The 137,694-nt window shown below is 36.3% G+C and overlaps 4 protein-coding genes across 4 annotated transcripts; 2 read left to right on the top strand and 2 right to left on the bottom strand.

The window, feature by feature from the left end:
• The first annotated feature begins 16,918 nt into the window (after window positions 1-16,918).
• LOC140761473 (GDSL esterase/lipase At1g20120-like) lies at window positions 16,919-19,861 on the top strand. The gene is made up of 5 exons (XM_073098806.1): window positions 16,919-17,240; window positions 17,575-17,705; window positions 18,167-18,397; window positions 19,032-19,287; window positions 19,445-19,861. The coding sequence occupies exons 1-5, from the start codon at window positions 16,958-16,960 to the stop codon at window positions 19,633-19,635; spliced, it is 1,092 nt and encodes a 363-aa protein (XP_072954907.1). The 5' UTR covers window positions 16,919-16,957; the 3' UTR covers window positions 19,636-19,861.
• An 8,078-nt stretch (window positions 19,862-27,939) lies between these two features.
• LOC140761460 (GDSL esterase/lipase At1g20120-like) lies at window positions 27,940-30,939 on the bottom strand. The gene is made up of 5 exons (XM_073098791.1): window positions 30,504-30,939; window positions 29,922-30,052; window positions 29,229-29,459; window positions 28,345-28,600; window positions 27,940-28,187 (listed from the first exon to the last, which is right to left on the bottom strand). Exons 1-5 carry the CDS (start codon window positions 30,784-30,786, stop codon window positions 27,997-27,999), a joined length of 1,092 nt encoding a protein of 363 aa, XP_072954892.1. The 5' UTR covers window positions 30,787-30,939; the 3' UTR covers window positions 27,940-27,996.
• Window positions 30,940-66,998: 36,059 nt separating this feature from the next.
• Window positions 66,999-108,619, bottom strand: LOC140761486 (alpha-mannosidase). Its single transcript, XM_073098838.1, has 29 exons — window positions 108,259-108,619; window positions 108,100-108,183; window positions 106,646-106,734; window positions 106,385-106,559; window positions 100,203-100,322; window positions 100,047-100,130; window positions 99,885-99,956; window positions 99,633-99,746; window positions 96,995-97,095; window positions 96,819-96,912; window positions 96,542-96,706; window positions 96,361-96,441; window positions 94,244-94,309; window positions 94,069-94,125; window positions 92,395-92,614; window positions 91,994-92,130; window positions 85,447-85,512; window positions 85,290-85,349; window positions 84,859-84,930; window positions 82,013-82,060; window positions 81,761-81,880; window positions 80,990-81,055; window positions 70,860-70,972; window positions 70,685-70,769; window positions 70,251-70,361; window positions 70,094-70,189; window positions 69,957-70,004; window positions 69,822-69,890; window positions 66,999-67,469 (listed from the first exon to the last, which is right to left on the bottom strand). The coding sequence occupies exons 1-29, from the start codon at window positions 108,466-108,468 to the stop codon at window positions 67,281-67,283; spliced, it is 3,012 nt and encodes a 1,003-aa protein (XP_072954939.1). The 5' UTR covers window positions 108,469-108,619; the 3' UTR covers window positions 66,999-67,280.
• A 9,087-nt stretch (window positions 108,620-117,706) lies between these two features.
• Window positions 117,707-118,615, top strand: LOC140761223 (beta-1,3-galactosyltransferase pvg3-like). Its single transcript, XM_073098474.1, has one exon. It carries the CDS (start codon window positions 117,707-117,709, stop codon window positions 118,613-118,615), a length of 909 nt encoding a protein of 302 aa, XP_072954575.1.
• The last annotated feature ends 19,079 nt before the right edge of the window (window positions 118,616-137,694 follow it).

Raw genomic sequence — 137,694 nt, 5'->3', positions numbered from 1 at the left:
GACAGTTGGATGTAAAGTGCTGATTCGAAACATAAAATATATTAAAGATAAGAAAAATTTTCAAATCCACCCTACATTTTTACTATTTTTTGATTAATCTTGTCTTTGAGTATATTGCAATTCAACTCCTTATTTTTCCTTATAATTTTTATACACTGAGTTAACTCAATTCAACTATTTTCAATTGGAATAGTATTAGAAACTTTCCAATGGTATTATAGTTTTTTAATTAATAGTGTTACATAAACTATAAATTTGAGTTAAAAGGTAGTAGTTATTCATGTAATAGTACACTGTTTTATAAAAATTATAGGAAAAATGAGGGGTATAGTTACAAAATCCTCCAAGACATGATTTAATAAAATAATAGTGAAAATATAGGGTGTGATCTAAATTTTTTTTTTAAAAATAAAAAAAATACAAGATTTATGTGGAAAACTGGTAACAAAGAAATAAACTGCGCAAGGAATAGTTTGAGTTTGAGCGCCAGCTGAAAACTAGTAACCAAGAAAAAATTTGTAGCACCCCGGAGGAGGTGAACTAGAGGTTAGAAGGAGGATCCATACAAAGAGAATTCAAAAAATTTCAAGTTTATCATCGGGGAGTTTTTATTTTCTTACGGAGCATACTTTTTATCAAAGTGTGACGACAACTATACATAAAGATTACATCAAAGTTTGATAGCATCGGAGGAGCTGAACTGATGTCTACATCAACATCTACATTGACACAAGGAATTCCATAGTTTGATGCACATTAGGACAATCATCGATGAGAAATTTCACCGAGTAGTTCATCGATGTGAATAATTTGTGCAAGAGAAGGATTTCAATCCGAGAGACTCTTTAGAGCATGGTGAGAGTGGTTGTAAGTAAATTTTATATCTACGTTTAAGTGTGAAATAAATTGATCCGATAGGTTGATTGGATTCATGGCTTTTCCTCTCTTTTGATAAGAGAGGTTTTTCCTTGTTAAAAAATTAGGCCATGGTTTTTGTTGTGTTTACGTTTTTTATTCATTCTCGGCTTTATGTTTTCTACTCTTACTTAATATTCATAATTAATTTAGTTTATTTTTATAGTTTGCATAGTATTTGATTTTTCTAGTCCTCGAAGAATTTAGATTATTTAATCTGACAGGGATTCAAGTTTCCTGGTTTTCTAAATCTAGCAAGATTTGACCTTATCTAGTTTGATTCAGATTTGACTTTCCATATCTCGTTCACCTAGTTAGTCAAAGAATCCTATCTTACTCGAATTTTCAATGTTCAATAAAGTGGTAATGTACACAAAATGAAAAAAGGGGAATGGAAGCCTTCACGAAGAGAGTTTGCAGAGCTTGAAGAAATATTTGTAAATTGTCCTAGACAATTTGGTAGAGGTAGAGGTACTCTACCTACTGTGATTAGATGATCAAGCAAAGTTATTAGAGCGTCAGACTCATTATTATTTATTACTTAATGATAATGGTGAATCAAAAGGTATTGATGATGCATTGCAGGTTGACATCAAGGTTAATTGATTGGGAGCATGTAATGGATGAGGAGATGAAATCTTTGAAGACATATCAAACATGGGATTCAATTCAACTTCAAAAAGGAAAGACTTGTAAAATAAGTGAGTGTATAAACTGAAAGAGGAATCCGATGGCTCTAAGAGATACAAAGCCAGATTGGTGGTAAAAGGTTTTCAACAAAAGGAAGGTATTGATTTTACATAAATTTCTCACTATTTTGTCGAGTTGTCTACTATCAAGACTGTGCTTGGAATTGTGGCTGCGTAGGACCTAAATCTAGAGGAGTTAGACGTGAAGACAACATTCCTTCATAGAGATTTGGATAAGGATATCTACGTGAAGTAGTCAAAAGGACATGTGGAAGTAGAAACTAATAGGCTTGTATGTAAACTGAATCGGAGATTATATGGACTAAAATTGGCTCCAAGGAAATGGTATTAGAGGGTACGATGGTTAACTTCCTTGATGACCGACTTGTACAGCATCCACTTTCCTTCCACAGCTTGGGAAGAGTCAGTCAAATGGCAATTGAAGTAGGGGTCTGCCTCTTTCAAGTTTGACAACTTTATAATAAAACATGGGTATAATCGTTGCATCTTATTGTTGCTACTTTAGAAAGTTTGAAAATTTTATGTTATTTTACTTTTGTATATGGATGATATGTTTGTTGCAGACTTTAACATGAATAAGATCAAGAATCTCAAGGATCAATCATATCATGTATTTTCTATAAGGGATTTGTGTGCAGGCAAATAGATTCTTAGAATGCAAATTGTAGAGATAGAAAAACACAAATTTTGAGACTATCCTAGAAAGAGTACATTGACAAGTGCTAAAGAGTTCAATTTGGAAATGTTATGATCTGACCACATAGGTGAGTTGAGTTAGTTGATTTTACTTGTTGCCTTCCATTTAAAGCAGATTTAAACTAAATAAGGCGAATTGGATCCGACTCGCTATGACTTTACTCCTATAAATAGGGCAGATCATGGGCTATCTAGGATGTGTAGAATGAAAATTGAGTTAAGTTATTTTTATTATCTCGCATTTACCATTTTAATCATAGCCATCTATTTTTTTCCTAGGATTAGATCTAGCCTAAAATCCATATCTCCATCTTCCTCCACAAGTCACCCACTCTTTCCACCATGCCACGACCATCCGCAACCCTCAGACGATCGTCGCAACGTCGGATTATCCGTTTTAGCCCAATTCTGACCTTCCCTCACCCTTTTGACTATAACTTGTTACTTCGATCTCCAAACTACTCAAACTAGATCCAAAAGAATCCTTACATGTGAGGCTATACCCATTTAAATTTCATAATTTTCCTACAAATTGATCGTTATAGATATGATTCGTAACAGTGGTATCAGAGCTAGCGTTATAGATATGATTCGTTATAAATATGATTCCTTGGTTGAGAGTGAACACATGCTCTAATATGAATTGGGTTAGGTCCGATTGCATCACAAGGATATTGGACTCCATGGATCGAGGGACTAGGCTTCTTTGTTTGAGAATCTGAGTATCCAACCATTGAGAATTAATTAAATTTAGTTATTTTCTTATTATCACATTTATTATTTTATCGTAGCTATTAGATCATCTTTATCTAATTGTAGTAGATTGTAATTGTAGAACCATTCCAAAGCACCACTATCCTCTACCATGAGTCACTCAATTATACGGATATCCACCACCACCCTTGGCCATCCGCCACCCTCTAACTACCGCCACAACATCGGATATTTATCAAAATCTGTCCCATTTTAACTTTTCTCCACTATTTTACTTATATATCTTTTCATCCGGATCTCCAATTTACGTAAAACCAAAATCATTAGAACCTTAACTTTTGAGGTTACCACCATAGAAATTTTTATAATTTTTTTACATCTATATTGGTTTAGATCTGGTTCGTAACATGCTCTAAGACAAATTCGAGGGGGATCGTTGCCTTATAGGGCTGAGAACTCATCTCCATTCTTATAGAAGCTTCTCTAGGATCACCGGTCACCGTCGTCGGTGAACCATCCATGTGGGCGATGGCGATGCTCGAATTTGTGGAGGAATCCACAAGGTCCGCTAAGGAGAACATCGAGAGGCTCAAAAAAGTGATCCAAACTGTGACAAAGGCTTTATTAACTGCCTAACACCACCCTGCGACGCCGGCCATGGAGGAACCATCCCCTTATAATAAGAACTTTCAAATCGTGAGGGAAGGGAAGAGTTGCCCCAAACTGCAGCCACAACCCCTCCTCTAGCTGTAGCGGAATGACTTTACTCCTATAAATAAGATAGATCATGGGTTATCTAGGATGTGTGGAATGAATATTAAGTTAAGTTATTTTTATTATTTCGCATTTACCATTTTAATCATAGACATCTATTTTTTTCCTAGGATTAGATCTAGCCTAGAATCCCTATCTCCATCTCCAACCCTAGACACCATTTTTCTCCACAAATCACCCACTCTTTCCAACCATGCCACGACTGTCCGCCACCCTCCGACGGTCGCTGTAATGTCGAATAATCCGTTTTAGCCTGATTCTAACCTTCCCTCACCCTTTTGACTATAGCTTGTTACTTCGATCTCCAAATCTACTCAAACTAGATCCAAAAGATTCCTTACATGTGAGGCTATACACATTTAAATTTCATAATTTTCCTACAAATGGATCGTTATAGATATGATTCGTAATAGTGGTATTAGAGCTAGCTTTCCTTGGTTGAGAGTGAAGACATGCTCTAATGTAAATTGGGTTAGGTCGAATCGCATCACGAGGATATTGGACTCCAAAGATCGAGTCTATTTATTTTTTATTTAATTTATGATGTAAATCCTTAGGCAAGTCAAGTTAGTTATGTAAGTCCTTAAGCAAGTTTAATTAAGTCATGTAAGCCACTAAGACAAGTCCAATAAGTCATGTAAGCCTCTAAGACAAGTCTTAGCTTGAGTCGTATGAGCTTTATGGCTAGTTCGAATAGGACTCATTGTACCCTACCTCTACATATAGAGGAGTTAGGCTTCTTTGTTTAAGAATCTAAGTATCCAACTATTGAGAATTAATTAAATTTAGTGAATTTTTTATTATCACATTTATTATTTTATCGTAGCTATTAGATCATCTTTATCTAATAGTAGTATATTGCAATTGTAGAACCATTCCCAAACACCAAAACCCTATCCACTATCCTCCACCATGAGTCACCCTAGTATATGGCTATCCACCACCACCCTTGGCCGTGCGCCACCCTCTGACGATTGGCACAACATCAGATATTTATCAATATGTCCCATTTTGACATTCCTCTACTATTTTATTTATATATCTTTTCATCTTAACATCCAATTTATGTAAAACTAAAACATTAGAACCCTAACTTTTGAGGCTATAACCATACAAACTTTAATAATTTTCTTATGTCTATCCAGATCTGGTTCATAACATGCTCTAAGACAAATCTGAGGGATATCACTGCCATGTAGGGCCAAAAACTTCTCTATTTTTGTGGAAGCTTCTCTAGGATCACCAGTCACCGTTGTCGGTGAACCATCCATGTGGGCGATGGTAATGCTCGAATTTGTGGAGGAATCCACAAGGTCAGCTAAAGAGAACATTGAGAGGCTAAAAAAGGTGATCCAAACTATGACAAAGGCTCTATTAACTGCCCAACACCACCCTTCGCTGCCGGCCATGGAGGAACTAGCCCCTCGCAATAAAAACTTTCAAATCGTGAGGGAAGGGAAGAGCTGGCCCAAATTGCAGCCCCAACCCCTCCTCTAGCTGTAGCAAAACACCCTCCACCCCTAGGGTGCAAAACCCTAGTTTTCCACCAATGACGATACACCCCATCGCTCAAACCATCACTGCTGGTCCTTTCCCTAGGACCTCTGCACCCAGGCTAGTCTAGAGACAAATGCAAGGGACAATTGGTAGACCACTCATGACGGCCCTCACCGTTGAAGCGAACCCAAGCATGGTGACCTTGGGTCCACATTCTAGTGATCACTGGCAGCTAAGGTTGGCTTCCATTGGCCGACTACAAGCACATAGTTGACTACGTAGCCGCTAACGAGCATCGGATGGCCGAGTGTGATCCCCTCTTCCGTATAGCCTTCACAGAGCTCTATCTTGTCAAACTGTCGCCCACCGTCCGTCCCACCGCCACAGTTCAACTATAGTGGGGGCCTAGGTACCAACCACAATCTCTAGTAGTTGTGGAGACCACCGGAGGAGAGCCATGATGGCTTGTGCCACAAGCTTAGTTCAAGGAGAATTGCATGGGACTCGATTGAACTTCACTTCGGCCTACCATCCACAGACGGAGGGCCAAACTGATGTGGTCAATCGAGACATTGAGCAGTACTTGAGGTGCTTTGTTGAAGAGATGCCGAGATGACGGTTGGAGTTCTTACCGTGGACAGAGTGGTCTTACAACACCGCCTACTAGAGCAACATTAGCATGACTCCATTTGAGGTGGTGTATGGATGCACGGCTCCGACATTACGCGCTTATGATCTAGTGGCATCTATAGATCGGACGGAGGAGGATTTAGCTTTGATGGATAAAGATGCCACATTGAGGAGGTTGCGTGTCCATCTTAAACTTGCTCAAAACCGCATGAACTAAGTTTATGATCGCAGTCAAAGGTAGCAAGAGTTCGACATGGGCAGTTGGGTGTTCGTAAGGGTGCAACTGTATCGATAGGTGACCTTGCGTCTGATGCGAAATCAGAAGTTAGCACATCGCTACTTCGGTCTATTTTGGGTGTTAGAGCGTATTAGACCGATTGTATATCATTTGGAGCTGCCGGAGGGGTTAAGAGTGTATCATGTTTTTCATGTTTCATTACAGAGGGAGTGGATTGGAGATCATAAGGTTATTGGATCAGTTCTACCGGAGCCATTGGAGGAGATAGAGATCGTAGAGTCAGTTCATGTACTTGTTAGGCGCCGACAACATCATGGTACCAGATTAGAGATGGAGATTATAGTCGAGTGGCTTGGTAAGCCATCCGAAGAGGTGACATGGGAGTTGGAGACTGATATTTTGGAGCGTTTCCCTAAATTTTCACCTTGAGGACAAGACGGAGGAAGCACGGTGGGATAATACATTTAGTTAGAGTCTTTTCTTATTGCATTCGTTGTTTATTTTTATTAAAATAAAATTTCTGTAGGTCGCGTTCGAACGCGGAAAGGGTCGCGTTGGAATGCCCTCGCGAATGCCTACATCAGGTTTGCAAATACAAAGAATGTGAAATGCGTGTTCGAACGCGGTAGGGTGTGTTCTCACATACAGAAAACGCCTTTTGTGCGTTCGAACGTGATCAGACCCGTTCGAACGCAATCGGTGGGATTTCACTAGGATTAAAGTTAGTTATTGTTATTAGGGCTTATTGGCTAGCCTCTATAAAGGTGTGGATGGCAACCAAAATCATTATGCTATTAGATTATTGATTTCTTGCCTTCTATCTTCTCTCTATTCTCTCTACCCTAATCTCCCTCCTCCCTCTTCACCAACCTACCAGCTCTATTGTTGGCAAGGTCTCTCATAACTTATAATCTCCCTCGTCTGTCAAGTCCTCCCTCTTCTTTAGGATCTCGACCACTTCTTCCCCTTCGTCTATATCCTTTAAACTACACCACCCATCCTCCCTCATCTCTATTATCATCCATAATCCTAACTTTCACTCCACCCGTCATCACCACCATTATCCGCAATATATCATGTTTTTTTCCTAGTTTTAGTTTGAATCTATGAAGGGTATAAATCCAAAAAACATAGATCAGGGAGTTATGGATCGATTCCACTTGGTTTCGTAATTTTTTGACTATAGGAGAATATTTGGTGAATATTTTCCCTCAATTGCACGGACTACTTCCTACAATAAATTCAGATCTTAAGCGAATCATTCCGTAGACTTTACATTGGTATAAGAGCCTATCAGTTGGTACTGTAGAACCCATCACAATCTCTTGTCTAAAAAGTTATGCGTGCTCCCCGTGTCAATAAGGATGTGCACACACTGCTTTCGAACAAGCCTATTCACCTGTAGGGTCTTTAGGGCTCTAGTACTAAAGTATGCATGCATCGAGATCTTAGCTTGCATATCCTCCTCCACTATCCCCTCAAGCTCCTCCCCAACTACCTCCTCGATGACATCCCCCTCAACCTCGTTATCATAACCGTCAATCAACATGACACTACCCGTAGCCTTGGCGCATCGATGCCTCGGAGTGTAACGCTCGTCGCACCAAAAACACAAGCCCTTGGCTCGTTTTTCATCCACCTCTACTTGGGACAAGGACTGGCCTTTGGGTTGCATGCCTCCTCCTTTGAACCCGGTCGTCGATCTCGAGGTATCCCGCTGTCCCAAAGAGGGCGTCGGTGGTCTCGTTATGGAACTGGAGCCGTCGGTTATAGGCGCCATCCGTGGCATATATCGGTTGTCTTTCGACGTTCAACTCGTCCTCACAACCCCTTTTAAAGTAGTATACTTATGTTCTATTATTATGGCAATTTCAAAGGCCTCCATCAAAGTTCGTGGTTGCATGGAATAGATGTTGGCTTTTCTTGGAAAGCAATGACTGCTAAGGCGATCAAAATCTTCTTGATATGCTGCCACAATAGGTCTAGCTCGCGTCGGGTTGGGGTTGCATGCAGGTCTAGCTTAATCAGCTAACGTGGGCCCACTGGGTCATTCCACCAATCATCCCTAAGCTCATACTCAGGCCCAAGTCGTGCTCATGGGTTCTTTACTAGTTTATGAGAGGTGGTTGAGCTAAAAGTTATATTTCGACCTAATGTTACGGACCATATATGGAACGATCCACTTGTAGGAAGATTATGAACATTCACGTGGTAGTAGCATCACAAGATAGGGTTCCAATGGCTCTAGTTTCACGTCAATCAGATATTTTGATGCAAAGATATAATTAAAATAGTGGAACAAGCTCAGAATGAGGTAGAATAGTAAATATCCAACGTTGCGGCGGTCGTCGGAGGGTGGCGGATGGCCAAGGATGGTGGTGAATGGCCGTAGGATAGGATGGCTGCTGGAGGTGATGGTGGCTATGAGTTGGAGGTAGAATTAGAGTTTCTAACTTAGATCTACTCCTAAAAAGATAACGATGATGTAACGGCTATAGTAAAAAATAAGGACGATAAGTAATCAAGATAAATAAACTTAACTTAACTTAACTCAATATTCCTTCCATTCAATTCCATCCTAAATAAAAAAAAACCCAGCCTCTTTATATATAGAGGTCGGATACAATGAGTCATACTCAAACTAGCCCTAAAGGCTTATATGACTCGAACTATGACTTGCTTTAGACTAATCTTAAAGGCTTATACGAATCAAACTAGGACTTATCTTAGAGGCTTACATGACTTAATTAAACTTGTCTTAGTGGCTTACATGACGTAACTAGACTTGCCTTAAGTACTTACATAAGAGATAAACATGACCTAGAGATAAACATGATTTAGCTAAATCAGTTCTCCTTATCCTTCTTGGATTGATTCTTCGTTCTACCACAAATAGAGTCTGAATCTAGATAAACCTTGAATACTAAAGTTGTAGGTCAGGACGTCTTCGATCTTCTCCAAGTAGTGTTGTAATATTTGGTCGTCTATCGAATATCCTTTGAATATTTTTTTCAAAATTGCACATAGCTAAATTAGTTAACTAATAAATTCTAACATAATAAGACTCTAATTAAAGAAAATAAGCAGATAAGATAACTAGACTCAATCCATTGAGCCCAATCTCCCCTTGATATGATCTGATCTGACCCGGTTCGCATCACCTAACACTAACCCTAGGCCTAAAATTGTGTTTCAACTTAGGGGTGCTGCCACAGGTTGCATGGGCTCCAACGGCGACTAGATTTGGTCGCAGGTTGTTGACAGTCTACCTTCGCCTCCGACTAGTCCCTACAGTGATGGGAGGAGATTATTCTCCTAAAAGTCGCTCATAAATACACGATCAAGATTTGAGATAATCGTGCGTGGCATGCCATGTTACCGAGCAACATCTCTAACAAAAATTTTAGCCATTATCTTGGCTGAAAATGGATGTGACAATGCCGAAAATTGCGCATACTTGCTTAACCTATCAACGACCACAAAAATAACTGAATAGCCATGTACCATCGGAAGACCCTCTATGAAATCGATAGAAATGTCTTCCTAAATACGATCCGGTATAAGTAAAGGCTGTAGTAATATGGCCGGTTTCAAAGTGGTCGGACAAAACTCCTCACATTGTGCCTCAATTCTGGCCACATGCAACTCTGTGACATCCTCATATAAGTCATCAAGACACCCTCATGACCACCCTTTGGAGTTTGGTGGAAGTGCTCCAACAATTTTTGCTGCAATCCATCATTTGCGGGCACCCGAATGCATCTGCAGTCCAGTAGCAAACCGTCTTGATTCTCCAACTCTAGATGGCACTTCGGATCATCGAACACCTCCTATAACAATCTCAAAACATCTGGGTCAGATGTACATGCATACCTCAGCTAATCAAGAAAAGAAAAAATGGGAGAAGAATAGGCTGCAAGCTCGGTGGTATTGGGTTGGCGTGATAATGCATCCGCTGCTCTATTTTCTGTTCCTTTCTTGTATTGAATTTCATAATCATACCCCAATAATTTTGTGACCCATCTCTACTGTGTCGGAGTGTCTATATGTTGTCCCATAAAGTATGAAAGGCTCCTTTAATCGGTTCGGATAATGAATCGCTTACCAATTAAATAAGACCTTCACTTTGTCACCGCATGCAGAATTGCCAACATCTCTTTCTCATAAGTCGATAATTGTTGAGATTTAAAGCTCTGCTAAGAAAGGCAATGGGACATCCTCCTTGCATTAGTACAGCTCGTATGCCAACTCCTGACGCATCACATTCCACAAAGAACTCTTTGGTGAAATCCGGTAGCACTAAAACAAGCGCTGTCGTCATTGCTGTTTTCAGTTTTTCAAAGGCTATAGTGGCTTTATCCGTCCATCTAAATGATTCCTTCTTCAACAAAGAAGTGAGAGGAGCAACGCCCAGCGATGAAGCGGCGATAATATCCAGTCAGCCCCAAAATTCCTCTCCTTCCTGTGGGGGTAGTAGGAATAGGCCAAGCGGTCATGCATGCTACGTTTTGAGGATCCGTCGCTACACCTTCCGTTGAGATGATATGGCCTAAATACTTCACTTCTGGTACTCCCTATAGGCACTTGGACTTCTTGATCTTCAGCTAGTTTTGTTTCAACAAATTCAGCATATCCTCCAAATGCCCCCAATGCTCCAATTCAATCTTGCTATACACCAAAATGCTGTCAAAGAATATCAAAACATACCTTCCTAATAGAGGCTGAAATATATCATTCATGAGGCCTTGAAACATAGCTGGAGCATTGGTAAGGCCAAAAGGCATCACCCCGAACTCGTAATACCTGTTCGGAGTCTGAAATGCAGTCTTGTGCACATCCATCGAGTGAACTCTAATTTGGTGATACCTGGCCCACAAGTCAAGCTTGCTGAATATAGTTGCCCCTGCAAGCTCGTCCAGTAACTCCTCTATAACCGGAATGGGATACTGGTTCTTGACGGTAATAGCGTTTAGTGTCCGATCGATACAAAAATGTCATATCTCGTCCTTTTTTTTGCACCAATAGCATGGGCAATGGGTATGAGCTATGACTTGGTTGAATAGGCCTTGCTCCAACATCTTGGCTATCGATATGGCCTCACATGGATATCGATATGGCCTCACATTTGCCAGTGCAATCCCGGGCACAATCTCTATGTGATGGTTTGTCGTTCTCCTTGGTGGCAACTCTTTTGGTTCCTCAAATAGTCTAGCAAATTTGTCTAATAAATTAGACAACTCGATGGTAGTGTCTAGACTGATTTGAGACTCATCTCCTGCTGGCCCTAACTGAAGAAGACATGTCAAATCACTCGTACATGGTAGCCCCACCATCGGCTGCATCGTAGGAATCGGTGGAGATCGAACGCCATCAAGTCGCACATCCTTGTTTCCTTGTTTAAATTTTATCTACATGCTCCATAAATCAAAAGTGATAGGTTCTAAGCTTTGTAACCATTGTGTGCCTAAGACAATGTCCGCTCCTCGTAGTGCCAATGGATATGAGTCCACAATGATGTCGTGTCCTTGCACTCGTATACTGACCCGGTAACACAAGCTCTCTGCCTTAAGCTTCATGCCGTCTCTAATAGCAACGTCAAACCCCGTGGTCGGTTCAGCATCCAAGCCCAATCTCCTCACTAACCTCTCATCTAGAAAGTTGTGTGTACTCCCGAAATTGATGAAGATATGCACACAATACTTTCTAACGAGTCCTTCTACTCGTAATGTCCTTGGTGCGAAAGTATCCAAATATGTATATATCGATATTTCAGCTTAGATATCTTCCTCCGCGCCCTCCTCAACGACCTCCTCATGGACCTCCTCTAAACACTCTCCATCAACAACAACCTCATTATCCTCCTTGAGACCGTCGATGAGCATCACACTCCCAATCGGTTTGGAACATCGATGACCGGGGGTGATACGTTCATCGCATCGAAAGCAAAGGCCCTTTGCTCTTGGCAGGCATGAGTGTTCGAACGGGGGTTTTGTGCCTCTTCTAACATCAGAAGAAGGTCTCAAAGGTGGTTGTGGTCTGGTACTCGCAGCCGTTGTCTTTGAACTCGTAGAATTTTCAGCCAGCGTTCTAAGTGCAAACCACCCATCTCGGTTGCCCTAACTTGTTTTCGCTGCCATCTTGAGAGCCTTGTGTTTTTGCTCCATCCTCACGGCATTCTCAAAGGCCTCCTCAAGAGTGGTAAGACAAAAAGCACGCACATCCACTTGTATCTCCTCCCGTAGTCCTAAAATGAATGTGCACATTAATATCGGTTCAGGCTAAGGTGGCTCACAATGACTACAATTCCACTTAGTACTCCAATATGGTCGTCCTCTGAATCATCTTGCTTAATGCGGTAGGAAAATCTTCATATGCCGTTGTTCCAAATCTGCATGTAATCCTCCTACAAAAGTTAGCCTAACCGGTAAATCCTCCACCAGGAATAGTAGATCGATACCAATGCAATGTCGTTCCTTGGAGGTGAAAGATTACTATCTAGATCTTTGTGTCCTTCACTGTCCCTTGGCAATCAAAGTATTGCTCCACTTGAAACACCCAATTCGTTGGATCACCGCTTTGGAATTTTAGAAAGTCCAAGCATGCAGTTCTCCCTCGAATAGCATTGTCGGGTTTGCGAAAGATCCTTAGTTCAGGTCTGAACCTTTGTGCATGTTGATCTCCTTCTCTAAATCCGCGTGCTCGCCCATCACCATCTCTGAAGGGATCAACATCATTCTCAAAGTGCCAATCCTCCTTATCGACGAAGCGCACCGGTGCCGCACGCCTCCCGGGTTCCACCACCGCTGGTCTTGGGTTTTGTATCGGAGGTGGGGGATGATGTGTAGGCATAGGTAAAAGAGGATCATTGACACTGACATGTCGCACTTGGACCTGTGGGGTATCGGTTCGGTGTGGTTCCACCACTGGTCCTTTTTGAGGCGCCGATCTTCGTCGAGAAGATGATGAAGCTGATCGGTTCATGACATATTCATTTAAAGCATTATGATCATTTTGTATCGCGTCAACTTTATGTAGCAATGTTTAGAACATGCCCCTAAGTTTATCCGCCAAGCCCATGTTCACACCCATGGATGTTGGTTGACTTGGTCCTACCGTGGTCACTCCAAAAGAATCGACCTGACGGTTAGGATTATCGTGGATTGAGTCTTCCCTTGTTGATGTATTATCTATTAATCTCCTTGTTGATGTCATTTTCCTTATTTTAACCATTAATGGAGGTCTGAGGTTCGCCTGACTCTGATATCACTTGGTAGGGATCTATGGTATCAAACTAATAGGCTCTGATACTAATGATAGAGTCTACAGTACTAAACTGATAGGTTAGATACCAATGATAGGGTCTATGATACCAAACTAATAGGCTTTGATACTAATGATAGGCCACGAAATGATTCCTTTAAGATCTGAATTTATTGAAGGAAGCAGTCTGCGTAACTAAGGAAAAATATTCATCAGATATTCTCCCGTAGTTAGAAAATTACAAAACCAAGTGGAATCAATTCATAACTCCTGATCTACGTTTTTCGTATTTACGCCCTTCACAAATTCGAACTAAAACTGGGTGGAGCGGATGTTAGGGTTATGGATGATAATGATGATGATGGTGGATAGGTAATGTTGTTTAAGGGATATAGACGAAGGGGAAGAAGTGGTTGAGATCCCAAAGAAGAGGGAGGACTTGACAGACGAGGGAGATTAGAAGTTAGGAGAGATCTTGCCAACGATAGAGGTAGTAGGTTGGTGAAGAGGGAGGAGGGAGATTAGGGTATAGAGAAGATAGAGAGGTAAGAACCCAATAATCCAATAGCATAATGATTTTGGCTACCATCCACACCTTTATAGAGGCTAGCCAACAAGCTAAAATACAATAATTAACCCTAATCTTAGTGGACTCCCACTGATCGCGTTCGAATGCACAGAAAAAGTTCTCTGTCGATGCGAATGCGATACAAACGTTCGAACGCGCCCGACTGCGTTCGAACGCGCATTTCACGTTCTCTATTTTTGAGAACCTGATGTAGGTGTTCGCAAGGGCGTTCAAACGCGACCCCTTCCACGTTCAAACGCGATCTACAGAAATTTTATTTTAATAAAAATAAACAACTAATACAATAAAAAAAAGACTCTAACAAGGTGTATCAACAACGTTTTCTGGTCTTCTCACCTTGAGGTCAAGGTGGCGGAAGCATGGTGGATTGATACAACTAGAGTTGGACCAAATTGTATCGGAAGGAATAAATTTGTTTGAGAAAATAAGGCTTTCTACCACGGGGTGTTTGAACGCCAAGGACTTGCATTCGAACGCCAGGGACCCGCATTCAAATGCACCATTCAAATGCCCGCACGTGTTCACAAAGATAGGTAACGAGATATGCGTGTTGGAACGCCTACATGCCTTCGCAAAGATAGAGAATAGATTTTGTACGCTCAGATAGGCGATAGGCTTGGGCACATTTGAACGCGTCGTGGTGAGAACACTTAGTATTTTAGAGATTTATTTTGTTGGGTCAAAAAGAGTAGCCTCTAAGTACTGTGAAGTGCACCCTAGTTGGAATATGTTATGAATGAAACATTTTTCTCTCTATCTCCCTCTCTCTCACTCCTCGAGCCCAAACTTCACGTCAACCCCTAGCCGATGTTGGCTAGATCCTTCCCATCATCTATCACTACCCTACTTCTTCTAGGAGCTACCCCCTTCTCCCCCCTCGTCCGATCTCTTCTCTAATCCTACATACCTCTATCACTATATTCATTCCATGTCATTTCTTCCACCACTATTAAAGAGCTTCCTTCAATCCAAATACCCAATCTAAACCTCTCGAGTTCGGTTCTTAACACTCAGCCCTGAAGAGTACTTTAATCACTGGGCTCAAATCTAATATATAGACTAAGGTCAAGGCCTTGATGCCTTCTCCTTAGCCGTACTGATGGAGTTGTAGTTGGACTAGCTTTGCAAAAAGGAGATGAGGAAAATGGCTCAAACCCAGGGCCCACTTGAGCCTGCTCCTACTGTAGCTCAGCCTGCACATGTGGCTTAGCCCAATCGCTAGCAGATCATGCACCGCTTTGTATTCAATGACATGGAGGTGCATAGAATGAATGGCATAGATTTTTTTACTATGATGGCCTTTTACCCTCAGTTATAAACGCAAGTGCCAGCCCACGTCATGTTCCTAAGTGGGCTTGAAGATGACGAACCTGAGTCCACTAATTGGCATAATCGACTCTACAAGTATAAGGACGTCAATTATTAGTCACCTTGAGGATAAGGTGTCAGAAGCATGGTGGATTGTTATGATCCGACCATGAGAGTCGAGTTAGCTAGATTCGAGTCAATTCTAGTTAGTTGATTTTGCTTATTGCTTTTCATTTCAAATTAGAACAGGTGTAACCCTAATAGGGCGAATTGGATACGATCCACTATAACTTTATTCCTATAAATAGAAGGGGTCATCGGTTATTTAGGATGTGTGGAATGAAGATTTGATTAAATTACTTTAATTATCTCGCGTTTACTGTTATAATCATAACCGTCTATTTTTTTCCTAGTAGTAAATCTAGCCTAGAATCCCTATCTCCACCTCCAAACCCTATATACAATCTTCCTCCATGAGCCACCTATTCTTACGATCAACTTTCACTATCTTAGGACTATCCTCCAACCTGCGATGATCGTCACAATGTCGGATAATCCGTTTTAGCTTGATTCTAACCTTTCTTTACCCTTTTAGCCATAACTTTTTTGCTTCGATCTCCAAATCCACTCTAACTAGAGCCAAAAGAATCCTAACACATGAGCCATTAAAGTTTTATAATTTTCCTACAAACAGATTGCTCCAAATCTATTTTGTAATAAAAATGCTAAGTTAGTTGACACACCTCTTGTATGTCATTTTAGACTTTTAAGTAAGCAATCAATAAGGACACAAGACAAGTAGGCTGAGATGGCAAAGGTTCCATAAGCCTCCATAGTAGGAGCTTGATGTATGCTCATGGAGTGAGAGTCATTAGCAAATATATGAGAAATCTAGGTAGGGAGCATTGGAAAGCAGTGAAGTGGGTACTGAGGTATCTAAATTGCACAAAAGATGTTTTTTACTGTAATGGAGGTTCTAGGATAAAACTAGAAGGATTTTCAACTCACGACTTTATAATAGATTATGATAAATGGGAGAGATTCAAAGTTCAAATATTTGAACTGTCCAAATGGCATTGGGATTTAGAGAACAAAATTTGACCCGAATCTGTTCATTTTGAAACTTCTAAAAAAGGTTCTCCAAATCTTTAAACTCTCTCAGAAGTGAAGATCTCGTCTGGACATGATTTCTTCTCTCTTCCTTTTTTTTTCCTTTTGTGATCCTCGTTGTAAATCCACTCTTTGAGAAGATTAACACCTTTGGTGTGTTTCTTTCTTAGAGAATAGTTGTGAAAAAAGTGGGAGAGCATCCTTAGTTTGTGAGAGGGAGATTAGATCTATAGTTTCTTTCTCAACCCACCTTAGCTTCCTAATGTGACTTCTTCAAACCAAAAAGACAACGGAACTAAACAAACTTGTTTAACTAATTCAACTACATATGCAACAAACTATTCTAACTAATCCCACCAATTATGCATGACTCCGAAGTCCAGAATGCGCAAATATTGAGTGTACGTGATGTTTAGCTTGACGTACTTACTATGATTTACGTCTAGTTCAACCTCCTCTTATTCGACCAGGAGTCAACTTTAATTGAACCCCAACGAGAAAACCAACAAACTTAGCATGGCATCCATTATCTCTTTGCAAAGATATAATATTCCTCTGAAAACTCTTTCCGTTCTAATCATTCTCTTCCTTCAACTTCTCCATGACCGAACACGCCGGATCAGTAGTAAGCCCGCCGTACCGGCTGTTCTCGTCTTCGGCGACTCGGTCGTCGACCCCGGGAATAACAACTATATTACCACCCCAGTCAAGGGCAACTTCCCCCCCTACGGCAAGGATTTTCCCGGGCATGAAGCTACCGGGAGGTTCTCCAATGGAAAGATCACCCCGGACATGATGGGTAAGAAAGCAAAATTCTATATTGGAATATATAATTTACCCCGGGAGGTTTTCCTTCCATTGCCTCAAAACACGTTAAGTTAATTTTGACCAGATAATTATTGACGGAATAGAGAATTAATTGGTAAATATGAAGACTAAAACACCTAAAAATATCCCTCAGCAAATTTGCCTACTGGTAACTATCCATCAGAATCTTTTTGAGATAATAAAAGTAAAATGTAGGAGTAGAATAATAAATAATTGTATGCTAAGGTCTTAATAATATTAAAGCGAAGAATAGGGTGGTAGAGTTGATGCCATGCATTCACGTTGATTTGGACTCTTCGGTCCAGCTTCTGCTCTTGGGGTGAAGGAGTTGGTGCCTGCATATCTTGACACCAGGCTTGTAGATCAAGACCTTCTCACCGGAGTAAGTTTTGCTTCGGCTGCATCTGGATTTGATCCTCTTACATCTACAATAGCGGTATGTTAAATATATCTTATTTCATTTCATAACCTGCGTTTCAATAATTAATGGGTGCTTCTTTTTTTTTCATTGTTTTTATGTATATCCTTATAAAGATATACTCTTCAAAACACTTAGATTTTTGTATGAATACTCGTTAAAACCATTAGTTTTTGTATGGATATATACCTTCGAATCTAAATAATCGTTTAAATTTCATCTTTACTATTATTTGCACACATTCCTTTCAGTTAAGAGTATTCAAATTTAATTCTATGAAGTTATGTAGTTCTGGACTATGGTAATGTGATAAAGTTTATTTATGATGGAAAAAATTACTTCTGATGGGAGGAGGCAATTTAAGATTTACTTAGAAAAAGTACTCGTCTTTTTCAACTATTAAATTAGAAAGAAATTTTCTCATATACATCTAATATTTTTTGAGTTATGACTGCTTTGTTTCTTTCTTTTAATTCCAGTTGGCCATACCAATGATGAAGCAACTAGACATGTTCAAAGAATACAAGGAGAAATTAAGAAAAATTGCAGGCGAAAAAAAGGCTGCAAGCATCATATCTGAGAGCCTATACATGGTGTGCTCAGGGAACAATGATGTGGCTGAGTACTTCTTCGATCCTCTTAGGAGGCCAATTAAAGATATAGCAACTTACAGCGAATTTTTGATGCAAACTGCTTCAGGCTTTCTCCAGGTGACATCGGTTCTACTTGTATTTGTTTAGTAAGAGCTATAGATATTGATATCACACAGAACTATAAACAAATTTCAAAATTTTGAAATGCTACCCCTCTGAATTCTCCTATGTTGTAGTAATTTTGTGATTAATTTAAACTAACCAATCTCTAATAAAACAGTAGCTGAGATAGACATATTTCGTCAAGGATACTGTGTTTACTATTTAAAATATCTAAAATACTCCTCCTCCTTTCTTCATTTGGCATAACTACTAGCCCTAATGGCTGACATTTTAAGTTAAATTGAGATCTAGATTGCCTCGAGCTGTTTCATTTGATGGAGAGAATATGATTGAAGAAAAGTGAGTTAGGGAAGTCAAAATTTCTCTTATTTATATAGAACTTTTAGAAGAGAATATTAGAGAAAGCGACAAAAATTGGAATCTAACGGCCACCTTTTTTTCTTCTCTCGAATGGTAAAGAGGAAACGAGGGAAAGGAAGAAAAATGCTGAGTCTTTCTTTCACTACTCTTCTTTCTTTCGTACATCAAAATAGGAGGAGCAAAATTATGAATATAAATTGTTGTTAAGATTGAAATTGGTTAAATGATAGATGTCAAGATTCTTAGATGACTATTCTGCTTTCTGTAGGAGTTGGTCAATCTTGGAGCAAGAAGAGTTGGTGTCACCGGATTGCCGCCAATTGGATGTCTACCATCACAAAGAACTCTTGCAGGAGGAGTCCTCAGAAGGTGTGCTGCCAATCGCAATGATCTTGCAAAGAAGTACAATGAAAAGTTGAAGAGAGAATTAAATCGGCTTACTGCCAAAGATTCAGGAACAAAACTCATATATGTTGACATGTACTCAGTCTTACTTGACCTAATTCAGAAACCCCAGAAATATGGTAAGTTTTACTACAAGTGCAGCAAAAATATAAAGTTGAAGTTTGAAAAATACCCATCATATACTTCCATGGCCATTAATTTGTCTTCAAATTGACTTCAGCCATTAACTTCCTAATCAAGTTGAGTTTTCTAAGGTTTTTGTACACTGAATTGCAGGGTTTCGAGTGTCAAAAAGGGGTTGTTGTGGGACAGGAACATTGGAGGTTGGAAAACTGTGTAACAGATTATGTCATGTTTGCTCCAATGTGTCAGAGTATTTGTTCTGGGATAGCTACCACCCAACCGAGAGAGCATACAAGATCATTGTGGATAAGATTATTCAAAGAGATCTCCACTTGCTACTCTAAGAAGCATGTATGTTTGAATTAGGCATAATTATTTGAAGTGAATCAATTTTCATCAAACTTTTTTGTTGCTTTCTTTGGTGATAATTGATTAGGAGGCCTGCCTTCATATAACCTCCAAAGTTCTATCTTCAAGAGTTACCGCAGAAAACAAAGAAGGGATTGATTTCACCTTTTATAGATATACTGTAATTCGAAACTTATTTTGAAGATAGTTTTTGAATGTAAATTAACAGTAATAGGTGAAAGACATTATAAGGAAGAAAACTACTCAAAAGCATGACATGCAAAAATTTTGGAAAAACACCCTAGTAAGTGAAGGTAAAAAATCAACGATTCTTTATCTAGGATCAAATCAAACATTATAATCAATCAGCAATCATAGGATGATTTACAGACTACGTATTGATATGCATGACTATATTTATAATAACTTGCAAAACTCTCCTTGGTTAGGTCGGATCGCATCATGAGGACATTGTGCTTGATGGATTGAGAATCTATTTATTTTTCAATTAGTGTATATTTATTTTTTATGTAAGTCACTAAGGCAATTCTAATTAAGTCATATAAATCACTAAGACAAGTTTAATTAAGTTGTGTAAGCCTCTAATGCAAGTCATATTTTGAGTCGTGTTAGCCTTTATGGCTAGTCCGATTAAGACTCATTATACCCGACCTCTATATATAAAGAGGTCGTGCTTTTTTGTTTATTCATCCAAGCGTCTAAGGATTGAAAAATTATTTTAATCTCGAGTTTCTTTTTAGGAGTCAGAGTAAGATAATATAGGAGTAAAAGTAAATTAACCATAACCATTTATTTTTCTACGAATAGATCTAATTTAGAACGCTATTTCTACCTCTAAATCATAGTCATCATCACCTTTATGAGCCATCCTATCTTACAGCCATCCACCACCACCTTTGGTTGTCCACCACCCTCCGACAACCGCCGCAATGTCAGATAATTACTAATCTATCAATTTTTAACCTTTCTCTATTATTTTAATTTTATCTTTTCACTCCAATCTCGGAATGATGTGAAACTAAAGTCATTAGATCCATGACTTCCGAGGCTTTCTCTTATAAAAATTTAATAATTTATTACGTCTAGATCGTTCAAAACTTGATTTGTAGCATTCCTTTACTTGGTTTGAAATATTAATTACCCTCGAGATCGTTAGCTTGTCTCTATGACCGGCAACAATTACAGACACCAGTTCTCTTAGAAGTCCACTAGGACAAAACCATTTAGGTAGCATCAACCACCTAAGCTTGTAAGTAAATTCCATAGTTTGGTAATTGGTTCTCAAATATTATCTGCAGTCAAGGTTAAAAGTTTAAAAGTTTACTTAACTAGATATGAAATTTTAGGTTGCTATAATACAGGAATTATTAGAATCTAGCAGTTTGAACTTTTAGAGTAGTTAGTTAAGTTAATGTAAAAGGTGTCCATACATAATGATTTCTTCAAGATTGGATTCAAAAAGTGCCAATGTGAGAACATATACTCTTCTCCTTTTAGAACTACAAGAGTACTTTACGTTGATGATTGCTCTTCACATTTAATAGTCCAAATTTTGTGAAGCTTTAAAGATAAGTATAATGTTTGAATTTCTATTTGAATGACTTCTTGATGATTCCGTAGACTTGCTCAAAATGTTAATGGAGATCGAATAAGATATTAGGTATTGTGGCTCTCAAGTACATGAGACTACTGACACAACTTGTATAAAAAGTAGTATCAATATGTTTAGAATCATCTTGCTTGATTAATTAATTTTAAGCCTTGCAACCTCCATAGGTGTGTTTCAGGACAAGCACCTTCTATTCGAAATCCTTTCAGAGATATGTTGGGTACTTCCTATGGTATTATTGATGGACTATTTTTCGAATTTATTTGGCAATTTGGTATAAGAGCGGGGTTTATAAAGTCTAGCCGATAATCAAGAGCACAATAATCCCAATAAGGTACTTAGAAATAATGACTAGCGAGACACTACAATATTATTACTTGAATTGGTCAGGCCAATGGCATCCTAAATATATAGGTGGGATCGCATACATACATACATACATATTGATACACTTAGTTAGGATCTCTTCTTATTGCATTAGTTATTTATTTTTATTAAAATAAATTCCTGTAGGTCGCATTCGAATGCAGGAAGGGTCGCGTTCGAACGCCATTGTGAATGCCTGCATTAGGTTATCAAATACAGAGAATGCATATTGTGCGTTCGAACGCCTGCATTGGATTCACACATACAGAGATGGAGCTTTTGGGTGTGTTCGAACGCGATCGAGCGTGTTCGAACGCGATCTACGGGAATCCTCTAGAATTAGGGTTTCATATTATTTTAGGACTTGTTAGCTAGTCTCTATAAATATGTGGATGGCAGCCAATTTTATTATGCTATTGGATTATTAATTTCTTGCCTCCTATCTTCTCTCTAGACTCTCTCTCCCTCCTCCCTCTTCACCATCCTTCTATCTCTACCGTTGGCAAGATTTCTTCTAACTTCTAATCTCCCTTGATTGTCGAGTCACCCCTTTTCTTTGGGATCTCGACCACTTCGTTCCCTTCGTCTACAACTCTTAACCACATCCACCATCCACCTTTATTTCCATACCCATCCATAACCCTAACATCCACTCCACCCGTCACCACCACCATCACCCATGTTATTCTGTATTTTCCTCCCTACTACAGTTCAAATCTGCGAAGGGCGTAAATATGAAAGTTGTAGATCAGGAAGTTATGAATCTAACCCAATTGGTTTCGTAATTTTTTGAGTATTGAAAAATATCTGAAAAGTATTTTCTCAAGATTGTGTGGATTGATTCCTATAATACATTCAGATCTTGAAGGAATCGTTGCGTAGCCTATCTTTGGTACAAGAACATATCAAGTAATATTAGAGCAGGCGAACCTCAGACATCTATTAATGGTTGAAATAAGAAAGATGATATTAATAAGGAGACCTATGGAGAGCACACCGACAAGGGAGGACTCAATCGCAATGATCTTGCAAAGAAGTACAATGAAAAGTTAAAGAGAATTAAATCAGCTTACTGCCAAAGATTCAAGAACAAAACTCATATATGTTGACATGTACTCAGTCTTACTTGACCTAATTCAGAAACCCCAGAAATATGGTAAGTTTTACTACGAGTGTAGCAAAAATATAAAGTTGAAGTTTGAAAAATACCCATCATATACTTCCATGGTCATTAATTTGTCTTCAGATTGACTTCAGCCATTAACTTCCTACCATCCACAGACGGGCGGCCAAACCGAGGTGGTTAATCGAGACATTGAGCAGTATTTGAGGTGCTTTGTTGAAGAGATGCCGAGACGATGGTTGGAGTTTTTACTGTAGACAGAGTGATCTTATAACATCGCCTACCATAGCAGCATTAGCATAACTCTATTTGAGGTGGTGTATGGACGCACGGCTCCGACGTTACGTGCTTATGATTCAGTGGCATCTGCAGATCAGACGGAGGTGGACTTAGCGTTGATAGATAGAGATGCCACATTGAGGAGGTTGCATGCTTATGTTAAACTTGCTCAAAATTGTATGAAGTAAGTTTATGATCGTAGCCATAGGGAGCAGGAGTTCGACATCAGTAGTTGGGTGTTTGTGAGGGTACAGCCGTATTGACAGGTGACCTTGCATCCAATGCGTAACCAAAAGTTAGTACATCGCTACTTTGGTCCGTTTTAGGCGCCGTAGCATATTGGTCTGGTTGCATATCGTTTAATGCTACCGGAGGGGTCGAGAGTGCATCTTGTCTTCCATGATTCATTGCTGAGAGAGCGTATTGGAGATCATGAGATCATTGGATCAATTCTACTTGAGCCATTTGAGGAGATAGAAATCATAAAGCTAGTTTGTGTCCTTGTTAGGCACCAACGACAACATGGTACTAGATTGGAGATGGAAATTCTAGTTGAGTGGCTTGGCAAGCCATCTGATGAGACGATAGGGGAGTTGAAGACTGACATTTTGGAGCATTTTCCTAACTTTTCACCTTAAGAACAAGGTGGGGGAAGCGTGGTGGGCTGATACACTTAGTTAGGATCTTTTCTTATTGTGTTAGTTGTTTATTTTCATTAAAATAAAATTCCTATAGGTTGCGTTTAAATGCCTTTGCAAACACCTACATCAGGTTCACAAATACAGAGAATGCATATTGTGCATTCGAACGTGGTCGGGCGAGTTCAAACACCCACGTTCGAATGCCTGCATCGCGTTCGCACATACAGAGAACGTCTTTTAGTGTGTTCGAACGCGATCGGTCGGAATCCTCTAGAATTAGGGTTACATATTGTTTTTAAATTTGTTGGCTAGCCTCAATAAATATGTGGATGGCAGCCAACTTCATTATGCTATTGAATTATTGATTTTCTTATCTCCTATCTTCTCTCTAGACTCTCTTGCTCCTCTCTCTTCATCATCCTTCCACCTCTACCATTGGCAAGATTTCTCCTGACTTCTAATCTCCTTCGTCTGTTGAGTCACCCCTCTTCTTTGGGATCTCGACCACTTCGTTCCCTTCGTCTATATTTCTTAATCACATCCACCATCTATCTGCATCTCCATACCCATCCATAACCCTAACATCCACTTCACTCGTCACCACCACCATCACTCACGTTATTTCGTATTGTCATCCCAATTTCAATTCGAATATGCAAAAGGCATAAATACAAAAGTTGTGGATCAGGAAGTTACGAATCTAATCCACTTGGTTTTGTAATGTATGACTATCGGACAATATTTGACGAATATTTTCCCACGGTTGCCCGAACTGATTCCTATAACACATCCAGATCTTGAGGGAATCGTTGCATAGCCTATCTTTGGTACGAGAACCCTTCATTACTTTTAAACCCAGCATATTGCACATTTGTATCATATAACCAAGATCTCTTTAAAAGAATATGATGGCATGCTTTCATGGGAATAACATCGCACCAAATAGATTACTTGACATCCTTACCCTAGGAGATTGTCATCAAGCAACAATGCATGGATGAGATGGATGTATCATTTATCCAGCTGAGTCAATAAGGCTGCAAATATCTCTCCATTAGAAACTACAGCTTCTACACTTGTTCTTATGGGGCTGCATTCATGCCAATGCCATAGTCAATTATCATGTTCATGGCACTATATTGGTATACGAGTCTTTAGATTCTTCCTACTGTTGGCTTGTAAGGATATGCCTCTTGGGAAAAGCCGAGAGATTATGTCTAGTAGTTAAAGTTCCACTATTAACTTATTCTCTCATTTGGCATAATTATCTCTAAAAATTTAATTAGAGAGGGCATTCATGTAGACATTAAGAGAATTAAATTGATGAGAGATATTAGATACCTAATGTGCTAAGTTGAATAGAATTTCATCAAGTTATTGTTGTATCATGTACTTTTTCCATAATTCTCTCCAGAGTTGGAACTTATAGTTATAGATTGAAAATTGCTCGATTAGGCTATGATACTAAACTGACACAATCGGAATAGGTCATCAAATTATTCTCTTCAAGGATAGGATAAGATATGATAAATGGATAGCATAGTTTTTCTAACACATGTTATTAATCTAAAACAAATTTAATAAACAAATTCTATTCTAAGACAACTCTAAAAGATAAAACTCATACTCTAAGACATCTCTAAAAGATATAAAACTCTTACTATAAGATATATTATGAGTATAATCTCAATTAGGACTAAAAATAAGTCTAACATGGACTCTATAACATAAATCTAAATCCGATTTAGAAGTATACTGTGATGAACATTCGAATAAGGCAATATGCAAATTTCTTACATCAATTTCTTTTCGTCCGGTAAGAATTTGACTTCGACAAATTTGTTGCATGATGCGATCCAACCAACTTTGATACCACTAATGATGTGAACCAACAAAGGATAGCAACCAAATTAGCCTTAGATAGCAATAGGGCTTCGAATAGGCTATTCTAGATGTAATGTGCATTAGGCTTTGTGGGTGTGCACCTAGCTAGCTTTATCAATCTCGGTGTCTAAAGGCAATGCGCATTGAGCCTAGCAGGTGCAAACTAAGGGTTGAAGAGCTAGTTCGGTTTATTTGTTTTACTGGTGCATACAGAACTTTAGGTAGTGCATCTAGGGATTGAGAGATGTCGATTGATGGTGCTTGGACCCTATGTATGGCTGTAGAAGGGCTTGACTTGGTGAAAGAAAGATTTAGGATTTAGATACGATAGATAGATAGCTTGGGCTAATGAGGATGATGGTGGAAGACGGCAAGGTATGAAGATATGATGAGATCAGAGATATAGGCTAGTCGTGGGGTGGAGGTGATGATGGAGTGGAGGTCTAGTAGGATGAGGTGGCTAGGTAAGAGATGGTGGTGGTAGCTTGATGATGAGGTAGATCACTAAAGACCATGATTGGGCTGTGGTAGTAGTAAGGGCAACAACAAGAACCATATAGAAAGTAGAGATGACTAAGACAAAGAAAAACGAGGATGGAGAAGTTAGAGACGAAAGAGACACAGAGCTAAGAGAAATAGAGAGATATATATAAGAAAAAGGTAATCTATTCAATAATTCAATGTATGCTTAAGATACGAGTCATAATGCCTTATTTATAGGAAATACAAGAAAGAGTCTTAAGATAACTAAAACCAAACTAGAATCAAACTAATAAGATGATCCTACTAAATAGAGTCCAAATTTGAACAAGGCTAAATACCAAAAACATAGATCACAAAATTGCTAATTTAGCTTCTCTAGTTTCATATTTTCCATATGTCGTATAGATATTTTCTAGAAATTAGACATTCTATAAATTCATATAATTCAAGACTCACGCTAATTTGGACTTGGACTCAGTTCAGACATATTAATCCACCATGCTTTCGTTCACCTTTATTCTCAAGATGAGAATCGCATCATTTAGTCCGATGGTCGAACCAACCCATGCACAAACTTACTAGCAAATGTCAACCGTAATCGCATGTGATGGATCTAGATCCTGCTCGTCTGTTGTAGCCGTGTGTGGCTGAGGGATGCCCCTCTCATTTGCAGTTGTTAATGGTGCTTTTTTAGGTTGGTCATCCCAAAGCTTCTCCTTTATTACTGTAGTTGTGTCGAAGACGTCCGCAAGAAAACATGGACAAGTTACCTACATAACAGCTTGGATGTTACGGTTGAGTCCTTCCATGAAATTGTCACCTAGGATTCACGAGTTATGGGCCTAGGTGTTGGAAGTAACTCAACTTGGCTAGGGAAGATCTAGGGCAAGCCAAAAGCAAGGTTTGTGTGCCCATAGACTTGGTACACAAAAATATTAATATTCTAGGTTTCCAATATTTCTCTTAGTTAAAAGTATTTTTGTTTATTCTATTAGTTAAGAGTTGGATCTAGAGAAGACTTAAGCTATATGAGGGTTTCCAATCAGATATTATGGGTGTGCACCTAACCTATAGAAACTGAACCATACTGTTTTGACTTTATTTTACTTTCATTTTTAAAACTTCTTCTTACGATCATTCTTCTACAAGTCATATATATATATATGTCTTGATCTAATATTGAAATTAGATTATACACCAAATTTCAATGCATTTCGTGTTTACGAACTTGTTATACATAATTTAAAAAACAAAACAATACCTATAGTTACTATTTTCAAGTTATGAAATCAATGCAAAATGGAGACCACAAGGATCATGGATAACGTTTCATTTGCAGATTTCTTGTAACTAGGAGCAACAGTAAAAGTTTCTGTCTGATGCTACTTAGAGGTTTCATCTTGGTAGACATTGTGATTGTTGCTATCTTAAGGGTCACTAAGACAAGCTAATAATCTCGAGGGTAATTGATATTTCAAACCAACTAGAGGAAGCTCATAGCAACGGAATCATACAAGTTATTACAAATATAGTTATGCATATCAATAGGCAGTCTGTAAATCATCTTGTAATTGCTGATTGATTATAATGTTTGATTTGATCCTAGATAAAGAATCGTTGATTTTTTACGTTCACTTACTAGGGTGTTTTTCCACGTAAAATTTTTGCATGTCGTGCTTTTGAGTAGTTTTCTTCCTTATAATGTCTTTCACCTATTGATGTTAATTTACATTCAAAAACTATCTTCAAAATAAGTTTCGAATTACAGTATATCTATAAAAGGTGGAATCAATCCCTTCATTGTTTTCTGCGGTAGCTCTTGAAGATAGAACTTTGGAGGTTATATGAAGGTAGGCCTCCTAATTAATTATCACCAGAGAAAGCAACAAAAAAGTTTGATGAAAATTGATTCACTTCAAATAATTATGCCTAATTCAAACATACATGCTTCTTAGAGTAGCAAGTGGAGATCTCTTTGAATAATCTTATCCACAATGATCTTGTATGCTCTCTCGGTTGGGTGGTAGCTATCCCAGAACAAATACTCTGACACATTGGAGCAAACATGACATAATCTGTTACACAGTTTTGCAACCTCCAATGTTCCTGTCCCACAACAACCCCTTTTTGACACTCGAAACCCTGCAATTCAGTGTACAAAAACCTTAGAAAACTCAACTTGATTAGGAAGTTAATGGCTGAAGTCAATCTGAAGACAAATTAATGACCATGGAAGTATATGATGGGTATTTTTCAAACTTCAACTTTATATTTTTGCTACACTCATAGTAAAACTTACCATATTTCTGGGGTTTCTGAATTAGGTCAAGTAAGACTGAGTACATGTCAACATATATGAGTTTTGTTCCTGAATCTTTGGCAGTAAGCCGATTTAATTCTCTCTTCAACTTTTCATTGTACTTCTTTGCAAGATCATTACGATTGGCAGCACACCTTCTGAGGACTCCTCCTGCAAGAGTTCTTTGTGATGGTAGACATCCAATTGGCGGCAATCCGGTGACACCAACTCTTCTTGCTCCAAGATTGACCAACTCCTACAGAAAGCAGAATAGTCATCTAAGAATCTTGACATCTATCATTTAACCAATTTCAATCTTAACAACAATTTATATCGATAATTTTGCTCCTCCTATTTTGATGTACGAAAGAAAGAAGTGAAGGAAAGACTCAGCATTTTTCTTCCTTTCCCTCCTTTCCTCTTTACCATTCGAGAGAAAAAAAAAGGTGGCCGTTAGATTCCAATTTTTGTCGCTTTCTCTAATATTCTCTTCTAAAAGTTCTATCTAAATAAGAGAAACTTTGTCTTCCCTAACTCACTTTTCTTCAATCATATTCTCTCCATCAAATGAAACAGCTCGAGGCAATCTAGATCTCAATTTAACTTAAAATGTCAGCCATTAGGGCTAGTAGTTATGCCAAATGAAAAAAGGAGGAGGAGTATTTTAGATATTTTAAATAGTAAACACAGTATCCTTGACGAAATATGTCTATCTCAGCTACTGTTTTATTAGAGATTGGTTAGTTTAAATTAATCACAAAATTACTACAACATAGGAGAATTCAGAGGGGTAGCATTTCAAAATTTTGAAATTTGTTTATAGTTCTGTGTGATATCAATATCTATAGCTCTTACTAAACAAATACAAGTAGAACCGATGTCACCTGGAGAAAGCCTGAAGCAGTTTGCATCAAAAATTCGCTGTAAGTTGCTATATCTTTTATTGGCCTCCTAAGAGGATCAAGGAAGTACTCAGCCACATCATTGCTCCCTGAGCACACCATGTATAGGCTCTCAGATATGATGCTTGCAGCCTTTTTTTCGCCTGCAATTTTTCTTAATTTCTCCTTGTATTCTTTGAACATGTCTAGTTGCTTCATCATTGGTATGGCCAACTGGAATTAAAAGAAAGAAACAAAGCAGTCATAACTCAAAAAATATTAGATGTATATGAGAAATTTTTTTTCTAATTTAATAGTTGAAAAAGACGAGTACTTTTTCTAAGTAAATCCTAAATTGCCTCCTCCCATCAGAAGTAATTTTTTCCATCATAAATAAACTTTATCACATTACCATAGTCCAGAACTACACAACTTCATGGAACTAAATTTGAATACTCTTAACTGAAAGGAATGTGTGCAAATAATAGTAAAGATGAAATTTAAACAATTATTTAGATTCGAAGGTATATATCCATACAAAAACTAATGGTTTTAACGAGTATTCATACAAAAATCTAAGTGTTTCGAAGAGTATATCTTTATAAGGATATACATAAAAACAATGAAAAAAAGAAGAAGCACCCATTAATTTTTGAAACGCAGGTTATGAAATGAAATAAGATATATTTGGCATACCGCTATTGTTGATGTAAGAGGATCAAATCCAGATGCAGCCGAAGCAAAACTTACTCCGGTGAGAAGGTCTTGATCTACAAGTCTGGTGTCAAGATATGCAGGCACCAACTCCTTCACCCCAAGAGCAGAAGCTGTATAGAGCTTAAATACATGGCTTTACAAATGAATGCATAAATAGAAGCTACCTACTTGTGTATATATAAAAACACCATATTCTTCGCTTCTATTATTATTAACATCTTAGTGTATATAGGTATTTGTACTTGGACTACTGCATTTTACTTTTAGTGCCTGAAAAACATTGAGTTAAATTTACTACATATGTATTATGACCAAGGTACCACCTTTAAGAAGGAATCATTGTCCTTAGTAGGAAAATTTATGAAAAGGGATATTTAGTTTTTGTATTAACAATTACATATGAAACATTTTCTATTCCTTCAACAATTGTCAAGTTATATTTAACACAAGGTGTTTTGGGGCCAAATGATAAATATCTATGTGATAGAGTGTTAACGATAATAAAAGCAAAATACTGGGTATAGATCGTATATCTCTCTATATAGAATTTCGCCCTGTTACCCATCATGTCCGGAGTGATCCTTCCATTGGAGAACCTCCCGGTAGCTTCATGCCCGGGGAAATCCTTGCCGTAAGGGGGGAAGTTTCCCTTGGCTGGGGTGTCGATATAGTTGTTATTCCCGGGGTCGACGACGGAATCGCCGAAGACAATAACAGCCGGTACCGCGGGCCTGCTACTACTCCGGCGTGCTCGGTCCGGGAGAAGTTGAAGCAGGAAAATGATTAGAGTAGAAATAGTTTTCAGAGGAATGTTATATCTTGGCAAAGAGATAATGGATGCCATGCTAAATTTGTTGGTCTCCTCGTGTGGTTCAATTTAAGTTGACTCCTAGTCGAATAAGAAGAGGTTGAACGAGATAGAGATGGTTTGGTTGGTCTTTATACTACCTTCGCCGAAGCATATAAGATGGAATTTAGTTTTGAATCAGATGTGAGAGTATCCGAGAGAGAGATACCATGCTATACATCACCTACACTCAACACCATCTTCATTTGAGCATTCTGCACTTCTCGAACCCTTGTGTTACTTGTCTGTCTAGTCATGCATAATTGGTGGGATTAGTTAGAATAGTTTGTTGCATATCTAGTTGGATTAGTTAAATAACTTTGTTTCATTTACGTAAATTTTTATTTTGAACAAGTCACGTTACGAAGTTAAGGTGAGTCGAGAAAGTGGGAAGTAGTTGCACATCTTCTATAAATTCGTAAGTTGTATTGCCATAAGATAGCAGAAATAAGATTACTCTTTTAGCATGTTTATTCCTTATTATCTTGGAGACCGGTTATCCTCGAACTTAACCATTTACTTCTCTTCATCTTTTCGTTCTCTTCCTATCCTATCAAAGTAGGGAAAAGCACTAGTGGTCACCTCTCAAATGCAACTGTTTATGGATTTCACGTCAGGTCATGCATTCTCTTCTGCAGCGGTACTTTTCGCCTCTTTCTTAGCTAGTCCTCGGCATTTTGGGACGAAAAAAGACTGAGAAGACTAATAATGCCTGAGTGTTTCTATTTCATTTGGAGGCTTTTGTAGGAGTTAAGATTTACCAGGGTAAGACTGTCTCCCAGGTTTGCATATTGGGGCCTACTGAGGAGCTCTTCCAAGAACATTTTAATCTTCTCCTCTTTGACACCTTTGCTGTTACTCTTAGTCGAAGTGTTCTAATTCAAGTTGCGTGCAACTTGCACTTTCAAGAAAAGTAAAGTGAGTGGACCGATGATATCTTTGATTTTAGATTATCCATTAGTTAAACACTAGTACTTTAGAACCTCCATCTTTTGTGGTATGCAACTTTCTCATATAAATTGTTTACCTTTGGTATGCATGACTTGTTTGGTTAATATGCTTATGTGAAAAATTGCATATGATGTGCAAATGATGGTGTGATGTGATTATTATACTTTGTTTGTGATGCTTATAAAATGAACAGTATTTGAAATGTTGTGCTTAATTATATAAGTGGCTAGTTTATTCTTGATATGATTATAAGTCATTTTATATGCACCTTGATGTTTTTTCATTGTCAATCACACATGTTTGTTTTTCAGCTGGCATATAGTGCTATTGTTTTTAAGATAAAGGAAAATTGCTGAATTCTATTTCATGTATGTTAGACATTTATTATTAGAGTAGGTTTTTATTAGAATTGCGAGATTGTAGATTTTTATAATTAACAATTTATGTATAAAATTCCTCTTAAGGTATTTAGAATGTTTTATATAAGCATGATTTAGAATCAAGGAGTTTGTATTTTGCATAATGAAACTGTTACATTTCCAATAGTTGAAGGTGTTCTATAAGTGTTTGAATTATTTTTCAGAATGTTCCTCTAAACAAGAAAGTGTTCTAGAAGTGTTTGTGAAATGCTCACCACTAAATACGTGTGCCTTTCATATGGGTAAAACTTATATGGTTTTCACGTGACTTATTAATCAATATTTCCATAAAGCATTTAAGGAAAAAAAAAATCTAAATATCATCAATAACTCCCAAGTTCAAAAATCACATGTCACAATAAGCCTTCGGAGATATATGTCCATAAATAATAACTAAAAGAACAAAGCCCATACAGATGCTATAATCCAACTAGTTCGAAAATAAATAACGAGAAGATAAATAACAAAGGTACCCCCCAATATTAGCATTGTCCTCCCCTAAATCTATAAATATTTCACCAAAAGGTGGTGAGCAATACAACCTAGTAAGTATAGTCCAAGATAATCTAAAAGTAATATAAAGGCATGATGAACATTATAATATATGATCATAAGAACCACAATAATAATAAAAAATCATCACTAACATAATTTTTGATAAAAATCTTATATAATTATGACTCATATCTTAAGTTTAATCAAAAATTTAATTCAAATGATATGCTCATACAGAGCCACAAGATCATACATCATTGTATGCTCTCATAGAGCTATAAATAATATAACAACATAGCAACGAGGAGGGAGACATTTAGCAAAATTGTCATCCATACAAACATGGCTATGCTACGTATAACTAGTTAGTTGTGACTACCAAATCAAGGACTCTAGTCATAAATCCACCCATTTCCACAACATCACTTATAGTAGAATTATTTCATGTTGTAGAATCACCACTCATAGTAGAATCATTGCACACAACAAAATTACAATCACATAGCTCAAATGGACGCTCTAATATTGTGTTATCAGGTATTGCTAGAGCTATAACGCCATCCTCACAAAGACACGGGCTTCACACAACTGTTTGAAAGGTCCTAAATATCGGGTTGGGATATTTATTCTTCAATGCCGACTAGTTCAATTATCAATAGTTAATGCATAGATGAAAGGTGCTATCTTTGAGTTGAGCTCCCCAAGTTGATGAGTTAGGCCTGATGAAACTTCTACCTAATAAATCATTTATCCTCTAAGTTTCTCTATTTCTTTAGGAGCCATGAGATAAGATGCCCCAGAGACTGATCCTACTATTGGAATTAGATCAATGGTGAATTTGACTCCAATGATTGAAGGAAGCCCTCAAATGTCCTTGATTAGGAAAGACATCCTCCCAAACCATTGACAAGTTAGTTATGGCTCAAGCTCCAGTAGACTTATCAGAAATGATTGCCACTAGCCGCAGGTGGTCTATATGTCTACATTCTATGCAATATACCAGCTAATATCGGCATGTTGAGTAGCTTACCAATCCATCCTTAAAATCAAATCAAAATTATACATCTCAAGTGGTTGGAGATTTGCTCTAAACTCCTATTCACCAAAAATGAGGGTGCAATGCCTATGTACTTGGTGAATTTCCAAAGAGTCACCCACTATGGTAGCTATAACAAAAGGTTCATTTAGAGGCTCAAACGCCACATTTGCATGCCTAAAAAATATAAGATGGAAAAAAAAAGTGAACAGCACTGGTCAAATGGATATCTAGCAAATGAGAGAATATGGTCATTGGACTTGCATTTTATAATTAAAATCTTACAAGTAACTCTCTTTTATCATATTAGTTTTACCGATAATGTAAGGAAATTTTGATAACACAATTCACTATCAGTTAAAAAGAATGACTTAATCATAAACAATGCGTAATACATAAATCTATTACCTATCTCCATAGATTTGGATATCTTAGCATCCTGCTCAATCATGGCAAATACTCGGATAATATATCCACCTCTACCTCTATAAGAAAATTCAGATTGAGCACCATGTCACCCTTTGCTCATAGTGGTACTAGCTCTAGATGCTCAAGAGATAGCTGATGTAGTTAATGTGATTGATCTGCTAGCTTGTAAGGGACACCGCAAACAAACATATCCAACTTGACCACAATAGTGACATGTCATGCTTTGAGTACTAGGACAATCATGGGACTATTAACCTTTTCGGCCACAAGTGTAGCATTGTTTGAAACCATTATGGATTTTTCGCCATTAGCATGTGGCTAAACTTCACTAGGACTATTAGAACCCTGAGAACTAGATCTATGCAAGGTTGTTCTTGGATTGAGACCACCAGCATAAAGACCAAACAAATGGTTGATAAGATGTAGAATGTCCACTCCAATTCGATCCACCTCCTCGATGATGCCTATCAAAACAATCAAGATGTCTAGGTACTCGCTCTTATTACTGAAAGTGCTTATCTAACAAATCTCTTAGCTATCCCTACACTCTCTTCCATCTCCGCAAAAGTCAAGTTCCTAGCCATATTTACTAGTTTACGGATCTCAATCCACATACCCATCTTGAATTGTTTAGCTTTGATAGGATTGAATTGTATGATATGGTTTAGTGGCCAAGCAAAGCCACCTCCAACTTGTTTAGCAGAGGCTAAATGTTTGGACGGCCAATCAAGCAAGTTCGCGTTGGCTATATCTATTGTGTGCTCTCCAAAAGTTCATCTATAATTTTATCCTACTGTCTAATTAGATGCCTAATAACCTCTATACTGTTGGCCAGAGTGTCAATAGTTGTTTCATCAACCAGAGTGTCAATAGTTGTTTCATCAACCTGAGTTAGATTTACTTACTGCTTTAAATTTTATATAAATCTAATGTAAGTCCAATATGACAAATTGGATCTGACCGACTATGATTCTACTTCTATAAATAGGAGAGATCATGAGTTAATTATCATCGTGGAATGATCATTGAGTTAGGTTATTTTATTATCTCGTATTTATCATTTTATCATAGCCATTAGATTGTCTTTATGTGTTTAGAAGTAGATCTTAACCCTACAACCTCTCTAAGCTCTAAACCCTAGCTACCACCTTCTTCACGAGTTACCCTACCTTACGATCATCCACCACCAACCTTGACCATCCACCACCATCCTTGGTTGTCCACTATTTCTTGACGACTGTCGTAACATCGGATATTTCCATTTATCTTCCACTCTAACATTTCTCCACTATTTAGATTAAATCTTTTCACCTCGACCTCGAGATCACATGAAACTAGAGTCAAGAGATCCGTAACTCATCAAGCTACCATCCATTAAAATATCAAACTTTTTTAACAAATAGATTAATCCAAATTTAGTTCGTAACAGTAATATCAAAGCCATTATTTCTAGTTCGTCGGTGAACACACGATCTAGGACATATACGAGGGAGATCCCTGCCACCACCGTCGATGAGCCAATAGTGTAGGCGAAGGCGTTATTCAAAGAAATTTTAGCCAATTTGAAAGAGAACTTAAAGGAGATGCAAACTTCTCTCCAAGCCTTGGTAGAGGCTCTACGAGCTCGACAATGGATTAGATGCCACCACCACCTTCAAGCACCAATAATGGTGAAACCGTGGAGATCGCCCAAACCTGGCAACCACCACTTTCCAGCCATAGTGGAGCTCCCTCTATCCCTATAGAACGAAACTCTAGTTTCCCAGTAGCAGCAATCTAGGCCCTCTCGATCCAAGCCACCACCACCGGCCCTCTCTTTGGACCTTTGCACTCAATCCATGGTCACAGTTCATGCTAGAGTCAGCAAAAGGCCGCAGTCAACAACCCTCTTATCTATAAAGAACCCGTAGTTCGTGGGCCCAGGCCCAGCCTTTTCACAACTACCGATGGCCATGACTGACCTCCTAAGCCTAATTGTTATCCAGTGGTGGTCACAGTAGTTGCATGGCAAAACCCAACAGCCATGCTCGTGGCGATATCACCCGAGCCAAGCCACATTAGGATGGCTTTTTTGGCCCTCTCTATAGTGGAGCTATACACACCAATCGTGGCCACCAAGGGTCGATGGACCCGTCGGTGACGCGCCATGGCTACTGCTGTAGCAAATTGAGCCTGAGTTTGATTTTTTGCTTCCATCGCGGCTTGTAGCCACGAGAACCTACCAGACGTCCGGTGCCATCAGCCAGCAACTTTGCCAAGCCACCTATGATGCCCTTGTAGCCTATAATAGTGCCCCTATGGCTGAAAAATATTTTCAGCTCTAGGGCTAAGGTTTTTGGCTATTAGGTGGAAGAGATGAAATGCACATATCTCTAAGCGTGTTGAATTTTTGCGATCCGTCTTGACTACCTCACGTGAACAACTTAGAAACCCATGAGCACAACTTGGAGCCTGAGTATGAGTTCAAGGACAACTAGTGAAATGACCTAGTGGGCTCGCATCAACCAGACCTACATGAAGCCCAAGCAACGCGTGAGCTAGGCTAGTTGGTGGATTATTACTAGTCACCTTGTTACGAACCAGATTTTGAATGATCGGTTCATAGGATGATCCTGATATTTTGATGGGTAATAACCTTGGAAGTCTCGAATCTAATGACTTTGGAATGAAGTCAATCAAAGATCCGAATGAAAAGTTATGGTTAAAATAGTGGAGCAAGGTTATAACGGAATAAAATAGTAAATACTCGACATTGAGGTAGTTATCGAAGGGTGGCTGACAACCAAGAGTGGTGGTGGATGACCATAAAGTAGGGTGGCTATTGGTGGATACAGGTGGCTAGGATTATTATCAACACATATCTACTCTTATTTATAGGAGTAAAAATCCTATTGAATCGGATCCATGTGCAAATTATCTTATTCATTTGAAATTCAAAAGAATAAGATAAAACTAACTAACTAACTTGAGTTGACTCTACTCAACTAACCTAACCCACATGGCCGGATCATAATACACCTTGAGAACAAGGTGCTAAAAGCTTGGTGGATTGTTATGATTCGACCATAGGAGTCAAGTTAGACAAATTGTGTTAGTTAGATTTGCTTATTGTTTTAAATTTTAAATAAAGCGGATGTAAGTCTAATAGGACAAATTAGATCTAAGCCGCTATGATTCTACTCTTATAAATAGGAGAGGTCATGTTAATTATTATTATGGAATGAACATTGAATTAAGTTATTTTTATTCTCGTATTTATTATTTTTAGTAGAGCTATTAGATCATCTTTATTTTTATAAGAGTAGATCTTAACCCTAGGACCTCTCTAAGTTCCAAACCCTAGCCACCAACTTCTTTCATTAGCCACCCTACCTTATAGCCCATATATCACAAGCCTTGGCCATCTATCACCCTCTGAGTACTGCCACAACATTAGATATTTCCTTTTTTGTCTCGCTTTGATCTTCCTCCATTATTTTGATTATATCTTTTCACCTAGATCTTAGAATCACATGAAACTAGTGCCCAATAAGATTCCTAACTCATTAGATTACCATCCATTAAAATATCAAAATTTTCTTAAGAACAAATTGGTCTAGATCTGGTTCATTATAGGTGCATAACAAACACCATTAGTAAGAATAAGAGAAGAGAGAAAGTGAGGAAGGTGATAAAAAAGCTTAGAGAGGAAATTGGAGACTTGTCAAATAAAAAGGGGAGGCGTGGGAGATTAGGGTTTGATAAAATTGTTAATAATTTGATTAGTGGGCTCATATATTTAATAAAATGTATATGAGACTGCCATTTATGTTAAGCTCACTTAAGTGATCTATAAGTTTAAATTTATTTTGGGCTTTATAAATATAATTAAGTTGATATGGTTCTAAATGTGTAGAAGCCCATGTCACAATTAATAGGCTTGTAATGATAAAGCTTATTGGGTTGTAATCCTTGAGGGAGGTTTTAATAAAATATCGATTCAGTTCCCATTCCCCATTACGTGTGAAATTGAAAGGTGTGAAAACCCATCCCTTAGAATTCCTCAACCATCTCGTTCATCTTCCTTCTTTCTTCTGGTATCAATGGCAATGACTATCGATTCAGGTTAGTTTTTTATATTATTTTAATATCTCTAGAATTATATCTACATAATTCAACTGATCTTGTTTGTTGGATTTGTGAAAGTCTTTCAATTGGTATCAGAGCGATGTTGAATTATGTTTGATATAATTTTTGAGAATTAAGGTTGCCATTATTTTCTTCTTATGAAATTTTGGAAATTATGGTTCATGATTCAGGATATATGAAAATGAACATTTTTTTTATTTTGGAAGAGTAAAGCAATTTATTTGATCTGTTCCTTTGTTCATCGAAAGGAGATGTTTTTTTTTTTGTTTTATATGGATGTATGCGATTGGTAAAAGATTATATAAATCTTTTTATGTTTCAAAAAAATGCTTTACGGAATTTTTTAATTGAGATTCAAATTCAGAGTATGGTCACGTGAATCCATTTGTAGTAAATTCATGTTTCAAGTATTTTCTCACAGCATGGATCATACGATCTCTTGGTGAGAAAAGTCGCTTGGCAGTAGCCTTCTTTGCGATCTCTGTGATCATCTGTTTCTTGGACTCCTACTGCGACAGTGACTGTAATTTAGTTTGCAGTGATTATGTAAGTTAATTCTTTCAATTATGGAAATTAAAGATTTTGTCCATAATTCTTTTGGATTTTAAGGATTAAATCATAATCATTCTAGAAAAATAATTCAAAATGGATTAGTTGAAATAATATGTTGCCAAAATGACCGCTATTGTGTAGATTAGTTTGTTGTGAATAATTAATTGGTTATGTGTGTATGCAAATTCATGCGGATATTAGTTGGCCCAAAGGAAAATTAACATTTTGCCGAATTGCATATATAGATGTGGTGATAAACATGTGATGATTATGAGGTTTCCATGTAATTAGTAAATTTGTCCGAAGATAGAGTTATTAATTGACATGATTTATTATCAATATTTGATCACTATGATAAGAATACGATTTACAGTTAATATTACTGTCCAAAAACTTGATATTAATGTTGTGCTAGGTATTTTTTAGAATTAATTGTTTAACAATTGTGGGTTTTCTTTATTTTATGCAGCAGACTTAATATCTACTAATGTTAACAACATCCCTATACTTAATGGTACAAATTTCAAGAAATGAAAATAACACGTTATGATCGTGTTAGGCTGCATGGATCTTGACTATGCATTCAGGCATGATCGCCCTACAGATCTGAACAGTGAAAATACTATTGAGCAGAAAATAAAGATATTTGAGAAATGGGAGCGATTTAATTGCACGAGTCTTATGATCATGAAGCTGTCCATTCCGAAATTCATCAAAGGCTCAATTCTTGAAGAGGAAAATGCCAAATCTTTTCTCAAACAGAAAGCAGATCGATTCACTACAAATGAAAAGGTCGAGACAAGCACTATTTTGACTAAGCTTGTCTCAATGCAATATCGAGGAAAGGGAAGTATCCGTGAGTACATTATGGAGATGTCCATTCTCGTGACAAGACTTAAGACACTAAAGTTAGAGATGTCTGATGACATACTCGTGCACTTAATCTTGATATTTCTTCCTACATAGTTTAGTCAGTTCAAAATCAGTTATAACACACAAAAGAAAAAGTAGACTTTGAATGAGCTTATAGCTCAGTGTGTGAAAGAGGAAGAGAGTCTAAAGCATGAGACATCTGAGAGTGCTCATTTGGTATTTATCTCAGAGGACTCGAGCAAGAAAAGAAAGAGGACAAACAATAAAGATAAAAGTAAGAAAAATGCAGAAACTGGGACTTCAGGCCATAAAGAGCAAAAGAAACAGAATCAAGAATTCAACTATTTCTTTTGCAAGAAAGCGGGACATATGAAGAAAGATTGCCCTAAGTACGCCAAATGGCGTGTAAAGAAAGGTATGCTTCTCAACTTTGCCAGTTCATAAGTTAATTTAGCAATTGTGCCTAATGACACTTGGTAGTTGGATACTGGTGCTACCACTCACATAAGTGCTACTATATAGGGTTGTCTCAAGAGCCGACAACCAACTCATGGTGAAAGATACATCTTTATAGAAATGACGAAAGGGCTGAAGTAAAAGCTATAGGTGTTTTTAGGCTTTGTTTAGGACCTAATGTATTTCTGGATTTGGAAAATACTTCTGTTGTACCATCTTTTCAACGGAATTTGGTTTCTATTTCATGTTTGGACAAATTCGATTACACTTGTTCATTTGAAAGTGGAAAATTTAATATTTTTTAAAATTCAGTTCTGGTTGGTACAGGTTCCTTGATTGATAAGCTTTACATGTTAAACATCTTGACTTCTAGTGAGAACAAAATTATGCATACAAGTAACATAGGTATAAAGTGAAAATTAACAAATGAGAATTGTTCTATGTTGTGGCATAGGCGCTTAGGGTATATATCAAAACAACGCCTAGAAAGGTTGATGTCACAAGAAATTCTTAAATCTCTTGATATGTCAAACTTTAATGTTTGCATAGAGTGTATTAAAGGGAAAACAATTTATAAATAAAAGTGCAAACAGGTGCAATGATGTCTTAGAACTAATACATACAGATATATGTGGACCATTCCCTAAAGCTTCATGGAATGGTCAAGCATATTGTATAACGTTCATAGATAATTATTCACGCTATGGTTACTTGTACCTAATCTATGAGAAGTCATAATCCCTAGACATGTTCAAGCTCTTCAAAGTCGAAGTTGAGAACCAACTAAGCAAAAAGATTAAAGCCATGAAATCTGACCGTGGTGGTGAATACTATGACAGATATGATGAATCAGGAGAACAATGTCCTAGGCCTTTTGCACAATACCTTGCCGAATGTGGTATTGTTCCTTAATATACCATGCTAGGAAAATCAAATCAAAATAGTGTAGCTGAGCGACGAAATCGAACTTTGAAGGACATGGTAAGAAGCATGATGAGTCATTCTTCTTTGCTAGAGTCATTGTGGAGTGAGGCAATGAAAACTGCACTTTACTTACTAAATAAAGTACCCAGTAAAGTAGTGACAAAAACCCCTTATGAGTTATGGACAAGCAAAAGGCCTAGTATTAGGCATTTACATGTTTGGGGATGTCCAGCTGAGGCTAGGCCTTATAAGACGAATGAAAGAAAATTAGACTCAAGAACTGTCAGCTGCTATTTTGTGGGTTATTCTAAAAGATCGAGAGGTTTCAAGTCTTATGACTCCTCAAACTGGTCCTTTTCTGAAAAGGGCAATGCTAAATTTATTGACGATAGTGGGAGCACTAAAATAAGGAATATAGTTTTTAAGAAAAGTATAAACGTTCCTATTATAGACACTACTATTGCTATAGAAGGTGATCGAGTAACCATTCCTGACACTGTCATTATAGCAAATTCGGATAATGTAGTAAACTTAGACACCATTGTGCTACCTTCAAGCCAGTTGGAGGAAACATCCTCTCATGTTGAGGAATCACCTTCAGTGATAGCGGAAGAATCTCAACCACCTCAAATAGTAGTGCTTTTAAGGAGATTTACTAAAGAAAGAAGATCTACAATTTCTGATGATTATAGTCTATCTCCAAAAGCATGAGTTTGATACAGGATTGGAAGATGATCCTACATCTTTCAATCAAGCCAAACTATATGCTAACTTTGAAAAGTGGATCGAAGCCATGAAAGAAGAGATAAAATCTACAGAAGATAATGGCGTTTGGGACCTTGTAGAATTGCCTGAAGGTACGAAACCGATTGATTGCAAATGGGTTTTTAAAACCAAACGGGATTCAAAAGGCAATATTGAAAGGTATAAAGCACGTCTTTTTGCCAAAGGTTTCACTCAAAAGGAAGGCATTGATTACGAAAAAACTTTTTTACATGTTTCAAGAGTAAGCATGGCACTTGTAGCTCATTATGACTTAGATTTACATCAAATGGACGTAAAGACTACGTTTCTCAATGGAGACATTGACGAGACAATTTATATGGTGCAACCAAAGAATTTTGAATCTAAGGATTCAAAGCACCTAGTATGTAAACTAAAGAAGTTCATTTATGGTTTAAAGCAGGCATCTCCTCAGTGGTACTAGAAATTTGATCAAATAATTACTTCTTTCGGTTTTCAGGAGAACACTGTTGATCAATATATATATCTCAAGTTTAGTGGGAGAAAGTTTATTATCCTGGTGCTTTATGTAGGTGACATACTACTAACAAACAGTAATAAAGCCTTATTGCATGACACTAAGAAATTTCTATTCGGTTACTTTGATAATCTTAGTGATGCATCTTTTGTGCTGGGTATACAGATCTATCGTGATCGTTCAAGGTGTATACTTGGGTTATCACAAGAGACCTATATTCAAAAGGTGATTAGTAGGTATGACATGTAAAACTATGCACTTAGGGATATACCAGTTGCAAAGAGTGATAAATTTAGTTTACAACAGTGCCCTAAAATTGAATTTGAGATAAAGAAAATAGAGAAATTCCCTTATGCTTCTGTTATAAGGAGTCTCATGTATGCTTAAGTATGTACGCGTCTGGATATAGCGTACATAGTAGGGATGTTTGGTAGATATCTAAGTAACCCTGGATTGGATCACTAGAAAGCAGCAAAACGAGTTATGCAGTATCTGCAAAGAACGAAAGATTTTATGCTCACATATAGGAGATCTGATCATTTGGAGGTTGTTGGTTATTCGGACTCCGATTTTGCTGGGTGCTTGGATAGAAGAAGATCACTTTAAGCTATATTTTTCTGCTAGCAGGAGGAGCTATTTTTTGGAAAATTATCAAACAAACACTTCTAGCCACTTCTACTATGGAAGCAAAATTTATAGCTTGCTATAAAGCATCCAACCATGGGATATGGCTGCGAAATTTTATCACCAAGCTGCAAATTGTTGATGGTATTGAGAAACCATTGAGAATCAATTGTAATAATAAAGCTGCTGAGTTATATTCCAAGAACAATCGTAGCTCGTCAAAGTCTAAACATATTGACATCAAGTTCTTAGCTGTGAAAGAAAGGGTTCGAAGTCTTCAGGTATCAATTGAGCATATCAGCACAAACTTTATGATAGCTGACCCACTCACGAAAGGTTTGCCACCCAAAGTGTTTCATAAGCATGTTGATCGTATGAGAGTTCTCTTTTTGGACGATATTCCAAATTAGTGGGAGCTTGTATTGCTTTTATGTTTGGATTATTTGACACATATCGAATATTAAGATTTTTTTGTTTATTGTACGTACTAAGGTTCAAGAATAATCTATATGTTCGTCTTGACAACTATGACATGAAAATCATGATTTACTATTGTTGTTTAGCATATGGTGCTTGTACATATGATCGTTAAACCTTTTGGGTCATAAAAAAGATCAGTTGGAAATAGGCACGTACAGATCATTTTTTATATAATTTTTATACTATACATCAATATTTGATCTATGTCATTAATTGCATTAGTATTGTGATTATTGATTTAGACTTGTTACAGATATAGTAGGAAAGACTACTTTAGTTCTATACTTGTTCAGTTAATGGACTAGATTTGTTTAAATGATATTTCTATAGTTGAATGACGTTTTTTGAGCACAATATAGTTATTTTTACTATGTGTATTATCCAGTGATATGTGTAGCCAAAGTGGGAGATTGTTAATAATTTGATTAGTGGGCTCATATATTTAATAAAATGTATATGGGCCTGTCATTTATGTTAAGCCCACTTAAGTGATCTATAAGTTTAAATTTATTTTGGGCTTTATAAATATAATTAAGTTGATATGGTTCTAAATGTGCAGAAGCCCATATCACAATTAATGGGCTTGTGACGATAAAGCTTATTGGATTGTGATCCCTGAGAGGGAGGTTTTAATAAAATATTGATTTAGTTCCTATTTCCCATTACGTGTGAAACTGAAAGGTATGAAAACCCATCCCTTAAAATTTCTCAACCATCTCCTTCATCTTCCTTTTTCCTTCTGGTATCAATGGCAACGACTATCGATTCAGGTTAAATTTTTATATTATTTTAATATCTGTAGAATTATATCTACATGATTCAACTGATCCTGTTTGTTGGATTTGTGAAAGTCTTTCAGAAATCAATCTTTTCAGCAATCTCAACGATTCCGAAGCAATAAGCCCACCTCTCTCATAAAGGTTACGGTAGAGGGAAAGGAGAGAGTAATGCACACACTATGCATCTGCACTTAGGTGGCCGTCCATAGCTAATTGTGCCTAGTGAGTCATGATTTTTTTTTCGATGTGGGTGCTACAATTTGAATGTTATTAGAACAGTTCCATTAGTAAGTAATATGTTCTAGAATGGTTTGAACATTTTTAAACTTTTAAAATCATTCAAACATTTTGAGAACTCACAAGTGTAATCACTGAAAAAGGTAGGGTGTTCAAATGCTTGGCAGATGCGTTCAAATGTCGTGGGCAAATTTTGAATATTGTAACTTACGTTTTAGATGGACTTTCACTTTCTTTGGCTAGATCAATATAAGAAGAAAGCCCTAGGTCATAAGGCCAACACAGACAGATCATATTTGGAGTCCTATAAGAATTTATTGAATACTTTTATACATACTGGGTTAGCTGATGAGCAAAATTACTCCAAAGATAATTGTGATATCTAGCGAGCGGTCGGTAAGTATTAATCTTGTACTTGTGATAGTTCAGTGGTTGATTCGATCCTAAAAAATTATATGCGGTTTTCACCCTTTGATTATAAGAGGATTTTCACATAAAATATTTGTATGTTTATGTTTCTTTTTATCGGTTGTTATAAGAGACCGGTATCTCCTAAATTAGGGCATGGTATAAATTTTCATATAAATTGTTATACTTGTAACTATCAATCTTCGCATGGTGAACTCTTTATAGCTACACTAATATGCAAAGATTTTGGTATGTGACTAAAACCAATTTTCTCAAAATCTTCTACGTTTTCAGACGTGGCAAAATGCAAAACACCAATTTTTGGAGACAAACATGGTGTAGGCCCATATGGAATCTCTTATTTGTACCACATGTTATTGATTTATTCGTATTCAAACAAATTATTTGACTATTTCTACATCTGGCCCACCATCTTACTAAAACTGTACATATGGCCCATTCAATTGTGTATCTGTATTGTTACAGACAAATATGGGATACAGTGACAGAGTCAAGCTCTCATTTAATTTCATTAATTCAATCAGAATATAAACTCTATTTTCTTTTTATGTAATTTTCCAAATTGAACGCTATCGAGGAAAATAAAACTGGCTCAACATTTACTAGAATGATCTCACACCTATGTGTAGTGGCGAGATATATTTTTAATATTTTGGATGATATGGTTAAGTAATTGAGAATATTGTTATAGCTAATCATTCAAGTTAGTGACAAGATGTTATTTGAACATTTTCTACCGAAAATACAGTGCCTGATTTAGAATAAAAAGTAGGGTTTTAACTAGCTAGAATAATTAAATGGAAGGTGTGCAATGATAATTTTTCTAAAAACTAAGAGGGGATAAATTGAGATATAATAGTGTGGACCCTCTCTCCCTCAGGAACTTCAACTTCAAGTCTCCATACAAGCTCTTAGCAGAAGGTGACAGTGTCGAGGATTATTATTGGTGCCCTCCCAGTAAAAGTAGCAATCAATTAACCGAGCATATCCCACTGCCAAAGATCTCTGAAACTTGCTGGAGCTCGGCACTGGAGACGATCAAGCACCTTCTCCTCTAGTGCTCTTTTGCCCGAGCTTTGTGGTTTGTATCACAGAGCCCATAACCAGTCTCCACTAATTCGGTACATATATTTTTTTTCTGGCGTGCACATAAATGTTGGCACATATATTTTTTCCGACATATATAAATGTTGGCCATGCAATTTAATTGCCGAGTAAAGTATTTGTATCGATGATTATTTATGCTAGCTAATATATTTCTTTCGACATTTAAATTGTTGGTAACTACGATTAAAGGCTGGCAAAAATATTTACCTGGCATTTGTGTATATATCTACAAAAATTTTATTCGGCATTCAAATAGTTTATTGGCGGCTTATTTTTTTCTCATATTTGGAACTCATTGAATGACTAGTCTATGTACCTTCACTAAAAAAATAGTGTATATTTCCTAGTTCTTGTTGAATTGTGACTCCCTGTTTGGTTATGATTTGGCTCTCCATTTGGTGGTCGTTTGATACTCCCAGCTTGGTCCTTACAACATTGGTGTATCTTTTCAAATAATGACTACAAATAGGAGCTATCTTTCAAGAACCTTAAACATTATCCGCTTGTCCTTTGTGAAACTGCTCCAAATAATGTCTACAAACTAGCTTTCGTATCTGATATTATAATCTCAATAATTGCACATACTAAATCCATTCATAATTAATGGAATCAATCAATATTAAATTCATCCCTCTCCCTTAGTAGCCTTCACGACAAAGTGGCCATTGAATAGTTAAAATCAAACTAAAGATTGTTCAGCTGTCAGTGATGAGAGAATATCAATTAGACAGTCTGGAAGATTATTTTATCAGCACACATGGCAGATATTTTTCAAATAATTGAACTACAGATGTAACGCTTATCGTACAAACTTAATTTTTCTTGAAGATCTTTTAGATAATTGCGACTAAAATCTGTATCACAATTACTACTATATTCTTTAAAATATTATACTCCTCGAGAAGGTTATTGAGCTCTTCAAAATATAGCATACAACATCAGTTAAATACAATTTCATGGTGAGACCTGAACTTAGTTATATTATGAAAATAGTCTTACCATGTGTAAATTGTTTTAAAAAGTCCAAATGCTACCTATCTACTCTTACCCAATATTAAAGTAGAAGAAAAGAATGTCTTCTGCCCAAGAAAAGAAAAGATTGATAAATGCTTCACACTCTAAGCGTCCCCAAGAAAAATAAGTTTATTTATCATTTATGTGCAAGCATAGCTACTATATGCGCATAGCTTTAGAGGTTTGTATAATTGTCTAATTTATTTATTAGGAAAAGCTAGCCCTTTTTATCTTGCTCGTGATCTATCAAAATAAAAACAAAAGACTTTAACCGTCACATGTTAGGAATATTTTGTGGATATTTCTTGAGAAACAAGTATAAAAGAAACTAGTCAAAGAAGAATTTTGGTATCAATATGACATTTAAAAATTTAGTGACAATTATGATAATTAACTAAAAAATTTAAGTGATAATTATGCACAATAAAACTCTTTCTTCTGTTCTACCTACCGCCTCATTTTATTTTTTTGCACGTAATGTCTCATGCTATTTATCAATATATGATAATTTTAGCGAATGAGATAGTATTCAGTTAGTTAAGGCACTAGGTTTGATTCTTAATACTTTCGGTATTTAGTAGAACATTATTAAGTTCTTATTTTTTTTAAAAAAGAATTATGATAATTTGAAGCATTTTAACTATCTCAAGATACAATATAATCAAGATGCTAACAATGAACCAAAAGCCATTAATATTTCTTATGGTAAATGTTACTAATACATAACCACACGTAAAATTCACGTCACCCACCTCAGATCCAAATAGTACACGATACATGTAGATGATCAATGAAAGGACAAACCCTAGTTTTTTCCACTTCCCTCCTGATCTTTTTTTCCAAGCTTTATGCTTTGTACTGCAATCTTCTCGTAAACTTTGTACTATAAAGCATCAAAGAGAGGCCATCACCTTCACACTATACGACAGGACCACCGACCATAGATCCTCCTACCACAAGCTTTCTTACTCTTTCTTTTTCCCGAAAAATAAACAGAAAAAGAAAGAAGTAAATTAGGTCACGATCTCCTTCTTCTTAAAGGCGAAGAAGCCGGCGGAGGTCATCGGTGGCGCCGGTATCCACCACACCACTGTTGGCAAGAACTACCCCAAGTGCCTCTGCGTTGCAGGAGGTGGCTGTAGCTTTTGGCCTCAGAAGAGAGAACCTCGGCAGTGGAAGACTACTCGGCGGCGGCGAGAGCGAGTACATGCGGTCTTCTGTATACCCCTTTACCTCTCTGGGCTTCTTCGAAACCGCATCCTTCACTTCTCGCTTCGGAGTCTCCGACGGAGAGATAGTTGCAGTTGACGGTCGCTTCTCCTTCGCGTGAGCTCTTTGTTTCTTCTTCTGGTCCCTTGGCTTTAGTGAGATGGTGTTGGTGACTTTATTGTTCAGAGATGGAAGCGAGGAGGATTTGGAGAAAGGGAGGGGAAGGAGAGGGGGTTGATGGAGAGGAAGGAGCGGCAGAGAAGGAGAAGAAATTATGGGTCTTGAATACAGAGGTGGAGGATAACATGGAAACGACGAAAAGCCCGTCGTGCTGGCAACGACGCCACCATTGACGTTAGGTAAAGGACGGCTCCACGATGAACAAGTAGAATAGGTATTCATAGAGTTATGATGTGATCTAACTCCAGATCCTTTGTTGCTATTAAACATAGTACTGTAACCTTGTAAACTCCTGTTAGATCGATCTAAGAGAACGTTCTCCATCTTTGGAACAACACTACTCGTAAATAATATTTACAAAATTTATCCACGGAGTATCCTATGCGAAAGCAGTCGTACTTTAATTTCTATACTTCAAAAAAAACCAAAATTATCATGCAAAAGACCGCATCCTTGAGTACAAAAAATAGCAAGGATGGTAGGATTATATGTACCAAAGAAGGAGAAACAATAGAAAAATAAAAGAGAAAAAGAACGCAAAGAAGAAACTAATAAACTCTTTCCCTCGATCTCCTCCTCTCCCCAATGGAATGGATGCAGAAAATGAGAGGCAAGAGACCACCACCAAAAACAACCCACCCTCCCCTGGAACAAGATTTTTAGGAACTCCACCCCCTTCTTATATAGGAGAAGAGGAGGAGAGAGCATTTGGGAGGAAACGTTATGATTGAAATTATTAATTACTTGTCGAAGAGTAGCTGGGGTTGTTTTAATAAAAACCAAGGAATTGGGGGTTGTTTTCCTAAAAAACGCCGACAACGGGTGGAAGGGGGAATCCGAGGACAGCAAATTGTAGGCCGGCAACCGCCATTTCAACGTAAGCCGTCAGATCGGGATACTGGTAACAGCCGCTGGGCTCCATCTAGCCGTCCATTTCCTCTTGGGCTCCTCGAAACCGGACACGCGGAAAGCGATGCTTTTCCCGTCTGCCCCCTATGCATATGCACATATCGCAAAGTCCGGGAAATACTCACTGCGGCTAGTCCGCATAAGACTCTCTCTGCGGGTTTCATCGATACCGTCAAAATTGGATAATAGTAAAATCCCACCGCTCCGATCTGATCTTGAAAAGGCTCTGATATTTTAGCTCACCATATATTTATGCGAGTTTTGGCGCGCGGAATAATTGTTTGGGTAGCGAGGAAATTGAAGTACATAATAAACCTTTGTTTAATTTCTCGTTGTTATTAGTATGAATTGAATTGAGTTGTTGAAGAGAGTGGACTCCGACCACAATATAATAATATATAATTATATATAAATTGGTTGACCGCCGACCGAGCTGTGAACGGCCACCGGCGGCGGCAGCTTCGAGTTGAATATGGAGTAAGTATTCCTTTGAAGGAGGGGTTATGATATATTCCCAAATACTACTTAAAAGAATCGATGGAAGACTGAACCAAGAACTAATCGACTAGCAGAATTTATCTATCTCATCATCTACAGTTGCTGACCAATCATCTTGGACTGCCAAAAATCATAGTCATTACCTAAAATTTCCAGAAATTAGATGGATCTTTCAACACTTACAGAGATCTAATGTCACTGTCATGAATGACTCAGTTTTGCACTCTTTCTATCACCTGCAATTTCGAGGTAATGTCTAGAAAAATATAGGAGAAATTGTCAGTTTTGCACTCTTTCTGTAGACTTCGTACTTTGAATATTTATAAGTCGCATCTTACATTACATAATTTGGATCTAGCTTGATTGTTAGGTTAAATTAACTATACTAAGAAGAGCATTACCAAATATACTTTTACCTAACATAGGCCCATCTTCGCACCGATAATAAAATTGTCAAACAAATGGAATCCATGAGGACTTAATACATGAGTTTTATCTAATGAAAATATATTTTAAGCATTTCGAATAGTATGTAACTTTCTAATAAATAATAGAGAGGAAAATTCAAAGATATAATGTTCTCTCTCTTCTAGATGTGAAACTTGTGGTAAGCAGAAAAGAGGAATAAGAAGAAGATAATGACATATTTGGTATTCCTATTTTGGAATATAATGGGTTGATGTTGATAGAATAGTTCTTCTATTATGCCATCTTCATGGACGGTGTTAGTTGTAACTTAATCTTATAACATAGGGTTGATTTTAAATATTAAAAAGTAGAGTTTAATATGAAAATTTACCGGATTAAGTGCAAATTTTCCAAAATATAGAAACTTTATATTTGTAGCAATCCTAATTCGCATGTCATAACCAACACCTATAATAGCGAAGTAATTTCAAATTCATGAAACGGGAAAGTGGGCAATTTTGGCTCTTAAATTACATTTCTTCGATTCGTATTATTGAAATATGTAAGACTCCAAGTATGAGTATACAGTCATACAAAGTGTTGAAATGAATAATAAATTAATAATACAGTTATGGATCTTAATATTTTTTATATAATAAATGGGTTAAATTCAGTACAGGTAGTTTAGGATCTAACTAGATTCATATTCAAGTCAAGTCAGGAGTGAGTATCCATTAGAGCTCTGATGAAGATATAATTTTTCTTAATAGTTCATAGACAATTTATATATAGTTCAATACCTAAATTATGTAAATAGAAGCATAATCTATATAATTATCCACTATCTTAAAAAATATCTGTTGTAATATTATTATGTTTGCCATAGATATTTTAGCTTGTGTATTTTTGGGTGAGATAATAAAAGTATTGTGCTCTAATTTTTAGTTATTGAACTATCATAATAGAATATTAAAAGGTCTGACTTGTTGCTTTGAATAAGATTATTATATATTTTTTATTTCACAATATACTCGTTGTTTGTGAAGAATTTGAATCCATTTCAACTCCCACAAAATTTGATAATAAGTAGACTTATGTTTCCATTTAAAATCTATTTTAGGTCCCAATTTGACAAAATGAAATAGATATGGAATTGATATTTATGCATATCCAACCCAATTCAACTCCTACAATCCTACAAACGACTATTCTTGAATGTGTAAGATTCTTCTAAACACTTCCAAATCATAGAATGTGTTTTTCTCCCTTCACGATTAAACATTGACTAAGATATAATTTATAATTTGTCGTTATGGCAAAATTCAAACTGTCCTCTAATTTTTGTTTGTGTCATCTAACCCCATTATAGTTTTAACCCCAATTGCTGTGTAGATGTTAGTTCTAATAAAAAAAAGAAAGAACAATAAAAACCTTTTCCTTTATGACAAAATATTTATAATCTTTTTTGTGACAATCTTTAGTCGTATGCTTCTTTCATTTTCATTTTTCTTACTTTTACTGTTTGGATTTGAAAATCTTACAAAAAGAGATAATAGAAATGGAAAATGATCAAAGGTTTAATAGTTAATGATATATTACATTCACTGTTAATTTTAGAAAACTAACTATCACATAGGTTAAAAATATAAGGGGATTAAAATGACCCAAAATAATATTCAGGGAGACACTTTGAATTTTGATCTGACCATAAGGAGGTAAAATAAAATCTTTTCTATATCTTTAAAGAGCTAATAGCTTAGTGGTACTCTTGCCAGTCTGGTGATTATAAATAAGAATCAATTGTGCAACCATAATAAACAATTTTCCATCTTATGGGTAATCTTCATTAGATTTATCACACAATAAAATATGTAATTTCAAGATTATGAATATCTTCATTCATTATTCCTAAATTTTAGGGTTTGGTGAAGCCAATTTGATGGTGCTTCTAGTGGGTACGCGGATCTTAATGGAGTCATGGTAATTCAATAATCATAGTATGGTGTGATTGGTGGAGTCCAAATATTAGGCTGGGAAGTCGAGATTAGTGTGCAAGGTAGATTAAATTTGAAGAAGAGTAATGAGTTAGGACAAGGGTGGACAAAGTTGACAAACAATCTCAAATGAGTGAGTTTGATATGACTAAAAAAATTGTTTTGGTGTATGGAAGGGCATAACTTTCTAGAATGATAAGATAATCGGAAGAAATATTGTGCACAAGACTTGATTGATGATAGTAGATTGAACTCTAGAGGGAATATTAAAGGTGATCATATGGCCCAACCTATCCATGCTCGACTCGATCTAGCTTGGCCTAGCTCAATTTGGATTGCACTAAGCCCGGACAAGACTCAGTTTGTGCTTGACCCGGCCCTGCCTGCACCCAAGTTGCCAATAGGTAGAACGAGCTAGCCTTTTGCCCACTTGGCTATGCCCTCAAGCTTGCCCAATGGCTCAGCCTAAAAACCCAGCACAAAAACCTAAGACTCTCTCGGCAGATCAACTGACTCATTAGAGAAATCCATAGAAGAGGAGGGGGGAAGGACTCTCGCCCTTCTCTTAAGAGCTCGCTTCCTATCTATGACAATGACTCCAAGTTGCTTCCAGAGTAATCTCTTCAACTTCATCTCCTTCATTTTGTTCTTTCTTTTTCTGATTCCTCCTCTAATATTTCCTTGTTACCCTATTCCACAACACTCTTATGAAGCAAAGAACGAGATTTTCCAAAGGCAAGAACGTGAAGAAGGATGAAGGCAGCAATGCTGCTGCCACTTGCTGCCATCGCTGCATTATGCTATGATGGTGATGATTGTAATGCTGCCGCTGTCACATTACGCTACGATGATGATGGTGGGGATCTCAACGGCTTGATTGTTCCATAGCTGAACTCTAAAGGGTGGGCCAGACGTTGCAAAGGAAGCACTCATGCCTAGGACAAGCACTAGGTCGACGTCGCTCATAGTTGAAGTCCATTACAAGGTCCTAGCTCTTCTTGATGTCTTTGTTTTAACTTTCTTCTTAATTGTTCTTGTTGTTAGTGGGTTAGGGATGAGTTGAACTTGGATTATGTATCATTTTAGATAATGGTAATAGAAGTTATACAACAAGATGTTGCAAGAAGGACCCAAACCTATTAATATCGGCTGGCCAGCCTGCAGGGCTGGTAGGTAGTAACGGGCTAGACTATTCTAGATCAGCCCGATCCACTCATGAGTAGGCTGGTAAACATAGTGGCCACCATAATTGGCCTGATAGGTCTGGCCTAAAATCGGCCTTGCCTACCCGATGATCACCTCTATGAAAAGTTAATGTTAAATGTCTTTAAACTTGGTTAAGAAACTCTAGCCACGTTTAGTAACCAAACATCATTTTATTTCTAACCAATTTTACTCCTGGATAAAGAGAAAACATAAAATAAAATTTTAATTTGAATTCAGATAGATTCTACATTTATCTTTGAAATGATTTATATCTATTATGTGTATGTCTTGTCAATATTCTCTATTTTCTCTTCATCCTCTCTTTCCTTATTATAAAAGAACTTCTCTTTCATCTTTGCCGACAAAATAAATAACACCAGAAAGAAAGAACATCCGTGGAAAATTTAAAATTCTATTATTTAACATTATTTACTTATAAGTTTAATACAGGTCCAAAATGGTTGACTTACATTTATATCTTACATACGTAATAATAGTATTTTAGTACTATTTAAATGACACATAATCATATTTTCCTAATAATTACACCCCTATATTAAATCATCTCTCATACTTCTTCAATTTTTTTTAAAAAAAATTTAAAATTTACTAAGTCATTAATAACTTATAGAATTATTATATAAGCAGTTAAGCCTGCAAAAACTTACTTTATTTTTTTTAATAAAGTTTGCAATACTAAAAACTTCTTAAAAAAATAATATAGCTTTATACATGGGCTTATAAAAAAAATAAAATAATAATAATAACCTTACATTATTATTTAAAAAATATATATAAGCTCGTTTGCGGGCTTACTTAGTGCTACTTCAAGGTATCTTAATCCTTGCTAAAAAATTGGATCAACTAGTTACATTGTGGACTTAGATTCAAACCTAACATAGTCAAAAGGGTTTGGTAGAGATATGGTCTTCTAAGGTGCTTTTCAACTAACTTTCTTTATACAACCAATAGTCTAGGTAGTAGCATCCTAGAATATTTTTCAAACAATGTTATTCTAGGAAATAGTCGGTATTTTAGTATAATATATATATATATATATATATATATATATATATATATATATATATATATATATATATATGTCAAATCATATGCGTATCAAATTAACAAACTCTCTCAAAATCGTTAAATATTACCAAAATATGTCATCTATTTATATCAAAAGTCAAGGTGTACATTATAACAAAAGTTGAAATGCACAAGAAATATTTATTTATAATTTAGATCTCTCTTACATATATATTTATAAATATATTTGTTAATTTAATATATTTCTATATACAAATTTGCACACGAGTTTTGCCTTGTCGACCACCAACCACTTTACAGAATCAGCCCATGTCCACATCTTTCTCCAGTTGCGTTTTAAGTAAATCAAGTCAAGCATCAAAACCTTCATATGAATTATAAGCAATTGCGATGAGAGACATTGCTTCATATAAAACTCAGATAACAAGATGATTCATGCCATAAATTAATGATTAAACTTTAGAAGGCCAAATGGCCAGTTTGCTAATTTTATAATGCCCAAATGAATTCAAGAACAATAAAATGAATTACAAAAATTTATATTTAACATCTTATATTCTATATATTCACTATTTATATTATACACCTTGGGTTAGATTAATATTAATACCATTCAAGGAGATGGCATTAAATTAGAATATTGCATTTAGTTCGAGCTATCAAATGACTCAGAGCGTTGGAATAGGCAAGAAGGCAAGAAGGCACTTAAACTGGAATTCAGCACTAATTTATTGTTGCCAAAAGAAAAATAATCCAATTGATGCCGGATTGCAAAATTGAGCATCTTCTTAAATAGGTAAGGAAAATGATTGTTTCTATATGAAAACAGCGAAGAATTAAATAGTTACAGAGCTTGTAGCATTTTATCAGCATTCAACTCAATCGTCGGAGGCTAAATGTTGGTGAACATATTTCTATTGTACTCAGATCGACAAAATGTATCATTGGTGAACTGTGTTCCTTGTTCGAACAGGCTACCCTCCCTCGCCATGCTCCCCCGGTTGAAAATAACTCATTCCTGAGTTGTCTCCTATAATTTCTTCATTATATAGAGATCAATGTGTGGCAATAAAAGTTGCAGAAACTTTATAATCATCTGGAAGCTTTATCTTGTAAGCATTTTTTATCTACACGTTGTAAAACTTTGAGCTGACCATCATCTCTAGGCATTAACTTACCACATCTTTTAGCTGAAAATCCTTTTTCCGCGTAGATGAATCAATACCATATCTCCTTCTTTGGATATTGTAGGCTTGCGATGTTTCTTAGTGTTTGCTTAATTGTCCTTTTTTGTTTGCTTGTGATCTATCTAAAATTTTAGTGAATGAAATAAAAATGAGAACTTCACGGAGGAAGCTTATCTTTTCTAAGTTAATAAAGTCTTTTTCCTCACTTGAAGCTTCTTTAGGTGCTTTGACGATCGACTAGAGCTATTAGAGAATCTCAACATTGGCTTCAAAGATAACACAAGAGCTATTGAGGAAAGTATCTAAACTGCGATGGACGCTTTCAAATCTCAATTTTTTGAGTTTGCAGCGAAGTTTGCTTGACAAAATAATAAAAGAATTGCTGAGCAAGACCTAGAGAGAGATAAGGGCTAACATTGAGTTGATCGATGATCTCAAAACCAAGGTCGCTATCCTCCAAAAGGTGATCACACACGGAGGTGCCCCCGTAAGGGACTTGCTTATGCTGCAAGATGCCAAACCTCATTATTTCAGTTGTGTACAAGATGTCAAGGAAGTTGAGAACTTCCTATGGAACATAGAGCATTACCTAATTTGAGGATGAAGACGAGAAGGTCCAAACAACAACTATGAACTTTACCAACAACGCTATGTTATGGTGGCGTCAACGGGTTGTAGAGATTTAGAAGGGTCCATATCATATTGACACTTGGTTGAAGCGTGAGATCAAGCTACAATTCTTCCCAAAAAATGTTGAGTTTTTGGCTCAAAAAGAGTTACGGATATTGAAGCATAACGACACCCTCAAATATTATGCTAAAAAGTTCACCTGTTTGGTGCTATTAATTTTGAACATGATGGAAGAAGATTGTCTATTCCACTTCCTCAATGGGTTGTAGCCATGGGCACACAAAGAGCTAGTGGCTCGGTGCAACAATTGATACCGGTGCAATCCATAACTTTATGCCGAACGTAGAGGCTAAATGACTTAGCCTTAAGCTGGAAAGAGATGGCTGCTGCATGAGGGTCATCAATTCTATTGCTCACTCAATCCTAGGAATAGCTAGAAGTGTCGAAACAAGCCTTGGCACATGGAAGGGACATACTGATATTACAGTTGCAAGCATTGATGATGTGGACCAGCGAAGGCTTCTCCCGATCCAAAGACATTCTCAGCTATGTAGCTAAGCAAAGAGGCAAAGCGAAGCGAAATCATGTATCTTGCTACCCTGAGGATCGACAGCAAAGAGCCTATTATTGTTGTTGCTATTCCTACAAAAATCACATGCATCCATGAAGAGTTCAACAACATCATGCCTGCCAAATTGCTTAATGGCTTGCCACCTAGTCGAGAGGTGGACCATGCCATTGAAATGGAGCCCGGTGCTAAGCCACCCGTGAAGATGCCTTGTCGAATGGCACCACCAGAGCTCGAGGAGTTGCCAAGATAAGATAGTTGAAGGAGCTGTTGGACACAACTTCATCCGATCTTTGAAAGCACCATATGGAATGTCTGTCTTGTTCCAAAAGAAGAGCGATGAAACCTTACGACTATGCATTGACTACTAGGTTCCTAACAAGGTGACGATTAAGAATAAGTATCCAATACTATTGATTGTGGACTTGCGTGATTAACTTGCCACAACGAAGCTCTTCACTAAGCTAGACTTAAGGTCAAGCTACCACTAGGTGTGCATCATGAAAGACAATGGGGCCAAGACAACGTGCGTAACTTGGTATGGCACTTATAAATTTCTTGTTATGCCTTTTGGACTAACAAATGCCCAAGCCACCCTTTGCACCTTGATGAATAAGCTCTTCCACCCCTTCCTTGACCACTTCATGGTCATCTACCTCAATGTCACACGCAAGGAACACGTTGAGCATAAATGAATGATCTTCCACATCTTGAAAGAGAATCAGCTATACGTGAAGCCAAAGAAATGTTCTTTTCCTTAAGAAGAAAACTTCTTGGGGGCATTGGATTAGCGATAGCTATCTTAGGATGGACTAGGCAAAGATACAAGCAATCATTGAGTGAGAGACACCAAAATCAACGACAGACTTGTGATCTTTGCTTGGACTTGCAAATTACTATCGCTAGTTCATCAAAAGGTACTTAGCCCATGCAGCTCCTTGATAGATTCACTAAAGAAGAACCACCTATGGTGCTGGACCGAACGATGTGCGGAGCCATTTGCTCATCTAAAAAGGACAGTGACGAAAGAAATGGTGTTGTGATTGCCCGACACATCTAAGTACTTTGAGGTACATATCGACACCTCAAATTTTGGCATTGGTGGTGCTCTAGTGCAAGAAGGCCACCCATTGCTTATGAAAGTTGAAAATTGTATGATGCTAAGCGCCACTACACCGTTAAAGAGAAGGAAATAACCATTATGGTGGATTGCTTGTGGACATGGCATCATTATTTGCTAAGACTAGAGATCATCGTGTGAACGAATAATGTTGCAACGAGCTATTTTCAAACTCAGAGGAGTTGTCCCAAAGCAAGTACAATGGGAAGATTTCATCGCCAAATTCGTCATGTGACAAACCGGGTAAAGAAAACTAAATTGCAGATGGCTTGAGTCAAAAGAGCGGAGCTGGCAGCAATGCGCCAACTCTAAGGAGGCCTTCTCAATTGCATTTGTATTGGCATAAGCAAAGATCCTATGGAAAAAGTGTTGTCTACACTCATGGATAGTAGATATACGTTCCTAAATAAAGGAACTTGTGGAGGGACCTCATAAAGGAATACCATGACACCAATTGGGTAGGACATCCCATGTAAAAAAGGATGTTGCCATTATTGCAAGCTTTTGGCCTCGAGAGCACGTTGACATCTAAGGTTATTTGAGGACTTGTCTTGTTTGCCAACAAGACAAGGTGGATCACAAGCAACCAACGGGTCTTTTTTGGAGCCTTTACTTATGCTTAACCAATCATCCATGGAAGAGTGTCTCCTTAGAATTTACTTCAGCACTATCTAAAGTTGGAGACAGACTCAATTATGGTGATAGTTGACTGCTTCTCCAAATACAGGACATCCCTAAATCAATCATCAAGTGATAGAGATCCAAGGTTTATGGGCAAATTTTAGATCGAAGTCTTAAAAATCCTAAGGAATGACTTATAGTTTTCCATCAGTCTTCATCTGCTAACCAATAAGCAAACTAAGAATATCAACACTCTACTTAAAGAGAGTATTTGTGGCATTATGTGAGTGCCAACTAGCGAAATTGGGTGTATCACCTCGATATGACTCAATTTTGCTATAATATGCAGTGCAGCGAGACTCCTCATCACAACCCTTTTGAGCTCGTGATAGGGCAACAATTGCTTGTACTGCATATCGTTGCTATAGGAGAAGTTTGTCACACCCAAATGCCACTCAATTGGTGGTTGATCTCAAAGAGAAGAATGACTTTGCAAGGCCTTCTTAGAGAAAGCTGCATGGAGGATGAACAAGTGGGCCGATGCTAAAGGAAGACATCTAGAGTTCGAAGTGGGCGATCAAGTTCTTGTCAAACTTTAAGCGTAGCAATTCAAGGCCTTCTGCAAGGTCCACAAAAGATTGGTTCGTAAATATGGAGTGTCGTTTGCGGTGGTTAATAAAGTGGGCAAAGTGGTCTACAAATTAGAGTTAACTTCGAATCTCAAAAGTCACCTAGTCTTCCATATAGGTTTCCTCAAGCCTTACCATGAAGACCTAAAAGATTGCAGCCGAGGAGTGTTGCGACATGGCCTAGTGACAATGACATCCACTCTCAACAAAGAGATTTAAGCCATCCTCAGCCCTCGCATGATGCAATGTTGTGAAGTCCCACCGACCGCTGAATATTTAGTGTGTTGGAAAGGATTTTCACGCAGTGAAGTAAGTTGAGAAATGATGGACTTACTATGACAATACAAAAGCCTCATCGCATACTTTCAAATTCGTCATGCAATCGAGATGATTGTGCATAAGGTGGAAGAGAATGTGACGCCTCATCAAAATTTTGATCAAAACTGAAGTGCCAAGGATATCTAAGGAACCGATGTAATAGTAAACCTAAACTCGAGAGATATTACGATAATTAGGCAACACTTGAGTTTATCTACTGCTGGACAAACCTTGAATTTATCCGTCATTAGATCGATAAGGATAAGGGATGACACTTCTTTAATCTTATATTTAGCCTCCTAAACTCGATCAGATTAGGATTTTCTTTGGTGGCTTCTCCTATCACGAAACGCTAATGTGTCCCACCTGTATATAAGTGATATTTTCTATCATTATGAGGAGATATTATCATATGTCTGGAAGCTAAAGCTATAACTACTAATCATCAATAGTACCATAGGAGTTGAAATGATATTGTCTTCATTTATATCTACCACGATAACGATATTGTATTTGAGTTTGCATAAGGTAAGTTATGTGATAAGTTACGCACAAAATCTTCTCACAGATAGAGGAATACAATAAAGTTATGCATAGTTTTCAACCAAATATTTATCATTGTTAACATACTTATTTTTAGTTTAACAATTAAATATAAAATTCTTATATAAACTTATTTAAGATAATCAATGTATTTTTTTAACGAACCAGCTTGACCCTATTCATATCGATTTTTGGACAAATTTGAATATGGAACTTTGAAGATCAATGTTGATCGATTTAACCATCAAAAAGACTTGAAATTCTAAAAAGTTGTTCCTTTGGAAGTCGGATGCAACACAACTAGAATTAAGTCAGTTGGATGAGTAGATCAAGATATATGATCCAAATATTGACCAAAGGTAAGGGTGTGGCGAGATAAATGTGGAAAGTAGATAATGGAGTTGTGGCTAACGTTAGGGTTATGAAAGGTGGAAGATGGTAGCCATAATAGGATAAAGCATAAAGCTAGATGAACTGGGAGAAGTGGACCATGCTCTCAAGGATGAGAGGGGACAATCTAACGTAAGGGAAGGGCGGTAATAGCATTAATCCCAGTCGAGGACGGTGCTCAGCAATGAAGAACAATGTCGCATAAGAGGGAGGAGTTGAGAGAGAAGAGTCTTTTGGCAAAGCTAATTCATTCAATTCAATTCGTTCAAGCATGGATATCTAAGATACAAGCCATAATGCTCTACATATAAAGAATAAATCAAAAGAGTCCTAAACAAATTTAACAAATCAAAAGAGTCCGAATCTTTATAAACCTTAAATATGAAAGTTGTAGATTATAAGATCACCGATCTATTCTAGGTGATAACATTCAGATATCTGACGAATATCTTCTCAATAGTTTTCCAAAACTGTATAGAGATGGATTTATCTAATTCGATAAAATCCTAACATACTATTATTCTGACTAAATCACATAAACATAAATAACTAGACTCGATCTATCAAGTCCAACGTCCCCTTGATATGATTTGAGTTAACCCACTTCGCATTAGTTTTATAATCAAATAATAAAATATGAGTAAATTTATAGTTGTATCCAATTTATATTTAAGAGACGTGCATACAGTCATCCTTCAAAAACTTTATGCAAAAATGAAACAAGGCCTTAAACACTACAATATTAGAGTGCATGGAAGGATTATAAGTAACTCTTATTTCTATTTGCTTGGACAAATAAGATTGATTGACTTTGGGTGAGTTTATGATTTTTTTTTATCTCTATGTGAGGAGTTTTTCACAAAAAAATGTGTCATCTTTGTGTTAACAATGTTTACATTTCATATTTGTATCTGGCTTTCTTTTTCTACTTGAACTTGATTATTTTTTCACACATTAGCAAGGGCTTTGCCATTGTTGCATGAGGTGTTGTAGCCACAATTTGGGGGCCATCTCCACCTCCCTCACAGTTTGGTAATACTTGCAGTGAGGGCAACAGTTCGACGATGGTGGGTGCTATGTTAGGATGGCCTCTGTCAAAGTTTGTAGCACCTTGTCGAGCCATTCGGTGTTCTCCATGACGGATTTTGTGGCTTCTTTCGTTAAATCCTTCAAAACTTCATAGATTCAAGTAGCACCCTCGCTCACAAGGGTGGTTTGTCAATACCTATGGCTGGTGGTGGTGGTAGCGGTGTTGGAGAAGCTTCCACAAGATTGGAGATGAGAAATGATGGCTCTAATACCATTGTTATGAATGAGATCTGCATCAATCTATTTGTAGGAAAATTTTAAAATATTTAGCTAGTAGTCTCATGAGTGTTAGATCTAATGACTTTGGAATAAAATGATTATGAGGTTGGAGAATGAAGGAAATATTAAAGGCATGTTAAAATTGGACAAAACTCCCGACTCTGAGGTCATTTAAATAAAGGTGAACAAAATCTTTATTTCATTCTAGGAGATTCACATAAGAAAAACTCATGTCTAAATCTTAAAATTAGAATTTTCTTTTTAGATCTACACGTCATTTGGACGCCCTTAAATGCCGTCAGGGCACCACTTAGTTTATTTTGGTAGTCCTATACCAACATTCAAATGCCTCCCATAGAAATAGGGTCTAAATTCCAGGGGTTGATTTTGCTTTCTTCTCACCTAAGATTGATTTCTTCACACAATCCGATTTTCCATAATATATATGACTTGAGTATACATATCATTCTAGTTTGTACAATTCTAATAAAAATGATTTTATTCATGAATTTGCTATTACAAAATAATTTCACTAACGAACTTGATGAAAATATTGTTAAATATTGTCTCAAATTTGGTTTCAACAAAAAATTCAGCATGTATCAGCTTTTCTGTGTCGCGCGTTCGAACGGGCCCTAGGGGCATTTGAACACGGGCTTCAAACAGAGAGCAGTCTATGATGCAGGCATTCGAACAGCCCCAGTCGTGTTCAAACGTGAGCCAACCCGAGAGCAGCTGTTTCTATAGGCGTTCGAACACGAGTCTGCATTTGCACTAGGCGTGTTCGAACGCACTCAGCGGGCGTTCGAACGCCCTTTGGTTTTGTTGCTTTGATATTGGGCGTGTTCGAACGTGCCCCTAAGGGCATTCGAACGCAACGCGAAAAAACCCAATCTGAACTAGCCCTATAAATAGAAATGTTGGGTTATAGGGTTTGGTGTGGGCATTTTGCAAGAGAGAAAAGCTTGTAGGGGAGAGCCACCATTGTTTAGAGAGAGATTAGAGTTGTAATCTCTTTGTATTTGAAGATTTGTATAGTGGATTGAAGATTGCTCTGCTCGTAGACGTAGGCACATCGCCGAATCACATAAATCGTGTCTCTCCCTCTTTTCTCTTTATGGTTTGCATTGATTTGGTGTTCATGTTTGTGATTACCTTGGGTATTTGAAGTTCTTTACAACTAGCATCTTGCATTTGAAGTTCTCACATTGATATTGATATTAGTTTTGCTAATATTTGGTTTGCCCCAAATTATTGCTATTCCATTTGGATTTGTTTGAGGGTGAAGGGTTTTGCTTCCGTTCCCCTCACCCATTTGAGTATTTGGCACTACAAATTGGTATCAGAGCTTCAAGGTCTCAAACCTAGGGCTTTGAATTTGGGGATAGTATTGATTTGCAAATATGTCGGGATCATCCAAATTGGGGAAACTTATTTTAAATGCAAAATTTGACGTAGAGAAATTTGATGGCACCAATAATTTTGGAATGTGGCAATGTGAAGTGATGGATGTCTTGTTCCAACAAGAGTTGGACATCACCTTGGAGGAGAAGCCTAAAGATATATCCGAGGGGGATTAGGAGAAAATGAACCGGCAAGCTTGCAGCTCCATTTGGCTTTGTCTAGCAAAGGATCAAAAGTACTTTGTGATAAAGGAGACCTCGGCGAAGAGCTTGTGGAAGAAATTGGAGGACAAGTTTATGACTTAGAGCATTGAGAATAGACTCTATTTGAAGAAGAAGTTTTTTCGATTTCAGTACAAGGTTGGAATGCCTATGACCGACCATTTGAATGCCTTCAATAAGTTACTTGCGGATTTGCAAAATTTGGATGTGAAAATTTTGGATGAAGACAAAGCCTTGGTATTATTGAATTCGTTGCCCGATGTATATGATTATTTGACTACTATCTTACTATATGGAAAAGGATCTATTTGTTATGAGGATATTGCAAATGCATTGATCAATGATGAATATCGCAAAATGGATAAGCAGGTTCATACGAACTCTCTATCTGAAGCATTGACAGTGGGTGGTACATTGAAAACTGGAAAGTTTAGCAAGCGGGGTGGATCGTCCAGTAGAGACATTCCTGCTAGAGATGAATGTTCATATTGTCGCAACAAAGGGTATTGGAAAAAGAATTGTCTGGTTTTGAATGACAAGGATTAGAAGAAGGGAAAGGAAAATGTGGCCGATCTTGAAGATGAGTTTGATGATTTGGATTTGGATATTGCACTTAGCAGTTCATCTATACCATGTCATACAGATGAGTGGATTTTGGATTTAGGTTGCACTTATCATATGTGTCCTCATCGAGATTGGTTTTGCACTTTTGAAGAACTGAGCAATGGTATGGTTTTTATGGGTAATGATAATACTTGTAAAATTGAAGGAATTGACACAGTTCGTTTGCAATTGCATGATGGATCAATGAGAGAGTTGACGAGGGTATGATATGTCCCTCATTTGAAGAAGAATCTCATCTCATTGAGCACATTAGAATCCAAAGGCTTCTCAATCACAATGAAAGAGAATTTTGAAAATTGCATTAGGAATTCGAGTTGTGATAAAAAGCCTTCGGAAAATGAATTTGTATTTTTTGCAGGGCAAGACTGTGATAGGCAGACATGATCATGAATCACAAAGCTCAAATTTGAAGAATGAGGTCTCCAAGAGAATTGTAACTTTTGGAGAGTCTTCTATTTTGAATCAGAAGCATTTGTAGAATGGCGTAAGCAAAGACTTTTCACAGCAGGTGGAGAATGGAATCCTTGATGCTCTACCAAAGTCTACCAATTTGGACATAGAAGACTCAAGTTTGCATAAGGTGGAGACCTCAACTCAGGAAATTTTGTAGAAAGGAAAATCAATTGCAGTTAGTAGACCGAGAAGAAAGACCCAGAAGTTTGCACGGTGTACTGACAGAATGGCATATGCACTTTTTGGTTGTTCATGACGACAGTGCAGTTGTGACTGGGGTCAAGGTCCAACATTGCTTGGACTTGACCAAGTATTTGCATATTTGACTATTTGGCATTGGCATGGTGCACTCACTCGCTTTGCATTGGTGGAGACAGTTGTTTGACATATTTGAAGTCTCATCATATATGTTTGCACTTGGGATTTGGAGTGGTGCACTCATTTTGTAACGGTGAAGACCATTTGGAGTTTATTTTGGATTTGTTTACAGAAATTGTTTGGATTTGACATCTTTTGACGCAAATTTGCAGGCAATGCAATTTTGGGATTTGCAGTCACTTTGCAGTGGTGGAGAGTGATTTGGTGAAGTTGTGAATTTGTCGCCAAGGTGGAGAATTGTTAAAAATTAGCTCAAATTCAGTTTCAGCAAGAAATTAGCATGTATCAGCTTTTTTGTGTCGCGCGTTCGAACGGGCCAGCAATCTGTGATGCAGGCATTCGAATGAACCTAGCCGCGTTCGAACGCGAGCCGACCTGAGAGCAGCTGTTTCTACAGGCGTTCGAACAGGGCTTTGGCGTTCGAACGCCAGTCAGCATTTGCACTAGGCACGTTTGAACGCGCCCAGCGGGCATTCGAACGCCCCTTTGGTTCTGCTGCTTTGATATTTGGCGCATTCGAACGCAACACAGAAAAACCCAATGTGAATTGGCCCTATAAATAGAAATATTAGGTTTTAGGGTTTGGTGTGGGCATTTTGTAAAAGAGAAAAGCTTGTAAGGGAGAGCCACCATTGTTTAGAGAGAGATTAGAGTTGTAATCTCTTTGTATTTGAAGATTTGCATAGTAGATTGAAGATTGCTCCGCCCGTGGACGTAGGCACATCGCCGAACCACGTAAATCGTGTCTCTCCCTCTTTTCTCTTTATGGTTTGCATTGATTTGGTATTCATATTTGTGATTATCTTGAGTATTTGAAGTTCTCTACAACTAGCATCTTGCATTTGGAGTTCTCACATTGATATTGATATTAGTTTTGCTAATATTTGGTTTGCCCCAAGTTATTACTATTCCATTTGGATTTGTTTGAGAGTAAAAGATTTTGCTTCCGCTTTCCTCACCCATTTGAGCATTTGGCACTATAAATACTTGGCATTGATCTCTTCTTGTTGATCTGCAACAACTTTATTACTTTTATTACTCAAAGAAAAAGTATTCACAGCAAAACTTTTCACAGCAATGATAGGAGAAACTTTACTATAATTCAAATCTGCAACTGTAGGATAAATGCCATTAAATATGTCATCAATCTCATGTGTTAAGTGCTTCACTTCCTCTTTAGGTATAATCATGATTCACTGAATTAGGAATTTAGACTTTCATCATCGCTCTTCAGTATATACACCGAAAGTTGGTTATCCCATCTTTGATGAATTGTTCCTCACTTCTTCCACCTCGTAATCATCAAACACAGGTGCCTCAAATAGTAGTACTTCAAGACTATCATCATTCTCTGGATCTACCACCAAATCTTGTGAACTAACCTCTCCATGATAACGTTTTACAGTAGCCTGACACCCAAAGGTTGTAAGAATCGTACCAAAGATCTTTCCTATCGAGTGTTGATGACAACAACAACAGTGACCACTAGCCACATAAATCCTGTCAATTGTTATAGGATTTAAACTCGAAAATACTGATTCAACATAAGCACCTGGCTATTAGAGCACAATCTCATTGGCTTTGTTGCTACTCATTTGTTTCTCTTGAAATTTCAACTAATCAAAGTACTCGTCCTTTCTCTTTTTCTTATTGTTTTTTTTTTTCGGAGACATAAGGCCCCAAGTGAAGCTGAATACCTCAGAAGAGCAATAATAAATAGATTCAAAAGTACAGATTGTGTAATTTGAAGGTAAGGGAACGAAGTTTGTAACGTTTAAGTTTAATATCACATTCATGGGGGATCAAGGGTGGCCTAACAAAGAAGAGGACAGAAGCAACTGTACTGCTTTATTTTAATATAGTGTGATTTGGTATTACTTTATTAAAATTATTTATCGCCATTTCAACTTGCACATATGATTATAATGAAATGGTTTACCATTACCCAAAGATGAAAAAAGAGTAAAATGAAGTGTCTGCAGGAGTTGTGCCTTTTCTTATTAAAATAGAGGAAAGAAAATGTAATCTAGAAAAAAGAAAAGAAGTAAAAGAGAGCTGTATCTATGATAGAGTGGACAATTTTGCCAATTACAATTAAGATAGTTTCTGAAGACTAATGAGGAGTAGCTGAGCTATGTTAAATGTCCCACTACATTAAGTATAAGAATTCCCATAAAAGCTGCACATTATTTAAACAACATCAAAGGTTAAGAAAATGGTACCATCTGAACAAGCTCAAATTAATAAGATTGTTGCCTTCTCATAACTTGAGATTAAGCCTCATTGTTGCTACTGCCTAGAGGGCATTAATTTAGAACAAATTGAATTCTTTACGATGATCACTTTATTGGAAGAATTACATATAAAAGCTCATCAAGCACTAAAATCTCAGCGTGTCTTCTGGGGAAGGTAATGGTGAACTTGTAGAAGGAAATTACAGCAGATTGCCTTAGAATTTTAACAAGAAAGTACGTATCTCCATCGGGCCCAGCTCTACTACAAGAGTTGTATTATTGACTGGACCACCTCTTATTGGAGTTGGAATGCTTTCTGTATCCCCTTGAACTCTCCAGCTCAACTTCTTCATTTTGGACTTCTCTTGATTCGCTGATAAGCTTGTTTCAGTAACTTCTTTAATCTGCAATGGTAATAGAGATAAACTTGTTCATCGGCAAGTCAAACTGTATCTTACTAGCAGTGGCAGACCACAATCCTAGAATTATTGTTTGACATGTGATAGGCAGTGGCTATTTCATTAAGCATTATGAGATAAAATCTTAAACTATCATAGAACAATAGTTTTTATATCCTATATTCTAGTACTCTTTCTCATTCTGAGGTTGAACTCATTAAGTTTATATTTTTTTAGAGAAAAATTCAACAACACTCTATATCTTCATTATTTTTCAATTAACCCCTCATCTTTGAGGATTTTGTAATCAACCTCTCTTTTTGTCCTATAATTTTAATATGCCATCGTGAGTTAATTAAATCTAACCATTTTAAAATGGAAGAGTATCAACCAAGGAACATTTCGATAAAATACTAAAGATAATTTCTAAAATACTTAAAATACACTTTAATGGGATAAGGCAGGAAGATTAAATCCAGGAAGAGGTTTTTAATTTGATAGGGTGGACTAGGGTGGGATATGATATAAAGAGGGTGAATCAAGGTTAGAAATTTGCCAAGAGTATTTTAAGAATTTAATTAGTAGAGTTATATAAACCATAGACTAGAGTTAATAGCAATTAGTCAATATAACAATAGAGTCACATGAAAATCAAAGGGAAAAAGAAGGGTCTGGCAGGATTCAAACTTAGAATCTCTGCTATGAATGATATCATGTTAGATAATATTAGTGGACCTAAAAGCTCAAATTATTAGAGAACCACGACATTATATTTAATATTCTATAAGTAATATTATCAACAGAAAGATTTATTTAAAACAATCCCGTTTCTCCAAATTATGAGTTGGGTCGTACCTTTTCAGTATTTTCCAATTGAACCTTGAGCTTTCAGGTTTATGACCAGAAACACCAAATAGTTAATTTTCCAAACAGCCTTTTAACTATAGTCTACGTCCAAGTTCAACTTTACATGCGCAGATCCAACTTTAATTTCTCTCCCTGATTCTCTCCATTGCTTCCCTCTTAACTTTCTAGTGCAAGTAACCTAGCCTTCCTACTCTCTGTGTTTCAGAACAGGTGACAATTCCAACAAATTCAGGACCATGGTACTGATCAGCGCTACTGCTGCACCAGCAGGCGACCTATTACCACATCCCATTGCAGCACTACAATGTGCCAAGCACCAACAGGCTGCAGGGCTTGTAAGTACAGAGGATGGATTCGATGGATTCATTCTGCTATGTGATTATTTAGGATTCCCTATTGGTGTTAGTTTCCTATAAAAAATTCCCTTTAGAGGATTGCCCTTATGCCATCAAGAATGGAGGATCTTCTAAGTCTAATTGTAGTCTCATCTTTCCTCTATGAGAGGCTATAAATGAATGGAAGCTAAAACATTTTAACATACAAGACAGCAAGAGCTTGTAAGATCAATAACTTGTGAGAGATCTCATGGAGGGTTGTAGTGCCAATAGAGAGAGGCTGTAAATCTTATATAGAGAGAGAATGTAAAATTTCCAAGTGAACAAAAGCACAGTGATTGAGAAGAAGGAACATTGCACTTGTGGACTGATTATCTGCTTCGACAGCACTTTTATGCCTTTTCTTTGGGGAAGGAGAGATGATCAATAGAACCTGGCTTACTGAGATCTCTCTGTCCCAAATCCAATGGCAACCTAAATCATTTTCAACCGAACTCTGATTTACTTTTACTTCATTCTATGTATTCCTACTTTCTTTCTCAGACAAGCTGGCTGCTTAAGACCAGAATCTCTCTGCCCTTGGATGGAGGTTTGGTTGAAGGACGAGATTGAACTCATTATCATTAATCAAGTTTGAGAGAGGAAATAGTGTTACGGTCGAGGGACCTCCCTGTGGTAGCCTCCATTGTTTGGTTGATCAATAATTCACCGGAAGATCTTGAGTTAGGTTGAGAGTGATTTCTTCTGTATATTCTCTTCTTGTGATTTCCATGGTAAAACTGATGGGATCTTTGGGGCAATTTCCACATTGAGTGAATACTATAAAGATTGTCTCTTGTCTAATTATTTTTGTATTTTTATCTGTGTTTGTTCTCATGGACTCCTATGATGTTCCAAATAGGTCGCACATCTTGTTATCTATCCATGTGCGGTATTAGAGTTACACATGAGAGGATGTGTTAAGGCGTTATATACATTATAAGCCCGTCAACTAACTTCTTAGGCTTTTGGGTTAATTATCTAACAATATATATATGCGTAGAAGTAGAAACTTTTTAGGACTTTTTAATTCCAGCATTAAAAAATTAGCAAATATATCTAGGGATATTCTCATAAAAATATCCACATGTATATAAAAGTAAAGAGATGTGCATACCATTTTTCCTGCAAAGACTTTTTTCAGCTCAACTTTGGCCATTACTGAATACTGGACATCCTCGCCAGCCTGAAGATTCTTTGAACATTCAATAAATATTGAAAACAGCTAAGAGAATAATAAGTGTCTCCATACCTCAAATAGATGTGCCAACCGAAAGAGGACAGTTCCATCATCTAGATTCTGAAAAATTCAAATCAAACTCTCTTTACCATTTTCACTGAAAACAATTCTTTAGTAATAGATATTCTCAGAATTTTTTTTTTTAGCACCTGCAGTGTGATAATTGCCACATTTGGAGGTAAACTATAAGTATCATCCATCAAACTTGCTTTTGTGACATGAGATAGCTTCCAACTCTTCTCATCCTACAAGAACAGCAGTTAGTAAAATGAAATAGGGAACAACACTGTGTAGTGTATGATATACCTCATGAGTGAACGCCAGAAGAAAAGGTGAGTAAATTTCTTGACCATATGTTCGGCGCCAATGTGATCCATCTCCCAGTTGGTTGATGCTCATATAATAATTTCCTCTAGCCTGATATAACATAGAGAACAGAAAAGCAACAATTATTGGAATTTATGTGTAATCAGTCTAAGGAACTAATAATAGGCAGTGTCCAAATTGAGCTAGATGTAGACACAAAAGTAGGTGATACTGTGATACTGTGATACAAACAACAAAAGAAGTATGGGTGAATTAATGTTCATCAAAACCACAGCAGAGCATCACATTTTTCTTTAAAAAAAAAGAGGGGAGTCAGCGATCTAATTTGCACTATAACATCTTAGGATATTACATCATAATGTATTTGCGAGTATAAAGACAGTCTAAAGGATTAAAGGTAACATGTATCATACCGTAAGCCCCTCACAATAACTATCTACACAAACGGTTTCATCAAGTGCTTCTCCCACACCTCTAGCATCATCAAAAAGCAGACGCCTTGAATTGAACAATATTTATTAGAAAAATTACATAGAAAGCAGACCATGAAAATAGTCAATAAAACCAAATAAAAAGACAGAATAAAACCTATGGAGCATGATTTCAATTTCCCCATCTTGAATGCTGGAAGCTCCAACTGCGCGATCTATAAGGACAGAAAGTTCGGATTTTCCATCCATTACATAAACTCCAAGATTGACCTGAAGTATTCACAAGTAAAATAATAAATATACAGCATGCCATACCTTAATTGAAACATTTCATCTTCTATTTGTAGTTTTGGATAGCAGATAAACCAGTTAAAAGTAGATGTATAACATTGATAACATAAAAATTCATTAAATTCATGATCCAATAAACAGGACGCCATACCTTAATTGAAACATTTCATCTTCTATTTGGAGTTTTGGATAGCAGATAAACCAGTTAAAAATAGATGTATAACGTTGATAAAATAAAATTCATTAAATTCGTGATCCAATAAGCTCTAAAGGGAGACTTGAAATATTTTTCATCAATCTGTATGAGATTCTATGGATTTATTTGATATTTCCCTTAGTAAGTATATGTGCATCTTATGGATAATTTGAATAACAGATGCTACATCTATTCCATTAGAACTTTTGTCTTGTTTCATATTTCTTTGCTATTAACTCATTAACTATAGGGTGATCTTTATATTTTATACTTCAACACGCCCCTCATTTTTGGAATTGCAACATTTTAAGAGACCCAAAAAATGGATTTGTAAATGGGTGGAGATATATATTTTAAACAATAGATGAGCCTAGTAGGATTCAAAACTCAAAATTTTTTGCTCTGATATCATGTTAACTCATTAACTACTTTAAAAGTTTAAACTGTCAGTTGTCAGGAAATGTTAATTTTTATATTTTATATTTCAACATTTCTTTTCTCAGAGAGAATATAAAAGAAGAAAAGGTCAAAAGTTTATTAGTTTCAATAGGAAACCTCTTTCACTATCATCTTGTACCGAAAAATTAATGTTGCAAGTTACAAATGAAAGAATAAGAACGCAAAGCAATTTTTTGCCAAACCACATGAAGGTTAAAATATATATCTTACCTAACATAACATTGTTGGTTTTAGCCACTAATAATTATTTAGTAATATTTAAATTTTGATTAATTAAAATATGCCTACTAAACAAACTTTTGTCTTTGAAACTTTAGAATTCCTTCAGTTGTACATCATTTATTTTATATATATTTAAGAAAATCTAGGTTATTTTCATTCTCTTAACTCAAATTCTTTTATTAGGTCAATAATCTAGACTTTTACCGTACTTCAAAATATTGAATTCTCAAGGCAACTTAAAAATTGCGGGAGCCAAAAATGTTTCATCCTAGAAGGTTGGGGTACTAGCGTACTTTTGGTTACACAAATTTAATCTCTATTATTTAGAAATTTATGGTATTACAAATATCCACTATCTGATGAGGTTGGAGAAGGACTGGGATGCCATGAGTTCATTCCAAGAATGGTAAAGCATGTTAGAGTATCACATGGCTGTAGGAGCCAGGACTTGGAGAGGACAGCAGAATGCATATGTAGAAAACTAACATGTTGAGATATTTTTCTCAGAATATGATTCTTGATTGGCTTTGTCATACTAAAATTCAAATCCTTCCTCTTTGTTAAAGCATCACTAAGTAGCAAAATACAGATTCTATTTTACTACTTTAATTTTTAGATAATAATGTTTTCCGGTTCAATGAGATATAGGTAATAGATTATAGATGTGACAGTGAATAGATCTAGGTAGCAGCTGGAATGGCATTCGCATTTGGTTTGTGGCAACAGAAATATGAATTACTTCAAGAGTTTTTGAAACAGTAACCATATAATCAATAAACTCTAGAACACTCGACTTTAAATTTACTATATATATATATATATATATATATATATATATATATATATATATACACACACATACATATATATAAGGATTGCCATGTGTGATGTGCCAATGGAGTATTGGCATGTGGCCTGGGGGTGAGCCAAAGATACTCCCCTATGCCACTACATATCAAGCTTAACTAAACTAGATTAAAGGAAAATCAGGGAAAAAAAAGTTGGAGCTTGATTGTTGTAATATGAAGCAAGGATTGCATGCCGAAGGCATTTGCCGGTTCTCAATCTAAATATGGCATGCTGATTGACACAACCCTGCATGACTGGCACATATTAGCATACCTCTAATATATATATAGGGTACTTAGCGATATTTTTTATTTGAATATATATATTGAAGCTTACATTAGAATCTTTTATCATTAGATTAATTTTGCAATTGACTTAGTTTATTAAACATAATTTAACACAATACGATTAAATATATTCATTAATTGACAGTAGTTCAATAAATAAAATTAAAACCTAGTTGAATGTAGAATGATGCGAATAATCAAATACTTCGTTTGTCAGCACAAGAATAAAACAAAAATTTTGCATAAAAAACTATCGATAATCCTCAAAACTCATTAATTGATAGTATTGCTTGTTGTAAATTTGTAATGTCTTATACAATGATGGCCATGTGGATTGGCATGGGGTGTGCTAGACGATACTTATTATGCTAGCGGCATTACCATCATGTGGCACAAGGGGTGCCGTATGACAACCCTCCTAGCAGCTTTGCTACTCATAATCGACCACGTCATCATGTTTGTCTATGTCTTGCCCCATGATCTTAATCTTAAGTGGCATGTGAAAAATTTTCTACCTCAACAAAAATATTGTCACTAAGAAAGCTGATGGGATACATGTCCCATCCCTATCATCCCTATCATCACCACCACCAATCCTAGGCTGAGTCTTATCATCATCATCATCATCATAGGGAAATCTAATTATGTTGAAACTTTTTCACATAAGATTATAAAGTTGGGTACAAATCAACTCCTTTTGACCCAATTTGAATTAATTTGATTAAGTAATTTCAGATTTTTTAAAATTTGGAGGAAATCTATTTCTCCATTTGATTCCCATATTTTAAAGAGTTTTTCATAGGTCTAGCAAACAAATACTAGATCTAGGTAGAAAGACCCTTACAATGATAGATCTAACAAAACTGAATTAGATCTACTATTTTTACATCCCTCATTAGTTTTTAAATCGTAAAGGGAAAAGAAAATTTTAAGAGAATGAAAGAAAAATTTACCTTGTGATAGGATTTGAAGAATAATTTTAAATTCTTCCTTAATTTTCTCTCTTTTTCCTGTTTTCCCCTTCTCTCACCTTCTCTCATCTTCTCTCACCTTTTATCACTTTTATTCTTATTTCGGTAAAGTGGCTACCAAATAAAGAGACAAAATATCTCTTTGACTAATCTTAATAGGTTATTGCTTTATTAGAGCAGTACCTGACATGTGCCAATTGACAAACATTGGCCTAGCGCAGCACAAGGCTATGCCACTAGGTGTCATTCCCTCATCACGTTGCCATCCCTTGAAATTATAAGGTAGATCTACTACATAGAGGTTGATCTTAACGCAATTTTATTTATGGATCAAATTTTCATCAGTAACTATATGTTAATGTATATACTCTTATCATTTACGTGAGGGATAATATACTCCAACCATGTATTTATACTCATTCTCAATATGAATACATCAAAGTTCTTCCATTTGTCACATGGTATCAGAGCTATTACTAGGCTAGCATCTTTAACCTTCTTCGTGAACTCGTAGCTGATCGATCTCTCCGGTCGACGGATCACACTCATCGACGTCGGCCGTCACCGCCTTCTCTACCTCCTCCACCTCAACCCTGAAGACGATCCCACCAACTTTGGCTTCCTTTCCCACAGCAGGGGAGGAGTCGTCGGTCTGGTCACAGACGAGGAAGGCAGAGGATCCGATCTTGAGCTCGGCACAAAGGAGGATCGGCGTCTCCTGGCCTTCGACGCCTTGCCGCCGTCGACTGTCGTGAGCTTCATTTCCTTCGACGCCTCGCTGTCATCGATTGTTGCGAGCTCGAGTGGCAGCTCCAAGGTCTCAATTGACGCCGCCGGCAAATCTGTTGCTACTATTTTTCAGTGGCTAATTCTGATACAGTCCGTGATTATCTTCCTTCTTCCGCTGATTTTATGCTTGTAACTGCTGCTGATTGGCCATATTGGTGTGCTACAGTAGAGAGTGCACTTGATGGTCGTGATCTATCAATTCATCTTGACAAATTTAGTATTATACCTTCCGATGACTCCAAAGAGCATGCTACTTGGAAGGCTCGTGATCGTCGTGTTCGGGCATATTTGATTGCCTCTATCGACAAAGCTCTTCGTCCGGATTTTATTTGATTTATCACTGCAGCTGATCTTTGGTGCCACCTTTGATCTCGTCTTGTCGAATCCAGTGGTGCTTGGGAGTATCACCTTTTGTCCAGTGCTCAAACAGCTCAGCAGGGTGAACGATCCATCCAACAGTTTTATAGTCATATGCGAGACTTTTGGCGTGAGTTGCAGGCATTGGAGCCTTTTGATTTTCCTTTGCAGTTTGCCAGCACTTATGAGACCTTTAGAGAGCGTTGCCAGTTGTACCAGTTTCTGTATGCTCTTCGCTCGGAGTTTGCTCCTTTGGCAGGAACTTTGGTTCATCGTGGCACTTTGCCAAGTTTAGAGTCAGCTGTGGCTAAGCTAGTTGCTGAGGAGACTCGACTACGTACTGTTTAGCCTCGATATGCTCCACCAGTAGCTTTCCCTTCGACCGGGGTGGAACAGGTTCTTGCTGCCAAAAGAGTCGTCTACGTCCGACGACATCTATGGCTACTATTGTTTCTTCTGAGATGGCTTCCACCATTACTGTCTTGTATACTGCTCCATCAAATCATCTTCAGCAGATTGAGCAAACACTGGACCAACAGAGTCAGCTCCTCAGTCGTCTTTTACATAATCCAGTGTCCACTACATTTGCTTCTCTAACAAATCACTTAGCCATGTCTACTCCATCTGGTATTACTCGTGACACTTGGATTGTGGACTATGGTGCTACTCAGCATATGACTCCAAATTCTTCTATACTTATTGTTTGCTCACCCATGTCGCATTTGCCACCTCTTCAGACTGCAAATGGATCTCTTCTTCCCATTTGTCAGTCTGGATCTATTACCACTACCTCGGAACATTCCGGTCGTCTCACTTTACCGCATGTCTTACATGTTCCTGATCTAAGCATGAATCTTCTCTCAGTTAGTAGTATTTGTGATTCTGGCTATCATGTCTTATTTACTGCGACTTCTTGTGTTGTGCAAGATCCACTTACCGGCCAGGAGATTGGAGTTGGTCGTAGAGCTGGTGGCCTTTACCACATCTCTTCTCTTCGTCTACTTGTCTCACCCATTTCCCATTTTGTTGGTGCTACTCTCTCTCCTGTTGATTTGTGGCACCGTAGGTTAGGTCACATGTCCAAATCTCGTCTTAAAGGTATTTTCCATTCTGGAGCCTTAGGATGAGATTCTTTTGGTTTTAGTTCTATGCCGGATTGTGTGAGTTATAAGTTAGCCAAACTATCAGCTCTTCCTTTTTCTTCAAGTAATAGTAAACGCAGTTCATCTTTTAATCTTGTTCATTCTGATATATGGGCCCTGCACCTTTATCTTCCAGGTGTGGATATTTGTATTATGTGAGTTTCATTGATGACTTCTCTAGATATACTTGGGTTTATCTCATTCGTCATCGCTCTGAGATTCCCCAAATTTATCAAATTTTTACATCTATGATTCACACTCAGTTTCACAAACACATTAAGGTTTTCAGGTTTGACTGTGCTCGAGAGTACACCTCTACTGCTATGCGTTCCATTCTCCATTCTCATGGCACCATTTTTCAACAGTCTTGTCCCTACACTCATGAGCAAAATGGTGTAGCAGAACGAAAACATCGTCATATTTTAGAGACTACGCGTGCTCTCATTCTTAGCTCATCTGTCCCTCGTTCTTTCTGGGCAGAAGCTCTCTTGACCTTTGTTAACCTTTTTAACTTCATGCCTTCTCTTCTCCTACGAGATCGCTCTCCTCATGAGGTTCTTTTATTTGTTAAACCAGATTATAGTATTCTTCGTGTCTTTGGATGTACTTGCTTTGTTTTGCTACCTGCTCATGAGTATGACAAGTTGTCTGCTCGATCTGCAATGTGTTCTTCTCGGATATAGTTCTAAACACAAAGGTTATAGATGCTATGATCTTTTGACTCGTCGAATGCAGATTGCTCGTCATGTCTCTTTTCTAGGGAATATTCCTTATTACTCTCATGAGTCTGAGGACCTCACTTTTCTTGAGCCTCCAACTTCGACATCTATTCCTCAGTCTCCTCTTGAGACAGTGCCCACTTCAAATTCTCCTGAGGAGCCTCTTGTTGAATGTCCTAGTGATTCTCTGCCTTGTCGTCCTATCACTCAGGTGTACTCTCGCCGAGTTATTCATGTACCTCCTTCATCTCCTCCTCCTGTTCCTCTTATTTCATCTTCGGCTCCACCTTCTGCACCTTCTCCTCCAGCTGGTACTATGGGTCCTCACCGATCTCAACGTGAGCATCGTTCTCCTCAGAGATATGAATTTATTGATGTTGCATGCTATTCTTCTAAGTTCCACACCTTTCTGATAGCTCACGCAGATCATGAGCCTAATTCTTATTAGGAGGCTGTTGTCCATCCTGAGTGGCAACATGCTATGAATGAGGAGTTTCAGGCTTTTGCACACACTCAGACATGGGATGTTGTTCCTCTACCAAGTGGCATTGAACCTGTTAGTTGTAAATGGGTTTACAAAATTAAGAGACGACCCGATAGATCTATTGAGAGATATAAAGCTCGTCTTGTTGCTAGAGGTTTTACCCAAGAGTATGGCATTGATTATGAGGAGACATTTGCCCCTGTGACTCAGATGACTATTGTTTGTACTCTTCTTGCGGTAGTTGAATCATCACCTATAATAATCATGTCATCTACATAGAGTAGTAGAATAACACATCCCTGCGGAGAAATACGTGTAAATATAGAGTGATCATGATCACTCTCAACAAAACCAACCTCTGTCATCGCTTGACGAAACCACTCAAACCAAGCACGGGGTGTTTCTGATTTGTCTCAGCACTTTCAGATGAAGGACTTAGGTCACCTGCGTTATTTTCTTGGTCTTGAGATTGCTCACAGTGAGAGGTATATTTTTATCTCAACAAAAGTATGTTTCTGATTTGATTAGCAGGGCAACTATATCTGATGATCGAACAGTTGATACACCTCTTGAGCTTCATGTGAAGCTTTGTCCTACAGATGGAGTGCCATTGATAGATCCAACTAGATACAGACAGCTTGTTGTACAACTTGTGTATTTATGCATCACTAGACCAGATATTTCTCATGCTGTGAGTATAGTTAGTCAGTTTGTAGTGGCTCCTCGATCTACTCATTATGCAGCACTACTCCGGATTCTCAGATATGTGCGGGGGACTATTACTCGCTCTCTATTGATGTCTGTTCATTCATCTCTTGTTCTTCGTGCTTATTTGGATGCTGATTGGGCTGGTGATCCTACCACTCGTCGTTCTACTACTGGATTCTATGTATTCCTTGGTGACTTTTATATCGTGGCGGAGCAAGAAGCAAGATATTATCTCTCTCTAGTACTGAAGCAGAATATAGAGCCATGTCCACTACTTCTAAGGAAATCATTCACCTTCGCCGTCTATTGGGAGATATTGGCATAGCAACTCCTACACCTACTGCTCTTTATTGTGATAACAGGAGTGCTATACAGATTGCAAGCAATCCTGTATTTCATGAGAGAACAAAACATATTGAGGTAGATTGTCATTTTGTTCGACATCAGTTTTTAGCTGGCACTATTAGTCTTCCACATATATCATCTATGGAGCCGATAGCATATTTCTTCACCAAATCGCATCCCACTCCATGCTTTAGATATCTAGTTAGCAAATTCCTTGTGTTTGATCCACCTTGAGTTTGAAGGAGGGTGTTAATGTATATACTCTTATCATGTACCTGAGGGATAATATACCCCAACCATGTATTTATACTCATTCTCAATGTGAATACATCAGAGTTCTTCCATTCGTCACACTATAAAATTAGGATTTTCCCTAAATTTTCTAACTTATGTTCAAAAGTGTAGAAAGTAGGAAAAACCATCAATTTGGAGTCCAATTGGTCTAAAATCAACTCTATGTGTTGTTTTTGTTAGATATTTGTACTTATGTAATTGACAAATTGTATTTCAAAACATAATTTTTATTCATATAATATGTCTAAGTTTTATGTATAAGCATATGCACAAGTTATAACAAGTTATAAGATACTTGATAAAAAATATTGAAGTGAAAGATTGATTTTGAAGTCAAAATTTCGTTGAAGTATTCGAACGGTGTCATGAAGGTTAGAATAGTATGAAAAAAATACCCAAAGGCATAGGAACAACCACTCTATATTCCACTATCTAGTTTGCCATTCGAACGGGGCACTCTAGAGCCATTCGAATGTATTCTGAGGCTGTTCGAACGCACTATAGAGTCATTCGAATGCACTATAGAGCCGTTAGTGTGTTCACACATAAGAGTTGCATAGTTGGGTGTTCGCATCGTGTTTACACTTCAAGTCACCACGTTCGAACGCCCCCACTTAACTTGCAAATTTTACATTTTATGAGACTTGATTTAACTTCGATTTGAATATATCTCTAAAATGTATTTATCTTATTTCTAAGAGAATCCGTGAAATATCTTTGAAGAGATTTATCTATATCTATGAGATATTTATCTCATCTCTAAGAGATACTTATCTTATTTCTAATGGGCTTTTATCTAACCCTACGAGTGAAGGCCATCAAGTATTAAATTAGAGATCATTCTTTTAGAAAAGTCGTCGATCATTAACTTTTGAGATCATCTTTTAGAGGCCATTAGAGATCACGTGTCTACTTTAGACAAATCGTACTGAATCATGTACATCTCTACGCATCTACATCATATCTAGAAGAATTACGTCTCGAGGGTCATAGAGACGGAAATATCAACCTCGAGAGTCACCGAAGTCATGAAAAGTAGTGTATCGTGGGGTCTAGCGAGCAAAGTTAATACATATTGAGTCATGGGAATCGACAGGTAATCTGCAAGCTTCTTGTTAACTGCTATAGATTTTAGTAATTGGTTTCGATCCAAGTTTGGATTTGTGGTTTTTTACCCAGTTTAAGATTTTTTCACGTAAAAAACTTTTGTATTTGCGATTGTCTTTTTCACACTTTATTTTTCATATATTATTATCGACAGTGTGTGATAGATTCTATCTCCTAGGGTGTTTAATACGTTTTTTAATAAGTATCATAGCATACCTAAGTATTCACATAAGTTCATTTTTTTTTTCAGTTTTGAACCATAAATTGTAACTTATTAGCTAAAAATTGTAGTTAAAAATATGAAATCAAGATTTTCCCAAACCTTTTGCCTCTAAAAGAAAAAACAAAAAAAAAATCAAATTGGATTCTAATTGTTATGTAGTTTAAGTAGATCTACTAGGGCATGCTTTAAGCTCTAAAAACCTAGGCATCTAATTAAGAGCGTGCTAAAATAGTGCCAATGTGCCAATAGATTACTAGGGCATGGCAAGTGCTGCAACGTGCTATGCAAAGCCAATATCGATACATCATGTGCCGCTAGCACGACAACTTTGAACCTCAAGCTGTCCTCTATGATCATAAAAGTGTTATAACTTTTTCACAAGCTTTATTTAAAGTTCATAGTCTTATGTAATATACATATATACACACACAATAGACTTCATATTGTAAGCAAATATTTGGGAAATGGTTTATAACTTTTTATCTATTGAATATATTTTGAATTAAAAAAAAGTTTATCCCAAGGTGAAAGAAAGTAATTTCATTTTCTCTCTACACCTTATGTTGGCTTTCTGTGATTTTAGGTGTGATCAGTGGCTAGAAAAAGAGTATTCTTTTCCAAAAATTTTCTGATAAATAGAGAGAGGGACAAGAAACAAACAAATTTCTAGGGCCCCTTTACATCAGACAACCTAATGACTTCATAATTAAAGCTTCGCATATGAAAACTGGTTGATTACAAAACAGCACAATTCGAATTTGTCTAATTACATTATGCTTTTTTGGTACTTCAAAAAGGAACAAGTTGCATGACCAACATATAATTGCAGATCTTAAATAAATACCGGATAGTAGTTTCCTGCAACCGGCTGAGTCACTTGGAGATTCCAATCATCCCTGTGATCTCGTACCTATATAAAAAAACTGTATTGTTGATTTAAAGTCTCAAGAAATAATAAGACTATGAAAAAATATTATAATCTTGGAAGAGCCAAAGACAAATAAAAATATATGTGCAATGCTTGCCTGTATTGTATCTTCTTTATGACATAAAAATAACCTAACCGAAATTGTATGACATTTGGTAGGTGCACATATAGAAATTATACTGTTTGTCATGCTTTAGACTCCAATTAGTGAAAACCTCACCTTATAATGAAAGCATGATCATCTGTTCTTCTAAATGGGCATACCTTGAAGCAACATTGTAGCAAATATAGGATACAAAAGATTATTGGTGCATACTGAAAAAAGAAGTTGATCCACTTATCTAAGTTATGGATCAAAATTCATGATAAATTCTACTTCATTTTATAGTTTAAATTAATAAAAGTTGCATGATCAAGGAATGATTTTCAAGCACCAAGTACCAACAATATCCAAAGTCATCTGAAGTTGCAAAAAGAAATTAGTGTGAAAAAGAAACTATCATTTTCATATCATGGTAGTTTCTCCTACTAAAATCTAAATGTGCATGCTTGCTTCATTGCATTAAGGATCCGACCAAAGAAGAATACACAAACTATCAAAAGGATGTTATGTGACAAAGAAACAAGTAAGCAATCGATATATTCTGTGCATTTAAGACATTATGGGGGAAAGATTCTGATAAGTACCCGTTTTAAGAAATCTCTTCCATTAGTATCTGTATAAAATGTCCCATTGGTAACCATATTTGCTGTCAGTCGTGTGACAACCTCCTTTCCAATACCATCATCAGTAGGAATAGGCCCAATCTGAAGTACAAGAGAATAAAATTGCTAGTGTATATGGTGGACAAAAAGCATGTAAAAATGGATAATTCTGAAAGTCGAATAAAATTATACTAAACATAGCATAAGCTGTTCAAATAAGCAAAAATAACTCACAGTGTATTCAACTTCTGCATGATCCTTGTTCTTATAAAGTCTAGTGACCTGAAATAAGACGATTTTGTGTGATACCTTTCCATGGCATTGATGAGTTAATGCAACTAGGTCAAAATATTAATACATGTTACATGAATGAAACAGTAGTTTAGTGAAAATTTGTTAATGAATATGGAGTTGTAGGGTATTTTCTTAAATAATAGAAAACAAAAGGATGTATAAGAAGCAAGTGTCTAATATAGCAATTGGTGAAATTCAAGTTTCCCTCTAGAAATTTTGTAAACACTGTCAAGAGAAATCATGAATTTTTTATTTAGTCCACATTGCCTGGGAATGAATAGTTGTAGCAATACATCCCCTATATAAAGGACATGTTCTCTTGCTACTCCCTGCCAAAACTCCTTAGAGAGTCTCCATTAGGAGAAGTTCCATAAATAAGCAAATAAAACCAATGTCATGCCCATCTTTGCCTTAAAATGTAGAAAACCTCCACCTATTAAATTCAAATCCACTTATTGGGCCTCTCAAAATAGATCAAGCCCAAAAGTGAGAGGCATGTTAGAATATAAAATATAAAAAATTACCGTTCTATAACACCTTAAGTTTTTAGATAGTTGATGAGCTACCAATATAAATATACAAAAAGAAAGAAAGAAAAATGAGAAGATCAAATTAACATTTGAATGATACTACCAAGCATTCGAATGGCGATAGAGCAACAGTGCGGTTTGATAAGAATTCAAATAGTGTTCCAAGGATCACCATAAAAACGTTTTTTATCCATTGAACCAACAGACTCTAGTTGGTCCAAATGGAGCTATTTCATACGGGATGTGTTCTATAATGAAAAGATGTTTATCCTTAACCCCCCCCCCCCCCCCCCCCCACCCAAACATTTTCAAATGTTGGATAACATGGCAACTGAATGTGATACACTAGGACTCTACTTTCACTTAGGATTTAATCTTTTACTTTTAGTTGTATTAAATGTTTTTGTTAACATTTGAACACTATCTATGCCTTGGTGTTGTTTGGGAAGACACTATCAAATTTGGTTTCCGCTATTACCTTTGGAGTTTTATTAATTATTTACTTACACTTATTAGTTCATATCGAATTCTTTTATATTGTGGATCTGGGAAGTGGATTTGGGAAGTTTATTTGTTAAGGCTTCGTATATCTCAATTCTGAATTCGAGTCGTGACACTACACATAATGTGCAAAACTACAGGAAGCAATACTACATCAGATGGCCTTTAGCAACTATTGCTAGTGTCAGCATCAAGCCATCAACACTGTAATGTCATCCTAGAGGTGACAAAGAGCATTTCAAGTCACTGCATCATTCAATGTGGGCATGATGGGTAGTGATTTGTAGTTTTCTACTAATGTTATACTCATGAATTTCTTTTTAAAGAATGCCTATATGGAGATAATTTTATTAGCTCAAACATTGATACAACCAATACAATCTAATACAAAGAAAAGAGGGGGAACAAAGCGACCCCGTACTTGGCTATTCCAGTAGATATCACTGAGACAAAAAGCAAAAGTATCATGCCCACGGGCAAAGATAAAAACACAGCAATGAAGATATGATCCTAATAGATTTGTAGGCGCAAAGACCTTAAGTAAGCCTACGGCTCCGTCACGATCCGGCAATTAAAGACATGTAGCCCTATGAATCCCTAAGGGCGGAAGAAGCAAGAATCACCGACCGCGTTGATGAAAGCCCTCGCCATTAACTACCAACCAATCTACAACAAGCAAGAAAAACAAGATATAGGGCACACAAATCGTCTCTCACTATAGAACCAAGTGAGGAAAGGGAGGAGTGTATCCATTGCAACATGAGCCTGAACTCCTATGGCATGCCGGCTTGGAGCAGAGGTGGTGATAGAAAAACTCACCCAAACCCACTCTTGGACATCCACCCATCCAAACCCCTCACCCGACACTACCCAACTCTGCAACAACTGCAGGCTACTACTAGTGTCAGACCTTTCCAAACAATGAAACTTTTAGGACCTTATACTTATGTTATCGATATTCCCTCGGATTATGGCATTAGTTCCACTTTTAATATTGAAGACTTAGTTGCTTATAAACCTCCTCTGACCATCCTAGATGATCCATATGATACACTCACTTCTACCTCTCTAGATATATTTGTTTTCGATCCACCACTTCTCTTTTTCTATTCCCACGAAAGGAAAAGATAGAGGCTATTTTGGGCGAATAGGCAACATCTAATACTAAATGAAGAGTTCACCATTTCCTAGTCCAATGAAGAGGCCGCTCATAGTCTGACAATATGTAGATTACTCCAAAGGAGCTACAGTAGATCGATTCGAACATCTTGTCTCAGCTCCACTCAATCGAGTCTGAGTTTCTTCCACCCAAGAGAGCTGATGCTGATACCACCTTGAGACATGTGTGCTCGCATTGGCATAAGAGGGCAGCCCATCTAGTGATAGTCTGGCTGACGACAGGCCATAAGGTAGGGAGTTTGATGTTGAGGTTATTTTGGTCTTTATATGTTAGGGTATTTTAGCCTATTTCTCTTTTCTTTTCACCTATATAAAGGCTTGAGATGTTCTTGTTGAAGATTAGTGAATAATTTGATATTTTGAGATTGACTACTTTTCTCGTTGATGGATTCCAATAACCTATTCATGGATTCCATAGGTTTTGTTATTTTGTTCTTCACCAATACTCTTGTTGTACATCATTAGGACTAAAGGCTCTCTGTTGTTATTAGGTAAGAACTGCCAAGATATTGTATGCACGAAATCTTGAAATATAGTTGGCCTCAAAGGCTAAAAGAACAAAATTTGATATCTAACCTGATATATCCATGAATTAAACTGTTGATGGACTTCATCTACAAGTGGGCCACGTAAAACCTTCAAAGATACCTGAAATCAATCAATGATGCACAAGAATATTAAAAGAGGTATGCGTCAGGAATATTCCGGCAAAGTTTGGGGTGAAGAATAACCACCACTTTTCACATAGAATAATACACCATGTCACACTCTAATAAACTTATAATCTAATTGATTTAACAGGACCTGATTGATAAAATTGTTATTTTGTTCCAGTTTTAATTTTAATCAGTACATGTATTTGCATTACGACAGTAATCTGTCCAGGGTATGTTTAATATGTCCTGGAATAATGTTACTAGTGCAACATGTGCACTGTTCTATTCAATTGAAGGTTGAAACCTAATAATTTCTAAGAGTAGAAAATTGAGAAATGAAATTTAAATTACCGATCTAGAAGCAAATGTTGGTGGAGCACCATTTGGTCGGAAAATGTATGCACCAGATGCCTAATAGAATATCAACTTCATTGTAATTAATCAGAATAAGCTTGAAATAGGATATTTGTTAAAGTTAAATTTGGTCAATTACATTCAAGAGACAAACCTGTGGGTCTGCATCACCGCCACTTGAACCATACCAAAGATAGGTCTGTTGTATAGGCAAATCCACCTGATGCATATGACCCTCTTTAAAAATAGTATCCTTAGAAAATTGAAATACATTGATACTATTCCATATTTCCAATATCAAAATTCTCAAATACAAAGAGATAAACATATCCACCACTACCTGATGTTACTGATCTACCAGAAATATTTCTTTGTGCTGGAGTCTGCACTGTGTCAACGAAGTACATGACTCTAGTGAGGGGAACCTAAATTCATATTTTTAGCTTCAAAGGAAGTACATGACTCTGATTGAGCATGCGTCTCTTGAGAGTAAGAAAGATGTCATTTGAGACTTTAACATCCAATTAACCCCACACTATTTCATAGTTAGAGCTCAAAGCCTCAACACCAACAGCCTCTTCTCACAGTCCTTAGTGAATATTATAGTAAAATGCACCAACTTAGTTATTATATGTAAACTATTAAGTATTAACTATTTATACATGATGGTCCAAACTGTAACTGAAATAAAAACATAACATAATTTTTCCTCAGTATCTTTGTTTGTTGAGTACATAATTCATGATTGTAGACAAACTCATTAATAAACAAAAGTAAGGTGATGTTTATAGCAGTTGTCATGCTTGGACTGAGGGTTGCATGTCCATGTGCCAAATAGGCCTGTTCTAGCTTGGACCAAACACATTAAAGTGCAGAATTCCAAGATAGTCCCTATGTCAATGCCGATGAGGCAAAGTCGTGGACCTTGTGGTATCTTGGTAAGCACTGAGCCACACAGATAAGACGACAATCAAGGTGAAAAAGTTGGGATTGTTAAGTTTGATAGCACTTATAAAAGTGATCATTACATGCTGATATATATACATATATATATATATATATATATGTATGTATGTATGTATGTATGTATGTATGTATCAAAACTGGTATATGGACAGCATCGAAGAAATAAGAACAGTATATATTGTCAAAAAAGTTTTCTAGTTGCTTATATCAGACAATGTACTACTTTAATGTGACAATGGCCGTGCCACCATCGGCACACTCTTGCATACAACACTGGCACACATTTAACATAATTTTTATAAAAAATTTAGGATATTTAGAGATATTTTTACTTTTCAATATGTCAATCTTTGATTTTTGGTTTAAATATATATTAAAACCTATATTATAGTGTATTATCTTTAGATTATTTTTGTAAATGACATGTTTTATTTAAAATAAAGCAATAGTCAAATACAAATATTATTCAACACATAATATAATTGAATGCATTCAATAAAATTAATATTAATAATTAAACATTCAATAATATGATTGAAATATTCCATAATATAATTGAAAAAATAATAACATTCAATATATAATATTAAAGTTGATTGATGATGATTGATGGAATTAAGAAAAAATTAAAAAAAAAATTTGGCTCCATAATTCATAACCATGTTTGCTAAGAAAACGATTAAAGTTGATTTGATGATAATTGACAAAACTCAAAAAAAATTTAAAAATGGCTTTATATTGGCACAAAAACCAGCACACAGCAAAATCGGAGGCACGGGGTGTGCCAACGGGGCACACCCCGTGCCAACTGCCATGCCGCCACCGGCACGGCCATCCTTGCTTTAATATTCCTAGTTGTGGTGGATGCTGTGACAACCTAAATTATGAGTTTTAGTTTCATCATTTATTTTTAGGGTTTGGATTAAATCAAATCAATATTTTTTTATTTATTAGGTACCTCTTTAAATAAGGAAAGAGATTAGAATCCGTTCTTATTAGGATACAGTAACTCTTTTTCCATGTAGAAATAGAGGGTGCCGTGCAGGTTAGAGAAAAAGAAAACCCCTAGGGTGATAGTTTAAGAGAGAGAGTGGGTCGGCACTATAACAATAGTGCTACACAAGAGAGAGATAGAAAATGGAAGAGAGATAGAGAATAGAGAGAAAAAAATAAGAGAGCAAATTGTACTGAGAAAGAAAAAGATAGGAAAGAGAAGAAAAAAGAAAAAAAATTAATGAAGCACCTCGAAATCAAGGCAAGTTCCTACTCATGTCTTCTTAAATTCCTTATCATTCAAAACAATATTGAATTGGATAGAAGTTTTTTATGAAAAAATTTCGATTAGATCTATTTAGCATTAAATATATTTTAGCCCTTATACTTATGCCCAAAATTACTTTATCCCTCTATAATTTAAAAAGTTTCAAACCAATCCTTATACTTACGACTGAAGTGATTCGTTATGTTTTCCATCCAAATTAATGGAGCGCATCCAAAAAATTTTAAAAATTATATGGCAGGATGAATTGTCTCTATTTTTAACATTTTATGGACAAAAATATCCTTCCCCTCTTGTATAAGTTTAGTTCTCTTCAAAGAATACCCACATGTTTTATTATCTTACTTTCTAGTAAGTTTTATAAAACTTGGGTTTTTATGAAGTTTAATAGTCACATCTAAAAACAAGATAAATATGGATTTAAAAAAATCATATCAATAACCCATCTATTTTGCCTAATAAATACGACGAGTGCATTTTGGTCATTTAAACGCGCTCCATTAACTTTGAAAAAAAAACTGACGGTTTTACTTCACTTATAAGCATGGATGACGGTGTCGACCAGCACTTGCCATGCAAGTAATGGCATGGCGGGTGCATGTCGAGGTCGTGTGATGTCCAACACGGTCACGGCTAGTCATTGTGCCATGTGGAGCCTTTTTTTATAATTTTTTTCTATTTTCATTAATCATTTATCAAATAAAATGATCTATTGATCATTTAGAAGGCTTAGATAAAATTGATCATGATGAGATTAGAGATGATAATGACGAGACTCGGTTTGGCAGTGACCATGATGGAGATAAGACATACACCCTGTTACACAACCTTCTCAAAGAGGTATTATAGAGGACTTAAGTCTGTATGTAGCAAGATATTAGGTGAGATGCACCTATAGGGTAATATGAGTCCATCATTATTACCATCATATCAATCACACCCACTAGAACCACAACACTTTTATCATACTCTATATCCACAATCTACATATGCTTATAGTGTGCCTGTGCCGGTGATTCCCATACATGTTCAATATCCATATTATATTATAAGAGAATTATAAAATTTCTATTTGTATGAAAACTATATAAAACGTTACAATAAGTAAAACTATCAGTGAATGAGTTTTAAAGAATATTGATAGTATTTAATGCAACATTCTTATGTTATTTTGTGCTGACAAATGAAGTCTTTAATCCTCCTCATCCTTCTACTAGATATTAGTTTTAATCATGGTTCGCCGGACTGGCCAATCCCAATCTAGGCCAGATTCGAACTCTCTCTCTCTCTCTCTTTCGCTCTTTTGCTCTTTCTTCTCACTCTCTCTTTCACTTTCTTTCTCTTTCTCTCCTCACCATATAGTCATTGTTTTTCTTATGGAGAGATTAAGCTTCGGTGAACTTCGGCGACACAAATTTAACTCCAACGAACTTCGATAGGTAATTTTTTAATTTTATTTCTCTCTAAGTTTTTTCATTTCTTTCACTCTTATCTCCTTTTTTTCTAGTTTCTTTTTCTTCACTGCATCATAATTTTTCTTTCTTTTGTTTGGTTTTCTTCCACTTGCTCTCTCTCTAATCTTTTTTTTTTAATTTTTGTCAATTTTTCTAAATTTTTAGAAATATTTCTGTATTTTTAAATAATATTTAGAATTTACGTAATTAAAAAAGTCCAATCTGATCCAAGCAACTGTTACGGTCGATACGTATCGTTTCATCAGAAGATCGATCCCAATTCCAATCCTAATTTTTTAAATTTTCGTATTAATTATTGAATTATTATCAATTAATATTATAAGATCAATTTGATTATGAAATATTTAATTATATTATGTAGTGTTCAATCATTGATATTAGTTTTATTGAATGTATTTAATCATATTATGTGTTGAATAATATTTATATTTAACTATTGCTTTATCTTTATTAAAATAGATAATTTACAAATAAAGCACTATAATGTATATTCTAATACATATATTTAAATAAAAAACAAAAAATTGACATACGGAAGATCTAGAAACATCTCCAAATATCTTAAAAAGGTTTACTAAAAATATTATAAATATGTGTCAGTGGCACGTAAAGACGTGTCACTGGCACGTAGGGGCAAGCTGCTTAGCATGCCCCGTACCGTGCCGATGGTGGCACAGCACCGCTCATCATTGATCATAATTACAAGGACTGATTTGAGACTAAAGTATAAAGGAGGTAAAATAATTTTAGGCATATTTACAAGGGATAAAATATATTTAACCCTTTATTTTACTATATGCAAATTAGTGACATGAGAATTTTAATACAGATATTGTTATTTATGCTACGTGTGTGGAAGTCGTTCTTGTGAGGGTTCTTTCTCTCTCTCTGCCTAAAAGGTTTGGAAGACGAGCAATACCTTAAATTTTCAGAATAAAAAGAGATTATTATGTGTTATTTCTAACAAATCAATAATATCTTGATAAATGGAATTTCAGATTTTTGTAAATATTTTATTTATATAATTTTTTACAGAAAATAAAATGGAAGAGATTTTATTTATTTGATATATTTTATTTATAGAAAATTAAATATAAATAATTATTTTGAGATGAGAATCTTCATGAGATCAAACCTTTGGTTATTATTTATTCATGTTTTCTATACATGATTTATAAAAAGTAATTTCATATATCTTAAAAAATTATTAGCATCTTGATGCCTTTTATTTATGAGTAAGTTATATATAATTGTATTGAGAAGAATTGAGAATCTTGATGATAGATGTTTTGAAATTTAGAATGAACAATATAAATGAATACTGATAAAAGTAAGATTCGGAACCCAAACTTTTAATAAAATAAGTTGAGGGACAAAATTCTTGGAAGTATGCCACAGCATGCTATCAAATGACTGGCCGGATTAGGAAAAAATTTCTAAATTTTTATCTGTAATGATTTTAATTTTACTCAATGTCTAGCAAAAAGATCAATGGGCGCTACAGTGATTCCTATTATGCCTTAGACAGTCAGCTATCTAGAGACGTTTCAAACGCTAACCCGATGGTAATTAAACTACGATGTGGTCACGAGTCAAAATACCCATTAATGAGATACTATTGTATACCATTAATTTTGATGAGTTTTTATAATAGTACACTTTTAACAGATACCAATTATGTTGTTATATTGATTTATTTAATATAAGATATTATGAATAAATTATAATTCAATTTAGCATATATTTGATTTAGTACGAGATAAGAGAATTATTATTTTCTAAAACTGGCTTATGTATTCCATTACAATTCATGTTCTGCTACTACATCTCAATGCTGATTTTTGTCATTAGACATATTCCTATTATAGTATGGGTCGAGCTCGTGTCCTAGTTAGTTGAGTCTGTGAGTCAGTTGTGTCATTTGCTTATTATCTTTCATTTGGTCCATGTACGGTTCAGTCTGAACCAAATTAGTTGTTGGGTCTTAGAGACTTACTAAAGCATGTCTAGTCGATTAGCCTTCAATACAAGTTGTGAATGCAATTTAATTAGGTCATGCTGAATCAGACCTAACTTAGTTTCTCTCTCTCTCTCCTCCCTCTTCCTCCCGTCTTTAGCCAACCCTAGCTAAGGCCCACCTTGCGCACAACCATCGACCCACACGCAGCCCACTTTCGAGAGCACCCAACCCTTGGTGCTCTTGCTTCTTTCCTTCCATTCTCATCCATGTCTGCCTTACTCATCTCAACTCTCCATCATCACCTCCATGGCTACAACCACCTGCCAATCAAAACCTTAGTCATCGTCCCACCCGTGTGCACATCTAGCCCTAATCGAGCGCACCTCCTAGTCCTCTCGACTTGCCCCTAGTCCCCACCTAGACCGAGCTTGGTTATTCCTTCCAAGAGTTGTAACATTTCCTAATAGATGAATTATTTGTTAAGCATCTAACTTAGCTTGTGAGGATTTATTATTTTTTAAAAAATCAAGAAGCTGATTAGCGAGGACCCTAAAGACTGAGTACATATCCATTGTACCAACCTCTACTTAAGATCTAATCATTGTTTAGGTTTTATGTTGCTCCAAGTTTTACTCTAGAAATCCATGGCCATCATGTTCCAAAATGGAGGGTGACAAATATTATCTACTCTTTTAGTTCAACAATTTCTTCTATATGGCGATATTTCGTTAAGTTGTCTAATAAGCGAACTTTCACCAACAATCTTTGTAGATCTTTTTCTTAACCATCAATTTTAATTTTAGTTGTCTTAACATAGGTCATGGGTGTCGATGCAACCTTGTAATTGGTTTCACTTCAATTTAAATGTGTTCCATTTAGAGTACCTGATGCAGTTTTATGAAGTAACAACTAGCAAGTTCATTAGCGCCTACATATTTTAACTAGTTAACCAGATGAAATTTGCCATACCAAATTATTCATGCCAGATACATTGTACTTAGTAGCATGGATAAAAACTCACTCCTGTAGCATAATTGGACATTCTTTCAAGTTGGCCGGTTCTTGATGAGAAGGATAATGTGAGAGGCCCATGGCCAACAATAACCGTTCCATTTTCTGGAGAAGTCAAGGTAGAGATGTAGCCATTTCTGATGAATCCTGTGTCATTATATAACAAGTTACAATCTAGAAACCCCAAAATACATCAGTTTTCCTTTTATTTTAGAAGCATTTGTGTGTTCAAATGTTCATCTTTAGCATGATGATATTTGGGAACAGGTTACTGGAAGGTACTGGACTATGTTGGAGATGTCAGGTTTTAACCAAGCCTTTGAACTATCCTAATGCAAGAACAGGAATTTCTAGTCTTTTTCAGATAAAGTAACCAATAATAATCTTTAAAGGAATTTCTAAAATCTGGACCTTTCCCAGCTGCCTTGGAAATGAAGTAAGAATTCCATCCCATTGGTGGCAAAGAAGCTTGAAATATGAGCCAGTATTTTGGAGCTTCGTTTGATGACACTCCAAGATAAGCTTTAACATATAATTTCCTTATATTTCTTGTGACATTGTCCACCTCCACAAACTGTGTTTCAAGAACGGTTCCTTCAGAGTCTCGTACGACAAGCTGGTTATCGTTAACCTAACAAAAGAAGAGAACCTCAGAAAAGTCTACAGGGAGATGGAAAGCTGTCCCAAGGCTGAATACAGTACCAACTCAGTCTAATAATTGCAGAATATCTATGAGACAGAATAATAGTTACTATAGGAATAGAATGAACTATTCATGTATAAGGCTTACCAGTAAGTTAAACCACCAAAACAAGTTAAACAACAATATGAATCTTTATCAGCTAGATGTTTTGATAATGGATTTACATGACAAATTTTGTAAGAAGCATGCAGATCTGGGAGATTATATGAGGAAAAAAAAACACCAATTCTACTGACTTTGTTCTATGACAAGAGAAGGGGTCAATCTGATGGTAATGCTTGCGATCATATGCATCAAGTACAGCCGCAGGAACATCACTAGAGAGTTTATAAGAACATTAAGAACACTAGGCGATGCTCTGTGACAACTTCCCCCATCTCAAGGTACAACCGATACCCGAAAAGAAGAAAAAATAGAAAAGCATTATGTTCATCACACAATGAAGAAGAAGAAGATAGAGAAAAATGGAAGAACCAAAAGAAAAGAAAGAAGGAAAAACCACATTTTTCTACTTCCGCAGTGAACAAGAAGAAGAGGAGGAGAAGAGAAGAAATAAAACTACAGTGAAGAAGAAAAGAAGAAAGAAAGCAAAAAAACAAAAAAAACGAACACATATCCAAGGTCGTCGGAGTTCACAAGAACTGGATCTACATCACCAAAGTTTGAAAGACCTCGCCAGAGCTGGATCTTTGCATCGGAGAAGCACCAACTTTGGTTGGGAGAGAAAGAGAGAGGAAGAGGGGAAGAAAACGTTGGGGACCAATTAGTCCCGGGGTCGGATATATATCTGTTCCACTAGACCCAAATCAGTCTATCCCAATCTAGATTGGGTATCAACTGATACAAGGATCCGAATCGGGTATCGGTTGAAACAATCGATGCACTTCCAATACTAGTATCGAGCCAGGATTGGGATCGGCAGATTTTTGGAACCATGCTAAAAAATAATTTCAAGTGAATTTACTCATTTAGCTTATATGTAATTTGGAAGAAGGAATGTTTGTAATAATCAGCTGGGAAAGTTAATATATAATTTTTGTGAGACATGAACCTAGAATGTATATTGAATAAACAGGAGGATAAAAATTTGCAACCATGTATAAAGTTACTTAATGATAAACAAAATAAAAAGAAGGATTGCAGAAGTGAATTCGAATGACTAGTCTTCTCCATCAAGCCATGAAACAATACAATGAATTATTATTCAATGAAATCTAACAATTGTCATGTTTTCAATAAAATTCTGCTCAGTAAAACTGGAAGTTTCAAAACTTAACTACCAGTAAGTTTATTTTACAATATCAAGTTGGAAGTTTTCTACTGCTAGGAACAGGGAACTCTTAAATCATCAACCAGAAGAGAGGTTTCATTGATGTACTCACTGGAATTCGTATTAAATCACTGCGGTTCCATCCAAGAGGGTTGTATGCCACCACTATCTGCAGAGTAAGACATTTTAATATGTCATCTCATCCAGTGAGTAATCTCTTGTAGTTCTGTAGTTTTTTAGTTTATATTACATAAAAGTGGAGAACCGCATGTGACAAGAAAACTTACTAAGCTTTTCTCAGCTGAAATTTCTTCCTCAGTTGAAGGACAGTAGCTTATATTGAGCAAATTGCACTGGAAATGGAGAATTGAGTTTAATTTAAACAAAAAAACAGCAAATTGATCTATGGCCAGATTTTGCTTCCATCAATATGTAAGGACCAGTGAGATTATTTCTTTCAAAATAAAATATTAATGTAGGAATACACTTCCACAGTATGATAGTATGAACAAACATTAAGCATTTAAAACAGTAAAGAATAGGTGGTCATAAGGAACGATCTTTTATCATTATAATACGATATTTCCATAAAAGGGGAACTGAAGAAATGGTAGTTTAGGATCAGCATCTATTTTCTGTTTGACAACATTAAAGACATTTTCAAACTTGATTTTAATATAACTTCCTGGAGTTCAGTGAGTGACTTGGCCCCAAGTTTCCTTTCAAATAGCAATTCTCAATTAAATAAGACGCCAGACATAAATCACATATCCATACTTAATAACAATTCAGACATTGTTGTGTTATTTCAATGACAAATGACTTCGAAATTTTCCTAGGAGATCACTTCTCATGACCCAAATGTTAAAAGGTCCATTTGATGTACGAATGAATTTTATTTTTTTACTTTCTCTTATTTGTCAACAACTTCATGATCAGAATGGAGGAGGAACACGTTCCACTCTACAACACTCCGATACTACATGCAGATATAAAAAGACTAGGAAAAAGAGAGAAAAATGTAAGAAAAGAAGGGTTTGTATCCTTTATAGTGAGAAATTCGACAAATCAAAAACCTAATTAAACAATAAAATATTTACAAGATAAGAAAATTCAGAAAATTCTACAGGTTATCTACCTTTAAAACTAAATGAACTTTGTCCCTTGGAGCAATACTAAATATATGAAGTTACCACATAATTGTAATCTTATTATGCTGATAGAAATAAGGTCAAGAAAGAAAAGTATGACTATGAGAAGGCAAAGTGATAAAACTTGACAAATTTCAAACTATTAAATATAAAATATAAGAAAATTTTATAAATCACACCCTATATTTTATCTATTTTATAATTCAATCCCTGTCTTTAAGATTTTTGTAACCCAACCTCCAACTTTTTTCTTATAATTCTCATTTAACACTCCCCGTTAATTTAAACAATACCAGCAAAAGAATATACTGTTATAATATATGAAATAATTTATAAATACCTAAATTACCCATGCCTTACTCAGAAGAGGGGCAGAGAGGAGGAAAAATAGTGATAAGGGTATTTTAATAATTTGATCGATATCAATTAGTCAAAATAAAGTTAGGGTGTTAAACGAGAATTATAGAGAAAAAAGAGTGATCAAATTATAAAATCGTCAAAAACAAGGTATGAATCACAAAATAGATAAAATATAGGGTATGATTTGTAAAAAACCCAAAATATAAAATCACCATTCTCTAATAGTTTAAATTTTTAAAGCAGTTGATGAGTTATTATTGTAACAAAGTTAGAGATCATCGGTTCAAATCTTGTCATGCTCATTTTAACCTAAAAATATAAAACTCCACCCAATTAGATTAAATCCACTTCTTAAGTCCATCAAAATATTTTAGCGCAGAAGTGAGGTAAAAAATATAATATATAAAAGCCACCATTCTCTATCAACTTTAAGTTTTGAAAGTAGTTGGTGAAGTAACACAAACATTGATCTCAATGTCAGATTTCGACACACAATAACATGATTCAATTGTTGAGATCATCTCAGTCTTCTTACAGATTTATCTTCAATCTGAACCTAAAAAAGGGCCTACAGCGTTGCTCAATTCATTAGTTTAAATCAGCTGGTTAAAGCACGTGGGAGATTTATCTTCTTAACTTTTTTTGGTAACCCTGGGTCGACAATCCCTGGAATCAGTACCCAATGAAAGCTTTGAATCAGTTGCTATATGAGATGCTTCTTTAGGATGCTTATACCTCTACGTTCCACTAAATTGTTAACCCCATTCTCAGGTCTAACACTGGGACAAGCTCAAAAAGTCAAACAGGAAGAAAGGAAATGAGCATTAAGCAAGGCCTATAAATAACCACACTCTCAGAATCAGCCTTACTGAAGAAATAAATATTCACCTTACCTGACTAAATTTTGCTGAAGACGAGCAAGGTCCATTTGAACTTGTTAAGCAGGTGAGAGCAAAGTTTACACCCTCTTCTGCCTAATAGTAGGACAGAGAAATTAGTGAGCTCACTTGACTACATCTCATTTGGAGAAAAGAAGATAACTGGGAATAAGGAAAATTACAGAAACTTGCAAACCTTTGATGCTCCATAAAATAGGCGTTTTGCATAATCATTTGTTGTATGTTGTTTTGCTGTACCAGTGACAGCATCATGATGCTGAGCAATACCCAGTGCATCTCCTAAACCATCTGTAAATAACCCTGAAGATGTCCTAACCAAGAATTCAATTTGTCGTGCTGCCTATTTGGATAAGTCATGTAATGTAATGTTTCATTAGTTTTATGCAATTTTGAGAAACAGGAGTAAAATATAAATGTAGTTTATTGGCAGTCCTACAAGAAATTTGCTATACCAGATAATATCCACTAAGCATACGGATGTATCGCTTGAATGTTGGGCGGCTAGTATAATATCCAGTCCAATAAGCATTTGATGAATCAGCATAACTGTAATCATCAGATAGAAGAGTTCAAAACATGAGCAAGTATTACTTTGACTAAACTTAATAAGATATATTAATGTCCTCACGGAAAGTAGTCATCATATTTCAATGGCCAAGATTCATTTGCTGCATTCTTTGCATCGGTGTAAATGGATGGAGTAGAATATAGTGCATGGACTCGGTCATCCTGTCATATCCAGGCAATATCAGTATAGCTTGTGAACAATATTCCTTTATTTATTGAGTTATTTTTATTCACCAAATTGGGTTTTTCAATATGGTGAACTATATGGATATTCATGGATTTTTAACAGAAATTACTGTACTAGCTGTAGAACTACAGAAAGTATCATGTTTCTTAATAATGATAGATTATATCAAGAACTTGGACATGTCATTGTTCAATTGCTTGCATATGTTCTCTTGCAAAAACCCCAAATAGAGAACCATTGGATTTTGACCAATTCTTCAAAATCTGAGAAAATTCTTTGGAAACCAAATTCCCAAAATCTCTCGCTATATTCACCCCAAATTGATACTGAAATAACTGAAAAGTTGAAGGTCACATGCATCTTCTTCCTCTGCTCTTGACTGTTATGTGACAAGGGGAGCAGCCACGGATCCCTTGGCAAGTTGCCAGCTACCTTAGTCTACGTATTACCACAATCCGAAGGAAGCAACTTAGGAGAGCATGAAGATAAAATGCTTTAGAAGCATTTGGAGCTATTTCCTAAGCCTTCGTTGTGACTCTTTAGTGGTACATCACTCTTCTTCAATTGTGAATTTTATGGTTTTACCTTAGCTTCTTACTAAGTCAATTTTAATACCAATGACGAAATTTCTTTTTGTTGAGAATAGTTATAATAACCAAAAAAGAAATAAAAATGAAGGCCACTTGATCTCCTTCGCTCCTCTTGACCATTACGCGTTGAGAGGAGCGGTTGTGGATTCTGCTATGAGTAATCGGTTACCAAATCAAACAAACCCTCAAAATATCCCCTTTCTAAAGCATAACCCTACTCCTCCACCCCACGATGCCACCACCATTATCATCATCATTTTCTTCTCCTTCTTCTTCCCTCATAGGAGCACACCTTGTCAGATTGGACCGTCAAAGCCTTGTCAAAGCAGTTGGTGTTTTACCTCTTGACTCACCTATTGCTCATCTTCCATCCCATGCAATTAATTCCAATTTAATATAGTAAATTGAGTTTTTGTATTGTTTTTTCCGTCGGACAGCCACTTTGATTCACCACCTAACAATCCTGGAAGCTCCGCCATGTCACCCTCGTGCCCTTGGTATCATTCACAAGTGTTCTCGACCCTTCTATTTTATTTTTTTCAAATCCAATATATAGAATTATTATAGTAGTGATGTAGGATTTTGGCCTTTCTTCTCTCCAAATTTCTATGTAGAAAATTGTTATGGAAGTAAAATCAACAACTGTTTCTTCTCTCCAAATCTTACTTCTTATGCCACTATATAATGGGTACATACCTCTTTAATACCAATCCTCAAATTCGGCTCATACTCTTATCCTAGTAGAAATATAGAGAGACTGTTTCCAATAGCTACATACTTTATAAAATGGACGTCCTCACTTGGTGTTGAGTAAAATTGGGAAAAAAGAATTGGAAAATTGCAGAAAATCACAAAATTAGTTGTGGCAAGATCAAAACAGATCTCGACCATATTTTGCAATTATTGGTTTGAAGTTCAGCTATATACATGAAGTTTGGATTTTCCATAAACTTTCAGAAAATTGTAGTAGAGAAAATTATCTAATTGGAGTCTAATTGGTATATTATCCAAGTAGATGGATCAATCTCAGCTATTTTGCAATTCACTACTATGAGTTGAAATTTCAAATAAATATAAATTTTACATTTCCACAATTATTTTGGCCAATTCAAAAAATCTAAAGAAAAGAAATATGGAAATCATCAAATTGAAGTATAGATTGCATATTATTCAACTAAATCTAACTTTGAATTTTTTTTATTTTATTTCAGATTACCGCAATTGTCTCGTCCAAGTTGGGTTAAACATGTACGAAATTTTTAGCTTCAGAATACTTTCAGGCCTTCGTACGACTTGTATCTTAACCCGACTCGTAGAAAATGACTTGTAAGCCAACTTAGGTACAAATGATCTTGAATCTACGGAATTTTATGGCTGCATAAGTTTGTTATAAGTCACATTGAGAAGCATGAATTTGACTTATGAATGTAATGAAATTGAAAACCGCATGATAAGATAATGGAATTTGAAAGCTTACTCTTGTGTTTTAGACCTTATATGTATCTCTTGCTACTGAGGCCTTAAACCATCCTAACGTGGAAAACAAGCCCCAAACAGCACTAGAAAAATTATCTGGAGGTATTATCACATCTTATGTCTGAATTCCATCAATAAAAATTTCTAATTACTGGAAATTTTGATTTGTTAAACTGGTAATCCTCCTGAATTAGAGACTTTTCATCCTTCACGTAATTGAATGTTGACTGGAGAGGTCAGAACAGAAGATGATGGATATAATAAGATATTTTCAGAGGCAATCTTTTCAAGTAAAGCTAGAATATAATAGAAGGGAAGATTATATGATACAAAGAGATAATTTTGCATCATTATCACTCATATTCTCAAGTTATTGCATCAAATCAGCTACTCCCATTCACTATATTTAAGAATACAAACAAATGAATACATTCTAAACGGATTACCTTGTTAACATAATGGATAAGCTTATCCATTTGCCTGAACCAAGATTCTGCATATTGATATTGAAAATCATCGCCCATAGTCCACATTATATGGTTTGTACGTGTGACATTAGCCTGATTTGAAATGAGCACGTAGAAAAAAAAAAACTTACAAAGATGAAGATGTAAAGCATTGTAAGTTTCAATTATCTACAACGTTGGGTGGTCATACGAACAAAGGCAAAAAGATTAAGAGTATAAGAGAGGACTTACTTGAGTTATAGCAGCATTGATGAAATCATTTACACGTTGTTCAACATTATAGTCATAAAGCAAATGATCGTCCTGCAAAAATTAAGTAAGAAAACAATCACTAGAGTAGTTGGATACAAATGAAAGTCTATGAAGTTCCAGCTCCTTCATACGACATCATACCTGAACAGGTACAAAGTCATCAAAGACTTCAAAACCAAATCCAGTTGGGGGACTATAATGAACAGGAAAGGTGCTTGCAAAGATCTGAAGATTTAACTACACACATTAACAAATATATAATTAAAAAGGCAAACAAAAGCAAGTGAAGCTTAGAACCTGAGACGAGGAACCAAATGTTCTTGAACCCCGCCATATAACTTCGAGAGATTTGTCCACCTTACGATTTTGCCTGTCCTGATAATCGATTCTTGCAAAATGTACAGAATCGAAACCAAGCTACAATTGTGGTATAACAATTAAATCATAAGTAATCCCCAGTATCAAACAATACCATAATGAGCTAATATTTATACCTATTAGAAATAGAAAAAAAAATAATCATACATTGTGTGTCATTAATAAAGAAGAAAAAAATTATCTATTGATTTTCAAAATATTTCAAAATGTTTTCCTAAGATTTCGTTTAACATGAAATCTACATAAGTTTTAGCTACGAGAAAAGAAATCTATATGCTTGAGTGGAGAAGTCTATATTATAAGGTAGTCAAATTTACCATGGTTAGCGGGATCGGCTGATCTCGATCAGAATCAGGATCAGTGGGTTTTGGGTAAATCGTGTCAGATCCATTATAGATCTAATCCGGATCTGACCCAGGAATATCAATTATTGATGTCTCCGATTTGAGCTCTCTCTCTCTTTCACTCTTTTCTTCTCACACTCTCTCTTTCTCTCCTCTTTTTCACTTTTTCTTTCTCCTTCATGTAACAATTATTTCTAATAGAGAGATCTATCTCCGGCGAATTCCGGCAATGCGGATGTCTAACTCCGACAAACTCCGCTAAGTAATTTTTTAATTCTATTTCTTTATTTCTCTCAGTTTTTTAATTTCTTTCACTCTCTCTCTTTCTTCTCTCTTTCTTCTTCTCTTTCACTGCACCATAGTTATTTCTACTAATATGTTTCTTTCTATTTTTTATCTTTTTGAAAGCTGTCTTAATAGTAGTCTGTATACGACTCCTTTTTTTAAGATATATATTCATCCGTCCAATATTCTCATACTTCACCGTAAAGCCTATAATAATATTTAAATAAAACAAAATAATAATATTAAAGCATGTCTACTAGCAACTTATATATCTCTATGTAGTTATTTGTTCTATCTACAATCAGTCAACTTCGACCACTTCCGATAACTTTTGTTCATATTTATTTTTATTCACTCTTTTGTTATATCCATAGCCTTATATAAGAAACATATCTCAGACTTGTCATCACTGTCTATAAATTGTAGTATTTTGATAAGAGACTCAAATATTATGGTGACAATTGTAATATTATTCCAAAATATATTTTCAAAAGTCATGTTTTTCAAAATTTTACCTAAACTTTGATATTTAGGTTTTATATTCTTAATCTTTATAGACCACTCTGGTGATGTAAATACCCATATAATGTCATCCTTATATCGTATTATACTCTCTAATGCAAGAAAATGAATAGCAAATCTAGTGAGATCGAGTCTGATAATCTCTCTATCACTAACCATTTGCCTAAGCAAATTAAGAATTCAATCATAATTATATATAAAGTTTATCATCATCGATCTTCATGTATGACTGTATTAATTTTAGGATCTTTAGCAATATCTTCCAACATGAGATTAAGATAATGTACAGCACATGAGGTCCAATATAAATATTATACTTTTATCATAAATAATTATCCAACATCTTTATAATTCGCCCTATTATCAATAACCACTTCGACTACCCTTTTTTACTAATTTATTCTACTACCTCATCTATCAACTGAAACAAAAAATATATAATTTATACTTTTAAAATAAACAATAGCATCCACAGACTTCAAAAATATTGTCCTTATGCCTGAATATACCAAGAAATTAATTATATTTATTTTGTTCTATATTGTCTACCCATCACACATTATTATATAATCAAATTAATCCCAAAACTTTTTAGATGTTTTAATATAAGTGTGAAGCTCATTTACCTTTAACTTCAAATATTTAGTAGCAATATATTTTGAACTAAGCGATGGAACACCAGGCCCTACTAATTGTATAGCACCCACCGTGGTCTAATAATAAGGACTATCAACTAAATTGAAAAAAATATAATTATAGAAGAAAAATTTAGAGATAGACCTACCAATATGTTTCTTTCCATTTTTTATCTTTTTGAGAGCTGTCTTAATAATAGTTTGTATATGGCCTCTTTTTTCTTAAGATATACATCCACTCGGTCCAATATTTTCACACTCCGTCGTAAAGCCCATACCGCTAAGAGTCCTAAAACTACTATCTCTATATTCTCTTTCTCCTTACATATAAACTGTCTAAATCTTTAAAAGTCACCACAACTGCTTTTTCTCATCTCCTCCTCTCTTTGTATATTTCTATTTTTTTCTATTGTCCTCATCATCTGTCTCTCATTATTATCCTCCTCACTTTGCTCACTGTTATTATCATCAATATTTTCATAGTCATGTATCAATTCTTGAAAAAACATTGACTCTCTTTTTTATATAATTTATTTTTTCTTTTTTTTTTTGCCTATTAGATAGGCCAACATTTCTCTTTTGACTTCCAAACTAACTTAAGTGCAAGCTGCTACATTTTATTTTCTTGTAGCCAAATTTTCTTTCCAATGACTAAAGCTGCAACTTATTGCCTTTCCATACTAATTGCATTTGATACGTTTTTTGTCATGACTAAGAGAAATGCAATGTTGCCAACCAACATTGTTATCTTGTGAGTTTTCTCTTGGAGGCATTTTAATTTTAATGTAAACACCTAAACTCAGATCAAATTAAAAATATAATTCAACAAATATTTAATCTCAAATTTAACAAATTAAATAATCCAGTTAATATTTAATCTCAATTTCAGCAAATTAAATAATTCAACAAATATTTAATCTTAATTTCAGAAACTACAGCTTTGGTACCTTCAGAATAAATAGAATGAAAAGATTCATTTAAGTGCATAAGGGAAAGAAGAAAAATAAGAGCTTTAAATTCAGAAAAAAAAAAGAATTTTAAAAAAAAGTTTGTTGCCACTGAAAATTGAAAAAAGAGACTAGAGAGAGGGTGGAAGAAAAAAAGAAAAGAAAAAATTTCTGTCAGTGAACAGTGAAAAAAAAAAGAAGAAAAAGACATAGATAAACAGAGAACTCATAAAGGAACAAAAATGGCTGTAGGTGACCTGGTTCCAAATCATGAACTTCAATGCTTATTAATCACAGAGCTCTTCCAATTGGTTTGAGAAAATTCTGAGAGAAAGTGGACTGATATCAAAGCGGGTTTACAAATTATAATTTTATACTTGTAGTTTATGGATTTTGAACTGTTGGAAAGTTATTGATCTTATGGCAACTCCAAAATATGTTTTCTAATGTATACTTTTTTCTAATGGCAACAACTCTCATCCTTTCTTCCTTATACAAATAATAGAAATTCTATAGTACCTTTCTTCATGCTTTAGAAATTACTCAATTAGAACTACTCAAGCACAATTTGGAAAGTTATTACGTGGAAAAAAGTATGTGAAGGAGAGAGAAGAAAAATAAGAAGAGATTAGAGAAGAAAACCAAAAGAAAAATAAAATAAAATCTGCTGACTTTCACCAATCCGCATCAGCCGATCCTGCTAACCATGAGTACCATCTGAGGCCATAAGAATGAACAGCCTTAAAACAAACCATCCTGTTCAGATTTAGATTTGATTTCAGAAATTTGGGAGAACGTTTTATGATACTAAGTGTGTGAGGTCTCCTATGACAATGTGAACTATTGAAATTAGGATTTGAGCCGGTTAAGGAGTAATCATCTACTGCTATCAGAGAAGGGGATGTACCTCTCCTGTAACAACAGTTATAGTCTCATTTGCAAGAAAAAGATAAGGAAAAATTGTGCCTTATTTCTTCATTGAAGCTTTGATTGGTGTGAGACGACCCTCTAGTGTGATTATAGGAAGCCAAAGTGAGTTTGGTACTTATCCCTTCTTTAACTTTTTTCCTTCTATTCTTCTCATTCTTTCTTTCTTATTTTCTTCTCATTGATTTTGATTATTGATCTTTCTTTCATATCCAAAACCCTACTTGAATATCCACATCTCTAACCTTCAAACCCTTACCCACTTCTTTGGTAAACAATGAACCCCAATATAACCAAGTCCTAAAATTCATCAGGAATCCACAAACGATATTCTAACATCTCCCATGTACATATAGATCTCCTTATTAAAGATACAGAGGAAATTAAGGGCTTCTAATGCAACATGTTGGATTGCTTCTTAATCTTACAAAAGATATGGGTAATATTGGTGCAAATCTTTAAATATTTCCTTGAATATGATAAGCTGATAACCTTATGAGAAAATAGTTGAATATATTCATCTGACACCCAGTTGATGATCCGATTTATCTTGCTATTATTAGAGCAAATTTGTATTCTTTACGTCAAGCTAACTGTGCTCACCCTAGTTCTTGTTGTTTGGAGAGAAATGAAATAAAAGATTCAAAGTGCATATAACAGACTCAATCAATTTAGAACTTTATGAAAATACACATGATGATTGACAAATCAACCTAAGGTACGATTGATTGAAAAGCTCTGAACCAATAACCAAACAAATAGTTAAATGCTCAGAATAAATATTAATCCTCCAAGTTTAGGAGCAGACAAGAACAATCGATTGTTCATATGGACTGAATCAGTTGACCATCAGTATTCATTCATGTATGTAGCAACTTGGACAAAGTCATAAGAGATTTTATAGGGTTCTCATTCTGCAAAGCACAGAGAAGATCATGATTTGATTCCATTAAGTGGTGGACCTGTCATTAACAATATGATTGGAATAAAAAAAAAAAAGAAGTACAATGAAGAAGATTAACTTATTAAGATGAAGATGAATAAGAATTAAGTGTCGTCATTACTTCTACAGTCCAAAGGTCAACAAGGTACGTGTTGCTGCATGTGTTTGTACTGACACACAGCACAGACTAACTGAACAAAGCAAGTCATGGCATGGTGCTGCAACTAAATGAAGAAAGGAGGAAAGAGGGTTGAAGGATAGGACAGTAATAGAAAGGAAAATAAGTAGATATCATATTGGAACTTGCAATCAAAAGGCACAATAGTCTGATCATAGGCTGTCAAAGGGAGAAGGACAAAAGTCAAAGAACTTTGTCGGCCAAGGAAACATAATCAACTCTATAATAACCTGCTAATAGGAGCATAAATAGATGATTTCTAAATATATTGTCAAGATATTGATGATCACCTTAAGAGGATTTCTAGAACAGACAATGTGCTTAAGAGGATGTTTAAAGAATGAATGTCAACCGGCATGGCAATATAATGTCAACCAGCCTGCTGATATATTTTCTTTTACCTCTTTTCTATTGCGCTTTTCTACCTTATTTCCCATCTTTCTTCTCCTACATTACTCTAGAATATTAAGTAATTTCATGGTTGCTTAAATTCTAAATATTTTCCATTATTTTTAAGAAACCTTACAATAACACAAGTCCATCTTGATCAAGGATTGACGTGCCTACCAGCACAGATCGTGTCGGCACTTGACTAGCATGTGGCATGAGAGGTGTCGTGCGGCACCCCACCTAGCAGCAATTCATCACTGTGTAGTAGTCCTATAGGCGATTAACGGCATCGCTCCTCTCTCCTCATCGTCATTGATCTCTCCACATCGCCAATCATGCCCTAGTAGGAGATGGAGAGATGGAGAGATGGTGAAGATGGGCTTAGCGGGTCAAAAATAAAAAAGTAAAAAATCTACTTTGGGCACGGGCATGGCAATGAAGAGAGAACAACAATGATGGCTTGGCACAGCTAGTCTCCCTCTCTCCTCTTTTTCTCTCCCTTTCTTGTATGGTGCTAGTGGTGGAGCTGTCCTATCTTGCGGCACAGTCAACAAGTGTGGCGGCACATATCGGACGGTCTGTGCCACAGGCATAGCAACCCCTGATCTTGACATTAAAATATTTCTACAAACTTTAGAGCCTCTAGACGCAGCCATGCTAGTCAATTTGATAGTTTGCAAGTGGCATGGCAGGACAGGCATTGGCTACATAGACAAATTCTTGATATAACTAACAAGATTACAATGTTAGCCTAGATAACCTTGATTTCACCATAAATACCAAGTTTAAATATCTCATGAAATTTTGCATCACAGGTAGAAATTTATGACAGAATTAGAGTGAATGTAAATTAAACTAAAAGAAGAGGATAATGCGTATCTTAGCAGTAAATCTACATCCTTATGTCAAGAGAAGAGAGTTATATGTAACCTCTGCTCCAAGTAAGTAACCTTGCACAGCCGAATGCCCAAAAGGATCTATCTGCCAACCAACTCGAGGAACCTTGTTGAACTGATTCTTGATCATACGATGACCAAGTGTTGTTTGATCAATCATATCAATGTAATGGACAGTAGCTTCATCATGCATACACCAACCTCCATTTCTGAAATGCAGTTAAATGGTGACTTCATAAATTAATAGGTGACATGCATGGTTTAAAGTAAAGGATAAACAGAAAAAGTTGTGTACATGAACTCCAGCTGACCAGAATCAACAAGCTTCTTGACCACGTCTTGAATTTTTTCATTTTGCTCCACCCACCACCTTTGGAAGAATGCCTTAAAATAGTAGCAAAAGGCTGATCACTTGGAACTAAGCAAGTTTGACAGTCCATAAGTAAACAAAAAGCAGAGAATCATTTAGTTTAGCGAACATATGTTGACAGTCAAATAGAACATTTTAGTACCAAATAGATTCCTGAAAATCTGAGGGATGTCTTATCACATCACATGCCTAGCATGATATGATGTTTTTAGTTATTTACTGTAAATAGAACTTTCAGCAACTTCTATGAGATTATTGAGGTGACTGTCGAGAGCACTCCTGCACAACTAAATTATTATGTAAGAAAACTTGACACCGTAATTATTTGCTGTCACTAGATTTAACATAAAATCTAAGATGTTTTTAGTCTTCCTACTAGTTCAACAAACTTGCGACCATCTGAAAGTAATAGTAATAGCTCTGATGGTAGTAATATATTTCCATATAGAAGAAAAGAGAATGCATAATCACATTGTAGAAAACAAAACAAAGAAATTCATATAGTTAATTATTGAAAACATATATTTAACTTTATTTAATTTTCATTTACCAAATTACTTATGCCAAGACAAAAATATATGTAATTACAGGATTCAAATCCTAGCAGGAGAAGGACCTGCTTCAGAAGAAACAGATATTGAATATTGATGAGTATCCAAAAGAAATTCTTGCAGAAAAGAAGGTCACTGTCAGCATAATGAGGTTAGCGTAATCAAGGAATTCATCAAATGACTAGACTCAGACGGTACAGGAATCACTCTCACATTCTGAAATGTAATTTCAATTGTAGTTAATTAGATGGCACTTACAGTCAAAGCCTTCGATTGGGAAATTAGAAATTTGTTAGATAAGTGGTTACTTAGGCGAAAACTCATTTGATTCTCGATAGGCGAGGAAGAATGACTGATAAAAGAAAAGGAAAAGAAGGAAATACGTAGTTATCATTCACTGTAAGAGTGCCTTGGTATCTATGAAGCATGGATACAGATACGATACAAATAAAGCCAATGCGGTAGATCTTAAAAATTAAGGATAATCATCTGAATTTTCGAACATTTGTACCCTCATGACTCTTATCATATTTGACTCTTTCACTACATGACTCTTTGTTTCCCAACTTTTAGAGAACATAAAAGGTTGTCATAAATCCAAGAAGATCAAAAGTCACTTCAAAACTAGAGAATTAATATTAATTATTCTTAAATTCTGCACTAGCCAATTAATCTAATTGACTAGTCAAATGGGCTAGCTTATATTTCAACATCAACCACTGCCTACCATCTTCGAGTATTTCTTCAAACTGGCTTTCGATTTCAGGCATGAAAACTTATTATTACTGTAATGGCACACTAAATCCAATTGGGAATCATCATTTATACCTGTTCGGCAAACACGAATTTTCGATTCGGGTCTTTCCGCAACGCATCGACCACCGAATCCAGCACGTTCATAACACAAGCACCCTATACAACAACCAGATAAAATTCACTCAAATCTCCACTAAAAGGAAGCATCTCAGTGCCTCTAAACCTACCAACCTGGATGCTGTTGTTGGACCCAACGTAGTACTGGTCGATGGTCTTGAGCCATCCAACATCGTCGTGGGAATGCGGGACCAAGTGCACGTTAAGCTTGCCGGAGACAATTCCGGCGCTCGTGTTGTAGCTGATGTAAGCGGCAGTAGCAAAGCTAGGGGAACAAGTAACGACGAGGGAGAAGAAGAAGATTACCAACTCCATGGAGCTCATCGTCTCCAAGAGAATGGAATCGGGATTGGAAATGGGTTTTGTCTGCTGCTTTTAACTCTTGTATGATTTTGGAGCTAACGGGAAAGGTGCCTCCGCAGGAATAATTTATTTATCCAAACAGATGGAATGTCGAAATATGCCGGCCCAAATTCTTGGATTTCTTTTCCGGTACTAAAATGTCGATATTGATGATGGTGACGATTTCGATGATGATGACTTTGATACGGAGCTGCTAATTTTGTATATGACGCCGAAAATAGACCGATTTAATCAAACGATTAATCACGATCCGAATCCATATCATATGATATATTTGTATTATTAGTGTTTATTAGGAAATTATCAATCATTATGAAATAGAAAATTCTGAAAAAAATTGCAGAAATGCAAAGTTGAAGGAAGAATCGAATATTAAGTAATCAAATCATTCGTTCCAAAGTTTGATAGATCGTTTGGAAAACTAATTGATGGGACGAGAAATAGGCCATAGTAGATTATTAAGAAAAGTAATTTATACACAAAGTAAAATTCATCTAAATTTATATTTAAATTTTAAAGTGATTTAGATAGAACAGTCTTTAATTTACTAAAATAGATCACTTCTTAAACTTATTACTAAAGGGGTCTGAAACATTGTGCCATACTAATGATTTTAAGAAAGTTTCCTCAGACAATTTGTATGAAAGAATGCTTAAATTTTGACCATTTTCTTTACAAGTAAAAACGCCACATTTTTAAGTGTCTTACCGTACAATAGAGACGCCAAAAGTCTCAATGTTCCTTTAGAGCTACAGTGCCTAGAGTAATATACTTTGTTGAATTAAATTTAAAACAGTACTAGTACTAGTTTGGTCAGAAACAGCAGCATGCCTGCCAAAAACTCAACTTCGTGCTATGTCTAAGTATTTTTAAATGGACCAGCCTGAGACGTTTGTCTACAAGGAAAGAGACGCTGGATAAGTTTATTGATAAGTATTTAATGCCTACAATTGAGAGAGTTGGATGGCTTAATCCTTATCCGTGAGATGTGGGAGCACCACCAAACTCTTTACTCTATTCTGGGAGTTAGCATGAATCTAGTCTGAAGTCACAGTGGGCTGCTCAAAGAGCTCTGTCGGTCCCTCGATTTGCTGTCCACCTCCCTTTTCCTCCTCTTTTCTCTTCATTAAATCTTCATTATTTCTCTTTCCATATTAGGCTTAAACATTTGGATTGGGTTTAGCTCCGTTCACTTTTTATTCATCATTAGATTATCCTTATTTTAATTTGGAAATATTTTTATCCAAATTAAAATTTTACTCTTGGTTTGACTAAACTTATTTCAAAATCTATCTCTCATCACTTAATTTTTCCACATATCTGCTCATTGCATCCATAAAACGTTAATATATAGTCATTATATATAAAGGATGTTAATATATAATAATTGTATCCATAGCGAATGTTTATATCTAGTCATTATATACATAGATTATAAATATTTATTCACTATATACGTAGAATATTGATATGTAGCTATTGCATATATAGCTAATGACAATGTAGTTATTATGTATATAGATAATGATAATATATAATCAGTACATATATTAAGTTAGTTTATCCATCCCATCAATAAATAGTATGCATTGTCATGATCAGATGAATAGTAATCGATGAACAATAATTGACGTCGTCAAGCGGACACAACCCTTTCCTCCTTGACTACCGTCATCCCCTATACTCTTTAGGACCGGACCACCTACTTCGTCCTCTTCCTCTCTAAGTATCGGATCTACCTCACACCATTGTCATCTCTATTTTTCATTTTCTATCCTCTAGACACCACTCTCTCCACCTCTTTTCTCTTCGAACAACCCACCACGGTCACTATAAATAAATTCACCTTAGCCTAGTCTATAATAATATAGTAAAGAACAAATATGTAGCTATTGTGTAAATAGAGAGTGTTAATATATACTCATCATACATAGAAAATAGTAATATATAACTTATTTTATATACCATTGCGCACATAACATAACGATGACCTCTCAAGCATTACACACACCCTAACACCTTACAAGATATTGCATACATACATAATAATAATACATATACACATGATGCATTGCATACATAGAATATGATGCATCAATAGGTATTCTCATATTTTATAAAAAAAATATATAATTTTTTCTTTAAACATAATTATTATACTACTATTTTATATTACAAGTGAACATAGAAATAACCTATTCCTAGAGTAACACCGTATAGGAACAGATATCCTTTTTGACCAAATAATTTTTCAATGTGATTCTTATAATGTTGAAAAGATGCTTCAAAGATACACAAGTTTGCTTCATCTATCAAGTTAAATTGGACGGTTTGATTTGTCAACAAGATGCCAAAAGTTAAAAGACTAAAATCTGGGATGAATCTGACTCTCTCAAATGAAAAAATAAAATCCTCTCAAGCTTATTAAAGAAGAATCATACTTTATTTCGAAATGAGAATTTCAAAGAAATATATATATATATATATATATATATATATATATATATATAACAAGTTTATGAGCTTCATTTATCACTTAACAAGTTTCTAATTTCTCTCTCATTTCTTTTCTTTACTAGCTTTATTTATCAAACCTATTGGGAGTAATTACAACCTTGGATGTGTTTAATTTTCAGAATTCATTTGTGAACAATACAGAAAAGCCCTCACAGTTTGTGAGTGAAAGAGATGGAAACAATTTAGTAATTAAAACCACTTCTAGTATATTCATGACTAATTAGTAATTAGTATTTAGTGAAACTTAAAATTATATAATAAAATTGGATAATTATAGCACATTCGGAGAGGAAGTAAAATAAGCTAAAATTATTGAAGTTTGTAATTTTATTGGAACGAAGAAGCTCACTTTTCGGTCTACTTTCTGTTTGGAATTCTAAGTTTTACTCATATAAATCTATAATCTTAATTTCTACTTTGATTTGCCTACTATATGTTGAAAATATCATATATTTGACATAAATATTTTATTAATTTTGAGCTCATTTTTTAGTAGGGTCCACATTATTAATGATAGATTAATAGTGAAATTAAAACGAGCTCAAAGAGTATTTTAATGTCATTTATTCACTTATTTAAATTCATAAAGAGAAATGAATTAAAAATTAGCTTTAAAGTGAGTATCATGATAATAAAAATAAATAGAAAAAAGTTTAGTATCTTATTGAATATTTAAAAAATATTAGTACAATATATAAGTGCTAAATTTCTCATTAGTTTTGGGCCCCAAAACGTGTACATATTTTGGAACATCCAAAAAATAAATAAAAAATTGCCACGTGCTCGACACGTGCACCCTTTTTCCTCTCTTCCCCCTCTTTTTCTTTTTTTTCCTCTCTTTCTTTTTCTTCCTTCTTCTTTCTTCTCCTCGCCAATAGTCTTTTCCCTCTTTCTTCTTCCTGCCACGCTGAAACACCACCGGAACCGCCAATCCCCCTAAATCGAAGCACCGAAGCTCCCTCATCCTCTAAGTAAGTTTGATTTGCAATTTGTTATTTACTTTGGATTTTTCTCCAATTTTGTCCTCCTCTCAGTCTCACCATGATCTGGCTGGTGGGCAGCCTCGTGCCTTGCCACGTTGGTCTGGTGAGCTTCCCTATTCGTGAGGATGCTCGTGTAGGTCTCGTGCCTTGCCGCGTCGGTTCGGAGCTATTGGGCGGCCCCTCACCTTTGGTAGCTGAGCTTTCCCTCTGCTAGCTTTTGTTTGCCAAGGGGAGCGTGTTGATGGGGTCAGCAAGGTTCGCCGGTGGCCGAGTTCGTCAGCAGTTCTTCCCCTCCCATCGATTGGTCTCTTGCTATCGGTGGGTGGTCATTGTCTTCCCTACCGGTCGGGCAAGCAAGTTGTATTATTTAACGAAGCTTATGAATTAAATATTGTCTATGTGATTTGGGCGATAATTTGAGGAGAATATTTTTTTATTATGTTTAACAACGCGTCATGCATTGGTATAGTTATGCCAGCTCTACCTAATTAATAGATGTATGAATTATGAGATGGACCAACCCAAGTCTATAGTGAACGTTAATAAGATTATTTAACTAATTAGTGATAGGAATATTGTGTTTATGCTTTTTATTTACTATCCTTATCAAGGTAGATTCCATACCCTATGAGGATGATTACATAGTGTAATTGCAGTTAATATCAAGAAAATGGTTTATACAAGTAAAACTTCTATAATCTAAGAGTAGTGTAGAGAATGAAATTAGTTTATAACATTATCACATTTATATTATACATGTGCATACGTTCTTCTTACTATTATTGCTGCACGTCATGCATATTAATTTTATTTTGTTGTTCGGTAGGATTTTATATATCATGATTTTTACGCATATTTATTGGGCATAAATATGTGTGTTAGCATGTAAAATATGATAATGATGTGTGTTCCATTATGTTTGTTGTGCTATATAATATCATGCCATTTGCACATGTGCATGACCATAAAAAGGGTGACTGCTATGTTTTGATAGTACCCATTAAGCATGTTTGTGTATTGGAGTATACATTTAGTAGATCTTGGAGATAGTTGATTTACTTAAATCGTATCGTATTATCATAGATAATTATGGCATTATGTTGTTATTTGGTTGTAGTTCGTATGAGTAGTGATAGATTAAGATAAATTGCATTATTTTGGGATAGTCTATAAGATATTTGACATATGATAATGTTCTTGATATTATAGAATCAATGTACACGATTACTGAGTAATAATAATTCTTTTTCATACATCAGTATTATTATTGAGTTATGTAGAATGATAGTACGATTACCTAACTAGCCTAGATATAGATACTAAATTCTTATGCTGGATTATTTTTGGTTGTGTAAGGTTAGGAGTAATTGGTAAAAAGTTGTAAATGAGGTAAGAGTTATGAATCTAAAATAATTATGTTAGACAATTGTAGGAAACTGATCTTACAATACCAGTATGATATAAATTTCGAGGTCAAAATTTTTATAAGGGAGAAAGAAAAATGTAACGATCCAGCTTATAAAAAAATAATAAAAAAAATTGCATGGGGAGGGGGGTTGCACGCACCCCATCGCTGCTATCGTAGCCAATCGGCTACGACCAACAAGCTACAGTGGGTCCGACAACCACCGCACTCGTTACCTCCTCCCGCCATCTCTCTCTCTCTCTAAATCCCTCACTCTTTCTCTCTTGCTCTTGCCGACATCTGCTTGCTACCACAATCGCCGTCATTGAGGTGAGCTCTCTTCTCCTCCTCTTCTCCTCTCTTCTCTCTTCTCCTTTTCTCTTTGGGGTTTGCTAGCCCCTCCCCCCTCTCTCTCTCTCTCTCTCTCTCTCTCTCTCTCTCTCTCTCTCTCTCTCTCTCTCTCCCCCCCTTCCCTTATGCTCAGGCTCATCAGATCCGAGTCGCCAGTGAGAGGCCAACCGCTTGTTGGCCAACAACGACTGAGAATCTCCTCGCCCACCGAGATTCACACTCCCCTCCCCTTCTCTTCTCCTCCTTTTCTTCTCCTCCTTCTCTTCTCTTCTTCTTCTTTCTCTCTCTGTTCTCCTTTCTCTTTGTAGCAGAGATATTGCTGGGCGGAGCCTAGCATATTAATTCTCTCATTTTTCTTTTAAAATTTTTATTTTATTAATTTAAATTAAAATAATTAGGCAATTAATTATTTTTAGATACATACATATAAAGAACAGAACTTTTATTTATAAGTTATAAAAGAAGAAGAAGAGAAGACCAAACTTACATATTTATTTTTATATAATTGGATAATGACTATTTTACATATAATTTGTTAAACAAGAGTAAGAATCACAAAATTTACTATAATTAGATCTTCTATGTTTTATTTATAATTATATATATTTAGCCTTTTATTCTTATTTTTAAGTTTTGTGGACTATTTTTATATAAAAAGAACATAACTTTTATTCTCATACCATAACTAGCATTTTATAATCATAGTATATTTATAGTGTTAGAAAAATTAAAATGAGTGATTCTAAAACTAATAATGATAAGAAGATTTCAATACTTTTTGATCCTTGGATTCCTTTTGAAAGCTCGATGAAAGCCTCTCTCCTTGCTAATGTTAGCCGGGTGAAAGACTTAATACTAGGGGGACTTGGAATGTAGAACTCATTCATAGAAGCTTTACGAGGGAGGTGGTAACTCAGATCCTACATTCCATTAGGGCCTACAATGTAGGATAATGAAGACCGCTTGATTTGAAAACTTAATCCCTCCGTAGCCTTCTTAACAATATCTGCTTATTGCTACCTCTCTCAAGGTTCTTGGCTTAGTTCCACTTCATCTGAACTCCCAAAAGAATTTGGAAAGGTGTATGGAGCAGAAAGTCCTTCCAATAATAACAATTTCCCTTGAAGATGTCTAGCCGATACCCTTCAAGTCAAGGCCACCCTCTATCATAGGATTCAAGCAATCGACCCTATCTGCCCCTTATGCTTTAGTGACAATGAAGCACGAGCACAAACATGGAAACACGGATATGACATGATACGGACACGGTAACACAACAAATTTTTTTAAAAATAGGACACTGACATGGCATAGGATATGGTAAAATAAATAAATAAATAATATATTATAATTATTGATACATCTAAAGAAAAAGTTTATCACACTATCTATCTATCACATTATCAGTTTATCAGACTAAATAATGTAAACAATAAAAATTTAAAATTTAAGTCCTGTCAGTATCAAAAGAAAGATAAAAGAAAATGAAAGGCTTTAAAAGAGAGAGGCATGTGAGATCATTTTAAAAGAGACCAGGTTTGCTTGTAGGGAAGGGGAGAGGGAGAACGAAGGGCGCAATTAAGTATACGCAAGAAAGGGAAATACATCTTCCAATCAAGTGCAAGGGCCAGTCTGGGTCAACGGACTCACTCATGGGCTATTTCACTCTACCATAGGTCAAAAAAGGGCTTTTGACTTCATGAAGGAGGACAAGGGATATGTCGCGAAGAAATGCTTGTAGGGAGAGAGAGAGAGGTCTGCTTGCGAGGATGAAGGGAGAGAGAGAGAGAGAGAGATGTCTGCTTGCGGGAAGGAAGGGGAAGGAGGAAGGGAGGGAGAGAGAGAGAACCTTGTCCATCGCAACCGATCTCAAAGAAGTTGCTCAACCACTCGTCCGTCGCAGTTGTTCGCCGCACTCGTCGTGCTCACGCCATCATAGTTGTCCGTTCATCGCGTTCATCTATTGTAGCAGCTCATTCATCACAAGTGAGGATTTAGGGCTGAGAGAGAGATTTCCTCTAAGGGGTGGGGGTTTGGGAAAATTAATTTTGGGTTTGGATCCGAATTAATAAAAAGGATCCAAACTTGACACATTAACACTAATATCAATCCCGCCCGTGTCCCGCCGTGTCCCTCCCGTGTCTAATATTTTTTTATATTTTTTAATTAAGGATACTTCTAACCCGTGTTGGACACGTGTCTGACACATGTCCGTGTCCGACTCGGACACCTCCTCCTAGGAGAGTTTTCTGTGCTTCATAGCTTGGTGAGAAAGAAATGGTGGATCATATGTTGATAAATTGCTCCTTTGTCAGGGATGTTTGGCTTTATTGCAAACTAGGTATGAAGCCTGACCAAATTGCTAATAGATTGGATTTGTGGTTGGATATGCTTAACTCGACTTTAGGAGATGAACATGGGACTCTGCATTCATGGTAATGTGGTGTATCTGGCACAGGAGGAATTGGAAAGTTTTTAGAAAATATCTCCCTTCAGCAGTGAAAATGGTGGAAAAAGCTCAAAGGTTAGTCTCGGAGCTCAAAAGAATGATCCATGTCACCCATGCCAAACTAGTGGTTAGAGGAAGACCAACAACCTCAACATGGTGATCTCATTATGTGGGTGAATGGAGCTTGGAGGGGTTCTCATGTGGCTGGCATAGGAATAGTAGTTAGTCTCCATTTTTCAAAGATCCTAAAACCTAAATCTGTCTTCACTCATCATTGTAAAAAACCATTACATGGGGAAGCTCAGGCTAAATTAATGGGTTTGGAGATGCTCGACGAGATGGATGTCAAAGGAAGGTGATTTTTAGTGACTTGGCCATGGTGGTTAATAGCATAAATGGTATTTTTTTAAGGAAGGTCCGTAAAAAAAAAAAGATCGAGATTTAGTCTAGATGTGCAGTCGAATTGCATAGTAGGCTAGAAGATGTGCATACATGTTAGATCGACTTGTAAAGCCTATCATAATAGAAGAGTTCAGAGAGATCAGCCTCTTATACTCGTGAAAAAGCGATGAGTAGACCAGTCTATTTTTTAATTATTGTCGTTGATTGTGAGGACTACCACTTGGCAGTCGATGAAGATCCACTTATCCACGTCCCAACAGAACGTGGATATAAGGTAGATACCTTCCAGAATGGCCTAGAGCATTACTGGTATTTTAAAAGAGGTCAATTGTGTTATCCATCTAATTAGTAATGAATGTATGGATTTCATCTCACCATTGTGGTTTGTTTTTCGAGAAAATTAACATCCCCGCCCACAACTTAGCCATTCTAGCTATTTGAGATTGTAATTCTATGGAATGAATTTTAGTCTTTAGACACTTTCCAAAAAAAAAAAAGAGTTTTTCTTATCCCTCATTTGATTCTACATAGAAGAGGAAGATTCACATGGTTTTTTTTATAAATAGAAGACCAAGCAACTAGCTGTCATTATCCATAGCAACCAATTAACTTAATTAGTAGCATTTCTCAATGTTAATTAATAAGTTGAAATATCTCCTTCAGGACCTTCACCATTCACCAAGTCCAAAACTTATTATATATCAATTACTTCTATCTCCACAAGCAACTTAGTAGACTTCAATACATCTCTCTCATATATATATATATATATATATATATATATATATATATATTCACTTAGGCATTTTCAAATAGAAGACCAAGCAAAAGCTTCATTTACCTAATTAATTACTTTTATCACACGAAAAGGGCATCACTTGGGATGCAAACTCGGTTGTACCCAAATAACGTTAATAAGTTCACATATCTCCTTCCATTTTTCTCAAAAAAAGAAAAGTGAATCAGAAAAGATCAGATATCTTCTTCACCAAGTCCAAAATATATCAAGTGCACTTCATAATTGATTCTTTTAGAGCTAATGATTCGGTGAGCATATCAACTTTATAGCCAGTTTTCATGAAGTGAAAGAGGATGTCTTCTATCTGCAAACAATCTCCTTCCACCATCTCCCTCGTTGTTCTTCTACTGCCTTTTCTAACATACCTTCTACTCAGAACTACTTCCATCTCCATCTCCTTTAACCACTCGTCTGTCACAGACTTCGTAGGTCCAGTCACGGTGAAACCCGATTTTAGCCTCTTGATCGGAATCCTCACTCATCCAGACAACTTCGAGCGCCGCCATCTGCTTCGTCTTGTCTACTCTCTCCAATCCAACCTCACCGCCGACATCGACATCCGCTTCGTCTTCTGTAAGCTAACAAACCAGGAGCAATCTCTCGTCGTCTCCCTCGAGATCATGCGGTACGACGACATCATAATCCTCAACTGCACCGAGAACATGAACTTCGGCAAGACCTACGACTACTTCTCTAGCCTTCCAGAATTATTCGACGACCGGCGTTACGACTACGTGATGAAGATGGACGACGACACCTACTTCCGCCTCGACAACTTGGTCGAGTCATTGAAGAATAAGTCGAGGGAGGATATGTACTACGGGCTTATTATTCCGTGTGATGGAGAGAATTTTCCTCCATTTCCGGCACCATTCATGACAGGAATGGGGTATATATTGTCTTGGGACTTGGTAGAGTGGATTGCAACGTCGGAGATAGCCCGGAATGAGTCGATCGGGCCGGAGGATATGATGGTTGGGAAGTGGCTTAGCATGGGGAATAAGGGGAAGAATAGGTATGGCACAGAGCCGGATATGTACGATTATAAGGGATCTTATCCGAGCAATTGCTTCAGGCATGAGTTGGTTCCAGACACCATTGCCGTGCACCTGCTGAAGAATAACTCATGGTGGGCAAGAACTTTGAAGTATTTTAACGTCACGGATGGGTTGAAGCCATCTAAGCTTTACCATGTTCCTTAATATGTTTTTCTCCTAGATTTTGCTCGTTTGGTTTGAGGGAAACCAAATTCCTTGTGAAATTTTGTTCAGGCTCGACTCATTTACATTCGAACCAAGCTCAAATTGCTGGTTTATGTCTTTAGTTTTCTTAATGAGTTAAATTAATTAAAAATGATCTTTATACCCTTGAGTAACTTTTTCAAGATGAAAGATAGAAATAGGGCCATCTTCTAATAACATTTAGGCCTCAAAGGAAGTTTACTAAGCAAATCCAGCCTATAATATTTGGCCCAATTGGTCAGTCCTAAAGCCAATCAGTACTACATTTAAATTCTCTCTCCGTTAATGACTGCTTTCTTATCCAAAACTAAAACAAATGGTTGAATTGGACAAAAGTTGATCTATAAATGAAGGCTATAAGGACAAGACCTAAAATGAGAAGAACCAAAAGTACTTAATGAAAGATATATTGGACACTGTTCTGTTGCCTAAACACAATATAGACGGATTTGTTGGCTAATTTTTTTGGAACTATTTCTTTTTTCTCTCAATATAGGATTAACTAAATGAATGTGGCCATTATAGTATTGCCATATCAAGTTCAATCCATGAAACAATAGAAAATGATATACCATCGCATACAAAAAGATAGTAATATTTTCAAACCATTTCACACGTACTTTAATTTCCCAACTCTCCTATCCTCAGACCTTTTATTTCTCCTTTCTCTCAACTCACCAGATCACATCTCATGCAATACAGTTCTAACCAAATATACTTCTCAAAGAAAACAAAAAAGAAAAAAAAAAATACTTCCTGGTTTTACTTTGAGTTAAGGAAATACTTGCATGACCATTCGCTTGTGCTTTAATATGAACTTGTCCACCTTCCGAGAAGACCTTAATTATGAGTAGCAATCAATGCAGATTCTTGATAGAGGAGTAAAGACTTTGTTGAGAACCAGTCATACCCTTGGTCAATGTACTCTAGAGAAATCATGCACAGTAAAGGAGTTCTCGTGAGAACGCGAGGAAGAGATGCATACTATATACCCTTTCTTGTTTAATGTCGCTAGTGAGTAAGTAAATTTCAGGTTGTAAGAACGATATATTTCTAATGGCAAATTCATGGATAATATCATATTTAATTGAATTGTACAAATTAGAATCACGTGTGCGATCAAGTCACATAACTTATGGAAGATTAGAATGATCAAAGATTTCAAGTTAATCGATGCATATTTGAGTTCAGAAAGTAGTATTTATGATGTCGTCCAAACGGGACTAAGGGCGTCTATGTAGCTGGGACGTAATCACTTAAGAAAATTTAAGTAATATTCGAACTAGATAAGTGACATCTACACTGTATGGCTAGAACACAATCACTTACGAAAACTTAAGTCATATGCAAACATGATAAGTGGGGTTCGAACGGGATAAATGATATTAAGATGGATTGTATAGGATACCAAAAGAAAGTTCAAATTCAAAAATAGTTTTGGAAATTCCTTCGGTAGCCTGTCCTAGCACGAATCAAGAATATTCCTCACTTTTATTTAAGAAGCCTAAAGCCAGAGATTGAATTATCAATCCAAGAGAGAATTGTAAAAATTTCTACTCTCGTCTTAGAAGAGTTCTCTCTCACATATTCCTATGAGTATTTAATGTGAGGAGAGCTATGTTAATATTCAATTGCTTGTGCTACTAATAAGGATGATCTAGTAACATCGAAAGGAGCTAAATTGTTTATATTATCGATACCATCACTACTGGCACATTGCTTTTTGAGGATTGATCCATCGGTTAGGTGCTTACCAAAGAGAGATAATCTTCTTCACAAGTATAGTTAATCACGTGGTTTGTACTCAAGATGTTACTTAAACACTATAGTATTGAACTATCGGGAAATGTTATAAGTTTGTTTTATTTTTATTGCTTGATAAAATAAATTCATCATTTTTAGGTGGATCTGTGTTTTTTTTCTCTCTATATATAAAGAGGTTTTTCACATTAAAAAGATGTGTCTTGGTGTGTTTGCCATGCTTTATTCTTTTATTCATATTCGACTTTCCGTTTTTCACTCTTACTCAAAATTTCACTCACCGACTTGAGTTTAGTTTTCCTAGTTAGAGTAACATTCGGTTTTCCATCTCCTATTATATTTTGGATAAAATTCGATTCTTAATTTATTTTTTAAACTTAGTAGGATTCAATTTTTCTAAACCAATTTGGATTTAGTTTTTGACTTTGACTTTGACTTGTTTTGGATTTTTATCTTCCATATGTAAACCTAGTTGGTATACAAATCTTATTTCCCATTTTTGAGCTTTTTAGTTTGCTTACAAGCTTTAAATTTGCCTCCTTCCATTTATAAGATTTTATGACCAAGACATCGTTAGCGGCTTGAATATGAGTAGGGCTTTCATTATTTGAATTAAGTCCTTGCTCAGCTACATTTGACAATATATCACAAGAATTGTTACATGACAACAAGGATGAAAATAAAGCAACATCATAGTTCCCTTGATTCTTTTTCTTTTGATATAAGAAATTTTATGCGTTATGGTCAATGTCTTGAGAAACATTACATTGAATCATTCTCCTATAATTTTGTTCTTAAGCTTAGAGCCTTTAGCAATAGAGACCTTGAAGGATTTATTTAGGCTTTTGTTTATTTTAACATTTATACAAAATTATGAGAACTTTTTCATATTTCAGACAACTCATCATCTATGCTATTCAAAGAAATTATATGCTCATTGTGAAGTATAGTAGATGATCTCAAAAGATGGATAGCAAAAGCTTCAAAATAAAATGCAAAACAAATATGCACAATAAATAAACTAAATTATTCTCAAAGCACAAGCTATGTGAAACCAAAAGATGACCAAATAGAATATGAAAATCTATGAGGAATTATGACAAATACTTATCATCATGCTTGAGATCAATCATAGAGATACACAAGCAAACATGACAGAACAAAATCTAGACTTCACACTTTCTAATCAAATATGAAAGTGATTAATCATAGGAGATTGATCTATCACATCTTATCAATAAAATAAATACAAAAAATAAAGCGTCAAAAGGCAATCATAGATAGATTTTTATGTGAAAATACCCCAAACTGAATAAAAAAAATTATGGACCCAAATTCTGATTGAATTATTTATTAAAATCTATAGCAGTTACAAAAAGCTTATAGATCACTCATCGATGCCTGTTTCTCATGATTGGGTTCTTTTACCTCAATGATCATCAAGATTGATCCTTCTTTCTTAGTGACTCTCGAAATATTATTCTTCTGGATTCGATGTAGATGTGTTAACACACTAACTACTCTATAAGCTCAAGCTATTAGAGAATGATGTATTTTATATTTTATATTGTAATACTTTTCCTCATTTTTAGGCTGAGATATTTCGATGACCCTAAGAAGTGGTTTTAATTTAAATGAGTGGAGTTTTACATTTTCATGTAAAAATGGGCATGACAGAATTTGAACCTACGACCTCTACTTCTAATACCATGTTAAATCACATACTACTCTAAAAGTTTAAGTTATTAGAGAACGGTGGTTTGTATATTTTATATTCTAATACTCTCACTCACTTCTAGGATGAGACATTTTGATGAGCTAAATAAATGGATTTAATTTAAATAGGTAGAGATTTATATTTTCTGGCAAAGACGGGCATGGCTAGATTTGAACTTATGACCTCTGGCTCTGATCAGGTTAACTCACTAACTATTCTAAATGCTTAAGCTATTAGAGAATGATAATTTTTACAGTTTATATTCTAACACGATGCATTGAGTTAATAGCAATTCAACTTATTCTATCCAAAGTTATAAGGGCTCCATGAAAGTATCTAAAAAATAATGATAGAAGGCTATCTCGAGTAAGATTAAAATCTCCTTTTAAACACCTCTTCCAAAAAGTGTCCAAGTAGCTCTAAAAGATAGTCCATAAAGTCACGAGAATTAAGCTAGAAATTCTAAAAGAATATGGGTGTTCAAATATCGTAGAGACAAAATCCTTCGTTTCTCCGTTTTATAATTTCTATTCAAATCAAACTTCAAACTTCTATAACTTGAAAAACCTCTATATTTAAGAATTTCTAAGTAGTAGTCAAATAACATTCAAGAAAATTTTGTTCTACTTGAACTTTTTTTATTTATTTTTCCACTTCAATTTTCTTCATCAACCTTCATAACAATTTGTTCATACACTTATATAAAAATTCTAGACATAGTTACATATTTAAAATATTTTGAAACATATTGTCAATTACATAAAAACCTTATAATATAATAAATAGGGATGCGTCTAACGCTCACTAAGTGCATTATCTCTATCTTGGTAATGTATAAAGAATTGCATAATATGACATATTTATACATTTACATCCAACACAATAAGTTACATGATATATGGTGTGCATCTAATTAGATAAGTTGGCATAGTTCGACTCGTGTGCATGCTAATTCTTTTGACATTAACACGTTCTCCCATTATATATGATAGTGGGCTCATCACTCATAATTCGTACTTGTCCAAAATAGCTGATTGATTGTCTACCACCACAGACTAGGATTTTAGTAGTAGACCTATCACTATAACTACCACCCCGCATTAGTGAGAACACCCACACCATGGAGCCAATAGGCTCGACAAAGGCGTTCTCATCTTGTGTCCATCAAGTACTACTAGGTCTACACTCTCGTACCTCTAACTTTAAAACCCTCAAGGGGTCTAACTCTTATCTATCGATAGTATAATATTGCCTAATTGTCTGGGATCCACGTATTAAGATCTTAAGCATGAGCCATACTATATAATACTAGAATATAATTTCTCTCACCTTTTACCTAAGTTAGAGAGATGTCTAATACTATTGAGATGTAGATGTCACATTCCTCATAGTATAGCATATCTGCAAATGATATACTATTAGGTAAGCAAGATATCATCATGGCAATTAACACCAATACATAGGGATATTATCATCATGGAATAATTATGAATTGTCACTATAAGCATGCTACAACCAATATACAATCATTTAGACAATCATGAATAATGGCATGTGCCATGTTGTGTCCACCATATATAGTCATTTAATAAATTCAACCACACCATATACAAAGTTTATAAATTATGTAAGTTTATCGGCACTTATTATAATTATATACTAGCAAGAGGATAGTCCACTTGCTTGGAATTGCTAGTTCTCGAGTGACGAAGAATCTCCACTCTAAACCTAGTTCGTTTTAGTCACTGAGCTCTAACCAGCGACGACGACACCAACAAATAGGGAAGAGAAGATTTCTCAAAGTTGAAGGGGATGGGGCAATGGAGAGGAGGAAAGAGGAAGAAAAATAGGAGGGAGGGCAGGGGATATGTGCAGCAGTTAGTCCAAAGCCATTGCATACCGTATGTCACGCTGACATAGTGTTAGCACTATGCTGCTGGTTCTCACATTGAGGAAAGAAGGACCAAAGTATGGTAGATTAATACGATCCAAGTCTAATTTGAATCTGAGTCAAAAATTAGTTCGAGTTCCTAAATTGTAGGAATTTACAATCTACATAATTCTGAGAAAATAATCAGTAGATATTTATATGAAGTCTAGAAAAAATATGAAATTAGATGGATTAGATTGGTGACATCATTATCTATATTTTTTGTATTTAGATTTTCTTTAGAACACTATCTAGAGCGAAACAGAGAACAATAATAAGAGATTTTAGGATTGGTTAGATAAGCTTAATATTTTTTTATTTTTTAATTAATTAGGACTTTTTTTTCCTTACAAATAGGGTCTTATGGCTTGTATGTTAGGCATACATTTAATTGTTGAATAGTCTACTTGTTTCTTCTAACTCTCTCTTTATTTCTCTGTATCTCTTGGCCCTAGCTAGTCGCTTTCTTCGTCTTTAACTTCTCTCCCTTCATCTCTCTTTGCCTTAGTCGTCTGTATCTCCTATATAGTTTATATTTTTTCCATTGCCATAGCCATAGACTAATCATAGCTTTCATCTACTATATTTGCAAGCCACCACCGCCATCCCATCAACTACTCAACCATCACTCCATTATCTATCTCTATCCTATGGCCAGCCTCTATCATTCATCGCATCATATCCTCAGCCCTAGCCATGTTCCACCACATCTACATTAGCCCTAGCCATGTTCCACCACATCTGCATAGCCCTAGCCATCTATCTATTGTATCCAAACACTAGATTATCCTATGTCGTAGCTAAGTCTTTCCACGACATTTTCTTTGGTCCAAACACCACTCCGCAACCTCTTAGAATCCCAAGAAGTTTCGCTTAACTCTCATCCACAACAAACCATTAGATCACCTACCTGCATGGGTGCATAGCAAAGAAGGCCGGTGCGCACTGCTTCTAGAAACCTGCAGACAACCTGCAACCCAACTGAGCTCGGTGCACACCTGCCTGGGTTAACGTGTACCGTATTCAGATAGACATCGAGGAACTCTATTTGCTGTCTAAGGGTTATTTGGTTGTGATCCTTCACTAAGTTTCATCAAATTTGTATCAGAGCGTTTTGTATCGCAATAATTAAGTAACAGAGATAGTCGGATCAAAACAATTTAGTATTAGAGTTTGTTGGATCGCAATAATTTAGCGTCAAACTAGTTGGATCATAACAATTAGATATCAGAACTAGTTAGATCACAACAATTCAGTATCAAAGCTAATTAGATCACAATAATTTGATATCAAACTTAGTTGGATCGCAACAGTATTTATAATTTTCAAATTAAGTCCATTGTCGTGTCTTTTCTTTTATAGTTTCAGCACCCAAATCTGTAGCCGCATCTTTTTCAAATAGTTATAACAATTTATCATAATGATTAATTGGCTTGACCATCCATTTTTTCTCTATGAAATTTGCTATAAGAAGATAAAAAACAAACAAATTACAGTTTGTGTGAAGTCACACATTCTATAAAAAAAAAGTATGTTTTATTTATATACATAACTCAATTAGTGATATCCAAACTTCAACCTCTACATCCCTTATTTTAGTCTTTAGGCTCTATGCCAATCTACTCATTCCTTTAAAAAGATCATAACAAGCTTAAACATTTTCTTTAATAGATTTCATCGGATTTTTGAGATGCTTCTATCGATGTCTAATCCAAACCGTTGAGGTAATTCTTTTGTAACATTATTGTATAAGACCATATGTTATATTTCTTTATTAAAAGAAAGAGGAGGATTACTTGCACCCTTTCAATATTCTTGAGATTTCTGTCTTAGATTAATTTACTTGATCACATGTTAATCTAATCTAATGGATATCTTGTGAATTGTGTTTGATTCTTTTAAATATTTTAATAGAATCCTAAAGTAAATAATAGAATAGAGGCTTATTAGAATATTAAAATATTAAAATAGTCCATATGTTCTTTTCTCATATTGTATTCTATCCCTTTCTCTCCACTTCTGGAGAGAAAAGTAAGTGGCCATTCAAAGTTTATTTTTTTCTCTCCCTTTCTCTACTAAAAGAACAATTCAAACAAGAGAAATTATTCTCTCCTAACTTTCTCTTCTTTTCTCTCCTGTTTTTTCCATCAGTGTTAGTGTGAATCTTCAATGCAAGTTAGAACCAGCTTGTTGGGTGAGTAATTGTGGTGGGATATGGCTCTAGCTAATAGGTGCTTCAAGTTAATAATCATGTATGGCCAGCTAAAAGGTGTAGTAGTATTCTTCTAAAAATAAAGAAAGAAAGAATATGTTATTTTGTGTAGTACTATTACTAATCTTATTAAGTTTTGATTATTTGTTGGAAAATTTATTTTTGGGGGGGGGATTTATCATAGAATAAATAATAATGTTATCCTTATTTTAATTTTAATGATTTGGTTAGAAAAATAAGGATGCAATGTAATAATCATAGGAGATCTGGAACACAAATCCCTTATCTCCTCTTAAAGGTGGGATAAGAAATTCCTGATGAAGTTTGGTAATCATATTTCCTTATCATAACTCCATTTTATCTCAGCAATCAATCGACATGTTTTGGGGGAATAGTTGACTACTTCAACTAGCAGATTGTTAGTTAAAAGTGTTAAAGATACAACGACATAGGATGGAACTTTCTCTTGTGACTACACCAACCATTCATTGAGATTTTTCTTTTAAACCTCATGCTGCACTGAAAAACTTGCAATCAACACAAAATTACAGAATAAGAGATAGCAATCAATTCCCAATCCCTGTACCACGATGTAAGGAAAAATCCTTACAAGGAAAAGAAACATAAACATGAAGATGATGATTCATTATGTAATGGAGACATATACAATCTTACCCCAATCTAGCTACGTACGTGAAGACTGTCTATGGATCCCAAGTTTCTTCCGTATGAAGTTAGCCAATCTAGAGGTGAAGGAGAGGCGCCTCTCGTTGTTGCAAAGTTGTAAGATAACATCCTGATGGCGGAGAAGATTGTTGAGCCTCTTCATCAACTTATTCTTTTTCTTGATCTGGGAAAAACCCAAACACCCCATGCTTTTCGAAGTATTTATGTCGACGCCATTGGAATCAACCGTTTTGAGAAATGTCTCGCAGTCGTCAACAACGTTGCTAATGTTCTTTGCCCAATCGCTGATATAGGGGTTTCTGGGCTTTTTCTCTTGGATATGACGCAGGACGCCCTTGGTGACGTCCAGGTCAGCTTGTAGTTTCTGAAGGCCATCCTTGAAGCGAGCGTTCTCTGATAGTTGGATAAATTCTATGAGCAAATCGATGGCCACAATAATTTGAGTAGGATCCATTGTTGCACACAAGCACTGAAGTATGTACCTCTGGAGATGGTGTATCTGCTGCCATTCTCGTATATATATAGCTATGAATGAAGTGTTTGAATTGGTCGTTGATTCAAGGGAAAATGATCATAAAACAGGCATTTTACACCCATATACTTAGTATTAGTAATTAATATAATTACTACTTATATACAAGTAATAATCAAAATATTGACTCCGTCCTTCTAGTTTCCTGAACTACGCGTATTAGAAAAATCCAAGTCAATCCAAGTCAAGTTAAGATGAAGTCAACACAAATAATTAAGTTGTATATATTTACAATGAGAGTGAATTCTGCCAAGACTTGTAAATGCATACATCTCCAGGTCTCCAGGAAAAGACAATGAGATGATAAGGAAGGGACAGAGATCCGATTACAAATGGGAGCGTGTGAAAGACAATAAAATATAATAAAATTGCCTCATGGGATTATGCTTAAAATTAAACCATCTTCTAAACTTCTATTTATATTACTACGTGTCTATGTTAACTTTTTTTAGTGTGAATCTCCAAAAACAACTGAGAACCAGCTTATTTAGGAGAGTGGGTGGTGGGTGTGATATGGTCCTAGTTATTATATGCTTCAATTCAATAATTATGTATAACCAGCTAATATATGTAGTATTCTAATTAAAAAAAAATTCTCATATAATTAATATAATTAATTATACACAACTAGTTTTATACAAGTAGTAATCAATATATTCAAGTCAACGAATCCCACATGGAACGACAAGGACAGCAAACCGTGTTAGAATATAAATTATAAAATATTATTACTGTCTAACATGTGAAGTTTTTTTAGCAGCCGGTGAATTGATATGGTATAAGAATATAGATTCTAGTCACCTTATATATCTTTAATTTATCATGTGCTCTCGAAACTCCTCACCTACCTACCTGAAAAAACTCCTAGACACATGTATGTATCTAACCTTTAGGCAATGATATCGTTCGTTCGCTTAAGTAAAAGTCGGAAGAAATATTAAAAACGAAAGTAGAGATGAATGCCAAGATTTTAACGTGGAAAAACCCAAAACGGAAAAAAAACCACGGATCCAAACTCGGATCAAAACCAATCACTATGATAGTAGCAGTTACAAGACTGACTCACAAAACAACCCGTCGATCCAAACGACTTTGTTACTCTCAGTCTTGATCGCTAGAACCCACGATTCACTGCTTCTTGTGATTGAAGTCCAATCTCAGTAGCCCTCGAGATTGATTTTTCGTCTAGATAGCCCTTAAAACGAAAGATTAAATTCTTGTAGATGAGTGGAACCTTGTTAGTTGAAGAACCGATGTAGCCTCAAGAAGTCTCCTTCAATAATATTCTTCAACCCCCCTAGAGTTAGGGCAACACAATACTTATATATGATCTCCAAGATAGAACAAAATCCAAGTCTTATCCGTACTCATGATCTTCAAGATAGAGTCAAATCCAAGTCTTATCCGTACTCATGATCTTCAAGATAGAGCCAAATCCGAGTCTTATCCGTACTCACGAAAGTCTAAGATTTTCAAACTTCGTTGGTATGACTTGATCTCATCAACTTTGCTTCAATAATTTTGTAATTCTTCAAATCAGGATTTTCTAGACTTGTGTAAAGCTCATATACATGTAAAAAATACACTTAGAATATTTTGTACATAATTGTCAACAATGAAAAAAACCTAACACTACCTAACGGTAGGATGAACTCGAGGGCTTTGGAAGGATTTCCTATTAATTCGAATCTCAAGATATGCCATATGTTGCTTGCGAACGACCTCACTGACCGCAATTGCCTTATTATTATACTAGTACTCCTGCTTGATCAATTAGAAGATCAATATCAGCAATTTCTCCTTCCTGGTTCCTTCGTGGATGGAATTTGCAACTATCAACTTGATCCAAAGAACCCTCCCAATCGGGAGAGAGAGACTCCTTTTCCATTTACCTATCTAGGCATTTAGATTAATTAGCCATTCCACACCTCAGTTGGCTGATGCTATTGACCTTGTGGATAGAACCTCTGCCAAGTTGGCTGGCTGGAAGTGAAACACCCCTATCGCAGGCAGGCCGTATCACTCTAATTAATTCCACTTTAAATGCCCTCCTTATATATAGTTTTGGGACGTCGGTTATTGCTTTCCAATCTACTGTTGCCTTGGCTGGCTAAGATCTCCCACTCTTTCCTCTAGGAGAAGTCTACAGCTCACAAAGGGACACACTATGACAAGTGGACATCTGTGACCTGGTCCCCTTGCCCTCGTTGTGAGCTACAGTATGATAGCTTGTGCTGCACTGCACCCAATGCATGCATGCCTTCAAGACTTCAAGTTGCTTTCCTCTTTGCCCTCGTCGTGTGCTTCTCTCATGGTCAAGATCGAGCCGAGCTATTTAGGTCGACCGGGCTTGGGCCTCTCCTCGTCAGCTTGCTCAATAATCAATCATATTACATTTGATTCAGACGAGGCTAAAATATTTCAGCCCATTACCGTGAGATATCGGCCTCAGACGGGACATATAAGCTAGGCCGCAATCCTACAAATATAGAATTATTGATATATTAATTTGAGCGGAATATAAAATCTTTTATCTCCCTTTTCTTCCTGGGCTATGATCTTATAGCCATTTAACCTGGAAATATAAATGCTAGTAAATAATTGATTAATTAACGTTTGAATCATAATTAATCATCTGTAATTATATTTAGTAGCTTAAATGGTTCAAACGAGAGCTCATTTTGGAAGTCAGTTTCATAGCTATGAGGATAAAATGGGTCGGGCTTTCGAGCTACAAGGGTGGGCATAATAGATTGGGAATTGGGGTAGTGGTGACACGTGGACAGTCACGACGAATAGGAGTAGTTCTTGAAGATGCAGTAACGACAGAAATTGCAGTCTGTGGTGACACGTGGAGAGTCATGACAGATATGACTAGGTTGCCCACACTCATAGCACAAATGTAGGTTAGGGCAATCTCGAAGATAATGTCCATATTGCCACATCGGAAGTAAGGATGACCCTGACTTGATGGTCCCTTAGGAAATTTATTTCCTCTACCATTTAAGGATGGCCCACTCACACTGACTTGAGACATTGCTTGGCTAAGTCCTCAAGATCCCCATGAATCAGCTCTATTAGCAGATGAATCAGTACTATAACTTCCTCGATGAGGATGGTAGGAAGGGCGACGCTGTGACTGCAAAGACGATAAACTCAACTAATAGAAGGAGCTCTAGAACTCCCACCTCATCTAGACTGTGGCCCTAATCGCCGAGCGTCCATAGCCCTCTTCTCCTGAATCACCCCCTCAAGTGCCTAGTGCTCTCTAGTGTATCAGCATAAGGGATAAGACTTGCAGATTCTAGACTTTGACGTATGGCATAATTTAGCCCATATTTAAAGCGTCGAGCTCTAGCTGCTTCATTTGGAACCTAATGGGGCACTAAACGGGCTAATGCATTAAACTTGGCATCATATTCTACCACTGTCATAGGACCCTAGTACAAATGTAAAAAATTCTTCTTCCATCTTCTCTTTCCTCCAAGCTGAAAAATATTTTTAATCAAAGGCATTCAGAAATAACTCCCAAAATGATGACGGAGTCTCCTATCCTCAATTTTATCAATCTTTTTGTGGCTTTCCACCATTGTTCCACCTCACCCCTAAGCATAAAGGTAACAAAGGTTACTAATACACTTAATTAGGATCTTTTCTTATTACATTAGGTATTTATTTTCATTAAAATAATATTCTTGTAGGTCGCATTTGAATGCAGGTGGGGTCGCGTTCGAACGCCCTTGTGAGCTCCTGCATCAGATTCACAAATACAGATAACGCATATTGTGCGTTCGAATGCGGTCGGACGAGTTCGAACGCCTGTATTGCGTTCGCACATCCAGAGAGAGAGCTTTTTGAGTGCGTTTGAACGCGATCGGATGCGTTCGAACGCGATCGATGGGAAAGTTTTAGAGTTAGGGTTTCATATTATTTTAGGACTTGTTGGCTAGTCTCTATAAATATGTGGATGGCAGCCAACTTCATTATGCAATTGAATTATTGAATTCTTGCCACTAATCTTTTCTCTAGACTTTTCCCTCCTCCCTCTTCACCATCCTTCCACCTTTACAGTTGGCAATATTTTTTCTAACTTCTAATCTCCCTCGATTGTCGACTCACCCATCTTCTTTGGGATCTCAACCACTTTGTTCCCTTCGTCTACTTCCCTTAATTACTTCCACAATCTACCCTCATCTCCATACCCATCCATAACTCTATCATCCACTTCATCCGTCACCACCACTATCACCTACGTTATAATGTGTTTTCATCCCTGCTACAGTTCGAATTTACAAAGGACGTAAATACGAAAGTTGTAGATCAGGAAGTTATTGTAACGCCCCCGCCCGGCACGACACGTGCACGCCCACGCACCCACACGGCACGTGCGGCGCACGCGACAGGTCGGGCGAAGCCCGCCACGCACGGATACACTCCTGTGCACATACAATCATGACATCATCAAATAACACCTGCTAACATATCCATGATCATATAATCCATCACCAAATAAATCATACTCTTAACCAAATAAACCTGTTAGTATATGAATATCAAAGTCCACAATAATATACACTAGACCGCCACATAATCTGGCAGGACCCACACATGCCACAACAAACCATCAAGATACAACTAAAATAACTAATACAAGGTTACTCTATGATTCGACCTGTATTATACAAATCATTGTCTAATACAAAAGAGTACAAATATCAAATATTGGTACAACTCGATTTCTATATAAACTATCATCTATACCATCTCGCATCTATAGCTCACCTCATCATCGCTCTAAAATATCTTCTCAAGTCGCTATCACGTATCACAAATCTGAGGAGTTAGAAAAGAAATAGAGTCATGAGCAAAAGGCTCAGTGAATAGACCTTACCCCGAATCAGTGATGCCAAACAGAGAGTAAATCATGTACTGGATAATATGAATCAGAAGGCAGTATGATGTCATGTATGAACATATATATATATGTATCCCCAATGACATATATATGAATGAAATCAGTTCTCATGAATGACCATATTATATCCTCAACCGAAATTATATAACATGATGAAATTACCATATAACATCACCGACTATAACACCATATCATGTATAACAATTATGATCCAATGATACTAGTCATAACAATGATGATGCATGATGCATGCCAACTACTAGATAATCATATATGTCATAGCCAGATATAATTCACATATCTCTCACTATCACAATCATCCGTCTCAACTCTGAATATCATCCACCATGCTGGACTATGGTACCCGGCCCCAAACTCGATACACATCATGTCACAAGCTCAGAGCATACCCTGTCATATGCTAAGAGTATCTCTGTAGATAAATCATACCCTGCCATACGCTAAGGGTATCTCTGAAGACAGTAATCATACCCTGCCATACGCTAAGGGTATATCAATGATAGTTGTACCCTGTCATACGCTAAGAGTACAACTATCAGCCATCACCATACTCTGCCATACGCTAAGAGTATGTCCAGTACCAGTCCGGACCAGATACCGTTCCAGCCATCACATCACATCACATCACATACACATGTACTTTTATGATTTTCTATACATGATAAATCATATGTATATATCCAGTACGACAACAGATCATGCAACTCAGGAATTTAGGTGGTAAAGAAGCCGAAAGAAAAATGATGTAATGCAAACTCCAACCATGTATCTAACATATGCATACTCATGCTAATCTATCACATGCATACTCATGATAGAGATCATCCCGACATAAAACCATAATAGCATAATCATCTCCAATCATCTCTATATATCACCAATGTACTCATATCCCAGATCAGTCTAATCAAATGCATGATAAAATATATGCTCGACTGAAATCATCTCTATATAAAGTCATATAATCATGCTGGAGGCCAAAACATGCATGTACATAATATATAATAAATCCTAATTTGAGAAAGGGATCTAGGGGATAAGACTACTCACACTGATCAGAAGATACAAACCACGTATCCCTTACATCCGCCCATCAACCGTGTGACACTTCTCGCTAGCAAGGACAACGGGGTCTCAAATAAGGGGTTCGGGATCTGAAAATGTTTAAGTAACATAAAGTTAGTTGTTTATCCCATTATAATCCGTTCGAGTAAAATATGATGATTTATTAGATTTTCGAATTTCTACTTATTTTTATGATTGACTAGATTTTAATTATAAATAAAATATAAATATAGATAAAAACCTAATTATAATTAAATTATATCTTGATTAATTAGGGACTATGTAGTCATTATCTTATTTGTTACAAAATAATAATGTATAATAAATTAATAGAATTACTTAAAATGTAGATCATAAGAATATTAGAATATAAATCTAATAATTATAATTTACAAATCTATCTATTAATCTAATAAATAAATAAATATAAGTATTACATATATTTATACCTAATTAATCATTAATGATAAAAATTATCATTAATAAAATTATATTGAAGAATATATAATATTATTAACATAGTTCATGTCTAAATAATCTATTTGCATTAATTAAGAAGAAAAATACCTAAATAAATAACCTAAATAAACTAATTAATTAATAAATTAATCACATCTGCCATCAGTGCTGGGCTCGGCCCAACACTGTGCAGAAAGAAAGAGAAGGAGCTGAGGAAGAAGGAGAAAAAGAAAGAAAGAAAGAAGGAAAGAAAGAAAGAAGAAGAAGAAGAAGAAGAAGAAGAAGAAGAACAGAAGAGAAAGAGAAGAAAGAGGGGAGGTGAGGGAGGCGGTTGCGGACCCGGGCCGACGGGGAGGGCACCGGCCGCTGCTGGCCAGCCAGCGGCCGGCCTCTCGCCGGTGGCTCAGCTCTGACAAGCCCACCCTCGGGCAAGAAAGAGAGAGAGAGAGAGAGAGAGAGAGAGAGAGAGAGAGAGAGAGAGAGAGAGGAGCTCACCGGCGCTCGTGGAGGTGGCGACGGCGACGACCGGCCTCGGCGAGAGAGAGAGAGATAGAGAGAGAGCCTCGAGAGAGAGAGAGAGAGAGATAGAGATTTAAAGAGAGAGAGGGAAGGCGGCGGAGGAGGAGTAGTGGCGGCGTCGGGGCCCACCACGGCCAGCTGGCCGCAGCCAGTTGGCTGCGGCAGCGGCCGCAGGCGCGTGGCGCCCCACCAAGCTGCATGAGCAGCTGGCATGGGCACGAGGCCGGCCACAGTGTGGCCGGTCGCGTCGTGCCCATGATTTTTTATTTTTTATTTTATTTTTATTTTTTTGGGATTGGGTTGTTACAGTTATGGATCCAACCCAATTAGTTTTGTAATTTTCTAACTACCAAAGAATATTTGACGAATATTTGACGAATATTTTTCCACAATTGCGCGGACTGATTCCTATAATACATTCAGATCTTGAAGGAATCTTAGCATAGCCTATCTTTGGTTACAGATCTATTAATTTGGTATTAGAGTTTATCAATTGGTATCAAAGCCTTATCTATTTAGTATTAGAGCTTATCAATTGGTATTAGAGCCTTATCAATTTGATATTAGAGCTTATTATTGGTATCAGAGCAGGCGAACATCAGACCTCCATTAATGGTTGAAATAAGGAAGATGACATCAACAAGGAGACCTTTGGAGATCACACCTACAAGGAAATACTCAATCTATCATGACCCTAACCATGAGGTCGATTCCTCTGGAGCGACCACGGTAGGACTGAGTCAACCAATGTCCATAAGTGCGAATATGGATGAACTTAGGGGCATGTTCCATACATTGATGCATAGAGTTGACTCAATTCATAAGGATCACAATGATTTTAAGGAATATGTCAAGAACTGATTTGATTCGTTATCTCCTCGACGGCGATTGGAGTTTCAAGAAGGACCAACGGTGGGACCTCATCAAACTGATACCTCACAAGTCCAGATGTGTCATGTGAGTGTCAATGATCCTCTCTTACCTATGTCTACATATCATTCCCCACCTCCGTTGCAAAATCCAAGACTGACGGTGATGGAACCCGAGAGGCGTGCGGCACCGGCGCACTTCGTCGATGAGGAGGATTGGCACTTTGACGATGAGGTTGATCCCTTTGGAGATGGTGATGGATGTACTCGAGGATTTAGAGAAGGTGATCAACTTGCACAAAGGTTTAGACCTGAACCAAGGATCTTTTGTGAACCCAACAATGCTATTTGGGGGAAAACCGCACGCTTAGACTTTCTAAAATTTCAAGGCGGTGATCCAACGGATTAGGTGTTTCAAATTGAACAATATTTTGATTGTCAAGATACAACGGAAGATGCAAAAATCCAGATGGCAAGCTTTCACCTCTAAGGAACGGCATTGCATTAGTATAGATTGATTATTCGTGGTAATGGATTTACCGGATGAGCTGATTTTTTTAGGATGATTACATACAGATTTGGAACAGCGCATATGAAGATTTTGCTGCCATATTAAGAAAAATGATTTAAAGGACGGCCGTATTGGAGTATCAAGCTGAGTTTGAAAGAGTTAGTAGTCATTACGAGCTACCGTGGCCTGAACAGACATTGATGAGCACATTTATTTCGGGGCTATAGGATGAGATACAAGCGGATGTTTGGGCTCTATATCCTACTACTCTTGAGGAGGCCTTTAAGAAGGTCGTGAGAATGGAACAAAAGCATAAGGCTCTAATCCGAAATCTCTAATAGGATTTTGGATTTTGCCGTTACATAATTCATAAAATTTATATATAAATTTCTTCGTCTCTCTCTCTCTCTCTTTCTCCTCTTTCTATTGCTGCATATTAAATTTTCTTCCCTCTCTAGTTTTAGATTTTTTATTTCTCTCCTCTTTTCATCTATATTGAAGGAAAGCTCTCGCCGTCAAACCCCTCTGACCACTCTATCCTCTTCTTCGATTAGTGAACTTGGCCTCCTTGCATTTAATTTCATTTTCATCTAGTATAGAGGGTTATGTTGTCAGTTTTTCCATATCTTTTGTCTGATCGAGTTCGTCGATGAGCGATCGTCATTTGGCTTGGCTTTAACTCGAGAAGTTTCCTTCTAATGTCACATTACCGGCAGTATCTTCCACCAGCCATTTAGCCTGGCTTTGACTTGAGAAGTTTCCTCCAAATGTCGCATTATCGGTGGTATCTTCCACCAGCCGGCTCAAACTCCGATTAAGGCTAAGACATGTGATCTTTTCTCGTCGAGCATCGTGACTTGGCTTTGGCTATCGCCGCTGCCGCCGTTCATGCTTCTTTTTCAGCTAGTATATCTCCCCTTGCTATCCTCTATCTTGTTCTAGGGTTTCTAGGCCGCATTCACCTAGCTTTGGTTAGATTGGTTTTTGGTTTAATGGAGCTTTTCTTTCCCTCCATGAGAGCTCCCTCAAGGAAGAATACAGAGATGGGGTTGAGCTGGGCCAAACCCCACTCCTTGTAAAGTGAGTGGATACACTTACTCATCGGCTGTAGGTAGCTATAGCCTAAGCCTAACTTGGGTTAGGCCCAAGGGTTTTCTTAAACTCCCACGTAGGGATTTCTTTTAGGCTCCCTTTTTATAGTTAAAAAAATATAATAAGTGTTCTATTAGAATAGGATCCTAATATCTTAAAGATATACCCAAAATTTAATTTAATTTAATCTGAATCCCAAATATAAAAGATAAAACAAACTCATTATCTAAATATTTATCTCTGTTTATTTATTTATGTTTCAAAATTCTGTGTTGTTAAACTTTGGCTAAGGTTTTAAGTAAGGGAGCAGCGGTGGTGGGAAGCCGATGTAGAGCTACCCCAACGTAAGGGTAGCTTCCCACGACTGTGGCTGTCGGGTTCGTCCACCCAACGGTCGACGGCAACTACAACGGCCTCCACTAACCGGTAGTCGATCCGAGGAAGCCGACCGTGGTCGTTAATGGGCATGGGAGCGTAGGACCCGCAACCATTAGTAGTAGGTTTGTTGTAGTGTGAACCGCCATCGCTGGCGGTCTTCCAATCGGTGCCGGCATGAACAATGGTCGGGGCTCGGGTGCGGGGGTCCCATGGGAGGGACCAGACGTGGCGCAGGGGCTGGGAGCGATCGAATGATCGCCGGTCGGGAAGACAGCTTGAGGGGCCATCTCTAGCGACTACTCCGGCATCTATATGACGACAGGCTTGGCCTGCAGGGACAGAAGGCATTCCTCCTCGACCAGAGGAAGGGTT

This window comes from Typha angustifolia, chromosome 6 (genome assembly GCF_048772165.1).
Source record: "Typha angustifolia cultivar Huaian chromosome 6, ASM4877216v1, whole genome shotgun sequence".
Classification (NCBI taxonomy): Eukaryota; Viridiplantae; Streptophyta; class Magnoliopsida; order Poales; family Typhaceae; genus Typha; species Typha angustifolia.
The sequence above is the reverse complement of the archived record's forward strand: the minus strand, read 5'-3'. Positions and strand labels throughout refer to the sequence as shown.

Bases quoted from the DNA above. Each gene is read 5' to 3' on its own strand.
- LOC140761473 (XM_073098806.1), top strand. From the start codon at position 16,958: ATGGCATCCATTATCTCTTTGCAAAGATATAATATTCCTCTGAAAACT. The intron at 17,241-17,574 runs GTAAGAAAGCAA...TCTTCGGTCCAG, and splicing joins GATCACCCCGGACATGATGG to CTTCTGCTCTTGGGGTGAAG. The intron at 18,398-19,031 runs GTGACATCGGTT...TGCTTTCTGTAG, and splicing joins CTGCTTCAGGCTTTCTCCAG to GAGTTGGTCAATCTTGGAGC.
- LOC140761486 (XM_073098838.1), bottom strand. From the start codon at position 108,468: ATGAGCTCCATGGAGTTGGTAATCTTCTTCTTCTCCCTCGTCGTTACT. The intron at 99,747-99,884 runs GTAAGTCCTCTC...ATTTCAAATCAG, and splicing joins TCAATGCTGCTATAACTCAA to GCTAATGTCACACGTACAAA. The intron at 81,881-82,012 runs GTGAGTTATTTT...CTTGTACTTCAG, and splicing joins ATGCAGAAGTTGAATACACT to ATTGGGCCTATTCCTACTGA.
- LOC140761223 (XM_073098474.1), top strand. From the start codon at position 117,707: ATGTCTTCTATCTGCAAACAATCTCCTTCCACCATCTCCCTCGTTGTT.
- LOC140761460 (XM_073098791.1), bottom strand. From the start codon at position 30,786: ATGGCATCCATTATCTCTTTGCCAAGATATAACATTCCTCTGAAAACT. The intron at 30,053-30,503 runs GTAACAGGGCGA...AGCTCTATACAG, and splicing joins GATCACTCCGGACATGATGG to CTTCTGCTCTTGGGGTGAAG. The intron at 29,460-29,921 runs GTATGCCAAATA...TTTTAATTCCAG, and splicing joins CTCTTACATCAACAATAGCG to TTGGCCATACCAATGATGAA.